Consider the following 119,071-nt stretch of genomic DNA (forward strand, 5'->3'; position numbering starts at 1 on the left):
CCTACAGGGACTAGAAGAAAAATGCAATGTGAAGGCTTGGTGTATGGCGCCACCTTGTGGCCAGCTCAAATTCTCATGCTTCTCTCCAGTCTTAAGGCCGATAAAGGAAGGATTCCAAGCACTGCAAAACCAGTGTCTTGAGACCAAGAGAGACAACAAAGACCTTGCCACAGGGAGACATTATAACTGGGCTAGGAACTTCCTACATCAAAGTTAATGGCCTCATGGCCTTGGGTGTCTCCAATCCACCCTTCCTCAATCCCTTCTCCAGGAAGGTCAGGGTCCTGGGGCTCCCAATACCCACCACCCTCAAAAGTCTTTATTCCCATGAGGACTCCTTGCCTTAAAGGATCGCAAACCTGGACCAACTGGTTAGATACAGAGTATGAAACCTGGAATTCTAGAAAGCCCTCCCTGAGTGCCAGCTCTCCAACTCAGGGCTTGTTTCCATCCCAGTCTTGGGGAGCAGGGAAGACTGAATGTGTAGAGGCCTTTTCCTCTTCCCTTCCATCTTTCTCCGGCCACACTGCAGCCTAGGGGGGCATGTGTGCTGAGGGAGTAGAGCGGACAGTCGATGTGATTGCCATGACCGTGTGGCGGACCGAGAACATAGGCCAGGGCCAGGCGCTGGCCCCGAGCTCCCTGCGGTAGTACCCCCTGACATGGAGGGTGGCCTGTGCGCTGCTCTATAATGGCTGTTTCTCCTTGGGACACTTCCAGACCCTGACCAGATGCACAATGGGGGAAAAGGACCTGGCCACCGTCCTTCTCACACTAGACACTTCGCTGCTGTACCCACATCTTACTTTGCAGAGTCAAAAAGCAAATAGCAGAGGGAAGAGGCAAAGGGGTGCCGGCTTCACTGCCAATGGGGGTCTCCATGTCTATTCAGCCACAGCCTCCAATCTTTTCAAAGTCGCTATCGGACTACAGTTCCGGTCACATGCTCCTCTCTTCAAAGCCAGCTGACTTCCCACCCCAGATCTATTCTAAGCTCCAGTCCTAGCCTGGGCCTCTGCTCCTGCCCATTTCACCCTACCCCCAGCCATGCCCTCTGCTTCTCTCTGCCTTAGTCCAGTCAGTCCTGGAATGTGGCAAGGTCTCTGACGTCACTCTCCACCCAGTGCCTCAGCTAGAATGTCAGATGTTTGGGAAAGCCACCCAACCTCCAATCCCAGTAAAGTCCCTGTGCCCCCCTCACTTCCCAAGGCCCCTGGCATTCTGCACACAGTAACTGTTGGGTGTCAGCTTTTCCTGTGAGATGTGATAAATCCAGGGGTGGGGATAACTAGTGAAAGCTTTGTGGCTGGGGAAGAAGCTGGGAGAGAGGGGGCTGCTGAAGCACTCTCCTCTCCTCCCCCCCCAGCTAGTCCCACTTGTGCTGCTTGCTGCATTGTCCTCCTCCAATGGAGCGAGAGACCCTGCACCCACCACTCATCTAAGAGCCACGCCTGAGTGGAGCCCCCCCCCCCCGCAGCCACTCTCCATACAAGGCTGAAGGGAGCAGCTTCCCATTCAGAAGAAAATACTTCTTCTGCCTTCTTTCGTTGCCATGGAGACTTCCCTTCATTAACCTGGTCTGCCAGTTATGTCTCCGAGTGGTAAAAGGGGAGAGAGCCGCAAGCACTGAGAATTCCTGCTACACACACGCATGCACGCACACGTTCCAGATGCTTGGCAAGGACGTGGGACCCAAAGACAGGAACACAGAGCTCAGAGGCAGAGACCCAGGATCTCGCCTGTCTGAATCTCCAGCTCCGTCATCAGTAATGAGAATAAAAATAGATCTGCCTTCCTAGAGCTGCGGTGGGAACTGAGAACGAAGCATAGCGATACACTCAACTGAGTGTCTGGCACATGGCGAGGACTCGGAAAGTATCAGCTATTATTATGAACGCCTTGACATGCCAGGCACTGCGGCAGGTGCTGAGGAGATGGATGCGGTGAAGTCCTCTTTGAGAGATCCACGTCCCAGTGTTTCATCTTCATTGAGACATCCCCTCGCTGTGAACTCTGCTTTCACAGAAACCACTCTCTCCTCCTCCGTCTGTGATCACAAGTACATAAGCAGGCTGAGACTCCTGGTAAACAGTCCCATGGAAGAGAGGCTGAGGACAAAGGCAGCATGCACATGAGAGTCATGGCTTGCAAACCACAGCCTACGCCCTTTGTCTGCCCGGGCACAATAAAACCTCTCAGAGCACATCATACAGTCGAAAGCCATTCTCTGAAGACTTATTTGGGATTGTGTGTGTGTGTGTGTGTGTGTGTGTGTGTGTGTGTGTGTGTGTGGTTTCTTACTGAGAGTGGCCTTAAACATGATATGCCTTGTGCAAAAAAAAATGACAAACACACACTCGCAAAGACACATACCTACAAACACATAAATACAAGCATACGCTCTGCCCTGGGCAGCTCATTCCCTGGGTCTCGGGTTTAGATAACATGTGGTCGGTTCTCTGCCTCATGATTGGAGCTTTGATGTGGAAATACTCATCTCTCCAGACATGCCGAACTTGAGTCCCATGGAAGTAAAAAATGAGCATTTCCAGCCTATTTTTAGAAAAGAGTTTAATAAATCACAAGTTCCCACTTGTAAGATTAGGGAGACCTTTAAGGGGGGTTGGGAACTAGGGTGGCTCCAACTTGGGTTTGTTGGCTCTAGGTAGCCAGCAGGAGGTGATAGGACCCAGGAGACTGCTGGCTTCAGGAGTCAGGGGAGAGATGCAGGCTGGAGAAGGAGGTGTGAGGGCTGAGAAGCAGCAGTGAGGGAGATCAACCCTGGTCCTCACAGACCCTGCCACTGCATAGATGATATTCGGATCCTTCACCCTGCTGCACGTTCCCACTGAGTGAAAGGTGGCCAGCTTAAGTGCTCTGTACCACAGTCACCTCCAAGGTTGTACAGCACTGGGAGTATGAGTTCATGAAAGTGCTGCATACACATCACTCCTCATAGGGGGTGTACACGGAGGCGCAGGGAGAGGGGCAGACAATGCAGACACCAGGAGGAGGCCTGAAGAGTCTCTAGGAGTCCTACCCCAGGCTTAGGCAAGGATGGGAAGGGAGAGGAGTGATAAGCAGGTAAGAGGGCCCCATTGTGCTGGCACACCTGGGTCCCATAATCTCAGTACTGGGGAGGCTGAGCCAGGAATGTGGCCAGTAAGAGCCCATCAAAAAAAAAGAGGAAAAAATAGAAAGACACAGGCAGACTGAGACAGAGGAGGAGGAAGAGGAGGAAGAGGAGGAGGGGGGAGGGCGGGAGAGACAGCTCAGTCCTTAAAAGCACTACTGCTCTTGCAGAAGGACCTCGGTTTGATTGTAAGCACCCACATGGGGTACTCACTACCACGTCTAACTCCAGCTCCTTAGGATCTGACTTCCTTTTCTGCCTCACACCCACGCCCAGACCCTGCAAACACTCACATGCACGAATCCACACAGAGACACATAATTTAAAACAAAAATAAAATCATACAAATAAAAATCAAAACAACAAAAATAAAAACTGGCACATAGGAGAAATCAAACCAGGCTGTTTGTTATTGCTGTTGCTGCTGCTGCTGTTTTAAGCTTGCTGGGAGACTAAGGGAAGATGGAAAGATATCTGGGGGCAAGACCAAGCAAGCAGAGGACCTGACCTGAAGGGTGGAGAGGGTGGTCTACAGACCGCCCCTCCTCTGAGATGTGCTTTCTTGGGCGCCAGCCGGGTGGTGAGTTTGAGGAACTGACAGGGGCTGGGCAATCTCTCAGGAAGGAAGAGGTTCAGGCGGGGAATTTGAAACAAAACTTCCCAGGGAACGCAGAGCTCGGCAGTCTCAGCCTAACGTTCTACAAAAGTCCTGGATGCGAGTTATGGGGGCTGAAGGACCTGAAGGGATACCCTGGGTGGCCGTGACCTGCACTTTCGCAGCATCCCGCAGAGCAGCCAGACCACAAGCTCTGGAAAGGGCCTGGGTATGCGATGGACAAAGCGCGACCACCCCAAACCGAGTAACTGGGAGGTGGCAAGGAGGCTGGGCGGTGACATTCTGCTGGACATTTTGCAGCGATTCAGGCGGGGGTCCCCAGAGATGTATGGGCGTGGTCCGGCCAATCCCAAAGCACGATTTATGGTCGCGAGAGAAACAGACCAATAGGAATTCAGAGGCGGTGGCGGTGGAGGACTGATGGGGCCAATGGACTGCGAGCACCAGACTGGGGCGGGGCCGCGCGGAGTTTCAAATCCACAGCGGTGGGCAAGGAGCGAGTGTTGATCCCCGGTATCAGGCAGGCAGGTGAGCGCACGGGGACATCGACGGGCTTGGGGAGGGGTCTCACGGGCAGCTCCGAGAGGGGAGCGGGCCAGGAGCTCTGGACAAGAGCCGCAACGCAAAGGGGTGTCTGGAAATTTAAAGCACCTTATCGAATTCGAGGCTTTGGCGGGGTGGCCAGGGTCTGCTCCATAGAGGAGCACGAATTTGGGAAAAAGTCACTTGCTGATGGTGCCCTGAATAAGCGCCGAGGCTCGGTAACCTCTGTGCTTCTCTGCTGAGCCTCAGTGAAGGGGGCTGAGATTGAAGGACAGACGATCTGCCTCCTTACAGTCGAGGCAGCTGCTGACCATGACGCCATGGTCATCTTTCTGGCATCCACAATTGCGCAACAGGCCTTCTCAGAGAGGTTCCATTTCATCTCTTCCCCAGTTCCCAGGGTCTCTGACGCCTGGGAATAGCGCCAGGGAGTAAGCCGGTGACCTTTTGACCTCCCCAGGATCTAACAGGCAGAGGAGACTGGATCAAGCACATGGCGTCTCAGTGGCAGGGCATGACGGCCTCCATGCGCAGGCGATCACTCCTAAAGGAGGAACATCTAGAGAAGGCGGTGACCTGCTCTGCTGAGGGCCATCTGGAGATCGGTCCCCTGGGCTCTCTGTGCAGACAGTTCCAAAGGAGGCTGCCACTGAGAGCCGTCAGCCTCAACCTCGGGACTGGACCCTCCTGGAAACGCCTGGAAACCCCAGAGCCAGAGCAGCAGGGTCTTCAGGGTGCAGCTCGTTCAGCCAAAAGCGCCTTAGGTGCTATGTCCCAGGTAACAACGACACCACTAGCCATCTGTTTATAGAAGGTGCTATCCTCAGGGAGGCCCCAAGAATATAGAGTCGGTGGGGGTCTTGGAGTTTGATTAAGTCCTTGCAGTTTCCCCCAGCACCCCAGTCATTCTGGCACTTGGTAGTTTCCCAACAAATCAGTGAGTGAGTGAGAAACCTCATGGAAGAAATTGATGCTCTCCATGCACAGCAGGTTTGCTGTCCCCTATGATAGGAAATTGCAAGAAGTGGCTGACTATAAAGAGATTATCGCCGGGCGTTGGTGGCACACGCCTTTAATCCCAGCACTCGGGAGGCAGAGGCAGGCGGATCTCTGTGAGTTCGAGGCCAGGCTGGACCGACAGCCTCCAAAACAGAGAAACCCTGTCTCGTAAAACCAAAAAAAAAAAAGAGAGAGAGAGAGAGAGATTATCAGTCTCAAGCTTTAAGTGGATAAAGACTCCCTAGAATAAAGACTTCCAAGATAACTCAGGAAAGGAGAGGTATATGGAGGCACAGGACCAGGAGGATGGTGTGAGTCCAGCCTGGATGCTGAAGGGGCCTCAGTGTGAGGACTAAGTCACAGTGAATGGGGGCAGGGATGCTGTGTGATGACCCCTGTCTAGATTCTCCCATTCAGACTATTTATTACACCGTGGCTGTCAGCTGCTTGGTAGGAAAAGGCAGAGAAGCTGGGCTTGCAGAAGGGTGCAACTTCTTGAGCAGTTCAAAAGGCAGATTTGAGGGGTGGTGTCTGGGTGCAGTGTGCCCAGGGGCAGACATCTTTTTAAAGTTTATTTAAATGTGTGTGTTTATTTATGGAGTGGTATTCATCTGGAGGTCAGAGGACACCGTGCAGGAGTAGGTTCCTTCCACCATGTGGATTCTGGAGATCCAACTGGAGTTGTCCTGTTTAGTGGCAGGAAGCTTTACCTGATGAGTCATCTCACTGACCTCACATAGGTCTTTAAACCTTGAGTAGGAGATGTGGGCAGATGTCCCCTGAAAAGGACAGAAGCTATGAAAATGAACAGACCTGCAACGAGAGAAGGGGTGGGCATCTTGCTGGGCATTCTGATGATGTGGAGAGAGAGCAGAGGCTCCTGGCAACACTGCAGAGAGGCCTCCTAGCCAAAGTCTAGCTCTGACTTGGAAGAGCCCTAGGATTGTTTTCAACAACTGTAGCTCAGAACAATGAAATGTGACATCTTGTCTAAGGTCACCCAGCTCATCAAACTTACCTTGGGCCTTGCTCCAACCTCTGGGCTCTGATTTGCCAAGACAAAAGGCAATCTAAGCAGAACTGTTTGAATCAGCCACGGGTTGGGACTCAGCCCTGTAGGTTATAGGGAGCCATAGAAGGGTTTAGGACAATTAAGTGTTATGATCGGAACTGTCACTGAAGGATCTGTGTAGAGTAAGATGGAGGAGGGAAGGGAAGGAATGAGAGCAGAGTGGGATGGCAATGATCCAGGAATCAGGAAACTGAACCGCCCTCACTGTCCAGGCTAGTCTCTACCTGGGGCCCAGATGTGGAGCCAGGAAACTGAACCTCCCTCACTGTCCGGGCTAGTCTCTACCTGGGGACCCAGATGTGGAGTCAGGAAACTGAACCGCCCTCACTGTCCAGGCTAGTCTCTACCTGGGGGCCCAGATGTGGAGTCAGGAAACTGAACCTCCCTCATTGTCCGGGCTAGTCGCTACCTGGGGGCCCAGATGTGGAGCCATCTGCTTGTTGCTACCTGCTGTGTCCCCGAACTGGGTCTCTGGGAAGGTCTTGTCGGGAATCACACTGTCACTCTTAAGACTAACAGCAGACTGTGTCTGTGGGACAGAGCCTAGGTTGGAGGGAGGCAAAAGACTGGCAGCCCACCTTGGTCCCATCGCTGCTAACCTTCCCACATGAACCCCTCACAGAGGATCCAGGAGTCCTGCCAAAATGGCACCAAGTGGCTAATGGAAACACAGGTGAAAGTGAGGAGAAAGCGGGGAGCCCAGAAGGATAGAGGGACCCCACCCAGTCTGAGCCAGAAGAACACTCGGCTACACAGGACCAACCGGGATGCCAGAGTCGGGGGGCATCCTCGCCTCTCTGGCCAGACGGGTCCACAGGCCCATCGACGTCATCGGCCAAGGAGGGAGGCTGCCCTCCGGAGCCCCTGTTCCTCCACAGAACCTCTCTGCTCTCCCAGGCAAGTAGTCTCCGAGCCCAGCATGGTTTACCTTTCTGTGTGTCCCACACGTCTCAGTGCTACCTGGGGCGAGGACACCCTGGCCTGTCACATCTTTGTTCTGGCCCAGGTCTGCTCCAGAGCTAGTGAGGACCTTAAGGGGAAAAAAAACTTCTCCAGGTCTGTTTTCCTACCTGTGAGAGGGACAGGAGATGAGTTCCACCCCATTCTAGATAGGAGACATCTAGAAGACTCGGGCACAGGTGCAAGCCCAGCAGCAGCCCTCATCTGACTGCAGAATAATTTCCCATGGCTCAGCCACACAGGCTTGCATGTCACATGCTGCAGTGAGGCAGCTTTCCTAGTTATCCAGGGTTACCTAGACCCTGCTCAGGGCTCTTGCTAACCCCTGCATCCTCCTGTGTGCAGTGAGTCTGACAGTGACCTAGAGCCCGTGGGGGCTGGGATTCAGCATCTCCAGAAGCTGTCACAAAAGCTGGACAAAGCTATCAAGGCTGAAGAGAGGTGAGCTGCATCCTATGGTCAGGGTGAAATGGCCATGGGCCCCCTGAGCCATACTGTATTTCTAGAGAGAGTGCTAGTTCCAACACCATCTGCCACATGACTAAGACCAGTCCCTGTCCCTCTGTGCTTCAGTCTCCTGGGATGATGGTGAAGGAGGCACTGAGTCCTCCAGGCCTTGAACCCTCACCTTTGCCCATCACATTGAATTTCACATTCAATGAAGGTCTTCCTGAGAGACCTTCCCTTCCTCCAATACCTTTCACGGCTCCTCTATACCCTGTCTACCCATGGACTTAAAAGTAACATGGTTGCTATGGAGTCCCTGGTCTATCTGCTCAGGATTCCAACCTGGAAGCAGAGCCTTTGAAAACTATTTTCCCATTTGTATAATGGCCACAAAGGATTCTGAGGCCTTATGACCCCTGTGGCCATGTTCCCACCATGCTCCCAGGTTCTGGTCTTGTCTAGTCTGAGTTGGGATGCCTTCAGATCATGAAGCATCCCAGGTCATCAGTCCCTCCCCCCCTTCTCTATCCTTAGTGGTGATATGACTGTCTCCCTTATCCGTGAATGAGGACAGCAGGCATCCTACAGGTAAAGTCTCCTTTCTCAGTCTCCTCCTCCTCTTTGACCTGCTCCTTCTCTACCTGTAAATATGCATGCAGACTTGCAGGAGTGTTAAAGAAGTGAATGGATTGAGAAGACCGCAGAGTAGGAAGTATCTGGGTCTTCTACTTCCCTCAGCCCAAGCTGCTACCCTTACTGATCACATCAGAACCCTGTGATTTCAAAGGACTGAAAGCTACCTTCCAGCCTTTTGATTTGGAGAGGAGGGCTATAGCTTCCTACACCCCCTGCCTTGAGGATAGGGAGAAGCACAATGGAAACTCTGTCTTACAGGAAACAGGCCACCACGATGTCCATGCCACCCCATGAACTTCCAGGAGGAGGCACTGGGCTCATCAGCATCCCCAGGCCACTGTTAACAAGGACTTGACTAACAGGGGATCCAGAACCACTGACCACAGCCCAAGAGCGATTCAGGAATACCTTGGAGAGGGAGCGGGAACTGCCCATGCTCTCCCGGGGGACTCATACTCACCCTGCTCTTCAGCCTCACAGTGGCCGATCCATATTAGGAATGTATCTGAAGATGCTAGACAGTTCTGAGCTGTGTCACTAGGACCAAAGCCCTGCGGGTGTCATACCATGAAACCATCCCCTTTATTCCCAGTGAAGAGATTCTTGGAGGCCCACTTTTACCCCTGCTCCCACAGGGCCCCACAGGAAGAGAGGAGATATTTGTAGACTGTGCAAACCTGAGCTCTTGGGGCCAGTTTATCAGCTCTGTGTGGGGCACTGTGGCCATGCAGGGAAGAGAACACTGACCAAGACCAGTTTCTGTTCTTTGTAAATTATTTAAGAAATATGCTAGGTCATTTTATTAGAAAGATACCAGAGTGTCAGCCTCCCAGCTCACATTGCTTTTTCATAATAAATCTTGCTTTTGACACTTGGCATTTTTTTTAATACACACACTCTGACACAACACTGCATGACACAGCCCTATGTCTGGAACTCAGCTTTGTGATCCGATCGCCTCAGCTCCTGCTCTTCTCTTCAGAGAGAACCAAAGTAACAGAAAGTGGCTCGGTGGTTAAGGGCACTGATTGCTCTTCCAGAGGACCCCAGTTCTATACCCAGCACCCACATGCCAGCTCACAACTGTCTGTAACTCCAGTTCTGGGGAACCCGACACCCGTGCAAAACACCAATGCACATAAAATAAAAATAAGTAAAGAAAACTTTTCCAACGTAGCCCAAAATGAAACACATGTTAAAGGCAAATTAGGTTTTTATTTCAGTGACAACGTTTCAGAGTTAAAAACAGCTCACATCAAAATCAAGACCAATTGTAAAAATCTTTTAACTCCATAATGCTGTTTTTGTCTTGTTAGAAATTGGATATTTTACATTTTCTTTTCTAACGGATTTTGTACAAGGCAGCCATGAGGACTATAATAAGCCTTTTCTAGCACAGAACCAGCCGTCACAGAGAGTACTGGAAGTTACACACAGGGACAAGCAGACCACAGACAAGGTCAGACTGGCTGCCACCACTGAGTAAACACAGAGAAAGGAACAGTGGGCCTGGGTCTCAGGGGGCATGTCCCACTCTAGCCATTGTTCCTACACTGCCTGCTCCTTCGTGTCCCCACCTCTTCCGTGCCACCACAGGGCGGAGTCAAATTCCGATTTTCTTCCCAACCTCCCCGTTAGTTTCCCAGCAAGCTCAGAACTCAGCAGGGCTCTGCTACTTGTACTCAACACTTAACTTGGGTGTATGAGAAATTCCTCCCTAGACCAAAAGGGAAAGAAATGGGATATATATAATTTTCCAGAGCACTTGGAATGGAACCCCGGGAATTCCGCTGGAAAGTGGTTGTTTAAGGCGGGGTCAACTGCAAGGCTCCTACAGTCAGGGGGCCCCTCCCGGATGGGGCTTCACCTGAGCTGGATGGAGAGTATGCCTGCAAAAGTGGCACCTCCTCCAGACCTGGACGCGCTGGTCTGGCAGGGCCCATTCCTCAGTGAAAGCTAGGTGCCATGTTTTGTCTGCAGGATACTTCCCCCGGGGCACAGCTCTGGGCTACAAAGGGCCCCAAGTACAGTTTAAAAACCATTAGGTTCAGCCTTCCCTCCTTCGGAGAACCACCCCAATCTCAGCAATACTGGGGTTCAGATACACTTGTTGTAACCCAGCACCCAGGCAGGAAGGCTGTTCGTCTGAATGCATGAAAATAATTTATTTCTTAAAAAATATGTTGTGATGCTTCGGGAAGGGGTCAACCTTTGTGGGTGAGGGGCACGAGGCTGAAAGAGCAGGCTCCAGCAACCCACAACAGGACAAGGGATAAAGGAAGGTGTCAGGCATCCCTCGGCCAGGTCAGGACAGTCACCACACGGGAAGAACAAACATGCCACTCAGATACGGGAACTTTGGTCAAGCAGGAACATGTTTCCAGCAGCTGGAGAGCAGGCACACCAGGAGCTAGAGGTCGCTAGAAAACGGCTGGATGGGGTGTCACGGAACTACTGGAGGAGGCAACAGCACTCCCCTCTGGAGAACACTAGGAATCAGCTCCTTTTGTCTCTGACCTAACACAGCACTAGTAAAAAGCATACGTGGAGTACAGTTGCCGGGCAGCAATACTAAGCTGCGCACTCAACCGCGCAGCGAGTGCGTACTTCCCCCGCACGGGCCGCAGCAGTTCCTAGGGCGGTAGTCACAACACCTGGACACTAGCGGCATCTCAAAAGGGGTCACCCAAGCCCCAATGTGGGGCTCTAGCAAAAGAGGGGTGGGGCCTCTGGCTGGCTCTGACCCACAGAGCCCTGTCACTGGCTCCATTCTCTCTGGGGGTCCCCCACTCACACATACACTCAGCCTGGGGTTCTCAAAAAAGGAAGAAGCACTTGTCATTTGAAAGTTAGACTCAGTGGCTCCTGCTGAGAGGAGACAAAGGGCTGTGAGAGAATCATTCGGGTGTATCCAAGCTCAAATCACAGCATTCAGGGGAAAGGACTGCAACTCAGGTGGCTATACCATATGAGCTGGTGACAAAAGATAGGCAAGAATGATGGGGGGGGGGATGAGCTTCTTCTAATAGAAATGGTGGTGGGAGCATGTATGAACTTCTAGAAGAAATGATGGGGGGCAGGTATGAACTTCTAGAAGGAATAATGGGGCAGGTATGAACTTCTAGAAGGAATAATGGGGGCAGGTATGAACTTCTAGGAGGCAGGACAGAAAGGGAAGCTAAAGCTGGTCCCATACCTCCTTGCCCTCTCTGCAGCCCCCTGGCAGTGATGGACTCTGTTTGCCAAATGCAGGGCTGACAGTGCAGTGGGAGAGCTGGCAGATAGATGGGATGGGCAGGGGAACAGGGGCTGGCAGGCTGGAGAAGACATTGGAGTGGAAACAGCGGGGTGGGTCCTGGGAGCCCACACCCCCTCCAGCCTAAGTGAGGCACCCAGTTTGCTGGGCAACTCACCACATGGTGCCAGCCACCCCCATCAGCAGCCACCACAGGCTGCATGGGAGCTGCAAGAGGTAGACATTGAACAGAAGCGACACTGAGCTGACAAGTGCCTGCTGTGTACACAGATATTTGGCTCTGGCCTCCGTGGCAGCACAGGGGGTTCTAAGCCACCCAGGTGGCCATACAACAGGGTTCAGCCTGGGCCAGGGAGCAAGGGCCGACTGTGCCAAGGCCAGGATCTTGGCAGCAAAGAAACATCCCCTGCCACCACCCTAAGGGGTCTGACTACCCTAGAGGAGGTTCTAGGCTCAAACCAAACTGAGTGGCCAGGGAAGGGAAGAGATTACAACAGCTTGAGCCAATATTCCATGAACCTCCAGAACCCGAGATCTCAGCTTTATGCATTCCAGAAACCTAAAGTGTAAGAGTCAGTCAGAGCAGAGCTATGGAAGGGGCAGCCATGTTGTCCCCCTTGTTGGTGGAAGGAAGCAGTTTCCGTTTCCCTCCGTGTACACAAACCAGCATGTTCTCTTTGAAGTAGTACCTTCCTTCCTCTGAGGTCTGGGCTCCCTTTCAGCCCCACCCCAGAATCTCTCTCCCGGGGTGGGGAGGGATGGGATGAGGAGGAGGCTCACTTTGTAAAGCCCCAGAGTGAAGAAATGCTGGACAGCCTAGGAGTCAAACCCAGGACCCATCTCAGCCAGGAGGCCCCTTCTAGTTACAGAAAAGGGCAGGGTCCAAAGATGATATGCTACAGACTCCAGGGCACACAGCCAGACCAACTCGGACCGGAGTCCATGGCTGCAGCCTCTCAGGGAAACGCTCAAGGCAAGACTCAAGGAAAAGGGACACCTGTCCCCAAGGGCCACAGGAGAATAAAGACACTGAGAACAAGAAGGGAAACAGAGGACAAGACAGTCAGCACCAGACCGGGTCCCCTGGGTCGTGGACAGACTCCACATACATAGATTGAACCCAGGGAATGTCCTCTCCCGCAAAATGACCTCACTGCAGTCACAAGACAGCCAGCACCAAAGTGGTGCCCCCGATGTCACAAGGAGAGCAGGCACAAATGCCACTCACTCCTCTACACACGGTCAAGTTGCTGCACCTGCAAGCCGCTGGGGACAAACACCTGTCCGGCCGTGTGCCCAGCGCTGGGAGCTTATCTGGTTTGAGCCTGCCTAGCGGGGCTACAGAAACCTTGGGACTCGAAAAGATGGTCGACTTTACCCAAACACTGGGCACAGGCAGGCTTGACCCAAGAGTCACACTCACACATCACTCCTGACTCCGGCTTGTGGGCACAGGCATGGGGAGATGGATTTTACCCCATCGCGGCCCAGAGAGCTCCCCAATGTCAGGGCTAGGTCCCTCCCTGCTCTGGTCGGACACTGCTGGACAGACACAGGAGGGAAAAAGCAGGAAAACGCCTGTGTCAGAGAGAAGGTAACCCTTCCCTTCCCTGCAGGCTGCCTAGCTGCCCCCACTGTTCTGAGCACCGCCCACCTCTCAGGGCACCGACTCGAACTTGGGGGGCCCGCGCGCCCAGCTGAGCACGGGCAGCGGCCGCTCGTGGTCCTTGTCGGACTCGGGCTGGCTCTGTGCCCGCTCGGGCTTAGGGTTGGGGGCCGGTGGGTCCGGCTGCTGCACCGACATGGTCCTGCGCAGGTGATTGCGCTTGCGCAGAAACTCTGGTTGAGCGTGCAACCCGAAGCTGCCCTTGCGCAGGATCATGCGTGAGTTATTCTTCTTGGGGCGCGAGCGGTGGCTGGCCTCCAGTGCTGCCAAGTGTGCGGCGTAGCCTTCACTCAGGAACTGTGGAGGGGACAAGCATCAGGCTAGCACCTGACCCTGTCCCCCAACATCGCCACTTCCCTGCTGTACCCTCCAAGAGTGTCTGTAGCTTCTCTGGGATCCCAAAAGCAGTAGCAGGGAGGCTCATTACAGTTCTAGGGTTCCCGTGGACCGCTGAGCACCTCTGTTTATACCCTGGCACTCTGACACATCCCCAAGCTCTTTCTGACTGTCCTTCATCGTCCTCCCCACCCCTTCCCGGAGGTCAGCTTTGCCCTGGAATCTAGGTTTGGGGCTCATCTCCTGGGCCCCATCATTCTATCATTCAGAATGGCACTTGCTCTGCTATAAACAGTCATTGCCATTTCCCCTTCCCCTCGATGCAGGATTCTCCCCTGCGTCCAGCAGGGGGCCTGGCCCAAGGCACTGCTTAATAGAAATAAATGAATGAGCAAATGAAAGGATGAGCAAGTAACTGAGATCAGGAGCTGCCCTGGCCCCCACACACCTGGCACTGGGTCTGGTACTTCTTGGTGGGCCGGCCCACAATGAAGATCTGGGATGCAGGGAGGCCCAGCACACTGTAGACAGAGATGTCTTTCATGGACCCGTAGGCAGCAGTGATTTTGATGAAGCACTGAAACGCAAAGCAAGCTGGTGAAGAGGAAGGAAGGCCTACGGAAAGCCTGCTGGGGAACCGTCCATCTGAACTCAGACACCAAATCATCAGTCCGCCTTTGCTAGGAGCCACACCCCAGATGACCGCCCCTCCCTCCCCAGTTCCTCCACTACCCAGCTCCAACCCCCAGGCCCACCCACCCCACACTCCTGCCACGGTGGAGCCAAGTGTCCCTTTGAGGATAAGGAAGTTAAGTTCCAGGATTATGCACTATGGACCCTAAACTGGAGGCAAGCTCTGGACTGGCCGTGTGACCCCCCCCCCCCCCCCGCCTCCTGACAGCTAGTCTGTTGAGCTCCCCAAAAGTGCAGACCCAGTTTAGAGATTTGCCCTCTTTGCCCTGGGGATACCTTCTTTCAGTTAATTGCCTTAGTCTCCCACCTACCCAACTGGTGGCACTCCCTGTCCAACTACTCTCACTGTGTGTCTCCTATCAGTGTCACCCTTTGTCCAACCGTGTCCACTGGGGACGTGCTGGCTAATTTTATGTCTACTTGACACAGGCTAGAGTTATTTGAAAGGAGGGAATGAACCTCAACTGAGAAAATGCATCCATAAGATCTGGCTGCAGAGCATGTTTTAAAATAGTGATTGATGGGGTAGGATCCAGCCCGCTGTGGGTAGCGCCATGCCTAGGCTGGTGGTTGTGGGTTCAATGAGCCATGAGGGGCAAGCCAGTAAGTAGCACCCCTTTGTGGTCTTGCATCAGCCTCTGCCTGCAGGTTCTCACACTGTTCAAGTTCCTGTCCTGACTTCCTTAATGCCAAACTATGATGTGGAAGTGTATGCAGAGTAAACCCTTTCCTCCCAATTTGCTTTTGGTCGTGGTGAGTGTTACATCGCAGCAATAGTAACCCTAACTAGGACAAGGAACTTAAGTCTGAGCTGCAGTTTCTGCCATTTTAAAAGCACTGTCATCACTGAGATGACACTGTCAGCTATGATTCAAATATGAAGTATAGCCTATAGGCACATGTGCAGTAAGCCTGGTCTCTAGCTGGTAATGCCATTGAGAGGGGACTAGTTGACATGTGCCCACCCTATCAATGAGGCTGATCCACTGATGAGTTCATAGCTGAATAGACTCAGGTATGGAATAGGCAGAGGAAGCTTTCCTCTGGCTTGCTGTTTCCTGGCCACCATCAGGCAAGCAATTTCCTTCTGCCACTCCCACCACTACATTTTACCTCCACCTCAGGCCTACAGCAATGGAGCCAGCAGGCTGCAGACCGACACCTCCGGAATCATGGCCCCAAAAGCCTTTCCTGCCTCAAGTCTAGTTATCAAGTTTCTGACACAGGACAGAAAGAAAGGTTCATCACTGTCCACATGCAGAACCTGCTGTCTCCCACCTTTACAACCTGCTCCGTTGAGACCCACCTTCACTCTGCATCCTGTCTCTCTATCTCCTTGGTCTTCAGAGGTGTCCTTTTCTCACCAAGCTTAGCCATTGGCTAGGCTTCAGCCACTGGACAGCTGTCACTGTCCCACCTTCACAAGAAAGAGCCTGCTGCTTGAAATCCTCCCTGTCCTGGCCCTCTTCCTTTCCAACTGTCCTCCCTGTTCTCAGCCAGCTTCTCACACTGCACTCAGAAACACAGCACGGCTTCACCTAGCTCCAACCATTCCTGGGTGGTGCCTTCCCCCACACAGCTCCACTGACTCATATCCAGGGCTCCAGTCTCTGCCTGAAGCCCAGGCTACTGACTGCTCTGATCCTTGTGCGGGGACTCACATGGCTCATGATCCACGGCCCTATCAGCCTCCTCATGTCCAGATCTGACCTCATCTTCTCCCTGCCTGGTCCTCCTCCTTCTTATTTCATCCAGTTATTCATTTATGTATTCATTCTACTAGCACTTATTGAGCACCTACTGTGTGTCATCATCACCCCAGATCCTGGAGATAGATCTCGAACAACACAAATAAACCCAGTGACACCTTGATCTCTCTTGGCCATGTAATAGAACAACTGAGAGCTCTTTGCCCACAATCAACCATTCCCAAGTCTGACAACGCCACCTACTGAGTCTCCTGACTGAGCATGCTTTTCTCTTCATCTCATAGTTACTGTCTGGATTCTAATCTTCTGTCTCTTGCTGGAGTAACAGCCTCCTAACTACACTCCCTCCTTTATTTTGCCAGTGTTTTCTCCAGTGAGCTGCCAGAGGGATCCTTCTACAACACAAATTAGATGCTGTCACTGCCCTAGTCCGAACTCCCCCCATTACTCCACACTGCCCTCAGCAGAGAGCCCAAGATCTTGATCTGGTTTCAGGGATTTCTAAACCTACCAAACTTGGGTCCCTCATGACCTCTAGGGTCTCAGCTCCCACCTGTCCTTGATCTGACCCTGCTTGCAATACCCCTGTCCTGAATTCCTTCAGCTCTGAGAAGACTCCAGGCTACTTCTTACCTCCCTCCCACCCCCACCCCCCACACTTTTGCATCTGGTGAAAGTCATCAAAATCATAAGAGAATCACCTGGGTCAACCCTGTCAAAAACACCAAGCCAAGAGATTATGAAGGAGGTATTCACATCCATGATGGCCTGTTAATCTCTCTCTCTCTCTCTCTCTCTCTCTCTCTCTCTCTCTCTCTCTCTCTCTCTCTCTCTCTCTCTCACACACACACACACACACACACACACACACACACACACACACACACACACACACACACACACACACACACAATCTGCCAGGACCACAACCTTACACAAAAGCCTGCAGTGGCAGGCATAGTGACACATGCCCCTAATCCCAGCATATGGGAGGTAGAAGCAAATGAATCTTTGTGAGTTTGAGGCCAGCCTGGTTTACATCAGGAACCCCAGGCAAGCCAGAATTACACAGTGAGACCTGGTCTAAAATACAAAAATTAACTTGTAAGAAGGCGACAGCAACCCCACAAACAATACTTCTCCAAGAACATTTTCTCAGCTCCTGTCTGCTCATCCTCAGACAGAGGCTGCCATTGTTATTATTTGTTGTGGCCAAACAGTATTGTCTTAGGATATATTTTGTCATCCTCCTCTATTACTGCCTTTAAAAATCTCCCTTGCCTCAGCCTCTTTGAGTAGTCCCATAAACCATTATGGCACATATATCCTCCCACAGATCTATTTCCAAATAAAGCTTGATTTCCCTTCCATCCCAACCTCTTTGCATGTCCCCATGCCCAGCGCATGCCGTTTCATTGTCTGCCTGACAACTCACACTCATATGTCAAGACTAAGCCCAGAAGTTATTACCTACTAGAATCTGCTCGGGCTTTCCCAGGCGAACCTAAGTCCTTGCTCCTCTGTTTGCCAATATTGCCCTTTTTCTGCCACACACCAGTAATTGTCAATTTACATGCCTTTCTTTCTCTAGATCAGCGATTGGCAGACTTTTTTCTTCGAAAAGCCAAAGAGTAAATATTTTAGGCTTTGAGCTCTGCCACAGCAACTCGACTCAGCTCTTTCACTGCGTCGTGAAGGCAGCCACAGACAATACATAAACAGATGAGCTTGGCTGGATGCCAATAAAACTTTATTTATGGACTCTGAAATTCGAACTCGTGTAATTTTCGTTTGCCTACTCCTGCTTTCCATCTGTGAGTCAATCTCCCCACCCCACACCCCGCCCTACTCCCAACCCCGCAGGGTCAGGATTTCATGGAGGGCTTTGCACAAAGATGTCCCAAGCCTCCTCCCAGAGTCTCTGCTACCTGGATAAGCCTAGGAATTTGCCTTTTTAAATGATTCCTAGTTGCGGCAACAGATTCAGGAAAGCAGACTAGAACGCCAGCACCTTGCAGGGAGAACACAACAAAGCCTGAAAGGTCTCAATAGGCATTGCGAAATCTACTGAAGGAATAACCAGATGTAGAGACAAGAATTTAGGTCTTGGAGTCAGGAGAAGATAAAACGTGAATATCTGCCAATAAAGATAATACCTGCCTCCTAAGTCTGTTAAGACGACCCAGTGAGAGCCATGCTGCCATCAAAATGTGTTTCCCTGCCCTACACCAGCAAAGGATCCCGATGCCCAACCCCTTGGGATTGAAAAGAGGAAGAGAGTGAAAAGGGTCCAGAGTCAACTCCCCCTTAGCTAATGAAGGCCTGCCGCCGAGGCCCCGCCTTTCACGTGGGTGTGGCCACAGCCCCGCCCCAGTCACTCACTCACCTCCTGCATGAGGTTGCGAAGGAAGATTGCCTTCTGCCTCAGCGGGTCGTGCACCAGTCCGTCCGAGAAGAAGATCATGCCCTGTGGGAAGTTGTGCTGGGACAGCCACGACACTACCCGCTGCTTCTGCATGTCTGGCCGCCCAGTGATGTAAAGGATCATGTAGCCCAGGTCCTGCCAGTGCCTGACAAGATGGCATTGCTGGGTCTGGCTGGGTCCCTGAAGGCAACCCATTGCCCATTGCCCAAGTACCTGTCCTAACTGCTGCTGCCCTTGGGAGAAGCCAGCGGTAGTAGTAAGGGGGCTCTTAAGTCCTCGCTCCCAGTGGACGAGTAGTGTACATTACCTCCGGATGGCCCATAAGGACTGGTCTGATCTGGTTCCTCTCCTTTACCTCCCTTGCTTCTGCCTTCTCCACTAACAAGAGGGTTTCTAATACTCCCAGTCCAGAGGTTGCAGTGCCTGGTCCTTAGTTCCACCCCATCTTTCCCATGGACCAGAACAAAAGTCATTGTTGGCCACTTTCCTTCTGGTTCTCCCATTTGGATCTAACTTTGTGTAAACTTGAACTTCTCTCTCAGTCTCTCTCTCTCTCTCTCTCTCTCTCTCTCTCTCTCTCTCTCTCTCTCTCTCTCTCTCTCATTTAGTTTCCCCATCTGTAAGATGGGAGTAATCATCCAAACACCCCATGGGGGTATTCCAAGGATAAAGGCATTAATCCCAACCCCAGCTGGCATGGTATGCCTGGCAGAGTTGGCTTCATTATTATCCTTGACTGTTTCATGGCAATTTTTATAAACCATAAACCCAACCCCATTGCTCCTTTTCCTGAGACTACGCCTGGCTCCCCAATGCTGAAGTAATATTTCAAGGCCTCCCTCTACTCTCGGTCTCTCCCCAATGACTGGAATCTCCCTATCCACATAGGACTGCTCTGACATCCCTGTACAAACCCTGCGCTCCTGGCTCAGGACCCTCCTCTAGACAGCATGCCGTCTACTTCTTCATCCTTCAGGATCCCTCTTCCAGGAAATTCTCTTCACTTCCCAGGTAGAATCAGTTCTTTACCCTGTTTTTCATGGGTGGCCCAAGGTACAGATGAATCCAGACCTGGGTAGGTATTTTTGCGGCACTACCCACCAACTGGCTGCCATAGATTGGGTTTCCTAAAGCCAGATGGTGATCTGACCACCTGGGAAAATGCAGGTGTTACAGGGATGCCGGGAGCTCCCAGAGGGACCTCCAGGCAGGTGGGGTCTGTGTGGGAGCCCCCAGAGGTACCCCCAGGCAGGTGGGATCTGTATTTGACTCAGAGAAAGCAGTGTCTGGCAACTAGCAAGGTGTGGGTGGCAGCATGGTGTCAGAGGACAGAGGAACCACAGAGGGAGAGAGCATTGCTCCCATCTCTGCTGTGAGATAAACCAGCCAACCCTCCCAGCAGGCTGTGCAGTACCTCTCCTCCAGAGCAGAAAGTAGCTGGAGACAACTGTCTCTCCAGAGCCCCAAAGTCTGCCCAGTTTCTCTCCCCAAGTAAGGCAGGGAAGTCCCTACCCCAGCTGTCCCTATTCCCAGTGCTCCCCCCAATTGCTGTCCATTCTTGGGGTCTGAACCTCCATTTTCACCAATGACTATTTCTCATCCCTGGTTTATTTTCCTCTGTTGGTCTCAGAGTCTCCAACCAGCAGCAATCTTTACAGCAGAACCTAAACCAGAGCCTGGTCTGGAGCTGACTGGGGCAGGGAGTGTATGAAAGGATGCCCAGGAGAAGTGGAGGAGGGAGGAACAAATGAATGAGCTAAAGTCTACAAAAGGCCTTGATCTCTCCAAAGACTCCCAGGAAATGACTACTGGAGGTAGAGCCAGAACTTTGCAGTGCCTAGGCCTAGAGACCCACAGAAGTCCTAGAGAAAGCTGGGAGAGGGGCTAATGCAATTCCCCCAAAGTTGCTGGCTCTTGCCCTGGGGAGAAACCTTTTTTAGGGGAGCTAACACTCACCGAACAACATCCACTGCACCTGGCCGGACCTTGGGGTCGCTCCCCATGATAGACACGCTGGCCGCAAAGGATCCGTCGATGCTGAACACAACACACTCCATGCCTCGGGGCAGCACTGTGAGGTAGCTCATCGCACAGGTCTGGTCACCCCTGAAAGGTATCAGCTTGAGGTCAGCCTGCAGCTAAAATTAGTCCATCTGGAGCCAGGTTCTGGGTGGTGCCTCCTGATACCATGACTGGTGGCCTCTTCCCTTTTCCTCTCTCCATGTAAACAGAAATAAACTCTATATTCCGGTCAAGCCTGGAGATGAGAGCCACCCCAAAAGTTTACCATGAGAACCTCACACACACCCTGGTCCTACCTGACCACCATCTTTACAGGATAGACACCAACCCCCAGACGCCGAGGCCGGGGCACATTGTATGTGATCCTGCCGCTGTTGTTGGTGATCTCTGTGTCCAGATGGACCCAGCGGCCTGACGATGGCTCTGTCATCACCAGAATGTCCACCTGCAGCCGGTGAGGGAAGCAAGGGACCTGCTGAAGGCTGAAGGACTACACGATTGACAGCCAAAACAACAGAGCCCTGGGCACAGGTCCCTGCCCGCTGTATCCTGGAGTTTCCTATAACTCTCCCTCCATGTGGTGGCCACACTGGCTTCCCCTCCTCTTTGGAGATACTAAGTTCCCTTTACCCCTTGTTAATCTGCTGGGCAGGGAAGGGGCTCCCTGATTTGGGCTCCAGCACTGTTGCTCCTATCACCCGTTCTACCCTGTGGTACTATGAGTCATGTGGGGCAGGTGAGCCAAGGAGATGCTCAAGACTTGGTACCTTCTCTCCAGTCAGAGCCACCATGTCAAGAGGGCCATACATGAAGCGCCCCACCAGAACCTGGGGGCCATCTTCAGCAGCAATGACATCATTGGCACGGTGGTTCGCCGTAACATTCTGCAAGGACAGAAAGAAACAGCTCAGCCTTTGCAGACAAGGCTCACTCTCGCTATATCATTAAAGTCTTGTAAGGATGGCTTCTGGGCTGTGACCCAACTGAATCAGGTGTCCCATGAGCTGCCTGCACTGTGATTCCAGAAACAGACTGTGAGTTACCAAACCTGATTCTCAGGCTGCCTACTGAGGTGCACTTGAGTATGCACACCTCCTGAAGTGACAACTGGCCTCTACAGCCTGTCACTCGTTTTTTGATTCCTGGGCTGGAACTACCCAGTCACCGTTGGGTCTTTCTTCTGCATAAACAGCCATTTACCATGTGTCTTTTTTAATGGAAAATTTCAAATGCACAAGGATAGAAAGAATAATATAGACAAGCTTGTGAGCTTGACCAGAGCACAGGCACTAATCAGCTGACTGCTGCCCAGGTCTCCTTTCCCTGAAGCCTCAGACCCGCACAGGATACTCAGGGCAATGTCCTGGGTGGTGACTCATTCCCTCCCTCAATATCTCAGTGCCCTTGTCTTTCAATTCTGCCCCATGCATTCTGCAGCTCCAAGTCCTGTGTTGGCTCCAACTGTCCACCACTCCCAGGCTGGCCTTTGAGACCCTAGTCCCTCAATCTGGTTATCTTTTTACTTCATACTGGTCAAGTCTCTGTGTGTGTCATGCCCGTAACTGTCTCACTCGAACTCTGAGAGAAGCTTCCTAATGGATCTCTGTACTTTAGGGTTACCTCCTGACAGACCTTCTGTCTCTACAAGGCTCTGATCTGATCCTATCCGGGCAGTATCCCATGCCTTCCACTGAAGTCCAAATGTGAGTGTGGCACACCAAACAAGCCTTGCAGAAGACCCTCTGCAGTCTGCTTTCCTGGTGCCCCTCCTCCACTCTCTTGTCCTGACATCCCTTTGTTCCCAAACTTCAGTCTATCCCCTAGCAACAAGACTCAACTCCATCCCACTATTACTATTGGGTCCCCAAAGATGTGATATCTACCTCCTCTTAGCTTGTAAAGCCATGTGATTCAGCCTTCACCCCCCACTCCAAAAAGAAAAAAAAAACTCTGCAGAAATCATTAACATCAGTCCTTGAGAGAAACCTGATGCGGGATGTTTTTCTGTATATATGCTTCTATTATTGGTTGATGAATAAAACACTGTTTGGTCAGTAGAGACAGGAAGATAGGCAGAACTAGGAGACAAGGAGAATTCTGGGAAAGGTAGGCAGAGAGAGACCATAGAGAGATGCCATGTAGAGACCAGGAGGATAGGACACACCAGACATTCTCTGGTAAAATAGGACTGTATAGAAATACATAGATTAGTAGTTATGGGTTAATAATTAAGACAGAGCCGGCCAATAAGAAGCCCTAGCCATTGGCCAACAGTCTATGAGTTAATGTAAGTCTCTGTGTTTTCTTGGGGCTGAAGCGGCAGCAGGACCACATGGGAAAGAAGTTCCAGCTACAGAAATCTGTCATGGGGCCTGCCCTGGCATGGGATTGGAGGTTCCTTTCTGGGATCACTGTGGAGGATGGATGGGTACTTGGAAGCAAGCATGTGCAATAGGCAATCAGCCACAGTGGAGACAGTCACACACTAAGATAACCAGAGTCAGAGAGACAGACAATAATGGATGTTGTGAGGAGGATGTGCCAAAATCAGAACCCTCAGACACTGCTGGTGGGACCAAAATGGGGCAGCCACCATGGAAAGCAGAAGGGTAGTTCCTCAAGAGAGTAAGTGTAGAATTACCACTTCCCATCTATACTCAAAGAAAATGAAAATATATGCCCACGCAAACTGTGTAGATGAATATGTAAAGCAGTATTATTCAAAATAGCCAACAGGTAGAAGCAACCCAAATGCATACCAACTGACAACTGGGTAAACAGAATATATGGATACAGTAGAATAGTATGCAGTCAGGAAAAGGAGATGAATTGCTAAGTGAAAGAAGGAATACACAAACACATAAGTGACTTCATTTACATAGAATGCCGGGAATAGTTGAGTCTCGACAACAGAGACCAACAGCAGAGTCAAAAATAGGTGAGTCTGCAGAGACTAAAACTTGATGACTGGTTGGCTACTCAGGACCAGCAGGGAAGGAAATAGGGCTGCAGGGAAAGGGGTTTCCTTTATGAAATGACAAAAATGTTCTAAAACTGACTGTAGTAGGGTTGGGTAGCATACAACTCTGAATAGACTAAAACCCTGACACTGTAAATGGCTGGAATGTATGACAGGTGCATTGCATCACAATAAGTATGTCCATGCACAAAAATGTTGATTCATGAAGCATTAGTCACTCTGCCTTTCAGGACTGCTTGTGGGATCCATGCTTGATGTTCTTTCTCACCAGAGTGAACTGCTCACCAGAGCAATGCTGTGTCAGTATATTCTGGGACGGTGCGTGCCATCCCAGCAGAGGGACTGAGACAGTGCAGGCAGTGATGGCAGTTGGCTGAGAGAATAAGTAAATGAATGCTCCCCCAACTCCTCTTTATCCCCCAACACCCTGCAGAAGAACCCCATCTTTAGAGAAGCCTAGTGCGATCTGCTCTGGCAATTCTACCCATCTTCATCCTGATGTGTACATGGCTGAGACCTGGATCACAGGCAAAGTCATGTGTGTCAAGGCCATGTCTTTAGAATCATTCCACAACTGCCCTGCTTTTACCATCTCCAGGTGCATCCAGACCCTGGGAGACCAGCTCACACCTGCTCCCTCACGCAGGCACTCCGCCCAGTTGGAGTGGAGACAAGCTTTACCCAGAAACCACAGCTCTTATCAGGCACATGGCTGCCCAGATGCCCGTGGTCACCTGTCCAACAAACACAACTGCAACAAGCTCTTACCCGCAACTTGACCTGGGTCCGCTTGCGCAGCCACTTCTCACGAGGGTTAGCAGGGCTCAGAGCCGTGGGATCCAGGCCAGTGTTCTCCTTAACACTTGCGCTCTCATAACGCATAACCTAGCCAAAAGTGAGAAGGGGCTCAGTAGCATGTTCTCAACCCTTCTGCCTCTCCGGACAGAAGCCAGCCAAGCCCTGCTTCCGGCCTCCCTAGGACATCACCTGGACCCTGGCGGGGCTCTGGGAGCTGTCTCTCTTCCTACCTGCCTGGACACCGGTGCCAGAGAACTGTCCCATTAGTGTCTCTGCTTTGGGGGCAGCCTCTGCTTCATGCCTGAATCTTGCAGCTACCTAACTAGCATTTGTTTGCTCTCTGCCTTCCCTGCTATATTGCAGCTGACCCTTGCCTAAGGCCAGCTGGAGCCCTAACTCAACCCTGTCCCCTTCTCAAGGTCATTGCTTCAGCAGCACTCCCTAGTCTGGTCTAGACCTTTTCTGCTGAGTCATTCTCTTCAACATCCCAGAATGCCTACCATTGCTCATCTCATATAAAAATGCCCTCTCGACCCTAAGAGAGACATAAATGGATCTAGGAAGGGGAAAAAAGACAAGATCTCCTGAGTAAATTGGAAGTGTGAGAGGTAGGAGGGAGGATGAAAGGGGAGAGGGGAAGAGGGTAGGGTAGGGAGGGTTTATAGCTCAATTAAAAACAAGGGGGCAAATGTCCTCTCATTGGAGACCCTCATGCCTTTCCCAGGGCACCAAGTTCTCCGTGAGACTTCTGCATTCTGTCTCCACTCCCTCACCTACCTCCTGTCCACCCCAACGCCTGTCCCCAGCACTCCACTGAAGTCACTTCACTATGTCCCTGGAACTCCCATCACACCTGCATGCTTGTTCCAGGTTCTCCTCCAACCTATGGGGATGCCCTCTTCCACCCTCAGATGGGTCTTCCCTGTGTCCCTGGGGAGTCCCAGACGTGTCACTGAACTGTGGTGACCTCACGGGTAGCCTTACGAGTTTTCAAGAACATCCAAGGTCTGATGACAGCACCTTTTCATCTGCAGCCCTGATAATTTCCCCACGCTCCAAGCTCACTACCCCCAAATGTCTCACCCCTCAGAAGCACAGCCTTGACTCCCCCAGCCCAGGACAGCTCTGCCAAAGTCCTAGGAAATGGCTCCCATGGTTACTCAATGGGAAGACAGGGCAACTTAGCTGGCCCCTGCCTTCAGCTTAGACCTCAGTAAGTACTGCCACTAGAATCCATGTGTCACCACCCCTTGGCACCTAGTCCAAGCTTTCATGTCCTAGTGGGCTCTCATATTATCTCTACTTCCCAGGGACTCTAAGCCTCCTCTCTTGGGCCCCTAATAATAGCCCCAAAGCTTCCTTCTCAAAGCACAGATCAACTGATAAGTAGCTCTCCTTTGCTGGAATTCCTGCCATACTTAGGTGAATCCACACCAGACCTTCAGAGCTAGCTTCAACTCTATGGCTCCCTACCTCCAGGTTCTGGCCTTCCTGCCATTCCTTTTTAAAGACGAAGACACTGAGACTCAGAGACCAGGCATGCATTTCTCCAACCTCTATGTTGACACATAGGCGTGACTTCCTCTGTACCTACAGAGTTGGTGTTCTTGAAGGAGCCCCTTCTCTGGCCTGTCACCTTCTCTTGGCATCAGTGCCCCAGTATTTTCTTAGCACTGTCAGAGAGAGGCCAACTGCTCCATGTGGCCTCAAGGGAATCCTGGGATTCCCTAGAGAGGCCAACGGGCTGGTCCTGATAAGGGAGCCACAGTACCTGTCTCAAGATGAAGGCGACCACATCGGTAGATTCCCAGTAGCTGGCGTGGAAGAGGTGGGGCAGGGCCACAGTGGGGAAGGCGGTGAGGACATCAGGGCAGTACAGGGCATAGTCAATCCTCTTGGTTCCCCACCACTTGGCTGTGACTGTGGGGCCAAGAGGGAGATAAGAACAGAATGGCCAAAAGCCATCAGGTGCAGACTCAGTGGTGATGGGCCTCAGCTGGTGGGGGAGGGGACTCCTGTCCTTTCGCCAGCCCTTCTAATCACCCTCCACTAAGACACGGGCTCCCAGCTAGTCACTAGAAGGAGGACTGGGCCCTTGGAGACAGTCATAGCTGTATCCCACAGTGCAGCTCCATAGTATTTCCCAGGAGCTCTCTCCAAAGTGAGGAATCAGTCTATGTCTGCAGAGGCCAGGGCACAGCACATTATCAAGAGATCAGAGTCATGTTTAGGGTCAAAGGTCAAGACTATGTTTGAGGTCAAAACTCAGTGGGCCGTAGTCAGAGGTCAAAGCTTCATTCAAAATCAGAACTCAGACTCAATGGTTGGCAATGGGGCTTAGCTGTCAGTGTTGGCCTATCGTGTGGCTTGGGCTTAATACCAGCACTGAGTTTGGGGGTGAGAAGAAGCATAGCTCTAGCTGGTGCATTTGGGGCTCTATCCTGGGAAGGGGTTAGTCCAGAAAATCAGTGAGGATTGAGTGGGGAACCAAATCAGTCCTCCTTCCATCACCATCCCCACAGCCCCATCCCCATACCTCCCCCCATTCCCACCCCTTTTCTAAAACATAGGAATGTCATCATGGCTTCTCCCACAGCCCCTCCAACCCAACAGTCTGCCCACAGTTGTCCTGCTGCAGACCCACCACCACCCGAGGAAGGCCCCTCAAATGCAGGCTGGGCCCCAAAAGGACCTCACTCACTGCGGGAGGCTCCCATAGGTGCCAGGCTGTCCGAGGACTCTGAACTGTCACTATGGGAGCTGCCTTCACTCAGCCTCCGTCCTGGGCGCTGGAATCTTGGGGCCTGAGGGGGCGAGGCAGGGGCATCCAGAAGCGGGGGGCTTCCCCAGGAGCTGCCCTCCAGGAATAGGGGGCTGTGGGTGTGCAGGGCATCAGCTGGAGGGGGAATTGAAAGGTCAGGGCAAGCACTGAGTCTCCAGCAGAGTGGCTTACTTAGTGACAGCCCTATACTGGGCAAGAGACTGGAAATGCAGAGAAGCCAGCCCGGGCCTGGCAGGCCACCAGCACCCCCAACCCCTGCCCACACACACACCATCATAGCACCCTGTTAAGTTTCACCTCTTATTAAACGGTGAGTGGGGATCTCAGCATCACCTTATCTCCCAAAAGCTACAGGGAAGCCTAAGGCCTAGCAGAGGCCATGATGCGATGCTTAACAATGTCCTCTCTCATCATGTTCCTCCCATGACCCACATAAGCATATGGCTGAGGTGAAAGTAGATGAAAATGACTCCAGCCTGCAAGCCAGGGTCATAGGGGAAGAGACCTCTAAGACTGGGGGATCCCCTTTTTGGAGGGAACATTCAAGGAAGCAGAAGGGAGCTTTAGGACATTGCTTCCTCATGGAAGTCCTAGGCAAATATATATGCCTTTGAGATGAAGAACAAGGAAAGGTAGGTTTTAACCCTGAAAGGAATCACAGGTATAGCATTCCCTCATCCCTGGCCCAAACCTCTGAAAAGGACTAGGCTGGAGTTCCTCAATGGAGATACAGAGCTATGGAGCCAAGACTCTGATTGCCAAGTGCCTAGCTGTCCACTCCTGCCTGCCTTTGCCCATATCCTCAGTCACATACATTCCCCCTTTGAACCTAGAAGCCACTGTTCCTTCTGTAAACCCACCTGCTCTGCTCTTATTGTCCCGCCAATGCCTCTGTACCTATCCAAACAGACCCCTCCTCCAGGCCCTGGCCATAGGTCACCCTGTCCATAAAACCTACCAGGACGACACACTCCCTGATGTGTCCTTGCAGGGTATGGTGTGGGCACTGGGACACAGCACTGGGAATGCACCTTTAACTTGCCCTTCAGGGTCAGCAACCCCACTGCTTTCCCAATCTCAGCCACAGAAGCTCAAATGGGAGCCTGCCAGGATGCGGAGTGAGAAGAGCCCTGGCACAGGCAGGTCCTTGGCGTAAGCAGCTGCTCTTGAGCACTGAAGCCAGCTGGCTTCCTGCCACTCACTGCTCTAACCGCACAGCCCTGCTCCCGTGAGCCACCCCGTAGCTGACAGCTGGAGAGGCTAAGCCAGAAAGAGCGTTCCCGGAAACTGCCAGCCTCCAGCTCAGCACACTCTCACAGCCCCGGGACCTACCGAGCAGAAGAGATTGTCCGTCGCCCAGGGGGAACTGCTGGTAGCGAGGCACGCTGACAGGAGGCACCAGGTGGAACTTAGGCTCCAGCAGTGGCTCAAGCCGTGAGGCTGAGGGATCCGCACAGTGGAAGAAGCTGTAGACCTGGCTACAGGCAGGACGCATCTGGAAACCTGGGTGAGCAGGAAAAAAGACACATGCAGAAGTCCCTTCCTAATGGCTCTAAAGGGCCCCCTGGAATGCAGCCTAGAGTAGCCCTCTCTCCTGCTCAGACACATGCAAAGCCCCTTTCTACTGGCTCTAAAAGGCTCCTGGAATTCAGCCATGAGTAGCCTTCTCTCCTGCTCAAGAACCTCCCCTGGGTCCTTGCTACCAATCTTACTGAGGGTCTCTATTGCTTTGATAAAACACCGTGGCCAAAAGCATCTCGGGTAGGAAATGGGTTTATTTTATCTTACAACACTCAGGTCACACTCCATCACTGGGGGAAGTCAGGGCAGGAACTCAAGGCAGGAACCTGGAGGCAGGAACTGAAGCAGAAGCCATGGAGGATGCTGCTTACTGACTCACTCAGTTTGCTTTCTTACACACCCCAGGACCACCCTCCCAGGGACAGGACCACCCACAGTGAGCTGGGCCCTTCCGCATCAACACCAGTTATAAAACGCCCCACCGTCTTGCCTACAGGCGGATCTTACGGAGGCACTCTCTCAGACGAATACAGCTTGTGTCAGTTTGACGGAAAACTAGCCATCACACTACACAGGACTTGCCAATCTGTCCCACCTAGGGGCACCATTGTAGGTGTCCAGCACTGGCACCCTGGTGAACATCTGTAAGTTTGCTGCTTCCCTTTCTCGGTGTTCCAACAGTCCTTTCTTCAGAACACCAGGCCTTCCTTTTACTGTTCACACAGGGATACTTCTCTCAATTCCTCTAACTACCTGATCTATTAAGCCAATCCAAGTCCCTTCCTTCAGTCATGTTAGTGGCCCCTCAATATTAAGACAGAGCAAGTGAAGCACTTTCTTCACTGACCAGCAGGTGTCTCCAGAGAGGTCCTTGCCTCCCACCTGACCTGTGTCAAGGGCTTGAGTCTGCTGCACTCAAGGTGTCCTAAGGCTCCTCTGCAACACTGAGAGTGGCCATGAGTTCCGCCTTGCCTCAGTTCAGCTCCCCACTTCAGAGCCTCCGCAGAGAGTAATGAATGACAGCCTGCACTCCTGCTCTTGGACTCTCCTAAGGCCCAGGCTGGTCAAATGGCATCATAAGTCTACTTTGTAAGAACTGGAAAGAGCTTTAGGCTTCAGATGCTACATGGGTAAAGGCACCAGTGCCAGTTTGGGTAAAGAGGTTCTGAGATCTATCTGGCTTCAGGAAGTCTGCTGGGGACAGGGGAGGGAGGGTTTTCTGAGATAGGGCAAATGTTGGTGTCCTATGTTCTCATGGAACATGACAGACGGGCCAGTAATCTAGGGGTACGTGGAAGAGACAGTCAAGTTCGTCAAGCTCCCTCTGTACCCTCCTCCAGCTTCTCTCACGTCTCTGCATCTACCCTGCCCCCATCACTCTGTCCACCCTCCCACTTTACCAGTTTGATCCCCTGAGCCATTGGCCTAACCATACCCACCATCTATCCCAGGCAGCACTGTCCTCCGCATGGCCAGGACCAGGCCCAGGGGTGAGCCAAAGAGGAAGAAGTCAGACACGTCAAAGTCAAAGCGACCCAGGCTGACCTCAGAGAGCTGGGGTGTGCCAGCTGCAGGAACCTCGGCCTCATCCTTCAGCACACTGGAGTGGATGCTAGAAGAGGGAGGGGCGGTAGCTCAGAGGAGGGCCAGGACCGTGGGAGTGTCCCCTCAGCAGCACAGCCGCATTCTGAGAGCAGGGTACCCAACCTTCTATCACTGGAATGGGACTCAGAACCAGAGATCACTGTTGACACCATCCACACAGCGTTAGACACATTTGGCTGCTGCAGAGTTCAGCAAACATCTTCTGCACAGGACCAGGTGAAGAGTCTAAAAGACTGGGCCACCTGCATCCACCGCCTGGACTTAATCTGCCATGTCAGACAGCCACAGACCATGTTTGAGCAATCTGTATAGCTGGGACCTGCCACAACTTTTCTTATGAAACCTGGAAGAGCACCTGGGAGCATCTGAACACCCTGCACAGACAGGCCTGGCTCTCCACGCTGTTTGTTAACAGCCACCCTGAAAGCCCCTGAGCTTTCCACAGGAGGAGCCCATCCTGGCCAACAGAGTGATCAGTTGCCTATTGCTGGCACTACCAGCACCAGGGCTTTTACCATAACTCATGCTCCAGGCAACAGGCAGACACAGGTGCAAACAGCCTGGCCTCCCCACTCCCCTGCCTGAGAGCAGGATCCCACATTTTCATCCCAAGAGCCCGGTGTAGCTGGGTTGTGTTTAGCCACAGACACAGAGCAGGGCACTGAAGGTAAACAGAAGTCAGAGCTGCCTCTCTGGCCTTCCAACAAGCACCAGGGACAGTACAGAAATTAAACCACAACAGGGGAATGACATGATGCACCAGTCAACTTCTGAAAGCAAACCCATCTGAAATACTCAAGCTTTCAAAGTAACAGTTAAAATGTTACAGGCAAGGGGTCCACCCTCGGGAGTGAGCCAGCATGCAGACAGGACAACCAGTCTTCACGCTGCCTTCTGCTCTCTCAGCCAATGACGACCCAAGCTTAGCCATGTATATTTCACATACAGCATGGTCCCTAAACACGTGTCAACTACTTAATTACCAGAGAAACAGCCATCTGTTCCTTCACCACAACCCAACAACCTGGCTGTTGGGCTCGCTACTGAAGGCGGCGGGTGTCTGGCACTTTTGGGATTTGGGCTTCCCTACCCTGCCCTGAGTGAAATGACAGACTCTAGATATCCCCTATGTGGAAGGAAATGACGATAGGGTGGGAGGCTGGGGGGGATGGTGGGGGGTGCGGGAGGAGGGGAGGGAGAGGGAACTGGGATTGACATGTGAAGCAAGCTATTTAAAATAAAAATAATAATAATAATAATAAAGAAAAGAAAAGAAAAAGTTAAAAAAAAAAGAATGTTTCAAGTATGAACCGGAAATGTTGAGGTTTTCACATAGCAACCCTCCTTTACACAGGGTCACTGTTCCAGAGGCTGACCGGATAGAGGCGCCTTAACATTCAAAGCTGAACCCACAGAACCTGAGGCCTCCTATCCCACTTCCTGGAATCCACCTGCAGAAAGCACAGAGGTCCCCACTCATCACAAGAACATATCCCAAGACTTCAGTGGAAAGTGCCAAGCCCTTTGCTTATGGTGCCTTTTCCTATACTTAAAGTACCTGGGATAAAGTTTAATTTATACACTAGGCAATTAAGAGAACAATTAATAATAAAATGTAACAATTGTAACAATATGTTGTAATAAAAGCTATATAGGTGTCTCTTACAAAATGTTGCACTTTCACATTTCCCTTAGAAAGGACACCCCTTAGCTTCTCTGTGTCATATCTGAATTGCCAGCATCATTATTTACTCTTACACCTTGGAACCATTACAAAGTAAAGCAAGGGTCACATGAACACAAGCACTGTGGTACCATGACAGGGCATCTGATAGCTGAAATGGTAACCAAGTAACCAACAGGTAAGTAGCGCACACAGAGTGTATACAATGGACAAAGGCATGATTCATGCCCAGAGTAGGACAGCATGAGACTTTATCATGTTACTCTGTAGAATACACAACTTACAATTTAGAACTGATTTACTTCTAGAATTTTCTAGTTAATATCTTCAGACCATGATTGGTCATACATAAGTGGAAACATATTATACAAAACCATGGACAAGGCAAGACTACTGTATGTCTAGCATATACATTAATGTTTGTGTATAAAAACCTCCAGCCTAGGGGCTAGAGAGATGGTTCAGTAGTCTCTTGCAGACAACTGGATCCCAGCACCCACCATCAGGTAGCTCACACAACTCCAGGGCATCCAATGCTATCTTTCGACCTATGCAGGTACTTGAACATACATACACAGACACACACATACATAAGTAAAATTAAAAGTAATCGTTTTAAAAAGATGTCCAATGTAGTGCTTTTTATGACTGCAAAGAACTGGAAGAACACAAAGTAGTCAATTAGTGGGATTAAGGAAGTAGTTATTCACCCAAATTTATATTGCATTAAACACTTTACCAGCTGGGTGGTGGTGGTGGCGGCAGAGGCACGCCTTTAATCCCAGCACTTAGGAGGCAGAGGCAAGCAGATCTCTGTGAGTTCAAGGCCAGCCTGGACTACAAAGTGAGTTTCAGGACAGTCAGAGTGGTTACACAGAGAAACCCTGTCTCAAAAAAACAAACAAGCAAAAAAGACTCTTTACCACGTATTTTTAATTATATGAGGGAAAGGTCACAGTATAAGAGGCTGGGTTCTTTGTTTTTAAGTAAAACTATATATAAATTATGTTTTAAAACTCCTCTTCTGATAACTCATGATACTTATCTCTAAGGGAACAAGTGATGGAAGGTGGAGAGGAGAGGGAAAGGGAAGAACTGAAGAGAAATGGAGAGGAAAGTGCCCCTACCCTGTACCAATTCTGTCCATGTTCAGAGTTCCTTTCTCTCAATCTGAATCAATGTACAGATGGTTCATTTAGCTGCTCATCAACCATTTCCTCTAGAAAGTGAAAGGACAGTTTATGGAATTTGTCACATCCAAGACACTGATGTGAGGACAGGAAGAGCAGAATGCTGGCCCCAGATCATAGGACCCAGTAGTATGACACTCTGAGGAACAATAAATATGAACCCCCGGGGTATTCCATGAAGTATACTCCTATCTGTGACCTCTCTAGATTCTCCAAGATATACCAAGAAGCAGCTGAGCAACCCTATCTTTTCGCAGAAGAGGAGACCAAAGCCCAGAGAAGTGGAATAGATCATGCTCAGTGTCTGCAGGCTTGAACAGAGCACAGATGAACAGGAAATGCCCTGGTGTGGACACAGAGCCAATGACAAGCGGTTCCAGAATTTCTATGGGTCTCTGTGGAAGGATCTGGGATGACTGCCTGGTCACAGACCCCTGGGTGACTCTGAGCCAAGATCCTTACTCTCATGGATACTGTTATGCCGTGAAGGCAGCGGCCGGGTTGGGGGTTACCTTGAGAGGAAGGCGTGATGCTGGGTGATGGCCTCGCAGTCGTAGGTGGAGGAGGCACTCTGTTTCCGTGGCAATGGCCTCTTGGGCTCCTCATCCTCCACTCCACTGGATACATCAATGTTACTCTTGCTGAGACGCTTGCTGCTGGCCAGATCACAGTCCTCCTCCACCACAGCGGTGTCCTTGAGCAGAAAGCATAACGATCATAGGGGCCCTGGGGCTCCTCCCTTGAGCATAAATGAACCCCTTCTTCCAAACATGTGAAAACTGTGCTTTCAAAAGGCTCATGGTGTATGGGGGGGGGGGGAATAGGCCCAGATCATCTCCTGTGTCCACAAGGATAGACCACTCAGGGAGACAAACACTAGCAGGCCTACCTGGGCCTGTTTCTGTGCTAACATGCTCATGCTATTTCCATATAACCCTTTGCACCATAGACACCGTAATGCCAACATGAAAGCCCAGCACTACCTTCCCTGGGAGAGCCACCTGCTGCTCTGTTCATATGAGAGACACCCAGGGACACACCCTCTCCCATCCCCCAGCCTGACCACACCTGGGTACTGCTGATGCTCCCCTTCCGGCTGCTGCTGCCAGGGCTGTCCCCTGAGGGCCCTGCACTGTAGCAGATGGCATCGAAAGCCAGGAGGCCGCCCACGCAGTCCCCGATGAGACACACCTGCAGAGGTACAGCGGGGCTGCAGGCTTGCCTGCCACAACCCTCTCACCCCAAACCCAGGCAGAGCAGGGGCATGTTCCCATGCGAGAATAAGGAATCTATTCTAACGAGTTGCTTAGAGTGCAAATGGAAGGTAGGCTCATCCTGACAATAGATTTTCTTCGGAGTCAGCCTGAGGTGAGTGATCAGGCCAGGCCAGGCCATGTTTAGGGTCAGCATGTACTCCAAATCAGCAGTTTTTCTGTCTGTAAAATGGGGGTCCCCATCAAAAGCCCCCTTCAATCTCAGGTGCTACAATTCTAGCCTACAGCAGGCCTCAGCCCCTCTTTTAGGCAGCAGCTGACACAGAATGGGAGAAAGCAGGCCGACCTACCTGCCCACTGAAGCCAATCCCATCTGAGGACTTGAGAAACTCTCCATAGGTGTGGTTGGCTCGCTCGATGACAGTGGCAACAGCATTCTGGTACTGTGGAGAGGAGATGGCCAGCAGGGGAAGGGCAGCCAGGGGAACGTGATCCTGGCTGGTGCTGAGGCAGCCCTCGTCGTGGCTATACGGGTTCAGGCTGCAGACACGGGGACCCAAAGTCAGCCTAGCCAGGACCAAGAAGTGTGTGGTGTGGGACTATGAGGTCTTTGAAAGGACATACATGGCACCAGGCCCAGATCCATAAAAAAATGTAAGGACCCTGGATAGGTCCCACCAGGCAAAGCACAAGCATGAAGTAGGGAGAAAAAGGATGAAGACTCAAGGCTGTGCTGACTCCATATATGCCATCCCATGCCAGCCTGGAATAACATGCTATCTGGTGGGAGCCCAAAAACATACCAATTCAAAAATAGCCTAGAAAATCGGCTAAGGTAGAGCAGTATGGGAAAGTGGCATCATGGTAGACCTCCTGGAGGAGGAGGGGGCTGAATTAGACGCTCGAGAGAGACGTTGAGGAAGCAGTGAGGGCGCACTAATCGTTGAGATGGGACAATGGCTCCACTGTAAAGGTGGCACCTAGCTGGCTGTATGATGGTGTGGTCTATGCTCAGGGGACAGATCCACCCCCAGAGAACTGCATCCTTCCATCTCCTTACTTGCAAGTCCCGCCCCTCTAGACAGCTCAGCCCCACCTGTCTTCTCATCCCTACCTGGAGTGCCTCCTTCCCCCAGCACACCCAACCCTGAAGCTTTGTTGGGCTTGGCTTTTCAGAACAGACACGGAGGAGTCCAAGAACTTCCTACCCGGGGCCAACAGCCGGTCTCCTTAGCCCCCACGCCTAGCTCCAGGGCCAATGGGGCTAAGGACCAGCAGAATCTAGGACAGGTGACAGGGCTCAGGCACCCTCAGCAGTGCTAGCACTGTGCAAGGCAGGCCCCACCAACCATTTCTCATCTCCAAATAACACAAATTAGAGGAAACAGGCCTCGACTGCAGCCGGAGAGATTTTAATTAGCCGAGAAGGAGCTCCCTCCCAGCAGTGATTACGGGTGATTAATGGCCCTGGCAAGAGTTGCCTGGGGGAGAGGTAAGCTCCCTCCTGCTGTCCCCTCAAACAGCCTGGCAATCCATCTTCCTGGAGATAAAGATGACCCAGCTCTGGAGGTCAGTCATCCTGGGGGTGGGTCTTGAGACGGATTGTGGATCAGCAAGATTAACTCTGGGGCTGCTGTGAGTGTGAGGGACCATAGCCAGGCCACCCGCTCAACTGCTCCTAAATCCTGTAACAGAAGAGCAGCAGCAAGCCCCTGTCAAGCATCAGATTCCAGAGTACATCTTGCATTTGACATGGGTCACATCAGATACTGGGGCAATTGGCTAAGCTAGGAGGCCATAGACCTAACCTGCTTCCTGACTTGTATATCTGATGGAGATCCACCAGAGAGCATCCTGGGAACCCAGGAAATCCAGCCTCTGAGCACCATTCAGGGAGTGAACAGGAAGGGGAATGGTCCAGACCCTGCTAGATCATGAACCACTGAAAGTGAAAGACAGGGCTCTTAGGCCCATTCCACACTAGAGCCCCTGGGCTCGGAGTCCCATGTGGCTGAACCTAAGCACACGGCTCCCCTTCTCTTGGAACTTTGAGTCCATTCCACACAAGGAAGAAAGCCTGGAGGAGGGACTTGAAGGAGGGACTTTCCAAAGTCATGGCGGGGAGGCAAGGGGTGCCAACAGCTCCCTTTCATCCCACCTTAGGAAAGTCTGGCCTCCCCGCTTCAGTCTCAATAGTTTATTCAGTGTCAAGACCATGTGGGCTCTGCAGGCGCACAGTGACTATTTTGCAGACAATTGCAAAGAAAGCAGGTGTCCAACTGACTCCAGGAACCCACCTTCAGCTATTTCAACAGTGACACCTAGGGCTCTAGGGCATTGGAGCCCTCAAACCTAGCATGGTGGATAGAATTTCCCCACTGATCCCAGTTCCCATAGAGCCCCTGGTCTCTTAGTCTGCCCCTCAGTGGTCCTGGGGTCCACAGTGAAAGGAGGGATGTACTGGCTCTTGCAGAAAATGCCCTAGTGTTCAGAAAATGCCCTGGTGTTCAGCCTGTGATTTGGTCATACCGACCCTTCCCTCCCTGCTCCTCTGAGCCTGGTTCTACTGTGAGCTAGTTCAGGACCCTATCATCTTCATCTCCACCAACAGGAAACAGGTTGAGCATGCCCTGGCCCCATGAGGATGTTAGTGCAGCAGCCAGTGGCAGCCCAGCTCTGTGTGGACACCTCCCCTGAGCTGTGATGGGCTTAGACTCACCAGCACACCAGCACTAGCACCGCCTTCATCTTACAGATGGAGGACTTAAGGTAGGAAGAGGTGACATAACTCCTTAAGGTCACACAGTCAGGACTCAAGTCCAGGCTGACCAAAGAGGACATACACTTAGCCACATTATGACATTCAATCAGTCTTCCCTGACTGAGTACTAGCCGTACCTTGGGCTACCTCCATTAGAGAACTTATCCCTATAGGTCTCTGGAGTAAGGCTGCCTTGGTGTGACTTCTGGCTCCATTCTCTGCATAGCTGGGGGAAATGGATAAATCTCTCAGGGACTGTTTCATCTTTCATTCAAACTGAAGCACAGGAAGTGGTTCCTGACTAGTGTGGGGACCCTGGCACTCCGAGTTCCTTGACAGAGGACTCTTAATGACCATATCCCACTAAGGATTCTCTGCAATTCTGACTTGACACCAGATGGACCTCCCAAGGAAGGGATATCCCCTCCACTTACACCTCCCACACCAAACCCAGACCATACAAATAAGCCAAAATGACTCACTTAGAGACGAGTGAGAAAGCCTCCGAGCAGATGGCAGGACAAGGGACAAATTTGATGAGGATGTGGCCCAGGGCAGCAGGGAAGTGGGCGCGCATGACCTTCTCCAGCACAGAACTGAAGGTGTGAATGTCGGCCGCCTTACAGGAAGGGTCACTAGAGCCGGTGTCTAGGACGTTGCCCCCATGCAGCACCAGAAGGAGGACATGTGTCTTGCAGGAACGCTGTGAGCAGCCTTCCTGAGAGGGACATGGCACGGATAGAGACAGGCAGGCAGCAGGACCCCAGGATGCACAAGGACAGAGACACAGGAACTATGGCTGACACTCCATGACCTGTGTAGGACTCTGATGCATCCAGGAGGGCCAGACCCTCAATGGACAGCATAGCAAGATGAGTCTATAGTGACTCTTCTTGTTTCTATAGGAGCCTGAAGCCCAGAGAAGAACAGGGAGCTACCCAAGGGTCATACAGAAAAGAACTGGATGGAGGCTAGGCAGCCTGTCTACTCTCCTAGGGTTCTTCCTAAGATGCTGGCTACAGACGGACGGGATGCCTCCGAAACCCATCACACCTCGCCATCTTCGTGGATCTCGATGCTTCCTTGGGCTGGGAACCTCTGTCTTCTCAGGGACACCCGATACAGTTCTCCTGCAGAGAGGACAGACAGAATGTGGCAGGCTCCCACTGCACTAGCACTCCCTGGGTGTAGCTGGCCACATAAGGGAGGCCCTGATTTATTGAGATGATGGTATTATAGTCAGGAGCTAGGGAGGGTCACGTGGTCCAGGACCCTGTCTCTGGAGTATGTACCACACAAAATGGCTTTGCCATTCTAAGGAAAAGAAGCCCAGTTGAGGCCAGCCATCACAGACAAGACAGGATGTCCTAAGAAAGAGCTGCCCTGCTTACTTCACCAGTAACAGCAGCTGTGCTAGAGACCTCTGCCGTCCAGGAACTTGATGCACATGCCCCTTGAGAACAGCTGGAGAGCTGCTGTGTTTTGTGCCATCTAAGTGTGACCGGGCTAAGAGATGCCCTGTGCCTCCTGGGTGTGCCTATGAGGGGCTTCCAGGAGGGTTTAGCTCTAACCACAGAGGCTGAGTTGAGAAGATTCAGCCCCTGGGGTAGGCAGGCACCATCCCCTCTGCTGAGGTCTGAGCAAAACAAAAGGGTTGGGATGGTCACAGCCTTAGGATATCGTGTTTCTGGACTCCACCTTCTGGCTGGAGTTGGGGACTTTATCTCCCTGACTCCCCTGCAGCTCAGGCCTTTGGGCTTGGACAGAAACGATGCCACTATGTCTCATGGGCTTTGGACAGAGGGCGGATTACAGGGCTTCCCAGCCTTTACTGTTGTGCAAGCACAGCACTCATTAGAAAAAAATCCATTTTGATTTTTGTTTTCCTGCTTTTGGGGGTGGGGTTGTTGTTGCTGGGTTTTCTTGTATTATGTTATTCTTACATTATTTGTTTTTATATACATGCAGAGGACAACCACAGCAGTCAGTTCTCTCCTTTGATCATGTGGGCCCCAGGGACTGAACTCGGGTTATCAGGTTGAGTGACAAGTGTCTTTATCTGCCAAACCACTTTACCAGTCTGTTCTTGCTGTTTTGTTATTTTTTTTATGTCTATGATTTATGTTTTACCTTAGTGCATAACTGTGTAACACACGTGTCCCTGTTATCCACAAAGGGGAGAATAGCATGGGACATCAGATCCCCTGATACCAGAGTTACAAAAGGGTTGTGAGCCACCATGCGGATGCTAGTAAATGACCCCAGATCCTCTGCAAGAACAAATGCTTTTAACCGCTGTGTTAACTCTCCAGCTCCATGCTGCTTTAAAAAAAAGTATTAACAAACACCTGCTTGGGACTGCGAGTGTAGCTCCGAGGGAGAGCTTATGCACTTGCCCACCATGCACAAGGCCCTGGCTGGGTTCTGTTTCCACCGCAAATAATAAAATAGTCAAACCCAGTCGAAGCTCTTAGTGACATAGCAAGGTTTTGAACTATAGGACCATGGTCCAGGGGAAGGTGAACACTCAGTAAGGGAAGGCCACCACCTGGCATGACACTTGGCATCAAGCAGGCACTTTGGGGTTACTTGGAAGTGCTTTTCTCTCACTCCAGCTAGCTGCCTAAGCCAACACCTACCAGCCAGGAAGGACTTCTCAGGCCTCTGAGATCCCACTGCTTTAAGACAGGGGTCTTTAGCCACTTGTTTTGTAAATAAAGTTTTCTTGGCACACAGACAGTCCATCCATTTATGAATTATCTATGGCTGCTGTCACACCACAGGCCTGACTTCAGTAGTGCCAACCCACTCACAGCCCTCAAACCATAAGATATTTATCTGGACTTTTCCAGAACTACGTACCAATGCTTAGCCTGAGACCCATGCTCAGTGTTACATCAGACTGAGTCAGACTTTCATATGGAAAGAGATTTCAGATATCCCACAGCTACCCTTTACATAAACAATGTATGCTTCATCCGGCCCACCCTGCCGCCTCTCCCTCCCCCAGGAGATGGATATTATCGCCTGCGTGTGGCTGAAACTCATGGCTGGACTATGAAGTACGTATCTGCCTCTGTTGATGGGAAACTCACCTTCTCCCTCAGAAGTCCATTCTAGATGAGGATAACCCTCCCAGTGCCCGTCTCACCCCTGCAGAGTTAGTGGAGGTCCTTCACATGACTCTGTAGGCATCCCTAGCTAACCTAGGTCTAGGTCAAGATTCCCCAGCCTGGTCCAGGGAGAACAGTCTGCAAAGAATTCTAGACAAGGAGCTGTTCTCAGCTGGGAAGAGCAGTTCTGAACCATCCGCTCCTTAAGACACAACCCTGGGCTGGAGGAAACTGCTTTGTGAGCTCTGAGCTGCCTCTGTGTAGTTGACAATTGGTTCCTGGGTGATGGGGCAGTTTGGTTCTTATGGGGAGAAGGCCAGGACAAACGTTCCTGAGGCCTGACTCTGCTTGCCACTTTTTCTGATTCTGTTAGTTTTTGTCAGTTTATAGTGTGTGTGTGTGTGTGTGTGTGTGTGTGAGATATGTATGCATATACATATGCACAATGACACAGCCTACACGTGGAGGTCAGAAGACAGTCTCAACCATTGGTCCTCACATTTCACTTAATTTGAGACAGGGTCACTTGCAAGCTTCTGAGAATTCTGTTTCAGTTTCCCATCTTGCAGCAGGAATACTGGAATTATAGACACCTAGTCTACTGTGTCCAGCTTTATGTGAGTTCTGGGGATTCAAACTCAGGCACTCACACTCGTATGGCAAGTGCTTTACTCATGCCTGCTTCTTGTTTTTAAGGAGACAAGCTCTCCTCAAGCAGCCTAGGCTGGCACGGAATTCACCATCCTCCTGGCCCCTGCCTCCTGGGTACCAAATTTGAAGGCCATTACCACACTTCCCACAGGCATCCTGTCTTTTTCTAACTACAAAAGACCTGACCCTAAGCCTGAAGTGGGAGGGGCTTAAATTCTGCACTCAGGACGGATGACAGTAAAAGACAATAGCAATGGGCCCACTTCAGTGAGCCCTTATTAAGGGTTGACATGTGTCAACTCACCCCCCCCCCGCATTTGCCTTCTCAGTTTAGATGGCTCTTGTCCTTAGCCCCATTTTACAGATAAGTAAACTCTAAACTCTATAGTTTATACATCTCACGTCATTTGGGTCAGCCATATAACAAATAAGGTCAAGGAGTCCCCGCTAGAGGGCCCCACCTCCATAGAAGAGGACACTAAGCCAAGCGGTGCCCCGCCCTTCCCAGTTGCAAGCTGCAGGCTGTCCCTCTCAGCAGAAGGAAAATGCAGAGAGCATCTGATGAATTGAGTATGGGTCTACTGCCCAAGTCCTCTTTCTACAACCATATGTCACCGGGGAAAGTGTCTGGGAAAGAAGCCAATGCCAACACAAAGTAAAAAGTAGTCTTGAGGTGCACATGGCCTCTTGAGCACGCATGCTCCTCCAGAGCAGGTGCATGGAGGAACCCAGAGTGTCACGGCTAATAGCAGGGGTGGGGCAGAGGTAGATAGGGCATCTCTACTTCTGAGACTGTGGTCTCCAAAACCATGGACTTTGAAACCAAAAGGCCTGAATTCAAGCCTGGTCTTTTATCAGCTGTGTGACCTAACCCTGTTTCCTCACCCAGAGTGCAGGGATGCCGCAGTGATAACTCCCTTATGGAGCTGCAGAGATAAGTGAGTTCCTATGGGTGACACCTGTGAAATGTGTTAGTTGCTATTGTTATTCGTATTATCCAGGGTGCAGGAGGGTGGGGCATGGATGACAAGATGGGGTGGAGGCTGATAGGGACATCACCACCTCCACACTCCCTGCCCTGCCGCCAAGTCCCTCCCCAAGCCCTGGCAGGCTCACCGACCTCACTGGGCTGGGTGCCTGCTTGCAGTGTGATTACAGGATTAAATGCTGTGATTGCCACAAATTACCATTTCAAGGCTATAAATAACTTGCAGGGAAGACATGAGGGTCCTGCTGTCTTCCGGGCACCATGCCCTCTGCTCGGTGGGGGCTGAATCCTGCATCTTCACTGGTGACAGAGACCTAGGAGCTCCCACAGCTTCCATCTTCCTGGTGTCAGCTCCCTGGAGCCCAAACAATACTCATGGAATTGGTGGATGCACACAGCATCTTGGCTATAATGATGCTGAAACAGTTCCCCCAGTCAGTGGGAATGAGAGCTGAAGGCTAGAGACTGGGTAGGGTATCTCCAGCATCACTTCTCCCTGCCTCGCCCCCTAACAGAAAGGAAGTATCTCATTCCCTCTGCAGTCTGGGGACAGAATCTTGCTTCCTTGGATGCACAGAGCTATAGGTAGTGTGCTCTGAGTCATGGAGGTCAGGAGACCTTGCCAGGTAGATGCAGGTTCTGGTCCCTTGAGCACTTCCTGCCAAGACCAGAGTCACCCACAGGATAGCAGAGGCCTCTGTGAACAAGCAGGAGTGCAGACTTAAGACTGCCCTATCTGTCCTATGTATGTCTGTACCCTTCCCATTGTTGCTACTGTTGCTGCTGTTCTGCCGCTACATCTTAAAACTAGCTCTTACTATGTATCCCAGGCTTGCTTCCAATCCTTGACAATTCTCCTGCCTCAGCCTTCTGCATACTGAGATTATAGGCAGGTACCCCCACACCCACCAAAGGCTAGCTCTTTTAAGAACCTCGCATAATAATCAAGATGCTGGGGTTGATTCTCCCACAAGACAGAACTCCTCTGCTCCTGGTCATCTTTGCTTATGCCATGCTTTGTGCCTGCAAGCCTTTCTTCCCATTGCAAACTAGAAGGTGCATATGTGTTCTGTGAAACCCTACTCATTAGCCACTCCTTCTGGAAAGTCTGTTTCCATCTACCTAAACCAGGATATTACCTCACATGCAGAATGGGGCGTGACCGGCTATTATATGGTTATTTTCTTTTCCTTCCAACCAGGAGCCTCGTAAAAGCAGAAGGTGCCAGCTCTCTGGGTCTGATACTTTTGTAACAACTGCTTAGGGTGATGATCCCATGCCTCACCCAGCCCTGATGCAGGAGGGGAGGAGCTTGGTCCTGCCTCAACTTGATATGTCATGCTTTGTTGACTCCCATGAGAAGGCCTTACCCTTTCTGAATGGAGATGGAGGAAAAGTGTATGGGGGGGGTGTGTCAAAGGGAGGTGGGGTGAGGGAACAGGGGGAGAGGAGGGAGGAGAAACTGGTTGGTATGGAAAATAAATTTCGAAATTTAATTTTAAAAACTTAATTAAAAAAAAAGAAGTGATGATTCCAGGTGCTCAAAGCTACACAGCTTCTCCAAGCTGCTCAAGTCCCAGAGACTCCAGGTTCAAGGAAGAGTCACTCCTCCTCTTCCTGGGTGAGGCAGAATTTCCTGAGCAAGTACTGGGAGGAGCAAGGATCTGGGAACGCTAGCACATCCTGACCTGCATGCTGGAGGATCCCCAGGTTTTCTGCTGCTAAAAGGCTAGCAAAGGATCCTGAGTAGTGGAAAGCCACCTGCAAAGGGCCCCAAGACCTGATCATCAAGCCACCTGTTTCTCTCCACCACCTGTTCATTTCTGTTTGCACGGCCCTGTTCAGAGTGGGTCCCTACGGGGCTCATACTTAGGGGAGGTAAGCTGGTTTTGTGTCAGTGTTTTATGATGGGCTTTGAGGCAAGCCAGCTACCACAGTGCCTGCTCCCAGCACCCTACCAGCCCCAGCTCTGGGATTGGTGACCCACCCAGCTTACCATGGCTCTTTCTGCCGTCTGAAAAATAGAGGCTATTTTTGCTTAATCACAGCCTTGAGAAAGCACAAATCCTGATCATCCCTTCTAATTACCATGCACCATACTGCTCCAGAGACAAAAGGCAAGGTCAGCACCCACATGCTTGGTTCCCTAAGCAAATCATCACCCTAGCCTGGCAGGAGAGCCCAACTGTTCCTAGTCACTTGCCATCTACTGCCAGGACCCAGCGGGAATGAATGCTCACTACTAAGTTTCATTCTCCATCCTACCAGTCCTCTGGCACTGGCTGTCACATCTACCAGCTACCCGTGGGAGCAACTGAGGGGAGCTGGCCCAGCCTAGGACCATGTAGCTTGTCCTGAAAGGGACCTAAATGTCTGCAAGACAGAATCACGCATGTAAGTAGAAGCATCATTTTGCAGCAACCCTGGTGGCTTTGCTCTCTTGATCTGAATTAGATCTTGAATGTCCAATCAGTGCCTGTGTGTTGGGGGCTTGGTCTCCAGGCTACAGTTCTACTGGAAAATGGGGCCTGGTGGGAGGAAGGGGTGTGGACTTGAAGTATCTTTGGGGCTCCCAGGCCCTTCCTGTCTCTCTTTTTGCTTCCTGGCCAGCAGTTCTCAACATGCTATACTGTGAAACCCAGACTCCAAGCAACCATAGACTGACACCTCTGAAACTCTGAGCAAAAAATCACAGGTGGGGATTGAGCTCCAATAGCAGAATGCAGACAGGACAGAGGGAAGCGGGAAAAACAACAGGCCTTTTCCAGAAGGTTCTTGGGCTCTCATAAAACCGCAAAATTTTCTATCCAATGAACCTTCCACTGGGGGCTACTTGAAAAAGTGAAAATGAACCAGCTGAACTCACTTGAGTGTTCAATCTATCTTTTTTAAAGTTAATTGTATCGGTGTGGGTTTTTTTTAACAGGGAGTTGGACTAACATGAGCCTACTTCCTTACTCTAGCCCCATCTTGCTGCTAGGCAGTCCCCAAAGGCTCCTCAGAGCTGGACTTGAAGTCCTTGGCTTCAATCATCAGCCAGATACCAAGTTATGCTCCCTGAATGTGCCCCAGCATCCAGCCTGGGAAAACAACATTCTGGGTAGTTGGAAGGGGTGGGACAGGGTCTTGAGCCTTGTAGTTGAAGCAAAGCATCTAAGTGTTATAAATTTTCTACATGCTGGGACAAAGGTTGATTTCCTCTACTCTCCACTCTTCTTTATGATCTATTTCTTTAGTTAGCCCATATTTATTTTAGTCTCAAAGTGCTTATGAATATGTACTTTGGATGGACACTCTAAGCATGTGTTGCCACATTTCACCAAGAACACTTAAAAGCTGGTCACACACTTACATCTTGTATTAGGTTTTAACACATAACTCAGCATCCCTTTCTGATTTCTGCTCTGCTGGTTATCTATCACCCAACTTGGGTCAGAACTTAAAACAACCAAAAAAAAATCTAGCACCAGGCTACAAAGATTTTGAACTTGGAGGATTGTGTGAGCAAATTCAAGTCATATGATCAATCCAAGTCATATGCCTAAAACTTATCTAGGTCATATGACCAAGTATACTCACATGATTCAGGGCTCCAAAATGAGATTGCCCAAACCAGAATTACAGTTCAAAATGAGGACTTCAAGCCACATTGAGGGCATATCTGAAGCCTGACAATTTGACAGGAACACTATAAAAGTCTAAGGCCAGCCTGGAGAAGAGTCAACCAAGTGGACCTACAGATTCACACTGCATGCCCAGGCTGCAGATCCATGATGCAAGCCCACACTGCATGCCCAGGTTACAAGTCCACACTGCAGATCCATGATCCATGCTGCAAATCCACACTGCATGCCCAGGCTGCAGATCCATGCTGTATGCCCAGGCTGAAGATACACACTGCAGGTCCATCCACACTATAGATCCATGCCACATATTCACACTGCATGCCCAGGCTGCAGGTCCATGCTACAAATCCACACTGCATGCCCAGGCTGCAGAATCCACACTACAGATCCACTCTGAAGATCCATGCTGACCGGGCGTTGGTGGCGCACACCTTTAATCCCAGCACTCGGGAGGCAGAGGCAGGCGGATCTCTGTGAGTTCGAGACCAGCCTGGACTACCAAGCGAGTTCCAGGACAGCCTCCAAAGCCACAGAGAAACCCTGTCTCGAAAAACCAAAAAAAAAAAAAAAAAAAGGATCCATGCTGATTTCCATAGCAGATGTACAAAACAAGTTAACATTGCAGATGTACACTGCAGGTCCATGCCATTGGATTCCCCACCACAGACCTACTGACTCTGTGGATACACACTGAAGATCCACACCATAGATCCAAACCACAAACCACAGATTCATACTATAGATCACTTAGTAAATATACATTGTTGTTCCACACAACAGACCCACAGTGAAGATGCACACCATAAACCTACACTGCAGATCCAGTTGTAGATGCACGCTGAGCCATGCTTGAGCCAAGGAAGCAGAGAGCAGAACAACAACGTGTCATGGTGGGGTGAGCATCTCCTGGGTCAGCATACTTTGGAAGTATATACAGCTGTCCACGTGGCCTGTACTGGCCTGCAGGCAGGGAGTTCTCTTTTACTGAGGTTATGCAAACAAGTTATGCAATAGTCACTCGATAGGGATGCTGGGATAGAATTTTCATCCAGGGTTAATGGAATCTAGAAACTGAGATCCCTCCTGTGCCTCCTTAACCCTCTCAAGGTCAAAATCTAATTGTATCCACCTGACTTTGCCTAGCTAACAGACAGATGTAAACCAGGGACTAACAGATACTAGCCAGGTGAAAACTTGCCCCTTGCCCCTTGCCCCTTGCTAGGGTCTGGGACCTAGACCCTACCTCTTAAGAACATACTGTTAGGCATCCTAAATGAGCATGGGAACAGCTTGGAGAAATAACTCAGCTAAGGAAACTCATTTCAGGACTAGAAAGCCACTATCTTGAATTAGGATTTGAATTGCCAGAGGGGTGTGACATCCCCAACCCTGGTGTCCTCACTGAGCCCTCTATACTGAACACGGGTCCTTTCATCGGTGTCTCCAGTGTCCAGTCCTCACCCCATGTCTCAGGCAGTCTTCACATTCTCCTGAGGAAACCCAGACTCAGAAGGGGTAAGGGACTTTTCTCTGGATGGAAGTAGAAGGCTTGAGTGCAGAATGTCCCCCAGGGGCTTCAGTTTCTGAACAACCAGTCCCCAGCTGGTGGTATTTTGGGGAGGTTGTAGTCATAGTATCTAGGAGTGAACCTGTAAGAGTGAACCTTTAAAGGCTATAGTCATCCTTACTTCCTGATCCTCCAAGGTATGAATGAGCAACTCCATGGGCCTTCCCCACACAGTGAACTCAAGCTGTGAGTTCTCCTTTAAATTCATAACAGATATTTTGTCACAGTATGGGGAAAGCTGGCTGATACACATTAGATGATTTGAACTCAGGTCACAGGTCAGGGTCAGGCTTCTAACTTCCTAAAGTTAGGAAGGGAGAAGGAAAGTGGTGATCTCTTCAGTCTCCAAATGCCTCCTCCACCTCACAAAGGGCCAGGGCTGGAAGGGAAATCAGGCAACCCTTGTCATTGGGCACAGGTGCCTGCTGGGACAGTGGGGCTGCCTCTGCTAGGATTTCCTGTCTAGTCAGTCCTGGGCTTGCCTGCCTGGAAGTCCACACTCTCACAATGGAATGTAGCAGCCTCATCCAGCCCAAACCCCCTTCAGTCATCTCTTCTGAACTCAGGGCTCCCAGCCAAGGGACAGGGAATGACTCTCACACACAAAAGGTGCTGAGAACCTGCAGTAGTTTACTGAAATCACCCACAATTCCTTGTCTTTGTTTCTCAGATCAGCCACTGTCAACACCTTGTGAGAAAACAGATTTTCTTTATTCCTTGCCAGTGAGAGTAAAAGTCAATACAACTTCTTTGGAGGGTCATCTGACAATGCCATTCAAAATACAAAACACCTATGACCCAGCAAGTCCACGTGACGAGTGTTACATTAACCACTGCTATGTTGTTTACAATACTGAATGATGAGAGGCAATCTATAGGGAACAAGCTAAATAAAATACATCACAAAAACCCAGCACACACTCAAGTCCGAGATCAATGAACCTAAGCATTGTAGATGTTCTGAGGCAGAAAGAGAATCGTGGTAGATTATCCACAGAAGGCAAGGAGGGAAACAGAGTACACAGAGCACTCCCATCTGTGTGGGGTATATATAAAAATATATATGGAAGCGAATATTTATGGATATGTTCATGTTTGCAGAGTCTGGAGTAGGATGAGATACTTGTCATCCTCTTCACTTCTGGGAAGAAGGGCTGGGTGAGCAGAGCTGGGCACAGAGAGGGAGAGGGAGGGACATGCGTCATCCTTCATGCCTTTTGAGGTTTTTACCTTGTTCACGGATGGCCTACTCAAAAAACAGATCAAAACTAAGAATATTTTCAAAGCGCATATAACAAGGTGATTTTTTTTTCCTTTCTGAGAGTTTTCCTTTCTTGGCTTTGTATTTTCTGCCTGCTCCAACTCCTTTGCCTCAAGGTTAGTGGCAAAGCTCCCCAGATCTTGCTTTCCCTTTGTTACCAGGAAAAGCGGATTTGAAGAATTCCTTCAAGATAAAAGGTTTCCACCTAGTCACCCAGCTGAGGGGAGGACAAAGACCTGGGCTGGGCCCTTCACAATCTCATGAGGGAGGGGAATGCAAAGGCCTGGCCACCTTGAGACCCAGGAATCCACCAGGGGCTGCAGATGGAGACAAACAGGAGACCAGGGACTGGGTTGAAGGTCCCTGTCCCCTCCAGTGTGGGCACAGGGATCCTGCCCATGTGTGCTTGGCACAGAGCTGCAGACACCAACCACATGTTGGGGAAGATGAGGAGTCTCAGGGACAGTGACAGGAAAGTCAGGGAAGGAGATACCTGTAGAGGGATCCTTCATCTGCTCAACTAGGTGGCCACCAAAGTCAAAGCCATCCCGGCTTTCAGAGAAACAGAGGACAGTGTGGTTCCTCTGCATCAAGTCAGCGGTCTGTACCGATTGGCTTCCAGTGCCCCACACACCCACCCTAAGCCCCACCCCTGAAGCGGAGGCTTCTGGTAAGGTTGAGCCATGGGAGGCGCTATAGGAGAACTAGGAAGAGGCATGCTCCCTCTGTGCCAGGCACTCTCCAGGAAGCTGCCCCCATGGATGCCAACTGGGTCATCCAAGAATTGGGTCCCTCTGCAAGGCTCTCCTCCTGCCATGTGCTTTATGAGCCGGACCTCTGCCGGAGGCCCGGACTACAGTCCACAGCTCTGTGAGTCACCATGTCCTCTAGAGCCACCTTTCCGCTTGCTTCACACTCCTTTGCCAACCACGGTCTGCCCACAGCCCCCACTCTGCTCATCTCTCCCTCTTCCCCCCAAACTCCGGCATTTCTGCCTTTCAGACAGTTGGCAAATACCCCCTTTCCCTCTCACTACAGGGACCTTGAGCCTCTGCTTCTTATGCTTGGACTGTTGAATACTGCTCATGTGTCCAAATTTCTTACAGAAACATCCATGATCCTTCCTCCTTGAGAGAGGGTGAAACACACACACACACACACACACACACACACACACACACACACACACACTGCCTCAAACCATCATGGATCTCTCTTTCCTGGGACAAATATTTACAATTGCCTTTAAATTTTTAAATTTTTTTTATTTTATGAGTATAGGTATTCTGCCTACGTGTGTGTGTGTGTGTGTGTGTGTGTGTGTGTGTGTGTGTGTGTTTGCATGACTGCATGCCTGGTACCCCTGGAGGCCAGAAGAGAATGTGGCACCCCCTGGAACTTGAGTTAGAGATGGTTGTTAGCTTCCATGTGGGTGCTGGGGATTGAACCTGGGTCCTCTGGAAGGACAGCCAGTCTTCTTAACTGCTAAGCCAACTCTCTATCCCAGAAATCCTTACAATTGTGTGTGTGTGTGAGAGAGTTCATGAGTATACATACGCATAAGCAGGCAAATATCAGAACTCGTGCCATTGTATACATGTGGAGAACAGAAGACAACTTGTAGGAACTGATTCTCGCCTACCATGCTGGTTCCAGGGATAAAATTTAGGTTGTCAAGCGCCATTATCTGCTGAGCCATCTCTTCAGCCCACAATTATAATTTTATAGTTATTTGAGGACTCTTTCCTCCAGCTCCCAGACTATAAAACCCTTAAAAGATAGACTGTGTTCATTTGGCTCTGTTCTGTTTTATCCCCAGAGACTATCATGGCCCTGGATAATAAAGGTGTTCATTAAATATTTTTCAACAAACAAGCAAATGGACTAATGATTTGTTCCCATTCTGCACCACAAGCACCAGAACTGTACACAACCCCAACACAAGAGATGCTGTGCAGAGAGAATTGCATCTGTGCACACGACACACGCTAGCCCCAGGTAAATGAGCACACCAGTGCACTGCCACATATTAGTGCACAACCACAGGTGTGGGGGCATGTGTTTGTGCACGCGCACAAAGCAAGGAAGCATGCCAGGCCCAAACATACGCACACATGCAAGATAAAGTGCTCCCAAGGCGGACGTCTACCACCCTGAGCTCATTAAAGCTGGCTAAATATAGCCTGTCTGCAGCTGTGCTCAGCAAGCTGCCCACACAGGCCAGGAAAAGATACCAGTTACCAGGCGGAGGAGGGGAGGCCAGCTGTGGGCAAGGGGCTTTGTACACTGTGCCTGCGGGGGGGGGAGTCATGCCAAGTGGACGATGATCTGAGGGTTTGTAGGGAAGGAAACTGTCCTCTGGTTTTTGAGCCTAGACAATGAGGTACGACATCAGCCTTGACCAGTGGGGAGGGTGATGAGGAGCTGCTCCAAGCTCAGACTAGAGCCAGGGGTTGGAGCCCAAACTTAGCCCCCAGATATATCTGCCTCTTACAGAGGCTACGGTAGGGATGAAGATGCAGATTCAGTCTGGAATCAGGAAATTGGAACCTAGTATTGGTCATTTCCAGGTTCTGGTCTGGGAATTAGAGAGAGTTAAGACTCCCATTGAGCACCCCCACTCTGATCTACAAACATGACTGTGGTGAGTTGTCCCACACCTGGGACAGATGTAGCTGGTGCCAGCACTGGCCTTTGGGAAAGTCAGCTGACAGGCAGCATGTGTCAAGTTCTTGTATGCCATGTGGGCCAGGCCCAACCCTGAGGGCCACAGTAGGTAAACTTTTTTGCCATGCAGAGGAAGCTTCGGGTGCCCTCACATGTCCCTGTCCTGTGCACAGTCTGAACCCAAAGAGATTTGGCGGAAGGTGGGGGAGTGGGAGGGGGCTGATGAGCGGTATTGAAGCTAGTCCTTCAGAAAAGTGTGTTTGACAAAATGAACAGAGTACTTCCCCAGGTACCTGGGGCAAATGGGGAGAAAAAAACTGCAGGAAAGGAGGGAATTTAGATCCAAATTGGCCAGGCATGGTCAAGCTCTAAGGAGTGGAAAGAGCAGGATGACCGCCCGCCTTAGAAGTCATCTGCTCCTGGACATCTTTGTTTTCACATTGTGACCCTGAAGTCATGGTTTCAGTCCTTCCAAGCTCCAGGTTTAATGGATATCAGAGGGGAAAGCCTGGGCACACCAAGCACCTACTGACCCGGGAGGTCTTCAGGAAGTACGTCACATACCCTTCCATGACACTTGTGTGGGATATCAGTAGAGGCAGTGGACTTCCATCTTGTAGACAATAGCTCACAGCAAGGGCAGGACAGCTCCCTACATGTAGCATGCCATCCAGCCATGGAGCCATGGAGCGGGAAGTGAGGGGGTCCCCTGAGACCTGCATCTCCCTGTCATCTGCTAGGAAGGAGGATGCCTCTGTCCCTCCCTGGGATGCTGGGGTGGGTGGGATCTCAGGCTTTCCCACTATTCTATGAGAAGTGTGTGCTGCATACCATTCTGTAGAAAAGACGAGATTGCACAGACACACACAATTAACATTCAAACTACAACAAAGGGGAATACTGATGGAAGGAGAAAGGGACGGACAGGGGACAGGGAGCACTGGACAACGAGTGAATGAGGCAATCAGGGCTAGAAATCCTAGCTTTCCTACAAAGACCTCCCTGCCACTTCTAAAGACGAGAATGGGAGACACTGGAGGCATGGAGGTCAGCGTAGGAAGCCAGGGCAGGTTGGCAAGAGAAGGCTGGGCTTCCTATAAATGAGGGATGGTGGCCAAGAGAAGGAGGTGAGCCTGCGTTCTGCTGGAGGCAGTGTGCTTTCCTGGGGTCCAATTTGGCAAGGTGGTGGTGAAGATTGTGGAGGTGTTGTCTAGAAAGAGCCCAGGTTTGAATTTGGATTTGTGGAGAATGGTGCTTTTCTCTCTGAAGGGAAGAACACAGAAGTGAGCTTCAGTCCCTCGGGACCCACATCCAAGGAGGGCTCACTCAGGCACAAGGGAAATATCTGAAAATGTCCCTGTGATCAGTAGGCAGGGACAGGCAGAAATGCATAGAGATATGGACAAAGGAAACTAGAAGACAAAGAGGCAGCAGCAGAAACACCTAGAAGAACAGACCCAGAGGGATTCCATGTGCTGACAGAACACAGGGCTCCTGCTGACAGAACACAGGGCTCCACCCCAGTCCTGGCAGAGACTGCAAGGCAAGCTGGAAGGAATGACCCATGCTCCCTGCTCCCCAGGCCAAGCCCCAACACTGTCCCCACACCCAAGCACTCCCAGGTTTCTTCCCACCTGGTTCTAAATAACACAAGTGGTCATGGACTTCCAGGCCATCTGTCCAATAGCAGACAAATATAGGATTGTGTGGAAGCCACCAAGGAGCAGGGAGTCCAAGGAACACACACACACCAGAGCTGCTAAACATTGGGCCTGGCAACCTCTTATCATTGTGATCAAATGTCACAGAGAAACAACGTAAAGGTGTAAGGGTCTATTGAGGCTCAGGTGTGTCTGCGATGTGCCAAGGCAGAGTATCATGATGCAAAGCTGCAAACTTATTCACCTCAAGGTGACCAGGAAGCAGAGAGAAAGTAACAACATCAAATTATGAATCTATCACTTCTCAGTGATTGAACCCTTCAGCTGGACACCGTTGGCCAGGGGAGTGGTACTTCATGTCTGAACTGTGACAAAGGAGAAACGCTCTTGACATAATGGCAGGCCAGGATGAGCTCCATGAGATACAGCTTCACACATGGCCCAGGGGTTCCAGCTGTGAAGGCTTACACAAACACAAGGTATAATTGAGAGTGGTAAGACCTCTCCTGTCATCTGTCCCGCAGCCTCTGATACCCTCAGCTAACCTGGACAGAAGAGTTCAGCCTGATACCCTCAGCTGTCCTAGACAGCAGGGAGTTCAGCCATATTTCCACATATAATGAGGCCCAGAGATGCTAAGTCACATTTCCAGAGAGTCACAGCATCTAAATAGAAACACCAAACCTCAAGTCAGAGACCTTCTTCCTTTAAACACCAGACATCTCAGCATCAGTCCCAGGTGGCAATTCCTCACCCAGAGTAATATCTTCTTTTCAAAGAGTGTTCAAACACCCAGTGAGAAAAGTCAATGGGGTAAAATGTACAGACGTGCACTGTCACTGGAAAAACACATTCTAAACGCAAGCCCCGGATATAGGCTTTTCAAATTCAGGTCACAAACTTTTATTTTGCCTATTTCGGATTTGAAATAAACAATCACATTACCATCAATTACCACCATCACTTCATAAAAGAAAAATGATTTTAATGTCTGGAATTGTAGGCAGGACATAATTGTAGAGTTATGTGAAAAGCTTTGCTCTCAGCTAAAGACTTTTGCCATCATAGAAAAGCATGTGATAACAGAAGTTTCCTCCCTGCTGAACATACTGGGTTTAGACTTGGGTAGCACCAGCCCAGACAGCCTCCAAGAAAAGATTTGAAGGCTCTAAAATTCTTCTGCACATCAACTGATATTCTTTCCTTCATAAAAATATCCTCAAGGAGCAGCATACAATGGCAGCTTTCAGTAATATAATTCTGACCAAATTCTATAATCATGAAATAAAAAAGACTTCAATACCGCTGAAATGCAATTTTTCCCCAGGGAGTCGCAAGAGATATGAAGCATCCTGTCAATTCAATTGTGTATGTGGGAATATGGGCAAGGGAGCTGTGACTGGCCTCCTGGTGATAAAGCCTATTGTAGGTGGCTGGCTTACACCTCCAAGCTACTGCTAAGGTCCAACAGCAGTGAGTCATAATGGTATATAACTGTACTCCCAGCACTTGGGAGGCTGAGGCAGGAGGATTGTAGAAGTTTGAAGACAGCTTGGGCTATACAGTGAGACTCTGTCTCTAAAATAAATATAAAATAAGCAAGAAGGGAGTCCTGATCAGATGATCCTGTCTTGCATATTTGTATTGTTTTTTTTTAACTTATTGATGGTTCAACATGTTGGGGACTTCCTGGTTAGTGAGACACTGGAAATCCTACATGGGCTAATTCAGACAGAAACCAAACTTGCCCATGAATAGGCCTTTCAAAGCCAGCCAACCACACCCCAATCCACACCCAGCCTATTGTAGCTAACATTCAACCACCACACCTGTCTTCCTCTGCCCTGAAGCAATCAGGGCCAGGTGCCAGGTAACTAGGGACCAGCAGAATGTTCCCCTGCCCTCCTCCTCCTCCAAAAGAACGTCCACTCACCTACCCAACACACACACACACACACACACACACACACACACAAGCTGCAGCCAGGGTCAGGGCCTCCCTCACTTCCTGTCTCCTATTGTAGTGGCTCAGCTCTTGCAAATTCTGTAACCATTTCTTTCCATTGATGGCTGTAGTCTCTGCGTCACCACTGTCGCCTCCATGATATAAGATCCTGCAGGCACAAATTTAACTGCCCCTCTTTCCTAGCACCCTGTCCTTTCTCTTTGTCATTTTGCTAGAGGTCAGAACCTGAGGGCTGCTCCTGACAGAGGGACTCAGGACCACCGGCCCGTTGTCTGTGGCTTTGTGCCTTGTGACATCAGGGGCCAGTGAAGTTGTGCTAGAGGCCAGTGTAGTCACTTTGCCTGGACTGCCACTTATGGATGCTAATATTGACATACCCTCCATGGAAGATCAGCTGAGGTGAGAGCTTGAAGGGAGGCCTCAAGCTAGGACCCGGGGAGCTAGGAAGAAAAATGGGTTGAACCATCCCCCAAAACTATAGCCACAAGCCAAACAGCAGGCAGAAAAATGAGGGTAGTTTTGAGTCCTTGCCCCAACCCAGCCTCTTATGGAAGTCAGTATTGCCTATAGTGAAGATAACATTTGTCACAGGTGCTGTCCATCAAGTTCACATGGTGTGTCCATGGGACATGTGACCAGTGTGCTGGCATGACCTTAGCACACCCAATCCCACAGCCACTTTCCTAAGAAAACTGGGAGGCTGTTTCTCTCTCTCTCTCTCTCTCTCTCTCTCTCTCTCTCTCTCTCTCTCTCTCTCTCTCTCTCTCTCTCTCTCTCTCACACACACACACACACACACACACACACACAAATGACAAGGGGCAGGAAACCCCAGAACTCAGTTCCAGGACTCCTGACTGAAAAGTTACACATTCTATGGAGGGGTTTTTAAGGAGCAGCATGTCCAGGGCCAGCGAGATGACTCAGTGATAGAAGCCCTTGCTGTGTGCAAGCCTGAACCTGAGTTTCAGCCCCAGAACCCATGATGGAGAGAACCAACTCCAGAGAGATGTCCCCTGACTTCACACGTGTCCACACTCACACACACAATGACAGTATCTGGGAAGTAAAACGTGTTTTAAAGGGACCATGCTCTGGCACCTAGCCTTGAATGACTCTGATCTTGGTCACCACAGGACCAACTATGACTGCTGGAAGTTGGCATTCAAATGTTGATGACCACGAAAGCTCAAGAAGACTGCCTCCCCAGTCCCTCCCAGTCTCCAGTCGCCAAACTTTCAATGATCCCCTATCAGGGCCATCAGTCTCACGCCATGGCTGTAGCCCTTCACCAGAACTGCCCAGTGTGGATGACTTAGAAACCACAGGGTCTCACAAGAACCACCTATACCCAGCCTGAGTGGCCCTAGGCTCTACTCCTGCCCAGGAGCTAGATGGGAGAGCTCCTTCCACCCTTAAGCCTGAGAGCGGACCAGGCACCCCTCTTCTAATGGAAGGAAAGGCACTGTGGGACAGGATGTAACTCACGCTGTTTCTCCTGCAAGATGCTGGATGTGCACGCTGTGGCCCCTTCTCCTGTGGAAACAAGAAGGACATGAGCAGTGGGTCCCTTCTCTCATGCACCAAGGCTGCACTCCCCAGAGGAGCTGCTGACAGCTGCCACTACCCCTCCAGAGCCAGGGGTGGCAGAGGCATCACCCAAGTTTCAGAGTTAGCCCTTGGGCTTTGTGTGTGACCCAGGCCTGAGCCCCACATGACGTCATTGTCGAGTGCCAGCTGGTTCCTTGGTGATGGATGCCCTGGACCTTAGCCTTCCCAGGGTTGTCTTTGCTGACTCCTCCCTCTCCTACTATATGGAGCAGCTGCAGACGATGCTGCCCTCTGGCCTCCTCACCTGATCTTGTGAGGGTCTGAGCTGGGCACTGTGTTCAAGCAACAGTAGTTAAACCTCTCCCTAGCCCAGACCTCTGTCCTCCATTTTTGGTCTGTGCATCCTGCTGCCTCTGGCTCTGATGGATACTTCCCAGATACCTCACAATCTCCATGAGGAGGACCTCCTGAGTAACTCTGAGTAGATCCAAAAAATGTCTCTGAAAAAACCCTGGTTCTCTAAGGAAAGACTCAGGGCACTTCAGGACATCACCTCTAGGATCTCCTAGACCATGTGAGGCTGCCCTGTTCCCTCCCCTTCAGGACTCCAAGGTCTGCTATGACTCCAAGACACCACCACCAGAGCCCCTGTTTTCACAGCCCTCTACATGCCACAACTGCCTTCATGGCTCATGTCACCTGGATCCAAGTCTCTCTGGTTCCCTCCTATGAGTGGAAGGAGCACACAGCTGTGGTCTGAAGGCTAGAACTTGGTCCACACTAAGCCACTGCGTGATCTCATACACCTCCCTCTCCCTCTCTGGCCTTCATTCCTACAAAACACTGTGGACCCAATGCTCTCTGGATATCCCCTAGGTACTAAAAGCCTGATGTTTAGATATCTGCTGTCCTTCACTTACTGTGTCTGCAGGAGCCAGTTACATATGCCAACTCTTCTAGAATGGATGGTCCATTGGTACCTTGTTCAGAGGGTGCTTGTGCAGTGAGTAATTAGAACTCTTAGAACATAGTAAGGAAGCTAACTCTTGCTTCATGAGGACTACCCTTTGTTGTTGTGGTATTGATGATAATTCTTTTTGTAAGACAGGATCTCACTGCATAGCTCTGCCCGGCCTGGAACTCTGCAGCTGAGGCTGGCCTTGAACTCAGAGGTCTGCCTGATCTTATCCTCCCTTGTGCTGAGACCAAAGGTGTGCTCCATCATGCCCAGTTTGCCCTTACTGTTTCACTGATTTACATGTGAAAACTGACTCATTACTTTGTCTTTTGTCTTCATCACAGCACGAGGTGGAGTCAGATGAACAGAGTCAATAACTAATGTGTGCATGGCTTAGAGTGCTCCCCAGGTCCTGTGGCAGGACAGAGTCCAATTGGAGAAGAGAGGCCTGGACCTTCATGGAGTGGCTCCCATCCAGCATGGTGAGGTGGCCACAAACTGTGTCCCAGGAATGAGAGTAACCCAGATGGGGCTGGAGAGATGGCTCAGCTAAGAGAGTAACCCAGATGTAGACAGAAACCAGGAATGATCCAGTGTCAAACACCAATGGCAGGTACCACTCTTAGGTGTCATCTGAGGCCATAGAGCATAGGTGCATCTGGGCAAAGTCACTTTCCCTAACATAGAAATGAGGTCACACATTCAGGGTACACGGTCCGTTTCCCACTCATGGTGCCAAGTGCCAGGGGTAATAGAGAGATGAAGAGCAAAATGTGTACAAGGCAAGTAAACCTCTTCATGGAGCGCAGTGCTTGCTGAATGCAGTCATCCATGATGGATGGGGGGGCGGGGACAGGGGGTGGGGGCTGTTTCTCCACCTGAAGCCTCAGGAAGCCTGTCGCAAAGCCATGATCTGAGCTCTTCCAAGGGAAGAGAAAAGGACAGGGTGTTGCGAGCAGTCAGCAAACACCATGTTCAAGGCATGCCAAGTCCAGGGGAGGCAGGATGCGGGGGGGTGGGTGACCCTGGGCCGGAAGCCCATTCACATGAATATAATAGGTAAAACAGCCAAGCTTCGGTGCAGCAAGGACTTACAATATCTCCCACACCCCAAGCTCCTGTCACTTCTATTGCACCCAGAAAAAGCTACACAATTAGCTGGGTTCTAGTCAAAAGGAACAGCAATAGCTCGGCCCAGAAAACAAGAAGAGCAACAAAGATGCTGACTTTGTTCTGGAGACTGGGTCTGCCGAATGCCAGTGTGAGCTCCCTCCTACTCAGGGTTCCTTGCAAGCACAACAGTGGCTCTCAGTGGCCTGGGACACCCACTCCCTGACTTAGAGCACACCCTGGGAGCCCACCATCTCTCAAGTCCTCCACTGCTAGACTCTGCCAGCTACTATGCATAATGGCCAGCTGGGGAGTGGAGTGATACACCCCTCCTGTGTACCTGCTGTCCACAGCTAGTCCTCACCCTCTGGGAAGAGAACACTTGCTTCCTGGATAGAATGGGTAATGGTTTGCTCCCTCTGAATTACACTGCCAGGCTAGAGAGACACAGCAGGTGAAAGCACCTGACCCCTACCCTGCTTGTGCCCAGGCTCCCATTGGAGGGAGAGGAGAGGTGTGACAGCCAGCCAGACAGAACTGAACTGAAGAAGGCCAAGCACCCATCTTGGGAGGCCTCCAGGTGCTGCAGCACGGGACTACATGCAACAAAGCCTCAGCCTGGGGCACATGATCTGCAGGCTTCACTCACAAACCACAAAAAGGGAGACGGAATAATTCAGAACTGGGAAGAGTGAAGCCCAAACGAAGGGCTCTTTGTAGCACTGGTCACAGCCCTGACCATAATCAACAATGCCCTGGCATTTCTTACACACCTACCAGATGAGGGAGACCGTTCTGGTTCACCATCTCTGGGTCCTCCCCCCAGGCCACCCAAGTTCCACACCTAGACCCTTTATGAGATGCTCTCCCGTTTGGTGCTCTAGTGACCACAAAGTGAATATATCTTTGAGCTGGGGCAGGATTTTCACCAGCAAGATTATCTGATGGAGAAGTGGCCCAAGGGCCTGAGAGTCTCCCACTGCAGGGAAAGCTGGGATGCAGAGAGTGGGGGAAGCCAGGAGGCCAACACTTTGAGATACTCATGCACAGGATGTTAATAGATTTGGAGAAGGGAGTGTTAGGAAGGAGATCAGACAAGCTCAGAGATCTCACAGCCAGCCAGAAGTATGGCTACTGCTATGTGGACTCGGCAGGCTATACCTAGCAGTACAGATACTTTATGTCCTTCCCTGTGCTTTCCACACCTGAAATAACCGTGTCTTCCTCCTATGCAAGACAGGCTCCCTTCACAGATACAGAGACGGAGACTGGGGCTCCATCACTTGGCCACGATGAGGACTTCTCCTTCCCATTGCCCTGCCTCTCCCTCTTGTGATCTCTAGGCTGTGGCTTCCTGGGAGAGCTCAGGTGGTGAGGGGGAGTCTTTGAGGCAGAGAGGCTGAGGGTGGGTAGAAAGAGAGCAGAGAAGGGACTCTTAGCAAAGGGTGTTGAGACTGGCCAGTGTTTCCTGCAGACTGAGTTTCCCTACAGTGATGATGGAGCCAGGACACTGAGGTAGGCCAGAATGAGTTTGCTTTCCATTGTTGCATTTTGTTTCTCTTTATGAATTTTGCTCTTTGATATTTTATAAATATATACAATGCACTCTGATTATTCTTGCCACCTGCCCTACCTTGTGTCCCTTTAATCCCTATCTACCCCTTGTTTTTTTTTTTTTTTTGAGAGGGTCTCAACTATGTTGCCTAGGCTGGCCTGGAATTCAAATCTTCCTATCTTAGTCACACCACCACCCAGTGTGCTCCGGGGATTACAGAACTGTCACCATGCTGGGCCTACTATCCATACTGTAAATTATGTATATGGGGGCGGGGAGGGGGACAGCTGTTGCTGACAGTAGGCTGGCTTGTCTGCTCAGCCCAGACTGGTTTTATCTCCCCTCAGAGCCACCAGTGACAGAGGAATCATCTAAGCTGCGAAACTTGGTTTCCTGATTAGCAGGCTCCCAGGACGTGGGCCATTAACCAAATGTGCAGCTGTTTCAGCGTTGCCTAAATGAGACCCCACTTGGCCTGGAACTTTCTAGGGCCCCTGGGCCCAACCACTTTGTCTCAGCTTAAGCTTGCTTCTATCACAGGAGCTGCTGGAATCATCCATAAGCCGAATAGTTATGCAAAGAGGGCTGAGGGTTGGGGGCTGGGATTGGAGGTTGGGGCTAGCAGCTGGGGTTAGAGACTGAGGGCTGAAGGCTAGGGTTAGAGGTTGGTGGCTCATGGCTGGGGTTGGAAGTTGGGGGCTCATGGCTGGGGTTGTAGGTTAGGGACTCATAGCTGGGGTTGGAGGTTGAGGGCTCATGGCTGGGGTTAGAAGTTGGGGGGCTGGGGTTGGAGATTGGGGACTCATGGCTGGGGTTGGAGGTTGGGGCTCATGGCTGGGGTTGGAGGTTGGGGGCTGGGGTTGGAGGTTGGGAGGCTGGGGTTGGAGGTTGGGGGGCTGGGGTGGAGGTTGGGGGGCTGGGGGTAGAGGCTAAGAATTGAACCAGGAACTGGGCCACTGCTACTTCAGGATATAGTCCCACAAATCTTGCCTTTCTCAAGTTCATACAGTCTGGGGAGTTTGACCACAGCATCTCTCCAGAGAAGACACTTGCAACCCTTGATAATGACTTCCCAAGTGATCTCTTTCCTCTTCCCACCCATCTTCCTGAAAACCACCAGCTCTCTCCAATAAGAGAAGCAAAATGTGAGCCAATCTCTTTCAACAAACACACAGAACAACAGTCATTCCCTGCACCCAAAGGGAGGCTGTGTGGTTGCTGGGGAGGACTTCAGTCCCTGAAGAAGGATCTCATCCTTCCAGGGCAAGGATGCTAAAGCACATGTGTGTCCTATACTCTCCTGTTGCTGGGTCTTGGAAGCCTTAACAGGCTCAGGCCAGCTGTTAGCAGTTCACAAAGGAGGCTAGCAAGGACATACCTGCCCCTCCTAAATGGGCTCCCCAAATGCTGAGCACTATTCATTACCTCCAATCCCTAGCCCTCAGTGACTTGGTCCTGGGGTGCTCCTTTGGTCCTCCACATTGCTTTTCAGAATGAGATCTGCCAAAATTAGTTCATCGCTACCCTGCTTAAATCATTTCACAGAACCAAGGCCATTCCCAATAGAAATCCCCTATTCCTCAGCCTCCATATAGCACCTTCAACTTCAGCTTTCTTTCCCTGCCTCCTCCCCGAGGCTCGCTCATCCCTTTTGGTTCCCCACCTAATGTCTACCACCCCAACTCCAACTAGAACAAACATTGTAGGCTAGGTATGCTGCTACACACCTGTAATCTCAGCACTCAAGAAACCCGGACAGGAGGGTTTCCAGCTCACAGCTAGGCTGAACTACCCTAGTTGAGACCCTGTCTCAAAAAAACAAATAGGAAAGAAAACAAGATGAACTCCACGTATTTCCCAAGCCTCGCTGCCTCTCCGATCTTCCTCTTCACCCTCGCACCTGCTCCCTCTGCCCGTTGCGTCCTGTTTGATCTACCCTGATCCCAGAACAGCTTCCTTACCCTGGAGTCTCAGCTCTGGCTCCATGGCCTCTCAGCTCCCTCTTGATTTCACCTCCATCTAGTTAGAGCAACTGGGCTGGAGGATGGGCAATCAATAAACTTGCAGCCCTTCCCAAATTGTCTACACTGCATAGCTCAGGGTCTGATGCAAAGCAGCGTGTGAGTGAGTGAGTGATGGGGCGTGTGGATGCATGAGGACCCCTGACTGACTGCTCTGGGCTCAGGAGGGACTTTATGAGTCAGGCTGTGGAAGGAAAGTGCAAACCCAGAAAGACGCAACTGTGCTTAGACGGGCAAGTAAGGGGCAGATGAGCGATGCTGGGCAGGACAGGCAGGGTGAGGCTGGGATCTCAGGGCAGCTTCCTGAAGGAAAGGCCAAGGATAGTGAGAACTAGAGATGAAGCAGCGAAGGATGGATGTGGAGGTGATCCCAGTGGACCCTAACCCTCTCCCCGGAACTAGTAACGCAAAGTGATTGGAGGAAGAGGGGAGGAATGCCGAGAACACCAGAGGTGATCTTGGTATCTCAGGCCTTAGCAATAGTTTGATGGCCCCTTTTTTATGTCCTTCACGGGAAATGACTACGGTGGGGATCAGGGATAGCCATGCGTTCCAGGCTGAGGGCTTTATGCTCCATTCTGCAGGTAGCAATGACTCAGTTCCCGCCACCACAGCAGCACAATGTTACTGCTCTCCTATTTTAGAAACATCACAGAAGGGGAGAATGAAGACAGTAAATTGATTGCATGACCCAGACTTTTTCCTCTGCCCTAAATCTCTACAAAGAACATAAATTACTTCCATCTGAATCTCCAGCAGCAAAGGAAAATAAGAAGAAATGTCTTCTGAAAACCAAAACTATACATAAGCACAGATTCCCCCCCAAAAAAAGGTAGAAGGTAGAGAGTACCAAAGGACAGAGCTGGGGATGGCTACAGAATTGGCTGGACCCAGGGCAAAAATGGAAGCTTAAACCACCTTATTCAAAACCATTAAGGATTTCAAGATGGCGACAGCAGAGCGTAACATGGACTGTGAACCCCTCTCGGTGTGGAGCCTTGTGTGACTGCAAAGACCAAATGCCCAGAGAGCCAGCTCGACAGAGAGGAGGGCCTAAGCTCGGCTCTACAGGGGAAGGTCTGGGGCATGTGGAGGAAGCTTAACACATCCCAAATTCTGCAAGAAGTTGGGGATCCACAGGGGATGAGGCAGTGCAATGAGCCTTCCTTGACCCCTGTGTGTACCAGGTAAAGACAGCTGTCTCTATATGTGAGAAAAGGTGAACGTATGAGGGAGAAAGACACTGAGAAGATGGAAATACGCAGGAGGAATAAGTCAGGAGCTGTTCTACTCCCCCTGTAGTGTTTCCTAGACCTCCCTAATAATCCCATGGCAGCAGGTTGGACTAAATAGACAGTTCCCATCACTCAGAGCTCTGCTAACAGGCAGCTACAAACAAAGTGGAACACAAAGCCAAATGTTGCTAAACATCAAAGGAAAAGCCAAAGCTGTGCAAGAAAGATATCAAATTCAGCAGCTGAAGCAAGGCGAGTAGAGGGAAATGGGGCTGTGCATCCCCGGAAACAGCACAGCATCATAATCTTTAATCACGCTTAAGTTTGAACATGCAGCAGAGTCCCTTAGAGAACAGCTAAACAACTCCTAAGCGCTTCTAGAATTGGGCTGGCTCTGTATGGCCGGGTAGGATTGCCTCCCTCACATTGCTGACAAGTCCCAGAGTAATGCTAATGCCATTAGCCCAGGGACAACTCTTTGGAAACCATGTGTCTAGATGCAGGGACATAAAGCACAGTTGTAAGTGAAGAGCTGGGGAGCAGAGCTCTTTGCAGAGACGGGGGCAGAGAAATTATCAGGGATACTTAAACACTGACTGCTTCTTTGTCATCAGTGATGATGTGATTGTTTAGGAATGAAAAGAGCCCTGATCATAGATGACTCTGAAGGGATAGATCATAGATTATTAGTACAAATGATTCTGGAAGATATGAACCATGAGCATAAGAGGTTAGCAATATTGCAGAACTATCAAGAATCTCAAAAGGTTACTTACTGTATAAAAATCAAATTACATATACATGTATATATATATATGAGACAGAACAAAAGATGAAAAATATATAAGCATCTCAGTAGACGAGCATAAACAGGCATTTGGAAGACACAACACCTTCAAACAATAATACTCCCCCAACAAGCTTGGAATCCAAGGGAACTTTCTCAACCAGATGAGGGACACCTTCAAAAACCCCAAAGCCATGGCTCTGCAGTTATGAGCAGTTGCTGCTCTTGCAGAGGACCTGGGTTCAATTCTCAGCACCCACACAGAGGCTCAAAACCATCCCTAACTCCAAATGCAGGTGATCTAGCCCCCTCTTCTGACCTCTGCAGGCACTAGGCACACATGCTGCAAAACACCCATCCACATAACAATAAATGAAAAAGAATCACTGTAATGAGCATAGGTAATGATAAGAGACTGAAAACATCCCCAAGAGGCCAGGAATGAGACAAGGCTCTGCTCTTAGTGCTTCTACTCAACATCACTCTCGAGGACCTAGTCAGGGAAATTAGGCAACAGGGAGAAGTAAATGTAACTAGAATGAAAGGAGCAAAACTACCTCTATTTGGTGGTGACACGATCTTGCATATAGGAAATTCTAAGGAATCCTTCTGCTCTTACACACACACAAGCACACACAAACGTGTGCTCAAGTGCACACATGCACACACACACACATCCTATTAAACAAATCTATCATGGTTTCAGAATACATGATTGCATGCAGGGTCAGTTGCAATGCCACATATTTGCAATGAATAGTCTGGAAATGCAATTGAGGAACAATTCCAGTTACAATAAAAGAAAATATTGAGGAGTGAATTTAATAAAAACAAGGTTTCAGACTTGTTCATTGAAAACTATAAAACATTGTTGAAAGAAATTAGAGAAGAGGAGCTGGAGAGATAGCTCAGGCGGTAAGAGCACTAGCTGTGTAAGCACAAGGAGCAGATTTCAAATCCTAGCACACACATAAACAGCAGAGTGTGGCCGCACGTGCCGCAGGAGGCAGACAGGAGGACTGCTGGGCTTGCGAGCAACCATCCTAGCTCCAGGCTCAGGGAGAGACCCTGTCTCAAGGCAATAGAGGAGAATGATAGAGCAGGACCCCCGACATCCTCCACTAGCCTCTGTGCACATACATGGGCATATACCACACCCTCACATATACATATGCACATGCACACGCGCATATACACACATTAGTTCTTAATTAATTAATTAAAGAAGGCCTAGGCAAATGTAAAGACATCCCATATTGACGTGTTAGGACTGATAATGCCATGAAGGTAAGACTCCCGGCTGACCTCCAGATTCAGCACAGTCCCAGCTGGCCCCTTTGCAGAAATGAGCGATCTGACCCTAAATTTCATATAGGGATACAGAATAGCCAGAGAAATCTTGCAAATGAAAAACAAATTTGTTGGCATCCTACATGTGATTTCAAACTTACAGTAAATATACAGAACTCCCTGGCACATATAAGATGAAATCCACATGTCTGTGGCCAGCTGGCTTTGACAAAATTGCCCAAGCAAGTGCTAGGACAACTGGTTATCTATGTGCAAAAGAATATAGCTGAGGGGTGGGAGAGACGGCTCAGTGGTTACGAGAGCTTGCTACTCTTACACAGGACCTACGTTTGGCTGCCAACACCCACACCAGACAGCTCACAACCACCTAAAAATTCACCTCCAGGGGATCTGATGCCTCTAGCCTCCTTCATACAGAGACATGCACAGATACCCATAAAACTTTAAAAATGAAAAACACTTAAGAATAAAGTTGAACTCCCTACCTCATATCATACACAAAAGCAAACTCTAAGTACAGTAATCTTTTACAAACCTAAAAATAAGAGCTAAAACTATAAAATTCTTAAAACACATAAATCTTCGTGCTCTTGGGTTAAATGATAGCTTCTTGGATATGGGACCAAAACCACAGACAATGAAAATGGATTATTTGGAGTCAAGAAAATATTAAATCTTTATGCTTCAAAAGACACCGTTGAGGAAATCAAACAACAACCAGCAAGATGGGGAAAATACTTGTAACTCATGTATCTGGGAAGATATCAGTGTTGGGGGTACATTAACAGCTCTTACAGCTCAACAGAATAAAAACAACTAGTGGGCAAAAGATTTGAGTAGGAAGTTCTCCAAAAAGAAAAGCAAATGACCAATAACCACATGAAAGATGCTAACATAGCTAGTCATTAGGGAAATGAAAATTCAAAGCACTCACTAGGAGGCAATAACCTAGAAAGCAAAAGATATGAGCATCGAACATCAATGAGAATCTGGAGACCCAGGGCTCTTTCATGTCACCCGAGGAAATGTGAAATGGGCACTGTTTTGTAAGACTCTGGAAGCTCTTCAGAAAGTTAAAGAAAATTACTACGTTTTACAAAAATTCTCACTCTTAGGCATGTATCAAGAAAGTTGATTACACATGTACTCACACATGTGGGGATACACACACACACAGAGAGAGAGACAGAGAGAGAGAGGGAGAGAGAGAGAGAGAGAGAGAGAGAGAGAGAGAGAGAGAGAGAGAGAGAGAGAGAGAGAGAGAGAACAGTTGCTCACAATAGCCAAAAATGGAAACAATTCCATGCCCATCAACTGATAAATGGATAAGCAGAATGTGGCACGTCTGCACCACAGAGTAACATGCAGTCACAAGATGCAATGGAGTACTGATATGCGCTGCAATATAGGAGAAAGCGATGGCAAAGGAAGGAAGTCAGACACAAAGGGCCACGTCTGCCGGATTCCATTGACAAGGATAGGAGTGATTACTGAGTGGAATGGGGTTTCTTTGGGGGGACAAGAGATGTTCTGGAACTAGGTAACAGTGATGGCTATGCACACAATACAAAAACCACTGGGACGAACACTTTGAAAGACTGAATTCTATGGTGTATGAATTATACCTCGTCTTAGAATTTGGCAAGAGGTTTTTCACTTGGACAATGTTCCGCAGCAGCTGCACGTTCCTGAGATAATGGAATCACATAGCCACTGCCCTGTGCAGCAATCGCACTTTCAATTAATCATGCCTCAAGTGTGTGGTCTGTTCCCACCCATCTCCAATCAACGGAAAACTCTGAACCTTAATAGAGCAGGCAAAGCGGAACTTCAGAAAACATAGAATGAACCTGTGGTCTCGATGACTCAATACCAGATTGTTAGGCAAAAATCAGAAACGGAGGAGAGCATAAGAAAGTGGAAGGATGATTGCTGAGAGCAAAACCAGCTCCACAGATGCCGACAGAAAGTGCTGAGGAAGAGAAAATGGACAAGCTGCTCTTCAGAGCTGAGGAAAACCATTCAGAACCCAAACAGGACCAAGAAATAAGAAAACAGACAAGTTAGCCAGATGTAGTGCATATCATTTAATCCCAGCACTTGGGAAGCAGAGGCGGGTATATCTGTGAGTTCAAGGCCAGCCTGGTTTATATAATGAGTTCCAGGACAGCCAGAGCTACATAGTGAGATCCTGTCTCAAAAAAAAATTCGTGGGGTAGGGAAGATAAGGACAAGTTGAAATGTGACTACAAAAATTCCTGCATCAGTCTGGCAAAAGCATTGGAAGGACAAGCAGGAAAAACGTTCTTGAATTGAACAAACAATGAAAAGGAAGCTTCCCAGCAATGATGAGTACATCCAGGTGCCAGTGCACAAACAATGCCAGGGAATCTCACTGAGAAACTGAGCAGAAAGCAAAGAGGAAAACATTGGGGCATTTACAGCTTCGAGGACAGAAACCCCAGGTTCTCCACACAGGAGTGAGGGTCACATTTACCTCCAGCTGCTCACCAGAGATGCTGCATGCAAGAAAGCCACTGACAAAGATCATCTGAGTGTCAGTGACGTTGCATTCAAAGTCAAAACAAAGGCATGTTTAGAAACACCGGGACTTGTGGAACAGACAAAATAGCTCAAGGGGTAAAGCTGCTTGCTACCAAGCCTAACCTGTGTTTGATCCCCAGAACCCATATGGTAGAAGAAAAGACCAGACTCTTAGAAACTGTCTCCTGGTCTACACACATGTACACATACAAATAACTGTTTAAAATGAAAGGTTTTAGAAATACAGTATAAGAATATATAAGAAATTTGGTTATGCCAACCGAAGGGAGAAAGCTATCCTGGTTGATACATTTGACCCAATAGATGGAGAAAATAGAACCTACAAGCAAAGGGAATTTATTTTTTAAAAATGTGTAGAGAAGACTTGTGTGATGAACACATCTTTAATCCCAGCACTAGGGAAACAGAGGCAGACAGGTCTCTGTGAAACCAGCCTGATTTACAGAGCTAATTCCAGGACAGCCAGAGCTATATAGATAGATCCTGTCTCAAAAAACAAAAACAACACAAAAATTGTATGTAATATTCAGAGACGGGAAAAACATGCATAAAACAAGAAGGGACTTCAAATGAATAATACCTAAAATTCCAACATTTTAATCACTAGGTATTGAAAATCACAACCTAACAATAAAATTAATCTATTCACCAAGATTTTTATAAATAGGTCTGAACACTCACTAGATCAAGAAGAAAATGGAGCTTTTGAGTTCTTTGGGCATGACTGAGTGAGAAGATTCCTTATTCAGACCCTGTGAGATGGACCAGTGGGAAGGATATATATTTTTGTGGTGATTAAAACATGTACAATTTAGGAGTCCCTTTAAGGGAAAAAATCATATAAAGTTTGATGTTTGCAAAATTAATCTCCTAGTGGAAAAATAATCCCCCAGTACCTCAGAAAGGACTGGTGAGTGTCTTCTGTTCTCTCTAAAGTGCATCACATGGAGAGTGGGAGGGAAAGGCACGGAATAAAAGCAACATCAATTTATATAAATTACATAGGAAAAAAACAGAGTTGGCAGTAGAGCTGATCAAAAATAAAACTAAGAACCATACTTTTTGTCAAAATTGATAAGTCTTTGACAAAAAGGATTAATAATTATGGGGGAAGAATGGATCCCTAACAGGGGAAACTAGAAAAGACAATTTTTCTAGAAAGTTTTTTTTTCAACCTGAGGGTGGGCATTTCTGAAACCACAAGGTAGGGGCTGTACTTACTTGTAAAGTGGATGACATCACTACCATCAGGACCAAACAAAAGTCTCCCATTATGTTTTCTGCTAGGTACTGGCCTAGGGATGCCAAACAGCTCAGGTACTTACTGTACATATATGTGATATTTTTATTGTGAATTGTGATTTTGGGCACTAAAAGTGGATCACTGAGGCTGGAGACATGGCTCAGTGATTAAGAGAACTTGCTGCTCTTCCATGGGACCTAAGTTCACTTCCCAGCACCCAAATGACAGCTTACAGCCACCTGTAACTCTAGTTCTAGATAACTGGATGCCCTCTTCTGGCCTCTGTAAGCACCTGCATGTATGTGGTGCACATAAATTCATAGATTTAAGCACATATACACATAAATAAAAATAAATAAATTGATTTTTAAAGTGGGTTGCCCTGTTATAGAGATGGCAGTAAATATGGAGACAAATTTCTAAGATAGCTATACGATGCAATTTAAAAAGAAAAATAAGTAGTATAAATATTGGCAAGAATATAACTGCTGAGATTTTTAAATGATATGGCACATTGAAAAACCCAAAAGAATCAGCTGACAAACTGTTAGTGCTGGTACAAGATTTCGAAGAAGCAAAATTTCAAATACACAGCTGTGATAGCTCGTTTTGATTGTCAATTCTATTGCACTACAAAAAGTTTAGGACATTAGTGAGGCACGATTTTGGAACTGTAAGGTTCTCTATGAAGTGTTCCCGGAGAGGATTAACTAAGGGAGGGAGGCCCACCCTGAATGTGGGCAACACCACACTATGGGCTGGCACTCCATACTGAATGACAGGACAAAGGGAGAGGCTGGAGTCACTGCTCAGACAAAGTACTCCCTCACTGCACAAGTGTGAGGACCTGAGTTCAGATCCTCAGCACTTACATAAATGTGGGTGGGCATGGCAGCCTGCCTGTGATATCAGCCCCCAGGAGCCTAGCTAGCCAGACTAACCAGATGAGTAAACTCCGAGAAACCCCTGCCTCAATATATAAGGTAGAAAATGATTGAGAAAGGCACCTGATATCAAACTCTGGTTTCACATCTGTGTGTGTGTGTGTGTGTATACACATATGACATATATAAACATGCAGACACACTTGCACACATACCACACACATAGATACTTGTTTAAAAAAAAAAAGAAAAAGCCAGCTGAGTCCCGACATGTTCCTTTCTCCATTTCTTGACCCAGGAAGGTGTGGTCCCTTTTCAAACATGATAGATTGTATCCCCTGACACAAAATAACCTTTCCTTTCCTCCTTTAAGATACTTCTGTCAGGCCTGAGTCGCAGTTATGAGAAAAGCAACTAATTCATTAACAGAAAAAAGTTACATCCAGGGCAGGAGATATGGTTCAGCGGTTAAGAGCACTGGCTGTTCTTCCATAGATAGGTCCTGAGTTCAATTCCCAGCAACCACAAGGTGGCTCACAACCATCTGTAATGAGATCTGGTGCCTTCTGCTGGCCTGCAGGCATGCATGCAGGCAGAATACTGCATACATAATAAATAAATAAATCTTTTTTATAAGTTACATCCAGAATATATGAAGGCTTCCTTGTCAATATAAGCAAAGGACAAATATTCCAATAGGAGATGGACAAAAAAATGTGTTTAAGAAAATCAAGAACTCTGGCGCCAGAGGCAGGCAGATCTCTGTGAGTTCAAGGCCAATCAGGTCTATATAGTGAGTTCCAAGACCCAGGACAGTCTGATGCTGTTTCAACATACATAATAATGTTAATACCAATGCTAATAACTAATACTAACACTAATAATAAATCCAGAAGTGGGGCTAGAAAGAGAGAGCTCAGCAGCTGAGAGTGTACACTGCTCTTGCAGAGGACCTGAGTTTGGTTCCCAGCATCCATGTCAGGAATAACACAACCACCTGTAGCTCCAGTTCCAGGAGACCTGGTGCCCTCTTCTGACCTCTATGGGTACTTGCACGCATGTGTATATACCCACATATAAACATACACAGTATACATAATTTTAAAAAATAAATCTTTAAACATTCTTTTAATAATGAAAAATGTCTGTCACTACAGAAGGTTTATGTAAATGATGGTGCAACTATTATGCAAGAGTGCAAGTAGAAAGAATGGGATGAGTCTGTTTCCCTTTTTAAAAAAACTCTCCAAGGCTTTTAAGTTTTAAAAAAAGGTGATTTGCAACACTAATGTCTAATTTGTGCCATTGAACTACGCACGTTGGAAAGCTGTACAATGAGGTCTTTGGTGGAAGGAAGACTTTGGCTTTTTTTTAACTGTTTGATTTTCTTCTAACAAGAATATATTTAAGAAAGAAGGTGGATATCTGTACACTAATGTTCCCAGCTGCATTAGTTACAATAGGTAAAAAATGGAAACAACCTGAATGTCCATCAACAGATGAATGGACAAACACAATGGGTATATACAATGGAAAATTATTCGGCCACAAAATGGAATAAAGTCCTGATTCATGCCACAACATGGATTAATCTCAAAAACATTATGCTAATGATAAAAGCCAGACACAAAAGGACAAACACTGTATGATCTTACTTCTGAGGGACCTGGAGAAGAGACGGAAGGCAGCCTGCTATTTGTCAGGGGCAGAGGAGTGAGGATTGGTGCTCAATACAGTGTGTCAGTCTGGAATGGTAACAAAGTCCCAGAGATGCATGGTGACAGCCAGACAGCCATGTGACTTCATGCTACTGAACCAGACACTTAGCTTATTTTAAAAAGTGTATTTTATGCTATGTGGATTTTACTGCAATAAAAAATGCTAAGGAAAAATAGGACAAGTAATGGTCAAACAATAATAACTAAAGCACACAGGGCTACCATTGAAGGGTCTCCTTTTGGTGAAATACACATCACCCGTAATGTGGATATATAATATATATATATAATAAAGAGTGGTGACAGGCAAAGGGCGGAAGCAAAGACAGAAGTGCACCAGAGAGGAAGACAACAGCATCACATGCAGACCCGGGATCCTGGAAACCCACTGATGGAGGCTCCCAGGCTAGGGGCTGAGTACAAACTGCCAACACCAGACTTGACCCCAGTTTGTGGATGGTGAGGAGCTAAAGTATATCCTTGAAGGGATGTGACATCCATAAAGGAATATTCACAATGAGCACACACACCCAAATACACACACATACATACAAACACTTATACACACAAATACTTATACAATGCACACACATACAAACAAATATGCATACAAACACAGACACATATACATATATATGCACACAACATAAACATACACACAAACACATACATGTACTCATAAATATATACACACAAACTCACATACACATACCCACATACTCAGACACCATTCCTTTGGGGCAGCAGCAAAAAAGCCATTCACAGACAGTGAGAAAGAAAAAGTCACATACGAGTAATTAACACCCTAAGGCTGTGCCACTTGTGGGTGTGGGGTCTAAATTTATACCACCCATGGGGAATAGAAACTGTGAACTGCAAATTTAGCATAAAAATATTCAAGGTGAGTGAAACTCTCCAGTTCAGAGAAAGAAAAACAAGACCAGCTAGGTGTGGTAGCACATGCCTTTAATCCCAGCACTGAGGAGGAAGAGGCAGGAGGATCTCTGTGAGTTTGAGATCAGCCTGATCTACAGAGTGAGTCCCAGGAGAGCAAGAACCACACAGAGAGACCCTGTCATTAAAAAAAACTGATTTTGGTCTCTCTAGGAACATGTGAATAGTCTAGAAAATGAAGAAATCCACAGAACAGACAACTGGGTGTCCAAAATGTGCTCACAATTTAAAAAGAAGGAGGAGGAGGAGGAGGAGGAGGAGGAGGAGGAGGAGGAGGAGGAGGAGGAGGAGAATGACGACGACCATAACAACAACTACTCAGGAGCACATGCACACAGGTACACTCTCCCCAGAGTCAGCACCCTCAAGGTCTGGACATTAGAATAGCCAAGAAGTGCCTGTCTGGCATGATAGAAATGGTGATGGCCAGAAAACACAGATAATTCAAGATAATTCAAGAGGCAGAGGAAGGTCAGCTGCATTCAGAAGTCGCAGAGCATAAGGAGTCTTTTGGCCATGCAGACAGAGCGCTGCCAACAAACAGGAGTCTGGAGCTCCTAAGAGGTCTTAGATAGAAGAAAGATAATCAGCCAGGCACTACCATGAAAGGGGTCCTAGGGATGAGGTGTGAGTGGAAGGGTAGAAACCCTGAAGCAGGCAGGAGCATAATGATGAAGTACAAGACTGTTCGCTCCATTGTTATAATGACCTGAGTGCAAGGGTATTTTTTTGCAAGTATTATCTCATAATCCTCACATCGTTATTACTCTACCCCCACACTGCAGCTGAAGAAACCAAGACTCAGGGAGGTACTAGGTTGTGGCAGGACTGAGGCTCCTGCCCAGGCCTTATACTTCGGAGGCTCTGCCTGACCTATGAACCTCCCTTCTGCTTCCTTCTCCCTTACACCCCTCCCCACCACCACCATGCCACCCTTACAGCTCACACTGCCTCTCCCTCACCCCTGCTGAGCTCACACTGGGTCTGAGTCACACAAGCCTCAGCAGACAGGTGGGGGTGGGTGGAAGGGAGGAGGGAAGGCCAACTGAGTGGTGAGTGCAAACCTGGGTTTGTCTTTTTTGTGGCTACCAAGCATGGTTGGAGCGGGGGATCCAGAATTTGTGACCCATTCTGGATTCTTTCTGAGCTCCTGGGGTGAAGCAAAGAGCAGACTGGGGACCCATGTGCAAAAAATTACATGGCTGGGGCACTGTCTCTCAGATCAGTAGGACCACGTCTTTAAATGGTCCCTAGATGCCGGGCAGTGGTGGTGCACGCCTTTAATCCCAGCACTCGGGAGGCAGAGGCAGGTGGATCTCTGTTCGAGGCCAGGCTGGACCGACAGCCTCCAAAACAATACAGAGAAACCCTGTCTCGTAAAACCAAAAAAAAAAAAAAAATGGTCCCTAGATTACTGTCACACTCAAGGAAGGATCTAGTCTTCATCTGGCCCCTAAAGCCAATTTAAAGAGTCCCAGTCTAGAAGGACCTTAAATAAGACCCAGGCCCAGCTTCTCATAGATTCTTCATTCATAAAATGAGAACTATAGCTTGAGCCTACTCATCTCTCAGGATAGGTATTTCTGCATGGGACAAGCTCTGGCCCAAAGAGAAGGGATATGAGATAAGAAAAGGAGTGAACCCTGGGGCAAGATGGTCACTTTCCTGGGCTGAGTCAACACCACCTTCTCTGGATAGCTCCTGATAGGATGGCTGTGGCTACCTGGCAACTCTGGCTTGCCCAGACTGAAACTGTCCAGTATCAAGGCCAAAAAGTATTGGGAAAATGAAATGAATGTTAGGGATTGGATGTATTTGTTCCCAAAGGTTCATGAGCTGGGAGCTTAGTCCCCAGTGTAACAGCATGGAGATCGTGAAACCTCTTAAAGATGGAGCTTGGTAGAGAGTGATTGGGCTGTGACTGCCTTGGGAAGGGATTCATACAGGTCTTGTGAGTAGGTTAGTTCCTGGGAGCCTATCTTATCTAAATGATCTCAGTCCTCACAGACCTAGAACTCTAACAGTTTGGCCTAGATTGCCCTTAATTACCCATGGCTCCTGAGTGCCACTCTATAAACAAAGAAAGTATCCTGTTGAAGTGCCCTGGAGTCATTTTGCCCTAGGCAGCCCCAGAGATGTCCCCCCCAGAGGTCCCAGGCACAATGGCAGCCTCCACCCCCACCCTGTAACACACACACACACACACACACACACACACACACACACACGCACGCACGCACGCACGCACAGAAAGGTCTTGGGGGAGGCAGAGGCTCACCTTGATGCTCATCCAGCTTCCCCATGGTCTCGATCTGCTCCACCAGGTCATTGGAGCTCCACTGGCTCATTCCAATAAGGATGGCGCTCTTACCTTCAGCCACCTCCTCTGAGGGAAGGGGAGAGATGGATATTAGCAGACAGGGTTGGGTAGCTGGTGTCTGAGGGGGTACTCATTTCACCCATAAGTTGAAACAGACTTGATCATTTTCTTTTGCAGTGATAGAGATGGAACCCGGGGCCTTGCACATGGCAGACAAGTGCTCTACCACTAAGCTTCATCCTCCACCCAAGACTTTGACTGCTGAAAGTATCTTCATCTACAGGACTAAACTATTGAGGAATTTTTCATTGCAACCATGCCTTGATGCTGTGACTCACCAGGGTCCTATGTGCTATAGCAAAAGAAAGTGACAACGAGGCAGTCATCCACTCCTAGAATGGAGACTAGCATTTCTTGGAAAGAAAGGACCAAAAACTCATGATTTGCCCATAATTTTTCTTCAGGAATGTGACTGGATTTCTATGAACCTCCACTTTCCCATCAGTAAAATGAGACAGGCAATGTCCAACTCACAGGGTCCTGGGGAGGATCAGATGAGGTGAAGGGTTTCAGAGTCTTGGTGCACAGAGGAGACCCAGAGATAAGAGCCACTGTGCTCATTTCATCTCCTGACAAGTCACTCACAAGCAGGGCTTAGGCTGCCTGGGAGTGGAGGGCTGCTGGTGCAGCTCTGAGGTAAAGGTGAGGAAAGCCTTCTGGTTCTAAGCTGTATGAACTGTTTGGAGACCTTAGCTTCCATCTCAACTACGGGAACCTTTTAATGTCTCCATTCACTGCTCAACTCCCCTCAGCCCTATCTCTGTCCTTAATGATCATTCTAGGAAGAATCAGTGGGGCATGTCCCCGTCCACACCATACACAAGCCTCTGGGTTGTGGCCCATGTGACACAATCCCTCATCATGGGAAGGAACATTTGTCTAAGAGCACACCCGTGGGAACAGACACGCTTCTTACTGCCAGCGCCCACCCCAAGATGAGCCCTTGTGGTGAAGAGCTTTGTGCCTCCCTTCACATTACAGACAGCAAGGATGTTGAGAAGAATCCCCAGGTTCAGGATAATGAAGAATAAAAGCTGATATCTGCCTCTCTGTCAGAAGGTTTCTCTAGCAACCTGCATAGTGGACTGAAAGGTTTGGGGAGCTGTCCAGCATTCCGACTCACACTGGCACTCAGTAATCCAGATCTCATGTCTGAAAACGCCTCCTGCCTTATTGTGTTATTTACTTGATTGGTTTAACAGTCCTTATGAGGCTTTTACTAGTGATGTGATTTACAAATATTAACTCATAAGCTAAACGTGGTGGTGCATGTCTGCAATCCTAGCACTCAGAAGGTGAAGGCAGGAGATCAGAAGTTCAAGGCAGCTTTGGTTACATAGTGAATTCAAGCCTAGTCCAGACTTCATAAAACCCTCTCTCAAACCACATCAAGCAAAAACAAAAAGAAAACTAATTAAATTCTCATAAAAATGGGACTAATAATGGGGCTAGAAATGGCTTTGTCAATAACATCCTGCTACACAAGCATGAAGACATGAGTTCAGATTACCAGAACCTACAAAAAAAAATGACATCACATGCCTGCAAGCCCAGAGCTGGAAGTTGTAGGACAGAGAGACAGGTGGATCCTGAAGCTTCTTGACCAAAAAGCCTTGCCAAACCAAGTTTCAGACAAAAAGCACCCGACATCAACCTCTGGTTTCCACATGAGCACACACATGAGCAAACCCACAGTAATGAGTATATGCATCCTACAAACACCACACAACATCTCACACACACAACAAGAAACAATGATTGCTATATTTTGTAGACAAGAATACTGAAAAAAACAGAAGTTGAATAATCCATGCTCAAGATTTCTGCCTAGCACCCAGATTCAAAATCAGATATACTGGGAACTAGCCTACACTCAGTTATCCCTAAGCCTACCATTGTGGCATATATCTAAAATCCCAGCACTTGGGAAGCTGTGGTAGGAGGATCATAAGTTTTGGACCAACCTAGGCTATGTAGTGAGAATCTATCTCACAAAAAAATGGGTAAAGAAAGTCCTACCCTGACTTTCTACCCTCTCAATACTCTGTCCTGGACATCCTGTATCGGCTGGCTCCACACACCTGGACAGCTTCCTCAGCCAGGTGTGTTCTTTCTGGTGACAAGTTCACACCTGTAAGTGGCATCTAATACTGGGCAGAGCTCTAGCCAACTTCTGGTGTCAATTGTAAAAAGCTATGAGCTTTGTTTTTGCACACACACACAAACACACACACACACACACACACACACACACACACACACACACACACACACACTGGTCCTTCTGTCTTCTTGTCCCTCAAACAGCAATAAAGCTGGTAGCTTTCCAACTCTTCTAGCAAGCTGCCACAGGGACAAACACTATAATAAACGGGAAAGAATTACACAAGCTAAAACACTGTAAATATATAAGGTGGCATTATCCTTGAGGCAGCAGGACCACAAAGCCAGGCACAGTGGCGCATGCCTTAATTCTGTCTCTTGGTTCAATTGGTTACCCAAGCGAGCAAGTGTTCCTTTGCCCATTTCAACAACCATACTACAGCAAATAGACTCCTAAGCACATGATGTGTGTGTGTAGGATGCTTCCTCTGTCCCACAGGAAACCAGTGATGTGAAGGACACCGCCATAAAGTACTATGATGTGGGAAGACCAGAGAATGGGATGCCAGGTCCAGTGCCAGGTAGGTGCTTAATTCATGCTAATTAGTGACTCCTCCAGCGCAGGAGATTCCACCCCAGGGGTATATGTGAGGCTGTCAGTGCCTTCTGGGTCTGAAAGGGCTCCCTAGCTCTGAGCATGCCACTTCGGTGTAACTTTCTGTTCCTTTCTGTCTCTCTCTCCCTGGTTCTCCATATGGCTCAACTCCCTTTGTTTTTGGTCTCTTGTCTTGTTTTCAGTCAAACTTCTTTCTTTCACAAACTCATCATGCTCCCTCCTGCCTGGGCTCTTTGGGGGTTCTCTTGCCATGAGCCTGTACCTTCCATGGTCCTTGAACTTGGCTGTGCTCTCTCAAGCCTCCCTCACTGTCTCTCCCTTGCTCTACCACACCCCAGTATCTGTCCCCCCTCCCCTGCCTCTGGGTCTCTCCTTTTCTCTGAGTGGAAGACACTCCTTAATCTCTCTCATGTCTTTGGAGTTCCATTCCTTCTGCAGGATCTTGCTTCCTCCTACTTAGAGTCCCCACTCTGTATGCAAGGCTTTCCTGCCCTTTGCCCCCTCCTCTTCCGGATCACTGGCTGTCTTATGTACACTCCGCCGCGTTCGCCCCTCTCTCCCTCCTGCTCCCTTTCTCAAATCTCCTCTGGTTGTTCCCTCTCCCTGTCACTCTGCCCTGCTCTCCCTCTCACTTGCCCGCCCCTCCAAACTGCTTTGTCTGCTTCGTCTCTTGCCTTTCCCTCCCTCTGGAACTCTGATTGTCCCTACTCTCCACATTCAGCCTTCAGATATTCACTCTGGAAACAATGGGCTTTGTCCCCTACAGGGCCCAGAGAGAAAACACACACACACACACACACACACACACACACACACACACACACACACACACACACACACACACGCTGAAGGGAGCAGAGAGGGGAGAGAATGCATAGTATGCAAAATGGCTCTGTTCAGAGTGTTTCCGAACAGAGGTGCTACAAGGTCCATCTCCAATCTCCTTCTACCTGCTTTCCTGGTAAAGCTGCCTCCCCACAGAACCCACAGAACCCCAGAGGAAATGTCTAGATGACTGTTCTGAGTATTGAGTGTTTGTTCCTTTGTAGGTTAATTCCCATACCCACGTAGCCTCTGGTGCAGACATGACTGTGGCATCAACGGCACATCGTGGAGCTCCAATCCCTCCCCATGCTAAGCTCCATGCTGAGCCTCACTCACCATCAGTACAACTCTGACCTTAACTAGCATGGCTCTGGCCCTGGCTCTGCCCCTGATCAAAGTCTGGGAGTGCCCTGAAAGCCCAGCCTCCAGAGCTATCAGAAAGCCTTTCTTCCTTCCCAGAGCTCAGGGACTGTCCTGAGCCTTCAGCTGATGGAACGGAGGACTTGTCGCTTCTCTAGTTGGTTGTCCAATATCACCCATATCAGGTCCATTAAATCAGTCTCAGGACCTGGATGCTTGTTGCTTGGGCCTCACCTCCTCCTTGCACTAACACGGACCTCGTCTCCTGGACTTCTCCATGTTCTACTCATTCTCCCTCACCTTGATGATGGTTCCCACTCTTCCTGTTATACTAATACATGAGGGAAACCTTGGCGTATGAATTCCATGGCAGGTGAGGGTGACTGAGGTGAGGGGACGGACATGCCAGGCAGACAGAGCTTAGTGAGAAGTTTATTAGACAGGGAAGGGGGGAAGGAAAGAGAAAAAGAGGTAAAGAGACACAGAGACAGAGAGAGGACAGAAGAGAAGAGGGAGACGGGAAAAGTCCTGTCTGCCCCCAGGGGAACATCGGGAAAGGGGTAAGTGGGCAGGAGTCTGTCTTTTAAAGGGGCCCTTTGCACCTGTGTGGAGACTACTAGTCACAGAACCCTGGGCTGACCAGGGTACTGCCTGAGTGCATTCTGCCAGGTGACAGGGGCAGGCCAGCGTAATGCCTGAATCCTTACCCTACCCATCCCCAGAAACGTCAAGGCAGCGTCATTGCCCTTCCTCCCTCCAGTCCCCTAACAAGGGATTAGGGCAGGGCCTTAGAGACCCCCGTGGTTTGAATCTATAATAGTTCCTCTCTCTAACAATCACCACTCTACTCACTCTCCATCCATGGACTAAATGCCTACATCCCTATTGTCTTCTCAAGGAAAACTCCAGCCAGTGATTTGAGACATGCCTGAGCTCAGACAGCAGCCAGTCAGTGGCACTACCATGATCAAGACCTGGGCCCTCAGAGCCCAGGTCTTCTTCTCCCTCTTGTCCCAACTTAGAGTCTCTGGGAGTCCATGTGCTCACAGCCAAAGTCTAACCAAGGAGGAAAAGACCTGCCCTGAGCTGCCCTGAGCTATGATGGTCTTGCCTTAGAGTCTTCTGTAAAATGTGATTATTAACCCAGCACCATCTTCTCCTAGTTGCTATGTAAGGCAAGGGACTACAACTATGAATGGACAATGCTGCCCAACATCCAGTTCTACAGCCTCCAGCCTTAAATGAAGCAGAGATGGGGACTAACCTAACCCTGAGTACCAAGAAAAACAGAATAGAGGTGAATAAGAGACAAAAGGTTGGCGTCCTGTGAGAGGGAGGTTGTCTCTTTGCTTTGTTCTTGATTAGACTTCCCAGCACCAGCATACCTAAATATAATCAGGCTCCAGATTTCCCCAGTCACTGGCCCTGTAAAAGCCATGCCCAGCTTGTTCATACATATTCATGGAAGGAGGGGTGGGTACTTAGATGCCAGAGAGGAGGCCCAAAAGGAACAGGTACTTCACATCTGGATATCATGGGTCACAAGAATAGTAATCCCTAACAGTTTTTACTTTGATCTTGATTCCTTTCAACTTTCATTAGTTTTTATTGTTTAAATTTAAATCTCCTAATAAAAATTTGGGAGAAATGAATTAATTAATTAAATGAAACAGATAATGTGATGTTTTGACAACTTTAAGTACTGCAAGGCAGTAATTGCGAACTCGTCACAGCCAGTTTTCTCCTGCTATTTCCACCCTCCTTCCCACTCGGAGAGACCATTGATCTGCTCCTGTCCCTCCAGGCTGCTTGGCATTTTCTAGATTTTTTTTTAGTCAGGGCAGTCACACAGTGTGCTTTGCTTCGGCTGGACTTGCCTTCTGTCAGGGTGACTTATCCTGATGTTGTCCACACTGCTGCATTCCTTTCTTCTAGACCAGACCCTGTTTATCCATTCGCTCACTGGTTCTCATTTGGAATGTTTTCAGATTGGGACTAGCATAAATTAAACTGGCGTAACATTCCCCTTAGAAGTAGAAGGGGTTAGGACAGGATGAAGCCCAGGCCCTTGTGCATGCTGGGATACTCCACATTAAGATACATCCCCCACCCCTCTTTAGTAACTGCCATCAATTTTCTGAAATTGTCCATTTCCTCCAAGAATAGTTTAAAAGAACAAAGCTTCCACATTTCAGCCAGTTATTTTAATAATGGTATCATTACAGTTTTAAATTTTTTGTTATATTTATATTTGTTCATTTTGTGTGCATATGGAGAGGTACTCTTGTACCACAGAACACGTGTGGAGGTCAGAGGGCAGCTCTCAGGAGATGGTTCTCAGACTCAGGTCAGCAGGCTTGCAACAAGCACCTTTACCTACTGAGCCACCTCACCGACCATCTTCACAGGCTTGGGGTTTTTTTAATGTGTGCATGTATACACAACCTCAGCATCATCCTCAAGAACACAGTCCACTTCCTTGAGACAGAGCCTCTCGCTGGTTTGGTGCTCATCGATTAGACTAGACTGGATGACCAGTGAACTCTGAGGACTCTCTTGTGGGCCTCCGCAGTTCTGGGATCACAACAATGCCTGGTGTCTTCATGTAAGTGGATTGCTGGGGATTGAACTCAGGTCCTTGTACTTGCAAGGCAAACACTTTACCAGCTGAGCCACCCTTGCTGTCCTTTCTGCAGTTTTGATTTGCCGTTCCTTGATGGCTGATGGTACTGAGCAATTCTTCATGTGTTCATTTGCCATTCAAACACCCTTTGCAATGAAATGTGTATTGCTTTGCGTTGCTTTTATAGCAGTTCTCAATGTATTTTATTTGTTTGTGCATTGTCTTCTCCCTTTTCACCTGTTATCTAAGCCATAGCTCCATGAGGACTGGAATGGAGTCTGTCTTCAACCTCTACACTGAGGGTGGGACCTAACACTGGTTGAACATATACTCAAAAAATGCCCGTGAAGGAAGAGATAAATGAAGTAGAATTCTACCTCCTGCTCTGCTACAGTCTGTAGCCCTTAATAAGTCCCCTTCCTCAGTTTCTCACCTTGTAAAATGGGATGGGACTGTGAAGATGGCTTAGCTGTAAAGTGTTGCTGTGTGAGTAACTTGGTTTGATCTCTAACACTCCTGATGTCTGAGTAATTTGCAATCCCAGAGCTGGGGAGATGGAAACAAGTGGATCTCTGGAACTCTTTGACTAGCCTGGCTAGTCTAATTGGCATTCCTCAGGCCAATGAAAGGTCCTGTCTCCAAAATCAAGGTGGATGGCACCTGAAGAATGACACTTGAGGTTGACTTCAATTGTCTGCACACAAACACATACACACAAAAAGCATATCACATATACAAACATGTTGCTCGCACACACACACACACACACACACATAAAAGATCTTGAGAGGCATCCCAGCTCTTATATGATCTGGGTTTGGGGCCACACCCTGAGGAAGAATCTAGACTCCCAGGGGATAGAGGGTAGAAAAGAAGGAGAAGACAGACAAAGGGAGGGAAGGACAAAGAGATAAGCCATGGACACAGGGGAGTATATGGGAAGGTCAAGTTCACTGAGATTGGGGAGGGGAGACAGACACAACCTAGGGCAGCTGAGAGAGACATTGGTCCCAGGATGGGGCCGGAAATACCCTCAGCTGCTCACAGGCAGACAGGTCAGCAGGCCCAAGACAGATCTGACCTGGTGTTACCCACAGATGCTTGCCTCCTGCAGCACGCCATCATAGCAGCTAGGGACACACAGCCTTGATGAACTGCAGAAATATTGAAACGAAACTCTTCTGCGTATCAAAATATTGAAGCTGTGTTGTCACACTGTGGGCTAGTTGCTATGGAGAAACACAGCCCTGGCAGCCACTCCAATCAGACACCAAGGGAAGATGGGAAATGAGCCCCCAACAGGCTGGTTTAGGGACAGCACTGGGGAGAGGTTTCCCTGCCCAGAGCCAAGGACACGGAAGCCTTGAGTGGGGACAGCCCTGGCATCCAGTCAGGCTTCCCTGGAAATCCCATGAACCCCAATATTTGGGAAATGTTCTACAACTGGGGATATACAGAGCTAATAGGGGAAACTGAGAGCTCCCCCCCCCAGGAAGGAAAAAGGCATTCCTGAAGACAAATCAGGTTCTTTTTTTTTTTTTTTTTTTTTTTTGGTTTTTCGAGACAGGGTTTCTCTGCATTGTTTTGGAGCCTGTCCTGGAACTCAATCGGTAGACCAGGTTTGGTCTCGAACTCACAGAGATCCACCTGTCTCTGCCTCCCAAGTGCTGGGATTAAAGGCGTGCGCCACCACCACCCGGCCAAAGTCAGGTTCTTGATCAGACCAGTCCCCGTTGTCATGTTCTAGGTCTAGATGCTGTCTAGCACCATCTGTCTATCTTCAAGATTATGTTTACTAGGCATTTCAAATTAGCCCCATGCCAAATAAATCAACACCCTAGCCCTGGTGATGTCACGGGGCGGGGCTAACAAGGCTAGAAGGCACCGGGACCCTCTTCAGCTGGGATCAGGCTATCCGGGATTTTCACCACTTGCACCAGCCTGGCTCAGCATAGCTACCCTCTCTTCTCTCCTAATGCTGGATTGACTCACCTCCTGCCCCTGCATCTGCCTGGTACAATCACACCTTGACTCCTGTTTTCTCTCTACCTGAAATGCCACTCTTTGGGTCCCTCTGGGTGCCATGTGGATGCCCACTATCTGATGAGGATCCTCATCTCCGTGAGACCTGTCGTAGAAGCCACATATATACTGTAGGCATCCAGGACCAGTCTCATCTATCGCTCCTTTTCCCCTGGTGTACCATTTCCAACCACCACTACCACATGGGCATCCCTTCAGAGCCCAAAACATTCTTCAGTCTTTCCTACTCTCTTTCTTCTCACCTGACAAGCTCCTACTTCCTGGCTCTGCAGAAGGATATCCTGCCCATATCAAAGCCGGTGCCCTGACTACATTCTCCCTCATGTGGCTGCTACTTGATGATGTTACACCCACCAGTGACCTTTGGATCATCTTGTGATGTTTGCCTCTCGAGCTAGACTATATGGTTATGAGGGCATCAAGAAAACCCACTGTATTCCATGGTATCCTAACCACCTCTCATACATTAGGAGCTTTAAAAACATTTCGAGTCCCGCCAATTGTCTGAGCATGGGGTGTGAAACTGCAAGTGTGGGTGGAGAAGGTGCTAGGCCTCAGCAGGGATCCACTTTCTAGGACTTCTCGAAAGATCACCCAACTGGTGGTGTGGAAACGGAGCTCACTTACCTCTAGCATCAAAGAATTCATCATCTGAACTCTCCACTGAATCACTGAGGACATTCCTGAGGTGCCAGGGGGCACCGCCACCCGGGGAAGGGCCACCTACCAAAGAGAGCATGTATGTTAGTCAAGACAGAGAGTGTCCCAACATGGCGGGGCCAGTCCCAGGCCCCTCTGACAAAGGTCAGCTATATCCCCCATGTCTGAGTTCTCCCCTCTGTAGCCTCAGATCACACCAATCCTTCTCACCACAGTGTCTTCATTAAAGTCCAAAAGCTCTCTCTGAGGAAGCTCCACGGGGAAAGAGTTAGGGGCAGCTGAGAGACTTAGCAAGGAGACCAAGGATTGGGTCAGCAGAAGCTGAGCTGTGGTAATAAATTATCTCAGCTGTTAATAGGAACAGTGATTCACTTCCACACACATGGGTCAGATACGGATCTTTTCCTCACGCTCGCTCCAAGGGGCCACCACCTTATGATGTCACCATCTCAAAATGAGATGTCAAGGTTCAGTGAAGCAAGGAGACACAGAAAATCCTGCCCAGTTTTAAACTCTGCTGCCCAGAAATGGCATGCTCTGTTCACATTTCACTGGCCAAAGACACATGGGAAGACCAGGAATCCAGTTGACCACCAAAGAAGTCAGCCACATACAACACATGCAGGCCATGACAGGACTCAGCAGGGCACACATCCAAGTGAAGAGGGGCATGATGACGTGTCCTGTCTCTGCCATTAGCAATCTGAAAAGCCATTCCCTTTCCATCCCAGCCTCAGACTCCCCCTGAAGACAATCGCTCTCCAGCTGACTGGATAAGAAATTATGTATTCAGTGCCTGAGTTTCAGGAGACTCAGAAATGACAGCAGCTACTAATAGTCTCCTCAGAAAGCAGCATGCAGGGCTAAGGGCCCTCCAGGGCAGGGAGGGAACATGGACATTGAGACTTGTCCCTCTGCCCATCTTGCTTCCTGCCCTGGGGCCAAAGGGAAGTAAGGCATGAAGACAGCTGGCACCTTCCCTCATTCTCTATTCAGCACTTTGGGGTTCCCATGGGACCAGCATGCACACGACACCCTCTCCGAGGCGTGTGAGATGCAAGAGATTGCAGGTAGACTGCAATCTGGTTTTAGAATGAAAACCATGGAAGTGATAGATGAAAGTCAACCTGGTAATTGTCCTGGGGAAGTTCCTAAAGACAGAGGTGTAAATTGTTCTTCATAGTATTCCAGTGATACCTATATTGCAGGAGAAACCCCAGTGTTCATCTGCAGGAGAAGAGCTACACACATCCAAATACAGTCATATGGGATGCCCAGCAACTGTTGAAAGGATGAAGTCGTGCTTTAGGCGCTGACATGGAAAGACGCCCATGGAGGATAGTTACGAGAAATACATAAGAAAGTTCCAGAACATTCTTTTGACCCATTTTTAAAATTACATACACCTGCATACTAAGGGATCTGTGTAGCATGTTGGTGAAGGGCTCAGGCCTGAGTTCAAGTTCAGGTCTTGCCTTTTAGAAGCTGCATGATGTCAAGAGAGTTGCCTCTCCTCTCTGTCTTGGTTTCCTCATCTATATTGTGGGACTAGACCATGCCAGCCTTATGAGCTTTTTGCAAAGATTAAACAAAATGCATTGAAAAGCTTAGCATCATGCCTTGCAAAGATCAAGTGTTTGGAACAGTAATTATTACATAAATATACTTCCAGAGGTGTTAAAATGTTTGGGAGGACACATGCCAAAATGCCATTTATAAACATTTATCTCTATGGAGTGGAATTTGATAAGAGAAGACAGAGGAAGCCCAGCTTTAATACTGCATGTGTAATTTTATATAATTATCAAGATTTTTTTCTCCTTTTACCAGGTCTAAGAGGCACCTTCCCCACACTAGCATCTTTGGAACTGGGTGTTGACTTAGTTGATGTACATCATGAGCTAAATAGAATCATTCATTCCTTCTCCTCAATGATATGCAAATTAAGGTTGCATCCTGCAGTCTGTGCTTGTTCAATAAAAAAAACAGTAAAAATCATCATGTGCGTGGGGTACGTCTTCCCTGGGGCAGAGGCTTTGTCCATCAGACTCTTATGCCCTGTCCCCACAGTGACTTAGAGGCTAATACCAACAATGTTCCTGCCTCGGCTTTCCCATCTGTATGATGAGAAATGTGATTAAGGCTTCCCCCTGGGGCAAAAATGCAACCCTGAATCTAGAGGAGTCCATCTGGCACACAGTTGGCATGGAAAACCGTGAGAGGTGGACCCCTCCCCAGCCTCAGGGAGGGAGCACCTTACAACGCAATCTGTTGAGAACCCACCACAGTCCCAGCTCACCCCACCAACCTGTGGGATGCTGGCACTGTTCCCCCACCCTGCTCATGAACAGTTTCTAGTGAGGTCAGCCCTCCTTCCCTGCCCAGCACAAACTCCCAGACACATACCCAGGTTATGCTCTATGGTTTGCAGCCAAGAGACAGAACACTCTGAAACACAAAAGGGCAGAGGTCACAGGAAGCACCAATGTGGGATCCCCGTTAGACTCAAAGTCATATCTGCCCCTACACTTCCGATGGAGCCCTTCGAAACGTCAGTAGAACGGGCACCTGGTTTCCCACCCTTAAGCTCTGGATTTACTGAAAGGAGGTCTGAATATAGGTGTACCATTAAAAATAGTGGTCGGGAAGTAGTGGTGCACACCTTTAATCCCACTGCTTGGGAGGCAGAGGCAGGAGGATCTCAAGGCTAGCCTGGTCCACAGATCGAGTTCCAGGACAGCCAGGGCTATACAGAGAAACCCTGTCTCAGAAAAAAAATCATCTAAAATTTGTCCCAAACTTACATTAACTTAATACAGTTCTCTCAAGAAACAAATGTTAGTTATTAAAATTATCATATAGCCTATATGAACACATGCTATAAATTGATACATAAACATCCCTTACTATCCAAGTCTATTTTATTCCAAAGAAGTAAGAGCTTGCTTGGGTGGTTAAAAAAAAGAAAAACAAAGTGTTGTCACTGGGCAATGGTAGCACACGCCTTTGATCCCAGCACTCGGGAGGCAGAGGCAGGCAGATCTCTGTGAGCTCAAGGCCAGCCTGGTCTACAAAGTGAGCTCCAAGACAGCCAGGACTGTTACACAGAGAAACCCTGCCTCAAAAACAAAAACAAAAAAAAAAAAGGAAAGAAAGAAAACAAGGAGAGTAATCACGAATACGTCAAAATGCACAACTGAAAATAAACCCAAAGAAACAATTTGAACACAGTGGATGGCGAAGGAACGATCAGAGAGAAGAGAAGAGCTGCTATGAGCTGCAGGAGAAGGGAGCAGCCAGGCTGGTTCACATGTAAAACTAGCATGTGTTACCAAGTGCTTCTCCTGAGCAAGGCTGGGTTACAGACCCATGCATGCTCCTGTCTTCTCCAGGCAGTGACGGCACTGTTAGAAACACTGTGGAAGGAAGAGGCTGAAAGGGACAGTCAAAGTTTGGAGCACCTTTCCCCACTGGGGTGACTTGTTCTTTAGGTGATCCCAGTGGCCTTTCAGCACTGGTGTTTATTAAAGGCATGCGCCATCACTGCCTGGCACCCTCCTTGCTTTCAAGCTGCATGCCTACGTTCTTTTAACTTATACTGTAAGTTTGTTTAAAGAAGACAAGAGGTCTTCTCTCCCATTGGGCAGAGTCTGCACAAAACAACCTCTATAAAGGTAACAGGGGACCCCTCCTATATATAAATGTACTGGCTGGTTTTATGTGTCAACTTGACACAAGCTAAGGCATCAGAGAGGAAGGAATCTCAGTTGAGGAAATGCCTCCATGGGATCTAGCTCTAAGGCACTTTCTCAATTGGTGACCAATGGGGGAGGGCCCAGCCCATGGTGGGAGGTGCCATCCCTGGGCTGGGGAGCCTATGCTCTATAAGAAATCAGGCTGAGCAAGCCAGGGGAAACAAGCCACCTCTCCATGGCTTCTGCATCAGCTCCTCTTTCCAGGTCCCTGCCCTGTTCCCATCCTGACTTCCATTGGTGATGAACAGCAATATGGAAGTGTAAGCTGAATTAACCTTTTCCTCCCCAACTTGCTTTTGTGGTCATGGTGTTTCATCATAGCAATTGAAATCCTAAGGAAGATATATACCTAATATAAAAAAGAACTTTGTACAGGTGTGATGGCAAAACTTTAATCCCAGTACTCAGTAGGCAGAGGCAGACAGATCTCTGTCAGTTCTGAGCCAGCTGAGTGTACATAGCGAGCTCCAGGACAGCCAGCACTACATAGTAATATCCTATCTTTAAAAAATAAATAAATAAAAATACACCTAAAAGAATAGTGGTATTTTTTCCAAGTAGTCTCCCCCTCAGACAGCCTCCTATGCTCTTTTCCTTCTTTGAAATATAATCTTTGCCATTTGCTAAAATCAGCATATAGAAGGTTCTGCCAATATATAGGAAGGTCTGCCCACCGACTGTCCTCTCACATCCAGGAGCCAGTTGCTTCTTTTTAACATATATATTTTACATTTATTTGTCTCCCTCCCTCTCCCCCTCCCTCTCCCTCTCCCCCTCCCCTTCCCCCCTCTCTCTCTGTGTATGCATTTGCCACAACTTTCTGTTCAACTGTGTGGGGTCCAGGATCAAATGCAAGTTGTCAGGCTTTGGTGGCAATTGACTTTACCTGCTGAGACATCTTGCTGGCCCTGACAGTATATATTCCTTGAGGGATGTGAGCTCCCAACCCTCCACTCTGCCTTCCTAGGATTCTTCCTACATTACAAGCAATCAGTTGCCAGGAGCAGGTAAAAGTTCTGCACAGAAGTTGGAGCGTGGGTTTTTGAGTGACATGACCTTGCATTCACTTACTTCTCCGTGATTCAAAGCAGATTAAGCTCTCCTGGCATCAGTTTTTCTCATCTCTAAAATGGACACCATGAGCCTTACTTCATTGTTATAAGATTTCAATTACACTCAACCACCAGAGTTTCCAGCCCACCCGTCTGAAGGGAGATTTTTGTCATCCATAGAACCAACGCTCAAGGCAGGGAAAGAATACCCAAGAAAATTATAGTTGCTGCCAGTGGCTCCTTCAGGCTTATGTCTTCCAAGGCTCAGCTGTCTCTGCCTGAGGACCACAACTGCCTAAAACCTAAAATCAGCAACAAGAAAAGACACCCTAAACCCCACCTATAGAGAAACTACTGTGGCACCACAGTCCCAGGCTGGGCCTGCAGGAGGGGGGCTGTTAGAGCCATCCCCAGTCTGCCTCCAGACCATCAGCCCCCTACCTCAGTCCCAGTGTGGTCTCCAAGAACTTGTGACAAGGTCTGGGTTTCTCCTACATGAATAAAGCCAGACATCAACTCAGATCACTGGCTCCATCTCAGGCCCCACATCTATATCAGACAGAAAGGCAGACACAGTCAGACAGGAGCCTTCTGCTGTGTTCTACAGACCTCAGGTCAGCCCTGCCTGAAGGCAGAGTGCCCTCTTTGAGGAGTCACTATCCTGTACTTAGGAGCCCTGGCTAGGGGGGAAGCCACCCCACTGAAAGGAGGCAGAAGTATAGGCCAATGCTTCCTGGGCCAAACCTTAGGACAGATGGTGCCTGGGGGGAGGGGGCCACAGAGAGGAACTGGAACCTTTGGAGCACTGGCTCGGGACACAGCCCTGCTCTGTCTTGCAGAGAGCAGAGAACAAGGAGCTTGGTCCTTGGGCCAGATTCTATATATGCAGTCTCTGTCCAGGCAGGGTCACATGGGGGTGGGCCACATCCCAAGAAGATACCTAGTGCTCTTTCTTGGGGAGGAGACCCATGCTGAGCCTCAAGGAAGAAATGAGCATCACTGACAAGACAGAGACAGAACAGGGCCAGGAAAAGGTATGGCCACAGTGGCAACCATTTCCAGGCAAAGATGACATAGAAATCCCCCCCACCCCCAGTTAGTAACTCAGTATGTCAGAGTAAGGGAAGGACCATGGACATTTGCTGGGAGCCATAACTCTGAGGTATCCATATAGCATACATGACTCCTAGAACCAGATAAAGCAAGTACCTCTGAGCATGGCCTGGATCGCACAGCCCTGGGCCTGTCTATACCCATACCTGCCTGCCTGGCAGTGACTGTTGCGCCACTGCATCTGAAACTGTCCTGGTGGCACGGATACACTGGAACACTGGTGACAGCAGAGAAGGTAACAGAGAGGTAAGGTTACAGCCCTTAGCTACCCATCACCATGCACACACAGGCAAGTGAGCTCTACAAGCTCTGGCCATCAGTGTGACTGAAATGATCAAGTCTGGGACACACGCACACACACACACACAGACACACACACAGACACACACACACACACACACACACACGCACACACGCACATCACTGATCCTCATGACAGCCCTGGGGCCTCAAAGTCAGGAGGCAGCATGTGGAGTATGGCACTTTACGGAACCTGAGGGAGACTCCAGACAGTGACTGAACCCAAAGAAGCTGCCTCCTTACCACTGCTTCTGCTGCCATCTCCTCCTCCTCCTCCTCCTCCTCCTCCTCCTCCTCCTCCTCCTCCTCCTCCTCCTCCTCCTTTTCCTCTTCTTTCTCTGATACCTTTATCCTCCCTCCAGGGAACCTGCCCACTTCCATTGGCCTCATTCCCAGCTTAGATATTTATCAATTACTTTGTGCCTCAGTTTCTCCTCTGTAAAACAGTGATTATGGTCATACTTATGTCACAAGTAATGAAGAGGGTAAATGAATGAGTATTTGAGAAAGGTTCAGCATAGTACCCAGTCTCTATTGCTGCTAAGATGACTCAGTGGATAAAGGCACTTACTGTACAAGCCTGATGACCCTTGTTTGATCCCCAGAATCTACACAGCAGAATGAGAGAACCAGTGCCTGCAAGTCGACCTCTGATGCTAAACATGCCTGTCTGTCTGTCTGTCTGTCTGTCTGTCTGTCTGTCTCTCTCTCTCTCTCTCTCTCTCTCTCTCTCACACACACACACACACACACGTGCATGACAAAGTGGGAAAAAAACAAGTAAAGAAATGTGTTAAATGGAATAAGAAGCCGTGATTATCCAAGGCTTTTCTATTGCGTATTTCTTAAGTGGAAATATCTAAGAGCAGGCCACTCTCCTGGGGCCCCTAGGATGGGAGCTGCTCCTCTCCTCTCCTCTCCTCTCCCCTCCCCTCCCCTCCCCTCCCCTCCCCTCCTCTCCTCTCTCCTCTCCTCTCCTCTCTTGTCCTCTCCTCTCCTCTCCTGTCCTCTCCTCTCCTCTCCTGTCCTGTCCTCTCCTCTCCTCTCCCCTCCCCTCCCCTCCCCTCCCCTCCTCTTCTCTCCTCCCCTCACTCCACTCTCTCTCTCTCAGCCTATCCTCCAACCATCTGGCCCCAGCCACACTAGCCACTGGGAACTTTCCATGCTTCTCCCTCTTCCTCCAGGCTTCGGTGGGTCCTCTGGTCTCCAGCCCATTCCTGCTAGAAGGGGAGGCACTTCCCTGCTCCCAGGCCACACTGGTTCCTGATTCCTCACTAGTGTCCCACCACAGTCAATGTCTGCATCCCTGCCATCCTGCCTCTCTGGACCATGGGCTTCCCTAGAGGAGACACCTGGCAGGAACCCTTTCCAGGCCCATAGCCTCTCCCTGCACAGGGCTGTGTGGTAAAAGTTCTCTTGGGGTTCAGCATGGAACAGCACACACAGGAGGCACCTCAGGAAGGTTGATCTCTGGAGAGTACATCCCAAAGTGTGCCCTCAAGTCCCCTTTGTAGGTCAAGGTGAGAATGGGAACCAGACAGTCCAGGGCCAATCAACTCATACCTGGCCTTCAAGGGGCTGTGCGGCCACCCAGGGAGGGATGAGAGGCCAGGAGAAGCTGCTTCCAGAAAAAGGCATTACTGAAGGAAACCAGTGCTGGTCGGGGGTTGGTTGCTATAGAAACAGTCCTAACTATCTCCTAAAATGCTAGATGTGCCACTGATGAGCTGTGTGCTGATCTCTTTCAAGGGACTATCAGGAACCCCAAAGGTGCTGTCTGCTATGGTACCCAGCTTCAGGAGCCAGCATCCTGAAGGACCCTGGAGGAGAGATCAGCTTTCAGGACAACCAAGTAGATCTAGTCCATGGGGTGTACACCCAAGGACTGAGGCTGAGCCTTCTGGATGCAGAATCATCCTAACTCCTGGAGTCCATAAATCATCCATGGCCTAAACCTTAACCTCAACCATATCCTAAACCTTGGGTTCAGTCATTAACACAGACCAGCCTCAAACTAGAACCTGAGTCTGACCACAGGACTACGCTTAACCCAGTCACATGACAAGTGACAAACATAGGCACAGAAGGAGCCCAGTCATGGCCACACATGGCACCCTGTCTAGACCCAGGACCACATCAAATAATTTGCAGGCATATTCAACCTGTGGCCTTCAGCTCACATGTGACTAGCAGCTGAGGTCTATAACAAAACTGTAAATTTATTTAATGTATTAGGAGATTTTTATTTTGTAACTCCATTGCACAGAGCTCAAGCATTACCTCTGTAACCTGTTGCTTTCCCAAGTGCAGGCATATACCTGCAGGGAGAAGTTCATTGGGGAGGGAGGGTAGGTACAATGCAGGGACTAGAACCTTGGTCTCCGTGCCTAGTCCAGTTGGGCAAACCAGTTGCTTTGGGAAAGATGTACTTTTGAAGACCTGCTGGTGTCTTATAAACATGCCACTTAAATACCCCTTAATTACCTTACTTAGGAGATAATGAGGGATTAATAGCTTTGGCTATCTATTGTACTTTCATTTGCTCTGCCAATTAGCCTCTCAACAGTTCTGAATTCTTCAGAACAATTTCCCCAAGGCCCAGATGTGCCCCCTCCATGTCCCACCAGCTCTTGCTCCCTAAGGCAGAAGCTGTCTCCTCTGCCCCATAGGAAACTCTCCATAGGACCTGCCACTACGCCACATGTGGAAGAACATGGGACAGTCTGGAATGTTGAGGCAGAGGATGGTACTCCCCTTAATCATCCCAGGATCCCTTTGTTGGAACCAGAGAATAAGAATTTGATCTATGAATCAAGCCAGTGGATAAGGAAACCAGAGCAGAGCCAGAGAATCCACAGAGGATGCCACGTTTCTGCAAGAACCACCACCTCAGTGAGAGAGCTGGCTTTTGGAAAGGGCATCAAAGGCTGCCATCATCAGGAAGCAAACATCAGGAAGGAACAGCTCCCTGCCACACCCCAACAACGGTCAGTGTGATCCCATAAGGACACCCTATTCCACCTGCAACTCCCAGACTGCAAGAATGGGCTTCAAGGTGATCTCTGCCCTCGGGCCCCACCATTTGGTGCCAAATCACAGTGCCAGGAATTGCTAGTGAGCCAGCGAAGCCCCGGAGGCAGGCCGGATAATTCTGTCTTCGCTGCCCCAAATTATACTACACAAGAAGGAAACAAAACACAGCAAAGATAAACACATTCCCCACACCAGGCCCTAATAGGAGGCTCAAAATAGCTATGCTGCTAGGGGTGACTCCAGAATTGCTTAGTTCAGACCAGACTCATGAAGGGAAGCCACAGCAGAGCCGAAGGGAATTCTGATCCAGGAGGATGGCACTTGGGAACAATCTGAAACAATTCAGAAAAGGTCAAATGTGTGACCAATGTATGCATGAAGTCAGGCCCCTAGACCGTGCTCAGAGTCTTCCAGCTACCAGCCCACCTTGAGCTCACGGTCCCAAAGTCTGCAAACCCAAATCTGTCCCTGAGGATGGCAGGAGGGCAGTGACGTACTCTGCAAATACCCAGATCCGAACAAACACAGCGTCAGCAACAGCCGGCTCAGAAGAGGCCTCTCCATCCACCAGAACTCAGTGCCCCTCCCAGACGGAGCCCAGTGTGTTTCTATTTCTGATTTCAACCCTTGTTTGGCATCCCCAGCCAACAGACGGACTACTTCTCCTCCCTCCAGAATAATGGGTCATAGGGAGGTGGCACACCTCCTCTTTGGCCTCGCCTGCCCCAACACACCTAGCCACAGCTTGACACCAGGAGACCCCCATCAGCCTCCCACACCCAGCTGCATAGGCCAACCTCTCACTCCCTGGTGCCCCCAAGTGAATCTATACTGTGACCCACTGACAGCCTCACCATGCTACCAAACACACCTCAGTCAGCCCCAAAGTGAAAGCTGATTGTTATACTGGCTCAAAGCCTGGCCCCATCTGGGGTATGCTGGAAGAAGCAGGTCAGCTGACTAGGTCCCCTGCAGGGACCAGGCTCTTTCCCAGAGCCAAGACAAGCAGGAAGACCCTGTCACCCTACACACATTTGTACCCCCTTTGGGGGGCTGTGGCCACACAGCTGTACAGGCCTCCGCAGGCACACGTGGGACCTTGGAGGTGGCATTTACCTCCGGAGTGACTCACTACGGCTCCCATTCCTTGGAAAAGGGGGTGCAATTTAGCATTTTCTTTCTCTTTAGAAAACAAGAATTTTAAAAGAGAACGAGTAGAGAGATTTGAGGGAGTGGGTGGGGAGCTCAGATCTCATTTGATTTCCAAACTTATTTGCTATGCATTCTCTCCTACCCCTCCCACCCCCAAACCTCTTCCTAGGGGGGCTCTGGCCACCCTCTTCCATGGGGCTTGATGACAGGCTAGAGTCAGAGACCCCCTAGAAGGCTAAGGCTGTAAAACCTTGAATCCTCAGGATCCTCAACTCTCAACTCCCCCAAATTCCATCCACATGAGATGAGGTCCTTTACTAGAGCAGTAAAGATGGACAGACCCCAGGGAGAGGGTGGGCAGAAAAGAAAGGGACTTCCAGCCCCTCCTGAACCCACACTCTTCCTCCCCATTCATTTTTTTTTTTACAGATGCAAAAGCTGAGGCTCAGAGGGGGCTGTTCAAGGTCAACCCATGCCAGCCAGGTTAGACAATATAATGTTGGAAGCAGAATGGAAGTGTCCTATTTGTCTGCCTCCAAGCCCACGGCTGGGTCTAGAGCCAGATGCTCAACGTGTCTGAGGTTCAGTTCCTCCATATACAGAACAGGAACAACATTGTGATTGTATGTGTGTTCATTCCCCCATTCATAGCCCTCCTAACCCCCAACCCCACTTCTGCAAAGAGGTGCTATCTGGTCATCAGAAGGGAAATAATGCTAAGAGATTCCATAAAAAGGAGTCAGATGCAAACCCTTCCTGGTTCCTGCAAGCCTAGCATCTCAGAGCATCCCTGGGAAGTGGCTGATTCTTTCTCAGAAACCTCCAATTCCCAAAGTCTTGGTTTCTGGAGTTTACATGCCTGCCCTTGATTCAGAGAAGGGCCCTTTGCCCCCTCTGGACTCTGCCTCCCATCTTAAATTTTTAAATTAGATTTATTTATCTTATTTTATGCATAAGTGTTTGGCTCACATTATGTGCATTTGTGTGCATGTATGCATGTACCATGTGCATGCTTGGTGCCCACAGAGGTTAGAAGAGGACATCAGATCCTCTGGAACTGGAGTTATAGATGGTAGTAAACCCCCATGTGGGTACTGGGAATTGAACTTGGGTCCATTTTGAGAGCAACAAGTGCTTTTAACCATTGAGCCATCTCTTTCCACCCCCCACCTTATGAATTTTTAACAGGCAGACTAGAAGCCTCCAAACTCCTTGCTAGGAACTACCACAGTTTGCTACGATGTACCCTACTCACCAGCTGCAGACACAGCCCCAGAGCAATAGGGAGTGCAAACCTGTCTTTAGTATGTCTCCCAATGCTATACCCCAGCACAGGGGCCTCCAGTGGGAGTGAGGAGCTCCAGGTCCAGGGTCACATGCTGAAAGCAGAGCCTCTGTTTAGGCTGCACATTTTTGCTCATATAATAACACCACACCAGGATTAAGAGGTTGTGAAGGGCCCGGCGGTGGTGGCGCACAGCTTTAATCCCAGCACTCGGGAGGCAGAGGCAGGTGGATCTCTGTGAGTTCAAGGCCAGGCTGGACCGACAGCCTTGAAAACAATACAGAGGAACCCTGTCTCGGAAAAAAAAAAAAAAAAAAAAAAAAGAGGTTGTGAAGGGTCTCAAACTGGGGCCTGTGCGACAAGTGATTTTACAGAGACTACATTCCATATAAGAGCCTAAGAGCTGCCTGACTGCAGCAAGTCCAGGAAGGCTTCCTGGAGACAGAGTTTGAGGAATTCCTGGAGTCTGACATTGCAAGGGGATGCAGTCCCCTTGCACAAGTGATGTCCTTCCCAAGATACACAGGGATATTATCCTGGCGCCCAAGGCCTGGTTGCTTCTCAGATGTGCCTCAGTTCTCCTGCCATCTTCCCAAAGTGCAAGCCCAGACCTGGTTCCTCCCCCAGACGTGTTTCCTCTCCTGGTCCACTTCCCTGGTCCCTTCCAGAGGTGTGAGAGCGCAAACATGACCATCTAGAGTACTCATGTCAGCTATTCCTTTTCCTGTGACCTTGGAGCACACACCTAGGCCTCGACGTCCCCTTCTTAATCAAGGCTTTGAACCTGAGTATCTACAAATAGCGCACGCGCGCGCGCGCGTGCTCGCAGCCCCCGTCCCACGCGCACCCAGCCCTCACATGACAGATTGGTCTTTCAGTGCCCCCCCCCCGCCAGCCCCTTCTCTTAAGAGCAGAGGCTGCCACCTAGAAATGGCATAAACTGGTTCGTCTAGCCTAGAATGCCTGCCCAGCCCTGTGGTATGGGCTCTGGGCTCTACAAACATTCCTGCCCTTTTCCTTCAGCTTCACACACTCAATTGGCTACCTGCTGTGTTTCTGTACAGCCTAAGGTCACAGGCCTCCCATTTGCATTAGCCTGGGGATAGACGGACCCTGCTGGCCCACTGGAATAAAGGAGGTGGGGGAGCAAGGCTCACGGGAAGGGAGGGGCAGAACTGCTGGCAGGAGGCAGAGCAAGCCCTTCCCAACAGAGGCAGCTCCCATGCTGGCAGCCCTCCAGTCTCCAGAGCCCTCACAGAGTCCAAACACACAAGGCTTACCACCTCGTTGCTGCCCCGTCCACCCCTCCCCCGCCCGGTGCTCTCTGGAGTTCCTGCCGACTTCTGCAACAAGCTTCTAGGAACCCGGTACCCCAGTCAGTGAGGTTTCTCTGTAGTAGCCCCTGTACACTGCTGTTTTCCCCTTTATCCAGCCTCCCAGCCTTTACTCAGTTTCTGCAGAACCAGCAAGCCTGACCCTTGCCACGATCCTGTCCAAACTCTGCTAGCCTTGAAGAGCCAGCTAAAGAATCCAGCCTTCACTGTTCAAATCTGCTGCCTCCTCTGGCCCATGGGTGGCTCTGTACAGCAAATTGTCATTTCCTTTATAGACTCCAAGTCCTCTCCTCCTCCCCACCCCAATCACGGGTTTTCATCCTGTCTTTTTGTCCATGGAGCAAGACCAAGGAGTGTTCTTCCTTTCCAAGTATTGGGGATGGCCAACTATAATGATTCCTATGTGGCTGAGGTTGCTCCAGAGGTTAGAAACGGGGCATAATCAAGCTGGATCCACTCTCTGCAAATTAAGCTCATCCTTTCTGGGATCTGCTTGCATTTTCTCTTGTACCTGGATTCTCCCAGCTACAGGAAAGTCCTTGAACTGTTTTCCAGCACTCCTGGCACAGCTGGCACTGCATGGCTGGCTGCTCAGCACAGGCTGGGCACTGTACAGCTCCAGCACTGCCATCCACCCTGATGTGATGGCTGGGAGTCAGGGACCACAACAACCCCAGGACCCAAATCCCACCTCTTCCTCAGCAGCTGGACTCCTGGCCAGTTTTCGGAGGAAACCCCACACAAATCAGAAAGCAGACCCTCCCCTCATAGGCAGGATTTCCCACATCCTCTACACCAGGCCTACAACCTCCCTTTATTCTGGTCTCACCTCTCAGAGTGAAGGCTTGACCCTTCTGCCTTTTGGTCTGTGGGTGGTACCCTCCTGTGTTTCCTTTCCTTGGGCCTCAGTTTCCTCAGCTATGGACAGAAGGACTTGGCTCCCCCTGCTCTAAAGCCTAAATGTGGTTGGTGGGAGAGACTAGACTTCCCTCTACACTGTGCATTTTGAAGTCACCAGGTTTAGGAAGCTGAAGAAGAGAAGGGATGTTAGTAAGCTGCCAAAGTTGCCTGGAAGAGCTGAGAAGGGACAAGTAGTCAGATCTGGCCAGAGGTCATCTGCAGAGCTCCTTGGGGTGGCAGCTGAGTACGGGATAGAGGCACTGGACAGCGGGTGACAGAGGAGGGAAGTCTGGCTCACCCTGAGGGAAAGGACTGAATGTAAAACCACAAAGTTGTAGAGAGCTCCTGGCAATTTCTTCACCCTTCACCAGGTACTCCTCCCCATGGACCTCAGTCAGGCACCAAAGGGCCCACAAGCCACTGCAGAGGACCTGGGGCTGCCCTCCCAGAATAGGGGTGGGTGGTGGTAGAAAGATTCCTTAGCATCCAGGCAACTTGCTCTTGAATCCAGGCTCTGCCCAGCCCCTCCCAGCCACCTTGAGGAAGCTATTTGCTTCCAAAGGTTTTAAAAAGGGAGTGCCATCCTACCTCTCAGGATCATGTGGCAGTAAAGGGCTTTAGCACATTTCCTTGGTGCACAGTACAAGAAGGGATTGCTCGAACTGCGGCTGTTACTGTGGTGGCCGGGCAAGAGGCTGAATCCAGGCATCCAGACCCGTGCACACATGAGCACATGCGAAGTGGGCAGCAGACAGAAACCCTTGCCCTCCCTTTGTGAAGAGTGGGGGGGGGCAAGGCAGGAGAAAGAAGGGAGCAGAGAGCCTTTTCCAGCCTCCTGGTCTCATCTCACCGTGCCTCCCTCAGAAGGACGGGGAGGGAAGTGGGAAAGGGGGTGTTTACATGCGTTTGGTTCTTGCTGTCTCACACAACCAGCCTCTCCCTGACAAGACTCCTCTGTAATAGCAGGGAGTATAATCTCAGGCACCTGAGTCACTAGGCCAGTGCAAGTCCCAGGATTGGGACCTTTCCCGGGTTACAGGGAGCTCACTGGCACTCACATCTAGAGTGTAGACAGATGGCCATGTTCATTCCATCTTTACCATGCCTTATGGGTGGAGAAGTGGCATTCACACCAGGCCCCACTGGGATGGCATGGCACCTGCCAACGTCACAGGCTGGGTGTGAGTTCATGGCAGATTCTCACACACCAGCTCCCAAGCTCAGGTTTGCTGAGACCAGCCCTGCTTGTGGGTGGCCGGCCCTATGAACACAGACTTTCCTCAACTTGGCCTCCCAGGGTATGGTGGGGGCCCAGGATGCAGACTGGGGAATGGGGGGTCCAATCTGGTCTCCTCCGGGTCCCAGCCAACTCAGGGCCTGGCACCAGAGCAGATGCTGGTGAATGAATGCCTGGCTGGATGAATGAAGGAATGACTAACACCCACTCCCTGAGATCCTTGGGCTATAGCACTGAGCTTGCGGGAGAGCAGAGCCCATGGGACCCCAGCAGAGGCCCCGCCTGCTTAGCCTGGCACCTAGGCTCTGCCTCCGGGTCGGGTGGGGGGCGGGGCGGCTCCGCAGCCGAGGAGTACCCCTCCTGCGGCCGGACCAGGAATCCCGGTCTCCAGACCCAGCTAGCAGCCGGGGCGGGGGGCAAGGGGGGCGGCTGTCGCAGCCAGGATATAGAGTGACAGGACAAGGGGGCGCGTCCTGGCTTGCGTGGCGGGGGGTAGGATGTATCAGCAGCCACGGGACATTCCCTTTGGGTCCCGGTGCCAGGGTCTACTCCCGGGCCTCCCTGAGGGCAGCGACAGCTCCCAACTGCCAGACTGGACATGGGAGCCGCAGACCTGATCCTCTGCTGCTGGGCGAGCTGGATGCCGCGTCCTGCGAGGTGACTGGGGGCGCGGGAAGGGCGCGGGGCGCGCAGAAACCCCATGTACAAGCCTGGGGGATCTGGTCCGGTAGCGGCGGTACCTGTGCCTCCGCCCACCTAGCGAGGGGCTCACCTGGGCCGCGGGATCCCTCCCGCCACCCGCCGAGCGCCCTGCGCTGCGCTCACCTGAGCCGCCCGCCTTGGCCATGTCCCAGGCAGCGGGCTCTGCTGCGCTGCCGGCGCTGCTCGCTCCCGGCCGGGCCCCGGCACCTCCGGCCGGAGCGGACTCTCCGTGCGCGCCGCGCCCCGCGCCCCCGCCCCGCTTGCTCGGCCGCCGCCACCGCAGCCGCCGCCGCCTCGCCTCTCCCTCCCGCTCCCTTAAAGGCGCCGAGCGGCGGCCGCGCCGCCCCCCCTCCGCGCCGCCGGGGAGGGACTGACGACGGAAGGCGCCCGACACCGCCCCCGCGGGCCCGCACCCCCGCCCAAGCCGCGCGGCCACCGCAGCGCGCGGGGAGGCGCAACCCACGGGCCAGGGCCACCGAGACCCCGACCCGAGGCGAGCCGCCGACGTAGACAGAACAGGGTTCAGAGACCCTGAAAGCTGAACAGGGAACAGGGATGGAGACACGGTCTACGAGCCTGGGGCGCAGTGACCCTGAGACACTGAGCCAGAAAGAGACACTCCTACGGTAGAAACACCCTTGGGAGAGAGAAATTCAAGGAAATAGGAGCTGGCTAGAGCTAGTGAGAGGGACAGGGCGACAGGGCGAGAGGAAAAAAAAAAAAAAAAAAAAACAAGACTCAAGAGACGGGAAAACCTAAAACGAAGTCTTGCAGAGATGACAGTGGGGACTTCTCCATCAGCTTCTGGGGTGCAGGGTGCTTGTACCTTCTCTAGCCTCAGTAGAAATGGATTTTGTCCTTTAATACTAAAGGACCCTTAAACCTGCAAATCTCACCAGGCTGAGCAGGGTTTATGGGGAACCTCGCAAGAAGCAGTATTCCTTAACACTTTCTTCGTGGAAGTGCAGACATTCTAGTTAATAGGCCTCCGGAGACACTGAATTTGTGGTTTCTGCCCAATGCAGTCCGGGGATCCATAGAAGATGGCCAGTCATTTTAGATGGGGTCTAGAAGGTAGCTTACAGGAGAGAATAGTCCTCTCCCCCTGTCAGTCCTAGGCCACTTCTGTACCCCAGAGGATGTGGAACCAGCCTTCTGCCTGACATCCTGATGCTGGACAGGGTGAGGGATAGGCTCTTCAGAGCACTGTTGGGCTTCTCCTGAACCCTGCTTTTCTCCTACAGTCTGCAGCCAGGGAGTCATCCTGTGCACCAGATAGTTCCACCCGTGAGCCAACCCGGACTTTACTCTAATGTCATAGCACTGCCCCATGGAAACAGAGCACACAAAGGAGCCTCCATGGACATTTAGTCCATCATGCACACACCCACTCCTGTTAATCAGCCTGTCTACTCCCTCTTATTTCTATCCAAAAGCAGTGGGCTCAGTACCTCCAGCAAGAGGTTTTCTGAAACTTTTGCACAGAACAACAGCAAAAATGTTCTTCACCTGAGTAGAAGTCTGAATCCTGTACCACCTACTCATGGGCTTCTGTCTGCCTTCTGATGCCTCATCCACCAAACCAGGGTTTCCTAGGATCCTCTCTGCCATTACACCTTGACAGGGGTTGTCCCAGTTTTAGCTATGAAAGTCCCACCTCACAAGAAACCCTTTAGTCCCAAGGACTCCAGTCTCAAACAGCAACACAGACTCCTGTAGACATGGAAGTTCAGAAGCCCCAAAGTCATGAATTCAAAGCTGTTCACCAGTGCATGCCACTGGCTACTAGCAGGGAGGGTGTGGATACCCCCAAGCCACCCCTCACCATGGAGTGCTCCCCCATACTGGAACTGCTGTGAATATTACTGAATGAGCAGTCTTTGTGTGGCTTTCTGTGGGAACTTTAGTTAATTCCCGATGTACCTTCTGAGGGATATTGTGCCATCCCCAGATTACACAGAGGAAACAGACTAAGAAATTCACACTGCTCATAGTCCTAGAGAATTCCTTTTCAGGCCTGTGCTCTATCCCTGTGGGTCTCCTTGTCCTCACACTCCCCTGCCGCTGTGGGAGTTGCAGAGGCCTAGCAGCTTGTACAATGTCTCGATTTGGCCACCTGGTCTGTGGGTACATGAGTGGTGACAGTGGACATCACTGATTACGGAAGTCATAATAAACCAGTTACAGAAGGGACACAGCTGGGCTTAAGCACCACCCCAGGTCTTGGCTCACAGCAGGAATAGTAACCGCAAGCAGCCCTGTTTCCTGGCACAGTGAGGGTGTGTGTGTGTGTGTGTGTGTGTGTGTGTGTGTGTGTGTGTGTGTGTGTTGCAAGCCTAAGGTCCTGCACGAGCGCGTGTACACATGCATGTACATAAGTACTCGTGTATATGAATACCTGTGTGAACATTCACATACACACAGACCCAGGAAAGCACACCTGCTTACAGGTGATACTCCACAGGCGCCCCTAAGACCCTCTTCGGTCTGAGTCTGGCCATCCCAAACTCCAGACCAGCGACCCTTGGGCAGGGGTGGATCATACAGGTGAGGTGCCAAGCAGATGGGGACTTGCAAAGTCACCTCACAGTCTACCCTCCCCATTCTATTCCACACACAGAATGACAATGGACCAGACTGACCAGGTGAGAAAGCAGACTTCCTGACTCCCTTTAAGCCTTCCCTGAATCTCCAGCCAGTGAGAAGCTTCCCTGGGGGTGGTGTGGAGCCCAGCAGGGCTTGCATGGCCTGGCCTCTCATGCGGCTTCTATGCACAGACCTGGAGTGACTGCCAAGGCCCTGCCTTCAGACAGGGCAAACACATCGGAACTCAAGGCCATTAGATTAACTGGTGGGAGTTAACTTCCTGCATCAGAAGAATTGTCCTTAATTGAAGAAAGAAATAACTAGCAATTTGTAGCAGCTGACCTCGCTGCCTGGTGGAGGGAGGAGCCTGAGCCAGCAGTGTCTCCTAGGCCTCCAGCTTCTAGTGGGAGAGTGCCTGGGTAAGAGCTTCCTTCTCTGAGTTCAATGCTTCGGCCATCATAGTGGCTGGCCGCTCTCTAGCCCAGAAAACTATTAAAATTCAGAGAAAAGGCACAGGGCCCAGCCCACGCTCAGGCCCAGGTGTGGTCCAATGGCAGAGTTACAAGCAGGTGGCCAAGGGAATCTGGTGTCGGGATGATTCCTTGGCTGGCCAGACCCCAGGCCTGAATATCAGTCCTGGAGAAATGGTATTCAGGTCTTTGGAATGATAAGCAAGAACTGGGAGCCAGCGTGACTACAAGGAAAGTAGACTTGGTCCAGCTCATTTTCTTTCTGGTCTTGGCTGTAAAGGCTGGTAGAGTTGGACATGACCACACCATCTGGACTTGGGCGCAGCTTCTGCTCAACTCTCCAGTGGCAACTCCGTGAACAGCACAGTGAGCCACGGACAAGAGGATGACCTGATCACATGATAGGCCTCTGTCACTCTGGGATGGACTCCAGTGCACTGTTAGCAGAAGTGTACCCACCAAGAGGCAGAGAGCCATCTGGCAGGTGCATGGCGACTCACAGTGGTCTTCGCAGCCGGGGCTATGGGCCACAGCCAAGAGGATGAGATAAACAAGGACTAAGAAGCATGTCTAGGCCTGGTACCCTTTCCCCAAGTCTCCCCAAGCTCCCGGCTCATGTTCTCACCTCCAGGTTTCCACAGTCCTATTTCTCATCTCCCCCTGTGACCATATCACGAGCACATGGGCCACTGGCAGCTCCCTTCCTTCCAGAGGAGTCTCCAGGTTGACTTTTAGCCCTTGTCAGCCCCTCCTTCCTAGTTCCTACACTTCCAAGTCCCTCAATTGCCATCCATGCCTGTTGGGACCACCTCCAGTCACAGAACACCCCAGACTGAGTTGCTCCTTGGGATGCCTAGGACAGCTCTGAGAGTAGCCGCCTTGTTCTCATCCTCACTTCCTCACTTCAGACTGCCCTAGTTCTGCCTGGAGTTGAGGACACAGTGCAGTTCATTCTATTCTGTGTCTTTCTTTCTCCTTCCTTATTTACTGTGTGTGCCCACCTTCTCCCCAGGAAGGGTAGAACCATGCCTGTCCCAATTCCCATGGTGAGGGCCACCTCCCCAGTTATGTGGGCATCCATGGCCTTCCCCTCAGGGCAGATGCTATAAAGAAGGGTGGTGGCACCCAGGAGCCCCTGAAGAAGCAGGAAGATTCCCTTAATGTCAACCCTGAGATCCCAGGGTGTGAGGATCGCAGACAAGACAGGCCCCTACCTCATAGACCAGGCTGAAAGCACTTTCTCATCAGTGGGTTTCTTCATGCTGCTCTCACTAGAGTGAGCTGTAGACACTAGAAGCCACATGTACACGTTGCTCCTCAGTGTATTCCAAAGATCCAGGCAACAACCTACTGAGTCTGTGGAACTGGCCAAATGTGGGTGTCATTCTAAGAGTTTAAGGACAGCTGGAAGGAAGGAAGAAAGGAAGGAAAGAAGGAAGGAGAAAAGAAGGGAGGAAGAAAGGGAAAAGGAGCCGGGTGGTGGTGCACACCTTTAATACCAGCACTCAGAAGGTAGAGGTAGGGGGATCTCTGTGAGTTTGAGACCAGCCTTGTCTACAAGAGCTAGTTCCAGGACAGCCTCCAAAGCCACAAAGAAACCTTGTCTCAAAAAACCAAAAGAAAAAAAAAGAAGAAAGAAAAGGGGAAAAGGAAGGAAGAAAATCCCCACAGAGAACTTTATCAGGTTTTTAATTATATATATAATTGTTTGTGGGGCTGGAGAGATGGTTCAGCAGTTAAAAGCACTTGCTGCTCTTCCAAAGGACCCAGATTAGCTTCCCAGAACCTACAAAGTGGCTTGCAAACTAGAACTCTAGTCCCAGGGAAGCTGGCATCCTCTTCTGATCTTTGTGAGCACCATATAAGTGCAGGTAAAACACTTACACACATGACATAACCAAGTGTAAAACACTTATTTTTTTATTATTATGGCATATGCCACACACACTATAGCGACCATGTGGAAGCAGTTCTTTCCTACCTTCATGTGGGGTCCAAGGATCAAACTCAGGTCATCCTACTTAGGCAGCCAGCATTCAGTAATAGGCGAACCATCTTCATCTGCCACTTTTTCAGGACTTCCATCTTACAGAGTGGGTGGTGCTGGTAGATAAGTTTTTAAAGAGGAGGTATCAAGAGGTGATGAGTAAGTTTTTCAAGAAAAGAGACTATTGGGGAGGCAGGGGGAGAAGCAAAAGCCCCAAGCTGAAGAATGGTAGGGAGAGAGCATACATTATTCATGTCCCACTGGCTCTGCCAGGACCCTTCTTCCCTGCCTGTAGACAGGACACCACAGTTTTACCCCTTTGTGTTTTTCTGCAGGTGGGCCTGTGTTTTGCATTTGTTTAAGGTCCAGACTTAAAATTGGCCCTAGGCAAGTCCTGTTATCTGGTGCTGGGTAGAAATCTAAAACTCTTAGCAGCATTGGCTTTCCACTCTGCACTCCTGGGAAGTAAGTGCCTGGCAGCATAGGGTGCTGGAACCAGCACTTACAGGTGCTTTGACATTACAGTTCTCCCACTCCCGTCCCAACACACACACGCGCACACACACATGCACACACACATTTATTATGAATTCTAGCATGCAGAAACTCAAACACAGTTGTAGATGATAAGTTACTGAAGAAACAATACATAAATGGGGGGTGATTATTAATACAGCGCTATCAGTCAGGGCAGAATTCACTATCGGATTATGTAAATAGATTGTGTAACAGATGGGGCTTTATCAGCATGTATTATGCTATCTACACATATTATTGCTCCCGTCCGCCTGCCTCAGGTAAGGTTTGCCTCTCTGACTCTGCTGCACCGGAATTCTTCATTGTCTCTAGCTGTGACTATTCCTGTCAAAGACAGGGGTGCACAGAGTGAGTGGAGGAACCCAGGAGATCATGGAGGTCCAAAGAACTGTTAGTCATTCTGTTTTAATCAAAGATGAGCATGGTTGAGTCTATTGTGTTTTCTGGCAGCCTGGCATCTCCCACCAGTGTTTTCCTCCCTTCTAAGGAACCTCTCCGAAATGTGCATGTTTTCAGTCCAGCTTCAAAAACTTTCCCCATGTATATGCATGCAAAGACACTATACAACCAAATGTTTAGACAGTGCATAGACAGTGGGACATGGTAGCACATGCCATGAATTAAAGCTCTGAAAGAGTCAGAGGCAGGCAGATCTCCATAAGTTCCAGGCCAACCAGAGATATTCAATAAGAAAGAAAAGAAAAGAAAAAGGCATCTCAGAGGGATACCACATTTGGGAGTATCTGCCTTTTCCTTTTAATGTTATCGGTACATTTTTATTTAGTGTGTGTGACCATGCACATGATCAGATGCCACACCCAGAGTGTGGAGATCAGGAGACAAGTTTCCAGAGTTCTTTCCTTCCACCACGTGCGTCAACACGCTCGCCAGCAAACTCTTCTACTCGCTGAGCTATCTCGCTGGCCCTCCCTCTTTTTAACATTATTTTTAAGGTTGTCTCTTTCTGACATTTATATAATGTTTTGAGACATGTATGTATTATACAGTGATTAAATCAGGATTATCATATACCCATCACCTTAAGCATGTAGCACTTCTTTGTAGTGAGAACCTTCAGCATCTCCCCTTGCGGCTAACTTGAAATACGCCAACGCTGTTCATAGTCACATGCTTGCAATAGAGTGCCAGCCACATGGACGTTTGCCTTGTCTTATTCCTTTTGTCAGCTGCATACCATTTTGTTACATGATGCACTCCATTTTGTCTAATTTTCTCCAAATAAACTTTGAGGATTCTATATAGTAGCATAATAAGGACAGGAATCTAATGGCCATTCACAGGGGACAGGTAAGGAAACTGAGGCACAGGAAGATTGGGGATCACCTCGATCTCATGTGCGATACTGCAATAAATGCCTACTGCACTTGGTCCGTTCCCATGGTAAAGAGTTCAGATGTGCATGGTTTATTTCCACAAGCAACTGGGGCATTCTACCGATATCTGCATTTGGTTGTAAGACGGTAAGACCCAGAGCCCAGGTGTTTTGGCATGTAGCTGAGGACCCCACTGCCCTTCCCTGGAGCCAGAGTTTCCTTAGAGATATCTATGGCTGCAGCCTCAAGTTCCAGGGTAGAAATATCTTTATTCTCTGTGTTGGATACATGGTACCCATTACAAACCTTTATGGGAAGAGGGAGAAACATAGAGGGTCTAAACAGGAGTCATAATGGAAAGATATCCTCTACAACAGAAATGGATACAGCCAGCAGAGTGCTTGCCTAGTATGTGTGAAGGCCCGGGGTGTAATCTAGATGTAGAGGCAGGAGGATCAGAAGTTCAAGGTCATCCTCCACTATGAGTTAAGTTCAAGGCCAACATGGGATACATGACACCCTGACTCAGAAAAAAAAGCAAAAACAAACATTGATCTTAGGGCTGGGTGTGTGTATGTAGCAGAGTCCTGGTCTAGCATGCATAAAATGAAAGAGAGAGAGAGAGAGAGAGAGAGAGAGAGAGAGAGAGAGAGAGAGAGAGAGAGAGAGAGAGAGAGAGAGAGAGAGAGAGAGAGAGAGAGAGAGCACCTTAAAGCTGAAGAAATCCATTTACCTACAGGGAGACTCCTGGTTCCCTAACACTGCTGACTGGGAAAGCTCTTAGCTGTGTTTGCTCTACAATCTCTACCGTAACAACACATTTTTATGCAATTAAAAACAATAAGAGTAACAGGTGTTTGTGGGTGAGGAGATCATGTTTTAGGAGCGTTCTGTTACGTTTTAATTTTTATATCAAGAGAATGAGATAGGCATTCAGAGAGGTTCCACATTTTTCTTGAGACCCCCTCCCCCAATAGTTTGTGATAAGTGACAGAGCAAGAAAGCAAACTTGAAGCTTCCAATGTTCACTCTCATTTTTTTAACCACAGAAGGGGAAAAGGCAGAGGACCAGTGAGATGGCTCAGCGGATGGATAAACACGCTTGCAGCCCAATCACTCAAGTCTGAAGTGGAAAGTTCTGATCTCCACACCTGTGCCACACACAGACAGACAGACGGACAGACGGACGGACGGATACACACACCCCGCGCCCACTACAGGAAACTGAGAAACTGGGGCCCTCCACCGACGCCATCGCAGCCTCAGCCGTTCACTAGCCCGCTGCATCTGCACGCTTCGCTTCCTTGTCTGTGCTTGCTGCAAGCCCACTGGTCCCACGGGTTTCTCAGAGCGTTGGCAGCTCAGATACGATCCTGCGGTTTTCCAAATGCCCAAGGGAGGTGCTCTGGCAGGTAGAGGAGCTGAGTCAGCAGGATTCTCTGGCGCACGGATGTGACTGCCTTTGTCTGAGCAGAGGCCTCCCAGGGCTATCAATGCAGCTGCCAAGCTGGTCTCCTGGGCTGCAGGGCTATCTATTCATATTGCAATTTGAATGCTTCTGGTCAGAATGACTAAAAGGCTGAATTTTTACAAGGGTTTTGAAAGTGAATTGACTCCACTTATTAAAGATATACTAGATTACATGCTGAGGCAAAGGACACCCCAGGGACTCCTGGTATCTCGGAGATGGAAACAGCCCTTTCCCAGCCGCTCTGCAAGCCTCGGTGGGAGACATTTCACCAAGCAGGTGCCAATTAAACTGCAGGTTGAAGGATCGCAGTCCATCAAGGAAATATCTTGGCACTGAAAGGCTGCTGGGGAACAGAAATGTGGTTCTAGAAATCCCTTCTGGTTATTTTATATAAATCCATTTCTAAGGGCAGGAAGCAAAGGCTAAAAGGAAAGTGTTCGTTGGCACTTTTGCTTTCAGTCATAGAATTTACAAGGGACACAGAGGGGGAGGGGCCATGTGTGTTGATGGAGAGGTTGAGAGCACCTAGCAAGGGGATCCCCTGTAGGTAAGGCCTCCTTTACACTTATGAGGGAGCCGACAAGTTAGGATAGCCTGAAGCTGCCCATCCCAGCGTGCCCAGTACAGCGCTGTCATGTTGACAAACTGGAATCCAAGATAAGACAAACCCTGGAGCTGGAGAGACAGCTCTGCCAGTAAAGTGCTTGTTGTGTGAGCCTGGGAACCTGAGTTCCCATCCTCAGCATCCTCTAGGGTGCAGTAGCACTGAGCAGGCAGAGATGGGAGGTTTGCTGGGGCTGGCAACTGGTATAGGCCAGCTGGTGAGTTCCAGGGTCAGTGAAAGACATTATCTCAGACAGTAAGGTGGCCCCGAGGTAGAGTCTCAGCAGGAAAAACACTTGCCATGAAAACACGAGAACTGGACCTGATTCCCAGCACTCATGTTGGGTGTGTTGGACTGCCTGTAATTGAGTGAGCTGGCCAGCTAGCCTAGCTGAATCAGAGAGCTCTATATTCAGTTAAGAGACCTTGCCTCCATACATAAGGTGGAGAGTGGTTGAAGAAGACACCAAAAGTTAGCCTTGTCCTCCAGAAGCACAAGCACATGAACCCCACTTTTGACCCTGTGTAAACATGTGCATACAACACACACAGTGGAGGAGCAGTTGTCTGTCTGTCTCTTCTCCCTCCTTCCTTTTTTCCCTTCTCCAAAGGGAAGTTTATTTTCTAGCCCCTGCTGCCAGGAGACGCCCCATGTGTACAGTTCAGGCTGCATGGCTGGCAGCAGTCATAGGAGGTCCAGATGACAAGTGTGCCTCCATTGTAAGGAATAGACTCAGGCCCTTTGGAGTCCAAAGGGAGTTTATCAGCAGTCTGTCAGGGTCTCAAGAGAGAGTAAAAGAAAACCCCAAGGAATGGCTTAGAAAGTAGACAGGAATTGAGGTAGCTTGAGAGAGTCAGGAGCTACAAGCATAGCAGCCATGTTTTCTTTGAACAAAGATCTTGGTCACACAGCCCCTCCCCCACCACACACTGGACCTGAAATGATCTGAAAACCAGTGGCTCAGAAAGGAATATCATTGTTGAATTGTTCATTCAGGCCAGGCCTGGCTGGCCAATGTTAGCCTGGAAGAGTACATCCCAGGTTGGGGACCTGGAAATCCAGGAGCTATATTATGGAGGGGGTAGTGTAGCCATGACCAGTGACAATGTGATGGGGACCAGCACCATGAATTCCAAACAAAGACACTTGGGCAGGCTCATCACATCCCCCAGAGTTCTGTCAAGGTAAAAGGTTACAGAAAGCTTCAAGAAACACAGCAGCGCCCCTCCCCCAACACACATACCTTGCAGCGGGCCCATGTGAGTTGAGCCAGGTTCTCTGAACCTGCAGTGGGCACTCAGCAGGGCTCTCTGCAGGGAGGAATCTAGTGCACATCCACAGGAGACTGCAGCCAAGGGGTCCAGGCCTCCAGATGTCCAGCCCGGCACCCCAGCCAGACCAGCAAAAGGGTTGTGGGTGTCATGTTGGGGCTACTACAAGCCATGAAGTTTTCAGTATCAGGACATTGAAATAGTTTCTCTTTGAGAAATAAGAACATCTAGGGTTTAGGATTTTCAGAGTCAAGCTGTCTGAAGTAGAACTTAACCATAAGCCAAGATTTCTGTGGACCTCAACTGGAAAGTAGATTTCTCACTGCTGCCCCCTCCCCCCACTGCCCCCAGTCAGTGAAGCATTATAAATTCCTGGGGTGGGAGTATGAAGTGGTTTTTGTTTTGTGCATGAAGAATAAGCAATAGCTAACCAGTCAGAGGAAATGCTGGGTGAGGAGAACCAAACCACAAGCTGAGAAGGCTGAAGATCTCTCTGTCTCTCTCTGTCTCTGTCTCTGTCTCTGTCTCTCTCTCTCTCTCTCTCTCTCTCACACACACACACACACACACACACACACACACACACACACACACACACACACTGCTTTCTGTGATTTCCTGGGAGTCCCACCGCACTCGGGGATTTTATTCTCTCATCTGCAGGCAAGAGGGTAGGATACGGAAAAATGCTTGGTGCTGAGAACATGTATAAACAACTTCAGAGTGTTGAAGGGGTTGGGCCAGGACTTGGAATTATTGCTTCTGGATGTATAACCTGAGGTTTGGCCTGCCTGGACCTTGGGATCTCAGGCCCTAAAACTGGACAAGAAATCTTATGTGTACATGTATATGTGCATGCAAGGCAATATATACATCCATGTATGTGTATGTATAAAGGAACACATGTGCATTTACATTGCACATATATTCATGGATATGCTTGTGTATATATGTGGTTATTTTATGTGACTTTTTGTATATACACTTACCTGTGTTTTTTCCTAAGGATCCAGGGCTTTGACCAGATTGCTATCTGTTTCTCAATGCTACCATCCCACCCGGAACCTTGCGTGTGCTAGATAATGACTATTGCTGAGCTCTACTTCACCCCTTTTACTTCTGAGACAAGGTCTCCCAAAGTTGTCCAGACTGGCTATGAACTCAGTGCTGCCTGAGCTTGCTCCTACTTGCACTTCTAATGCCTTAGCCTCCTAGGGAGCTGGGATTACAGGTGTGCCCCAGCATGCCAGGCTTGATCGGGTTTAAAGGGATCTTGACATTTCAGATTAGCAGTAACCCCTGCTTTGATCCCTTTGTTCAGATGGAAATAGTCCCTTGAGTCTATGTGGGGGAATCTGGGGCTTGCTCTTGACTAAGAGCTGTGAACAGATACCAGTCAATTAAAAGCTTTGGTGAGCTCTCTGGCCAGCATCCTGTCTCCCAGGCTCAGGTGGCCTGTCACACATACAGTTCATAAGACAATGCAGCAGCACTCTCCCATTCGTGCGTATCAGGCCTCAGCTCAGAATGGAAGGAGGACCAGACACATTGACAGAGAAAGAACAGGTTCCCAAACCCCAGCCTGGACTATGCACACCAAAGACCTGACTATGCAGGTCAGGTGGCCCATGTTTAACACACATGCTTGGAGTTTCTGAAAGCAAAAGCTGGCCAGAGAGCCACCTAAATGGGTGACAAAGGCTGGGAGGAGATTGAGCAGGTTTTGTAACTGCCAAGACTCCTCCATCACACAGAAGGGATACAAGCCAGAGAGCTGACAGGATATGCCTACAGGGGCTTTGTGGTGAGGCTCACCTGCCCCTGACATGGCTACTCAGCCTTCAGCATCTGTCCTCCTGCAATGCCCTCAGCACAGTTCTCATTGTTCTCAATCCATTTTCTCATTCACCATCAAAGCCAGGCGCCCACAGACTCTTTCCATGTTTATTGTGAGGCTGGAGTGTATGACGATTGGGTTTCAGAGGGATTGATTAACGCAGATGGAACACTTGGCCAGAGCCTGGGGCTCCCAGTAGACTCCCTCATTTAGACCTGTAATAAAGATTAGAGAGCTGGAGGGCAATCTAGGGCAAACCTTGCTTTCAAGGGAAGGGAGGCACAGGGGTGGAGGAGGCTGCCCATCCCAGTTCAAGGGCATCTTCTTGAAGCTGGATGGAATTCCTTGCCAGAAGGAGAAAATAAATAAGGCTGAAGTTGCTGATGCCATTTAATATCCAGCCAACCTCCCGAGTCCAGGAAGCCTTCCTGTTCACCTGCACTGAGATGACGTGGACGGGCCTCAGTCCTGTGCCCTCCAGCACCAATGCTGTCCGAACCATGCAGCGCATTCACACCTGTGTCTACCTTCCTCCGGACATTAGAGCCTGTCTGTGCAGTCCCCTCTGCTGACAGGCAGGCCCTTCCCTTCTTTCTTGATGAATACAGGTCTGAACTACCTACTGCTCAAGGTCTAATTCAAACCACCTTCTCTAGGAAGGCCATTCCAACTGCTGTCCTCATTGAGTAGAAATGAATCCCTCCTTTCCTTCCTTTTGCTTCAGCTCTATTTTCATTCTGTCTGCTTTTGTATTTCTATGTACACAGTGAACTTTAACATTAATACAAATTGCAATTTGTTACCACTCTTCTCCAGACAATAGTGTGTTTGTTTTGCTTCTGTGTTGGGAACTGAACGCTGGGTCCTCGGGTGCCAAGTGCCTGCTCTACAACCTCCACTGGGGAGCTAAGCATGCTTCTTCCATGTTTACTGGCCATTTTTGCTTGGCTGGCATCACTTCCTCTTGTCTCTGTTTCCCACCCAGGTGCAATCCATGCTACTGAGATAATGGTGAGCCATCCTCCATTCCAAAGGACAGGTGTCTCTGAACTGACCAACCAGAGCAGAGGGATTAGATGAGACTGTGTCTCATTACTGAAAGTGGCTAATGCCAATGAGATAGCTCAAGGCCACCTTTGGAAAGATGAAGGTCTTTGCGCCGTGGATGCTAAATAGGCTGTTGGTGCCTATGTGGCTCCACGTGGGATCTTGAATTTCTGATTCTCTGCCTCCAGCTCCTCTGGACTGGGAATACAGATGTGTACCAATGTGCTGTTTATCTGGTGCTGGGGACTAAACCTAAGGCTTAGAGAATGCTACCCACTGAGCTACAGCTCTTACGCAGACAACTCTTAGATCAACTAGCTGTCAGATACAAGCGCAGCCTTCACTTTTAGTGGGAGCAGGTAGTTCCTGCGGCCCTGCTGTGTGACTGCCACTGCACTTGGTTCTGAGCAGATGAAGGCGACTGAGCCATACATCTTCTCTTTCTGAGGCAGCCTGCCACAGATCCCATATTGTAGCGTAGCTGCTGGCACCATTTTCATCTCTTCCATCCATCTGCCTCCTTTGTCCCCTACTCTCTTGCTTAGGCTGGACCCTGCCTGAAGTTAGCCTCTGTTAAGAGTAGTGACAACCCGTTTCCAAACACACGCCCTTCTGTCTATGCTTGGTTCTTAACAATGGTGTGCTCCTCCTCCTCTCCCTCCTCTTCCTCTTCTGTTAGTCTTTATCCACTGAGTTGTGAGGCCCTCTATTCCATGCCTAGTCTCCACTCTTCCTGACATTGCCTTGACTCAAAACCCCCATGTCCCATTCTCCCTGATCCCTCCATAGCAATCTTTCCAGAGCAACATCATGTACTTAGTCTTCAACCTCTTTCAAAACTATGAACTTCAAGATAAAACTCAACCTGGGGGAGGGCCTAGGCCTTACCCTGGATGAAATGGCAGACTCTGGAGATCCTCCATGAAGGGCCTCACCCTCCCTGGGGATTGGAGTGGAGATTGGGTGGGGGACTGGGGAGCCTGGTGGGGAGTGGGGGAGGAGGGGAGGGAGAGGGAGCTCCCAGCCTCATTTGATTCTCACACTAACACTGCGATTACTAATCCATTCTAAAGGTGGAACGGAATCCACGTGAGGTAGAGATTTTCCAACCACAAAGTAGTTATCACAGAGCCTGGCTTGAAATACTGTGTCCCTCCCCTTGTACTGCAGCGCCCCCTTCCATGGGCCCTGGCATCCAGACAACTGTGACAGAATGGAAGGATGCTGGATCTGGAGGTGAAAAATAAAGATTGATATTGGGTTTGTCACTCAGTCTAGTTAGCCCTAAGCAAGTCCCTCATCTCTATAAGCTTCGATTTTTCCATCTGTAAGATGGGACTGACACTGAATCTACTGCATGAGGTTGTGATCCAGTTTAGAAAGTTCAGGTCACCCTGAGGCCCTAGGCTAAGATATGGGTGTGAGGCAGGACAGCGGACCAGCTGGACAGGCCCCAGATGTGCTGTTCAGGCAGAAAAAGGCAAAGCTGGGAAAGCACTGCCAGGTGTGTAGGGAAAAGGGGCCAGTCAAAGAAACACACCCTGAGCAGAGCCAAAGAAACACACTTTTGCCCTGCAACCAGAACTAAAGAAATGTACCCTGACCCTGAAACCAGTGCCAAAAGAACACACTTTGTTCCTGGAATCTGAGTCAGTGAAAGAAATGCACCCTGGCCCTAAAATTGGAGCCAAAAGGCTAAAAAGGACTAGAGAAAGAAACACACTTTGGCTCTAAAACCAGAACCAAATCTGACCCTAACCCTGTGCAGAAAACTAACCAATCCCTGAGCAGAGCTCTAGCCAATCTGAGCTCAGCACTAAAATCTGACCAATCCCCACCCTGGAAGCCCTATATAAACCCTGTGTCTGTTCAGCTTGTGTCTGTTCGCACCATCAGGCTGTCCTCTGCCACTCTGGCAGAGGGCAGCCGCTCTCCTGGATCCTTCCCTCCCAATAAACCCCTTGGATGAGCTTTGGGTGAAGATCTTCTTTTGTGGAGACGACGGAGCAGAGGTGACCCTGGGCAGAGCAGAGCAGAGCGAGCAGGGCTGTAACACTTGCCCGGAACCTTCCCTTGGCAGAGCGGAGTTGTTACACTCTACTCCCTGCTCTCCGCTCTCCGGGAGCAGAGCTGAACGGTAGCAACTTCGCCTGAGAAACCTCCTGCCGAACAAAACTGCTACACTGGGCAAACATCCCCAGCTAGAAGACCCTGTCCTGCTGGAGCGGAGCGGATACACTGGGGAAGCCTTTCCCTGAGGCTGGGCTGTAAGCAGCTAAGCTTACTACAACCTGTGGTAGTCCTTGGCTCCCGAGCTCCAGGATACCTTTCCACCTGAGATGTGTAACACTCAGTATTCTGTGACTCCCGAGTGCCAGAATACCTGACCCACTCCTGCCCCATCCCGATCCAACCCGAAATGCCTACAAGATGTCCAGATAGAAGGCCATGGTGAGTAGAAAAAAAGGAATGTAAGAGGCCAGGAGAACACTCCAGAGCTTGAATGCTTGGTGCATGCCAAGGCTTCTCTTAACAGGGTCTATAAGAATCCTAACAGAGCCAGGTGTTGGTGGTATATGCCTTTAATTAATCCCAGCACTCGGGAGGCAGAGGCAGGCGGATCTCTGTGAGTTCCAGGCCAGCCTGATCTACAGAACAAGTTCCAGGACAGCCTCCAAAACAATACAGAGAATCCCTGTCTTGAAAAACCATTAAAAAAATCCTAGCAGTGAATAAATATCAGAACTTATGGCCAGGTGCTAATTTCTGTGTTTTCATGGCCATATCCTTTGATCTCCATAGTTACCTTGGGCAGGTATCATTTATTGTCCACAATACAGACTAGGAAACTAGGGTATAGGAGTTACAGGGGATTTAAACCACCTGAGCTACTAATGGTGCATAAAGAGGCTACTATCTGACCTAGAGAGAACAGTACACACCTAAAGGTACCTAGGAATTTTAAGACAATGGGTAGATGTGCAGTGGTAAACCCAAGTGCATGTCTAGCCTCTCTTGCTCTGGATAACGGTGATGACAAAAGCCCTCTGATCTCCCAGAGTACCTTGGAGCTGTGACTCTCCTGAAGGTCCTAAGGGTCCTGAAGAATTCTGCAAACATTCTGGTAGCTGGCCCAGTCTCCATGGTCCCTGCTTCCCGTGTACACCTGAGTAATCAGTGTTTGCCAGGCTTTTCTAAGTCAAATATAGCTTGGACTTGGTGACTTGGTGACTTGGTGAACCTGAGGCCTTGCGTACTCTTGCCCACCCTGGAACACAGATTCCTCGATAAGAAGCTCCTTGGAATTCTTCCATGCCCATGAGCGCTCACACACTGAGAGGCAGACTGGAGGCACCGAAGGCCCCAGCCCAGCTGAGGGCAGGAACATACAGGGGTTTTTCTCAGTACACACCAGTGACCTGCAGCCCATGAATGAGACCTCATAGAGACCAGGAAGTCAGAGGCACAGACACAGGATGCTTGGGAAAGAAGTTGAGGAGGGGAAATGCATGTCTAGGCTGGGGAGGGAGACAGGGACTAGGAGAGAGACAGGGGAGGGCACCTGGCGAGCGCAGGCATGAAATTCAAAATGCAGAAGGGAACAGGGTGGAGGGCTGCAGGGAAGCAAAGGGTCCACAGTGCCCGGGAACAGAGGTATGGAGCAAGGGAAGGGCTGTCAGAGCACTAAAGGTGGAGGTGGGCAGCCGGCCTCTCAGTCTTGCTCCCACAAACTGCCATGGTGCCTCCTGGCTGAGCTGCAGATAGCGCGAAGGCACTTCAGAATTCACAGGGCAGGACTTCAGAGGCTCCCACAGAGGAGTGGGAAAGGGAGAGACCAAAGCTGCAGGACTGTGGGGCCAGAGAAATGAATGATTCTACCAGGAAGTGGCTGGCGCCTGCTGTGGCCTCTGCACAGGTGCCCTGGCAAGAGGCTGCTGCAAGGCTAGGAGCCACGGAAAAGAGAGATGCTAAGGTATTCTCCGGGGCCATTCTTGGCTGGGGATACATGAGATGCTGATGGGGGAAGAAAAGCCAGCGATGAAGATGGGGCACTTTCAGCATTCTAAGAAGGGCAGTGGCCAGTGGCAAGGAGGGACACCTAACAGGGCATGTGCAAGCTCTGGGTGGACTGGGGAAGCAGAACAGGGCTTGTGTTACAGGACAGAAGCCCAGCAGGCTGGAGGGGGGACTCACTACAGCACTCCCATGGGAGGAGAAGACGGGCTGCCCATGGGAGTCAGCAAGCAGGTCCACCTTTGGAGGGAGGGGAGGGATTCTTTTTTTTTTTTTTTTTTTTGGTTTTTCGAGACAGGGTTTCTCTGTATTGTTTTGGAGGCTGTCCTGGAACTCATTCTGTAGACCAGGCTGGCCTCGAACTCACAGAGATCCGCCTGCCTCTGCCTCCCGAGTGCAGGGATTAAAGGCGTGTGCCACCAATGCCCAGCGTGGGATTCTTACTAAGGACCGCGAGTAAATACAGAGCATGGATATCAATCAGGAGTCCTTCCAACCCAGACCCACATTGTTGGCTACTGAAATACACACCCATGTGGAAACTGACCACAAACAGCTGTAACACTAGCTGAGAGCTGATGGGAGGTCAGCAGTGGTAAGGACATATGCTAGACCACTGCCTTTTGCTTCCTACTGGCCCAAAGAAGCAGGGCTTGCTTAGAGGAACCTTCCAGAGTAGTGGTTCTCAACCTATGGGCTGCGACCCCCAAGGGCCATACAAAAAACAAAGATATGATTCATAATAGTAGCAAAATAATTTATGAAGCAGCAGTGAAATGAATTTTATGGTTATGGAGTCACTACAACATGAGGAACTGTATTAAAGGGTCATAGCATTAGGAAGGGTGAGAACCACTGCTCCAAAGGGTACCTCCCGGGTGACCGGGGACCACACTAAGGGTACACCTTGGTTTTCAGCTATTATAGGCAATTCCTAGCAATGTTAAACTAAGCCACTAGCTGCACTCTGAGGACACAGGAACTCCTCCCCCTGCAGCCACTGTGTGGCCTCCCAGCACTGCCTGCTCTGCTCACTCTCCTGGAGCAGCCCAGTTCAGGGAGGCAGGCACCTGGAGCTAGTGGGGGAGAAGAGGGTGAGCACTTTCTCCTGGCACCCTTGTTCCTCTTCCAGCACACCGCCTGGTGCAGGAAGGGCAACTGTGCCAAGGAGAAGAGGCCGGGGTCACCTTCCCACCTGCACTCCACTCGTTTTTCTGTCAGTTCTCTAACCCTGGACCTTTCCCACGTCCAAACAGTAGCAGCCATACTGAGGCCCAGGAGCAGCTGGCACACCCCCTCACCAGTCCAGGTAGAGGGACACAAGGTTTCTACAATGAGTTGGAAGCCAACAACAGTAGACCCTAGGGACCGATGTGCACCCTCCTAGGTGGCCATCTGCCAGGGCTACACAATGCCAAAACATATCTGTGGACTATACTGTATGTAATCCATCCCCACACATTAATTTAAATGAACCTACAGAGCAGCAACAATGTGCTAGGCAGAATCCTTGCCCTTAAGTCTTAACTGGAGACAAGGACTAAATGGGTGAGACTGTGTCTGGCCTGGCAGTGAAAGCTAGCCTATGGAAGGGAGCACTAAGGAGCACACAGGCACCTCAGCAAACTGGGGGGGGGGGGCTTGGGCAACACAAATATACTCAACTCGCACATGGCTCTCTAAAACAAGCTGTGAACAGGTCACGAGAAAATCAAAGGGTATTAGACAATGACTCACATGTGCTCAGCCCTTTTTCACAAAGCAAAACCTCAGTAGTCTGGCTGCAAGGCAACATCCAGGAGCGTCTAGAGTCAGAGGATTTAGTTTCCATTTCCAAATTCTTACTTCTTATGGTTCACTTTTGTGTCTGACGGTGGTTGCCAAGAATCACCAAAGTCTGGGCTATGAAGCAGGCCCTGGGCACAAGGCAGAGGTGAGGCTCAACCATCTGAGCTGGTGTGTCACCTGGTACAGCAGGTCACCAGCAAGGACAGGCCTCA

General features: G+C 49.7%; 2 protein-coding genes across 4 annotated transcripts; one reads left to right on the forward strand and one right to left on the reverse strand.

Annotated features, from left to right (window-relative positions):
• Positions 1-4,206: 4,206 nt before the first annotated feature.
• Positions 4,207-9,275, forward strand: Pimreg (PICALM interacting mitotic regulator). Of its 2 annotated transcripts, none has more exons than XM_005067447.3 (6): positions 4,207-4,277; positions 4,753-5,070; positions 6,986-7,260; positions 7,669-7,764; positions 8,305-8,358; positions 8,665-9,275. In XM_005067447.3, exons 2-5 carry the CDS (start codon positions 4,786-4,788, stop codon positions 8,336-8,338), a joined length of 690 nt encoding a protein of 229 aa, XP_005067504.1. In that variant the 5' UTR covers positions 4,207-4,277; positions 4,753-4,785; the 3' UTR covers positions 8,339-8,358; positions 8,665-9,275. The 2 variants fall into 2 exon arrangements, with proteins under 2 accessions (XP_005067504.1, XP_021081348.1); XM_021225689.2 differs by having other exon boundaries at positions 4,212-4,277; positions 4,686-5,070.
• A 326-nt stretch (positions 9,276-9,601) lies between these two features.
• Positions 9,602-100,185, reverse strand: Pitpnm3 (PITPNM family member 3). Of its 2 annotated transcripts, XM_040749064.1 has the most exons (20): positions 100,037-100,185; positions 84,018-84,113; positions 74,719-74,826; positions 56,037-56,084; positions 38,102-38,178; positions 37,531-37,766; positions 34,638-34,827; positions 34,142-34,264; positions 33,586-33,767; positions 30,034-30,206; positions 28,406-28,576; positions 26,993-27,187; positions 26,063-26,211; positions 24,262-24,378; positions 21,281-21,397; positions 20,810-20,958; positions 20,448-20,597; positions 18,453-18,636; positions 14,113-14,241; positions 9,602-13,625 (listed from the first exon to the last, which is right to left on the reverse strand). In XM_040749064.1, exons 1-20 carry the CDS (start codon positions 100,056-100,058, stop codon positions 13,320-13,322), a joined length of 2,922 nt encoding a protein of 973 aa, XP_040604998.1. In that variant the 5' UTR covers positions 100,059-100,185; the 3' UTR covers positions 9,602-13,319. The 2 variants fall into 2 exon arrangements, with proteins under 2 accessions (XP_040604998.1, XP_040604999.1); XM_040749065.1 differs by lacking the exon at positions 56,037-56,084.
• Between the last annotated feature and the right edge of the window lie 18,886 nt (positions 100,186-119,071).

This window comes from Mesocricetus auratus, unplaced genomic scaffold, assembly GCF_017639785.1.
Source record: "Mesocricetus auratus isolate SY011 unplaced genomic scaffold, BCM_Maur_2.0 Super-Scaffold_100007, whole genome shotgun sequence".
NCBI lineage: Eukaryota > Metazoa > Chordata > Mammalia > Rodentia > Cricetidae > Mesocricetus > Mesocricetus auratus.

What these genes read in the sequence shown, in the direction of transcription:
- Pimreg (XM_005067447.3), top strand. Translation starts at nt 4,786, where the DNA reads ATGGCGTCTCAGTGGCAGGGCATGACGGCCTCCATGCGCAGGCGATCA. An exon ending in CCTTAGGTGCTATGTCCCAG is followed by an intron (nt 5,071 to 6,985) that starts GTAACAACGACA and finishes AACCCCTCACAG; the next exon opens with AGGATCCAGGAGTCCTGCCA. An exon ending in GAACCTCTCTGCTCTCCCAG is followed by an intron (nt 7,261 to 7,668) that starts GCAAGTAGTCTC and finishes TCCTGTGTGCAG; the next exon opens with TGAGTCTGACAGTGACCTAG.
- Pitpnm3 (XM_040749064.1), bottom strand. Translation starts at nt 100,058, where the DNA reads ATGGCCAAGGCGGGCGGCTCAG. An exon ending in AGATCCACGAAGATGGCGAG is followed by an intron (nt 37,767 to 38,101) that starts GTGTGATGGGTT and finishes TGTCCCTCTCAG; the next exon opens with GAAGGCTGCTCACAGCGTTC. An exon ending in CCTGTAAAGATGGTGGTCAG is followed by an intron (nt 20,598 to 20,809) that starts GTAGGACCAGGG and finishes GATACCTTTCAG; the next exon opens with GGGTGACCAGACCTGTGCGA.